Below are 144,179 nucleotides of genomic sequence, written 5' to 3'. Positions count from 1 at the left end.
TATGCACACACTCACTACACATGTGCACATACTCACTATACACATGCATGTATACACTCACTACACACATGCTGCACAGTCACCATATATACACACACTCACTACACATACATACTATGCACACACTCCCTACACACACTCACTAACACACTCTCTCTACACACACTCAGTAACACACTCACTACACACACTCACTACACATACACATACACTACACACACTCACTACATATACCCACTATGCGCACACTCACTACCCACACTCACTAACACATTCATTACATACACACTCACTACGCACACACACTATGCACACGGTTACTATACACACACTCACTACACACACTAATTAACACACTCACTATACACATACTCATTACACACACTCACTACAAATATACACTATGCACACACACTACACACACTCACTAACACACTCACTACACACATACTCACTTCATACACTCACCACACATGTGCATGTACACACTCACCACACACACATGCACACACACACAACAATGTAAAAAGAAAGCACATGTAACACACCTGGCCTTCCTTCCCCACACTGTAGCTTAGCAATGTAACACGGTGCAGAATACCAGCTGTTCACCCCATGACTATGTGGCTGCAATTCTCTGCTGATGGTACCCAGAGGCACAGGGGACACTGTGCTATGTGACACTAGACGGAAAGCAGGCAGATTCAAAACTTAAAGTCTTGTAGCTTTGGTAACAAAACATAAAAAATAAAAATCATAAATGAGACCATCACATCAGGAACTGGCTGGTTACATATGGCATATATATAAACATAAGTGTGTTTATGTATGTGTGTACATATATATACGAAACGCGTGCATATGAATATCTAAACATACATGACAGATACAGACGTGTCCAAGTGTAAGGAAAAGGTGCCCACCGGAGGGGGCCGTGAGAGCGAAGGGCTGTGCCCTTGTTCTGGGATACGCCACTGTGAACATTTACCACCTAACTTCTTCCCCAGCGCAATCAGCAATGTACAGAGGAACCAGAGACGGGCGCCGCCCCGCTAAAGTTATGCCTGAGCGCTCCGGCGGTTTGCGAGAACTTCAAAGCCCGTCGCCCTCTGTTCGTCCTCTGACCCTGAAACCACCAACCTTCCTTGTGCCGAAACCATCTCTAAGCACAGAAGCGAGGCCTCTGGCAGCTCCACTCCTGGTGGAGACCATGACAAAGACGACAAGGGACCCAAAAGGAGGAGAGCGTAGGAGTGGGAGAGAAGGTTTCAGGAAAGGAGAGAGTTTGGATCTTAGGAAAGATGGACAGACCCAGGCAAATGCCATCTGGAGAGTTGCTCTCTACAGGACAGGACCCTGGAGTCTTTCCGCCATGCCCCAGATCCTTCCTCCTCCTCCTCCTCCTCCTTCTCCTCCTCCTCCTCCTCCTCTTCCTCCTCCTCCTTCTCTTCCTCCTCCTTCTCCTGCTCTCTTCCTCAGGATTCTCCTATCACAGTTCCTCTCCACATCCAGTCTCAGCATCCCTCTTTCCAAACTCTGACAACCCAAAGCAATGCCTTCTAGTTTTAAAAAAAAAAAAAAGGAGCCACACAGTGCACTGCAGAGCACCAGCTGTTTGCCCCTGCGGTTGTACCTGTGCCAAACCTCAGCCAGGAGGAGTGGTAGACTGAAGCATCAAGCACAAACGCAGCTACTGGGAATCATCCTAAAAAACATCAGGTGTGATCCTGAAAATCGGGTGTCATACAACGCGCAGACGCGTAAGCGGCACACTGCCTTTGAGCTGCATAATATACATGTTCTTCTGTTTGCAAGTTTTCACAAACCTAGTTCTGATTTTTACTCAAGCAGCCAGTGTGGAGCATCGGGGTTCAGTAGTTTATCTTATGAGAAGTGTCTCCAGCCAGGAAAGAAACAACAGGAAGAGGTTTGCTCATCACTGAGGGGGCAGAGGGATTTTTTTCTCCTCCTGGGATGACTGGAGGATCTCCAGAAGCAAGATGGGTGCAAAGCAAGGCCGGCTGAGGAGAAACACATAGCAAGAGCCCTCACTGAAGCCAGAGACCAGAGTGCGCTGGAGTAAACACACAGGCGTAGGCCCAAGAAACCTCCGTGGAGGGAGCACCTGCGATCACAGCTGAGCTGCACCCCATGGGAACCTGGAACCCTGGGACTCAGGAGAGCGGCGTCTGCTGCCCACTTCCCTACAACGTGATGAAGTGCATCCACTTCCAACAGCCCAGAGTGACGAATGGGCCACATCTGTATCTCAGTCTTCGCTTTCAGAAAGCATCCCCGAAATGGAAACATCTGTACTTATACCTTCTGCCGGCTCCTTGGTATTCTACTGTCGTCTGTTAAAGTTATTGTTCTGTTTAATGCTTTAAAAGAAAGAAAGGAAGAAAGAAAGAAAGAAAGAAAGAAAGAAAGAAAGAAAGAAAGAAAGGAACATTGCTCCTCCCTGGTCCCAGTCTTGCTACTTGGCTCAGGTTTCCCCTCAAACTTGGACTAGTCCTGCATTTGCAACCCAAGTACTGGAGTTACAGGCACTTATTACTTCTTTACACATATTTTTTTTTACACATATTTTTTAGATAAGGAAGAGTGTGTGAGTGTGGGCAGAATTAAGATGTCAGTAGAATTTGCCTCTTTCTCATTTACCACTTTGCCCCAAGCCAAGAATGCTGAGATTAATGGAGCCTCCACCATTTTGTTGTTGTTGTTTCTTTTTCTTTTTCTTTTTCTTTTTTGTCTATTGCCAAAATCTCAAATCAAAAAGCACAGTTAGTGCAAGGTCACTCCGCAGCTCCTTTATCTGCGGGCTAACAACCCAGCACCTGAAACTGCGGAGCACTGAGCGCTTGCCAGTCTAGCAGCACCTTCTTGTTTGTTTCCTACTGATCCCGACTATAGAAGCCCCAACATCTCAACCCTTTCCATTGCCAAAAAATCTCCACTACCTTCTCCACAGAGTCTCCAGCAACGTTGTGGAATACAGGGATAAGCAAGTTTCTCTTCACATTGACGGTCTAATTTTCTTTAACTCAGAATGTGACTGTACTTGGGAACAGGTACTTTACAGAAGTAATCGAATTAAATTGTAGCCACGAGCACAGGACCTAAATCAATACAACCAGTGCCCTTATAAAGAGGAAAAATTTGGACCCGGAGATGCAAATAGAAAAATTATGTCCATGAAGGCTAGGGGAAAAAAAAAAAAGACTGCCTCCAAGAGAGACACCTGAACCAAAGGCCATCACAGCTCTCGGGCAGAATCAACAGGCCAGGCCCTTGAATTTGAACTTGCAGCCTCCAGGGCTGTGGAACAACAGGACTCAATGTTAAGCCGCCCAGTCTATGGTACGTCCTTGTGCATACCAAAGGAAAGCTCAAAAGTCATAAAGAGCCATCTACGCTCTAGGCTCTGTACTGTTCGCTGTATTGGTTTGCTGTTGGTGTGAGAAACACCACAGTCAAACACAGTGTGGGGAGGAAAGAAGTTATTTGGGCTGTAGGCCCCATCACCCATCAAAGGCAGAAGCCGGATGGAAGCAGAAGGAACCGTTTACTGAGCTGCTCTCCCTGGCCTGCTCTCCCATATAACCCAGGCTCACCTACCTGCCCAGGGGTAGCACTGCCCATGATGCACTGGGCCCTCCCACGGGAATCATTAATCTAGAAAGTGACACGCTCGCAGGCAATCAGATGGGGAAAGCTCCTCAGTTGACAACCCAGGTGACTCTAGTTGATGTCAAATGGACAAAAAAATCCTAACGAGTATAGTCACAGTATATGCCCAGGATATGGAGGGGACTCTACCAGTGGGTAAGTGGATGGAGAAATGTAAGCTACGTGAACCGTGTGTGAAAATTATTTAGCCCTTAAAAGGGAAAGAAAACTTTCCATTACAACCACAATATCATCCTGGGGACCATGATAGGTAAGCTAGTCAGAAAAAAAAGATAAATACATGGTAATCTCACTGGTATACATAATCATAAAAAAGAACTGGACTCACAAAAACAGAAAATAGAAAGACAGTTGCCAGGGGCTTGGGGGTGACAGAAAATGGAGAGGTGGCAGTCAAAGGGTAGAACCGTTCCGCCAAAGTGCTTCAGCTCTGAAAACCAAGTGTATGATGGGATTGTGGCTTTAACAAACCGTGGTGAAACCTGCGTTTCCTAAGTGCGTGGACATGACCTACAAAGTTGTATGTATGTGATTTTTTAACTAAATGCTATAATTATGTTAATTAGCTTGAGTGTGATAATTGTTGTGAAACATATATACGTAGCAAGGCCTCATTTTGCAACAGGAAAAGGGCATCACTTTGTACACTTAAAATATGTACAAATTTTATTTCTTAATCATGACTCAATAAATGCAGAAAAAAGGAAAATCAATGTGTTTTGGTTTTTTTTAATACAGGCTTGGAGCTATACAAGTGAGAGTGCTGGAGGGTGAGTACATACATGCGCATCTCCACACATTAGACACGTACACATGTTTAACTAAGCATCACTTTCATATCCCACACGGAAGGCTCAAGTGCACACACCCTGCTGGACCGGATCCCAGCACTTCCCACCGGACACACTTGTTAACCTGCAGGTGTGCACGCTTTGCAAACAACAGACCCTGAGGGACAAAAAGCCAAAAGACAGAAGACTGCAGGTTACATCAGCTTCTTGTCCCTGCTCCCTGAGAAACCTTAGGTCCTCACATGTGAAACGCCCTCCACCCATCACTCGCCTCTCACTCATGGTCATGAAATAATGCGATTTTCCATCTATACCTGACTCATTTCCTCTCAGCTGCACTGACTTTTGATAGTCACATCCTTTCATTTTTTTGTGTTGTTTGTTTGTTTGTTTGTTTGTTTGTTTGTTTGTTTGTTTTTCAAGACAGGGTTTCTCTGTGTAGCCTTGGCTGTCCTGGACTCGCTTTGTAGACCAGGCTGGCCTCGAACTCACAGTGATCCACCTGCCTCTGCCTCCCAAGTGCTGGGATTAAAGGCATGGGCCACCACGCCCGGCTCCTTTCATCTTTTTACTTGGTTTGTTTGCTTGTTTTTTTGTGTGTTTTAAGAGAAAGTCTAATGTGACTGGAAAACTGTTGCAGCACCTAAGAGCACTTACTACTGTTCCAGAGGACCAGAGTTTGGTTTCCAGCACTACATAGGGTGACTTACAACCTCCTATAATCACAGCTCCGAGGGATTCAATGCCCCTTTTCTGACCCCTGTGGGCACCTGTACACATGTGCATATACTCAGACGTAGACACACAAAAATACATGTAAATAAAAATAAAACAAAATCTTTATTTAAAAAAAAAAGACAGTACCTCACTATGCGGTGCAGGTTGTCCTCAGACCTCCGCATGCTGGAATTACAAACATGCCTTGCCAGCTAGTTGCTCTCACTATGTAACCCTGTAACCTGGGTTGACCTGGAGCTTTCTTTGTAGCCCCAAACTTACTCTCTTTCTGCCTCAGCTATTACAGGTGTGTGCCTCCACATCAATTTGTATGCTCACTTGACTTGACAACAATACTGCATATTTGGTCAGTTACTAGGAGTTCCCATGTGCACATTTTTAAGCAGAATTTACATTTGACTCAGTACGCATTAAGTAAAGCAGACTGCCCTCCATTCGCTGTGTAGGCCTTGTCCAGCCAGCTGAAGGTCTGGAGGAAACAGCAGGCAAGAGGAAAGAGGAAGCTCTGTTAGCGGTTCTTCGGCCCTGAGTCACAACACCAGCTCTTCTTGAGTCCTGTCTCGTCACCCTAAAGACTTTGAGCTCAAAGCTCATCTTAGTGTGATCTCACGCCCTCGTGTACACATTTGACTGGTTTGTTGTGCTGTGTGCTGCATATGGATACATAGACTGAATATTTTAATTCCCCTTACACATTGTGTTGCAGAGTGCTCGCCACAGCAGGACTTACCTGTTTCTACTTAGCAGACCATTCTATGGTCACACCAAAAGGTGCCCATTCCCTATTGATGAATACTTGGGTTGTTTCTGATGTTTTGTGGCACAAATTACAAGACAGTACATTGCAGTATGGGTCAGTCATTCTGTCTCTTTTTTTTTTTTTCAAGTGAACTTTTTTCTCTCCTTTGGTTGTAGAGGACTTTTTGGGGTGTGTGTGTGTGTGTGTGTGTGTGTGTGTCTGTCTGTGTGTTTTGTGTGTTGTGTGTTGTATGTGTGTTTGGGTGTGTGTGGTGTGTCTGTGTGTATGTTTTGTATGTGTGTGTGTTTGCTTGCCTGCTGCTGAAATCATGTCTAGTTATATAACCCCAGATGGCCAAGAACTTGCTATTTAACCCAAGCTGGCTTTGAACACAAGGTCCTGCCACCTCGGCCTCATGAGCCCTGGAATTACACCCTTTGACACCATACTAGCTCTTCCATAATCTCAACAGACACCTAGAAGTAGAGCTGCTGATTCAAAATGCGAACGCTCATATTAACAGTTTAGCCGGGTGAGCCCCTGGTATCCAACTACTGGCCTGAAAAAAGCCTTTCCCTCATTCCTGTCCCAAAGGCCTAGCAGAAAAAACCTCACTGTTGGCTGATAAGACCAGCGGAATGCCTTATCTTTACCTCCAGGTCGCAGGGCACTTGACTACCACGATGGTTAACTTTGTCATCCTTGCGAGATTTGGAACCCGTCTAGGAGACAAACCCATGACTGTGTCTGGAGGTGATCCCCAGACAGACTCAGCTGAGGCAGAAAGAGCCACTGTGCATTTGGACAGCACCATGTACGGGCTGAGGCCCTGGAGTGAGTAAAAAGCAGGAAGCAGATGGATTCTAGCACTAGTCTCTCTGTGTTTTTTGATGGTAGACACAGCCCTGTCCCCTCAAACTATGAGCCACAACATGCTTTTCTCTTCTTAGGCCTTTTGTTTGTTTGTTTGTTTGTGCTTTTCTTTTTCTTTTTTTGGTCACAGTGATGAGAAAGTACCTAAGACAACCCCTTTCTTCTTTCCGCAGGAAGACATACCAGTTCACGGACAAGCCTACACTGATTAAACCTAGCAAGCTCTCTACCTGTGCAGATAAGGCATTTGGAGGTCTATTTCAGAGTGGGAAATAACTTTATGTAAACGTTTCTACCCAGGTGTGATAGTCCGTGCCTACAATCCCAGCACTCGGCTCTAAGCACCCAGGAGCCTGAGGTAGGAAGGTTTAAGTTTAAGACTGGCCTGAGTTACATAACAAACGTGAGATGTATCTGAGATACCTCACAAGCCTGAGGCCAGCTTGGGCTATAGAGTGAGTCTCAAAGAAAACCAGTTAAATTCCTAAAGCTGCGATAGTGTGGGACATGTTGAGACATGTGAAAGATGCGTGGCTGCATCTGACGCCTCTAAATGCCAAAGGGGAGCCCAAGGGGTGGTGACCCCAATGGATTCCGGAGGCGCAGTACTTCTCACTTGCCTATGGAACTCCGATCACTTGCCAAGTAGCGCACAGAGCTGCTCGTTTTGAAAGTAGGTCCAGGCTGCTGTGCAAACTCGTCTGTCAAACTGACTGGGCCGTGAGAAGGCAGATGCTTGGCTAAACATTATATTATCGTGGCCGCATCTGTGAGGGTACTGCTAAGTGAGACGCGCACGTGAGTCAGTAAACTGAGGAAAATAGGTTGACCTCCCCGAGCTTTAGTGGGCTTTCTCCACGTCCTCTGAGGGAAGTCACAGACAGAAAGGCAGAGTCAGGTAGAGCTTATTCTTTCTGTCTTATTACTTCAATGCTAGGACATCAACTCTTTTCTAAACTATTTTTTTATTTGTATGTTCATTCTGTGTATGCAGTTTTTTGCCTACATGTGTGTCTGTGTACCGCATTTATGCACTACCCACAGAGGCCACAAGAGGGAGACAAATACCATGGAATGGTAGTTACAGGCAGTTGTACGTTCCCATGTAGGTGTTTATAAAGGAACTCAAGTCCTCCTGAGTTATAAACGTTATAAACGCAATAGCTGAGCCATCTCTCCAGGCCCCTTTCTCTCTCTCTCTTTTTAAAGCTCTTGTTTATTCTGTAGTTAGCCCCTTTTATGCAATAGATACTTATTAGATTCATCCCAGTGGGGCGGGGTAGAGGCAGCGACGGCCAAGGAATGCAATGATTTTTTATTTCCTCACCCCAAATAACTACTTCATATAAATGATACCGGTGCTAACAATAGAAATGTTACTGAAATTGAATTATAAACACAGAGTGGGGGAAAACAGGTCTTACAGTACTTACGGCACTCCCTTCCCTGCTTCATCCACTTTCTGCTTTGGTCTTCACTGTAGCCTGCTGTTCACCCGTACCATAAGGGCGTAGGGTCAAATTCGGGATCGCTGCTGTAAAACGGAGCTTTTTGTCCTAATTTGTGTCCTGGGGAGGACAGTTCCTCCTTCATTGAGATAAATAGCGCATTCTGCCGAGACCTTGGTCTCTGAAGGGTTGGGCTCCAGAAAGTGGAAGGGCCACATTTGTCTTCCCTGAAAAGGTTAAGCAACAGGCTACAGGGGATGATTTATTTATTGCAGACTTTCATTCTGAATGAAGCTGAGTCCAGCGTGGGGCTCCTGGGCAGCGGGCAGGAGAGGGCAGAGACTATAACGGGCTTGTTCTGATTCCTACCAGAGAGGCCCGCCTGCCGAGGGGAGCTGCAGACACAGCAGAGATGCGCGCTGTGCCCGAGCACCCGCCACATCACAGCATTTCCAGGGGCTTTCCCGGGGTCATGAAGAAGCTCCAGACGCACGCTAAAATGGATCCTGGGGTCATCCTCAAACTAAGGCACCAGCCAAGGAGAATATAGGCAGTAAGCTTCGAACCCCTACCAAGACCTAGCCGATGGACAGGATATTCTCCACCGGTGAGTGGAGAGTGAGATCTGACTCTCACACGAACTCTGGTGCCCCTTTTCTGACCATGTCCCCTGGATGGGGAGGCCTGGTGGCACTCAGAGGAAGGATAGCAAGTTACCAAGAAGAGACTCGATAGTCTAAGAGCATATATAGGGGGAGGAGGTCTCCCTCAGTCACAGACATAGGGGAGGGGAGAAAGAGAGAAATGGGAGGGAGGGAAGAATGGGAGGAAACAGGGGAAGGGCTAACAACTGAGATGTAATATGAATAAATTAATAAAATTATAAAAAAAACATCAGTAGTGAAGAGGGCGGAGAGAGTTATGAGGAAAGACTCCTTGATATATCTAGTGAGCAGGCACAAATGGCAGCTTCTCTACTTGAGGGGTGTTCTCGGAATTCGTTTTAAATGAGAACAGACCTTTTATTCTTCTACAAAACAAAAACAAAAAACACTTAAGAGTAAATATGACCCCCGCCCCATGGTGGGGGCAGGCCTTTAATCCCAGCACTTCAGAGGCCAAAGTAGGTGGATCTCTCTGTGAGTTGGAGACTAACCTAGGCTAAGACTTTTTTTTTTAACTCAAAAAGTCGGTACTCAAAGAGGCATCAGTCCCTGTGTTATTGATAGCTACTAGTGATAATCTTTTCTAACAGCAAGGATATATTTGTTTTGCACCTGTGTTTCCCTTTGGTTCTTTGTTTGTTGGTTTTGTTTGGGCTGGGTTTCGTCTTGCTTTTTTGTCTTCTGTTGTTCAAGTGATCCTCCTGCCTCAGCCTCCCACGCAGCTGAGACTACTGGTGCGTCCCACAGCGCCTGGTTCGAGATTAGCGCTCCCAGAAGGCATGGGCTATTGAATGAAAACCTAAGTGCCAGGCACAGGTTACCTCCTTACAGGCTGTTGCTCGGCGATGCCCCTAAGACAGCACAGGTTCCCACCATTGCTCTTGGTTTCCCACACTAAGTTGACGGTAAGACTCTACTGTTGAAGACACCACACGCTTTGGTTATAGGGTGCAGGGAGATAAATCTTGAACTGACCCCACTGGCTAGCTTCCACAGTGCAGGAAGGTTCTTAAGAACCTGCGCAGGTTCATAAAGGGCAAAAGGCATCAACAGTTTTATCCAGCATCAGACCCTGCCTCCTGAAATACCAACCCACGAGGCAAGAGATGGCCACCGATATGATATGTTACCATCTGTTCTCTTGAGTGGATTCGAGGCATGCTCTGTGGGCAGGAATTCACGCATGATACCATAAGCAAAGGGCTGGAGGGATGGCTCAGTGGTTAAGAGCATTGCCTGCTCTTCCAGAGGTCCTGAGTTCAATTCCAAGCAACCACATGGTGGCTCACAACCATCTGTAATGAGATCTGATGCCCTCTTCTGACATACAGGTGAAACACTGTATACATAATAATAAATAAATCTTAAAAAAAAAAAAAAAAAAAAAAGATACTATAAGCAAAGCCAAAACTCATGGCTAGGCCCTAGGGGAGGACCTGCTTGTGTTGTTTTATAAGTCAGCATTCTATATGCCTTCTAAATACCTGTTTGTGTCCATAGATTTGTGTTTCTCCCAACCCTGATTGGAGAAGCTTCTTGTTGAGGTGGGTGGTGACTAATGCAGAGACTCTTTACTGTTTAACGTGCTGAGAAGGTGACAGTGGGTGTCCAGCAACAGAGGGGACATCAGTATCAACAGGGGAGCCCTGTGGCATGCTCTCCTCCTGACATGACATCACTGCTGCACAGGTGGACTCGCAGCTTTATGACGATCTGCACAAGGTAAAGCCAGTTGAAAAATCCCAGCCCAGAACGCAAGAGACGTTTCTAAGATCTGACGCCTACTTGAGAAGCTATTGGCAGTTGATGGGGTAGAGAGAGTCATTTTTCTGTGGGGTGTGTCCACAGCCGTGTTCCATGGGGTGTGTCCACAGCCATGTTCCGTGGGGTGTGTCCACAGCCGTGTTCCCTTTCTTGAGGATGAGCCCACACCCATGAGTATATGGACAGCAATAATGAGATTCAACGGGTTAATTAACTCATTGGTTTTTTAAAGATTTTTTTTTAATTTTTCATTTTATTTAAATGAGTGTTTTTTTGCCTGCATGTGTGTAAGTGCACTACAAACACACAGTGCCCACTAAGGCCAGGAACAGACACCGGATCCTGGAGCTGAAATCTCAGACGGAGCTACAGATCTACCCCTAGTTAATTAATGCTAAGCAGACATAAAGCTTGAAGGGAGGTGTGATGGCTGGAGAAAGAATTCCTAGAGGGATTTGGGAGCAGGTAAGTGGTGGGTACGCTCAAAGTCCATCATATACATGCAGGACATTTTCAAGGAAGAAAAAAAAGAAAGCATATGTCCTGTCCTGGGAATAAATGTTTCTAAAAAATCATCCTAGACTCTCGAGGGAAAAAAAAAAAAAAAAAGAAGTGACAAGAGAAAACATATAGACTTGACCAATATATGAAAAGGAGGAAAGTTTTCCTTAAAGTGAGGAATGTACTTAGTGGTTCCTAGCCAGGACTGTTTCAGTTTGATGTAGGGGAGATAAACCTGTTTTTGTTTTGATCCCAAGTGTGGGCTGGGGAGGAGAGCAGGAGGTTTACCACTTACATGTGAGACAGCAGGATATTTTTCCATTTAGAAGAGAGAGAGGGAGAGAGAGAGAGAGAGAGAGAGAGAGAGAGAGAGAGAGAGAGAGAGAGAGACCCACATACACAGACACACACACACACACACACACACACACCCTGAACTGGTCCACGAGGAGGAGGCAGCAGGCGGCACTCAGTACAAGCAGGGAGCAGGTGGCGATGAGGCTGATGGCGCTGTGCACACAAATGGCTTCCAAGAGAGCCAGACAAGGCAGGCGTCACCGTGGTCAGGCATGAAGTGCCGGCCAGTGTACTCCAGATAGTGATGAGAACCCGCCAAGAGAAGCCTCTGAAGGTCAGGCACAAAACGGTGAAAGGAGTGATGGAGAAGATACAGCTAAGGGGAGAAAAGAAGATGGAGCCTCGGCCGTTGCCGTGAGGATCTCTTGACTGTGGAAGATTTGGATTAACTGGAAGAAGAATTAAGCCCACTGGATTTAGAAGAACAATACAAATTCAACATGAGTTGAAACTAACAACACTGGTCTTCCCCCACCAAGAATGAACAGGATGCTTATTTCTCATGCAATTCCTGGGATATTACTCTCCCCCAAAACAGGAATCGTCTCCCGAGTCTTCCTTACTGACTCTGAGTACATCTCATAGGAAGCCCAGGGTAGTTGATGATAAGTTAAAAGTGCTCATAACAGAAAATGACTGGCTATTGCAATTGTCACTCAAGGATGATTGTGACTGCCTTTCCAGCTTTTGGTTTTCCATAACTGTGTATTGTTAACCAGGAACAACACACACACACACACACACACACACACACACACACACACACACACATATATTCAGTTTTAATGTCTGACTTAGTTCCCTCTCCTTTGTATGTATCCATCTGAAAGCCTGTCCCAAAGGTGAGCTGTGAGCTTGGTAAACGGACCAGCATGTGTACTTTCAGCACTGCAGAACTTTGCTCAACTCAGGGAACACTTAAAATGGAATTGCTCTCATCTGACAGGCTCAGATCCATGCCCCGTATGATGCTGTTTAGTTTTCTCCATTTTTCCAATAATGTTATATATAATGACCTTCATACATTAAAATCTGAAATCAATACAGATAGATTTTTTAAAAACACAACAGATAAGCTTGAACATACACACACAAAGGAAAAACAACAATATGCACACATGAGGAGAGGACCGTGGGATAACAGGCGCAGACCAGCGCACATGAGGAGAGGACCGTGGGATAACAGGCGCAGACCAGCGCACACGAGGGAAGGACTGTGGGATAACAGGCGCAGACCAGCACACACGAGGAGAGGACTGTGGGATAACAGGAGCAGACCAGCACACACGAGGAGAGGACCGTGGGATAACAGGCGCAGACCAGCGCACACGAGGGGAGGATCGTGGGATAACAGACGCAGACCAGCACACACGAGGGGAGGACCGTGGGATAACAGGTGCAGACCAGCGCACACGAGGGGAGGACTGTGGGATAACAGGAGCAGACCAGCACACACGAGGAGAGGTCCGTGGGATAACAGGCGCAGAACAGCGCACATGAGGAGAAGATCGTGGGATAACAGGAGCAGACCAGCACACACGAGGAGAGGACTGTGGGATAACGGGAGCAGACCAGCACACACGAGGAGAGGTGTGTGATATTTTTGCTGGATACAGAATTGTAAAGTGGTACTTTCTTTCAACACTCTAAACAAATCACCCACCACCATCTTCTTGCTTACACGGGGGTGCCTTGTTACTTTTCTATTGCTGTGACAAAAAAAAAAAAAAAAAAAAAACCATGACCAAGGCAGCTTATAGAACAGTACATTTTGCTCATGGTCTGAGGAAGACAAGAGTCCATCACAGTGAGAAAGGGGAGACAGCGAGTGGCACGGTAGCAGGAACAGGAAGCTGCGAGCTCCTGTCCTCATCCCAAGGCAGAGAGAGCATACTGGAAATACGGCAAAGGCTTTCAGCACCCACCCCCCAGTGACATGTTTCCTCCAGCAAAGTGACACCCCCTGAGCCCTGTCAAGCAGCACTCCCATCTGGGGGCCAAGTGTTCAAACAGCAATAAAGAGACGTTGGTTACCAGTGCCCCTGCAGTGAGATGACACAATACAGAGACACTGATGGGCTAGCAAGCCTGGTGTGCAGATCAGCAAAGAGGAGACTCTGTTTCCAATATGTTGGAAGGCAAAGACTGACGCTGGAGGCTTTGGTGGTTGAGACAGTACTGGTACTGAATTTTTGCTGAAAATGTAAACAGGCTAGATGTGGTAGTGGGTACCAGTTATCCTCTCGAGTCCCAACACTTGAGAGGTAGAGGCAGGAGGATCAGGAGCTCGTGGTCAGCATTGCCCATAGAGCAAAGTTGAAACTAGTTTGGGATCCATGGGACCATGTTTAAAATAAAATAAAAAATATTTATGGTAAATGGAACAGGGTAGTGAGCCCGCGTGTAGACCTATACGAATAGAATCAAGTGATTTTTTTTTTTATTTGTTGACTATTTTGAGCGCACCCATGTGCAATGTCTCTTGGTCATGTCAGCCCTAGGTCTCCCCTCCTACTGCTCTCCTCAACTGCTCTGCTCAACTGCTCTCCTCAACTGCTCTCCTCAACCCATTCCCAGTGCCGCACACTCCTCATTTTATTTTGTTTTTATAATTCACTGAGTCCAGGTGGTGCTGCCTATATGCACACAAGTGTGGGGTCATTCGCCAGACCTGTGTCTAGTGTCAGTGGCCACACCCCTGAAGCCACAGTGGCCACACCCCTGAAGCCACAGTGGCCACACCCCTGAAGAAACATTATTCCATCTCCCAGCATCCACTTAACTTCCATGAGCTCCTCAGCTAGAAATAGGACTCCCTTAGGCCATCTCCAATTCATGCTGAAAGAGCCAAATAACCTTACAAGGCCAGAGTTGATTCAGTCAAGAAAATAGTTGTTTACAGCAAATATTTCTAGAACAATTAGACATTCACATGAAAAATGTATCTACACACAGACCTTATGCCAAACGAAATTAACGCAAACTCTACATACACTGAAGTCATCATGAACTGCACAGCAAAATTCTGTATTTTAAGTATAACTTTTATGACTTCTAGAATAAAATATGAGAGTAAAACAAGGCAAGCTCAAGTTTACCAGTGAAAATTTTAGTACAACAAAAGTACAAACAAACGGACTTTGTTGAAATTTAAAAACTCTGTAAATCTACTGTTTAGAGAACTTCTGTTCTTTGTGACAAAATGCATGAGAAAACCAAGTTTCAAGTTGAGAAAGAAGTATTTAATTTGTCTTCTGGCTTCAAAGGTCTCAGCCAAAAGTTGATTGCTTGTCATCGAGGGGCCAGTGGGAGACAACATCACAGCAGAGAGTGTGTAGTAGGGGAGAGGGAAGGGGCTGGCACCCCAAGACTCTCTCCAAGAGCTAACTTCCTTCTGCTAGGTCCTACCCTGTGAAGGCTCCACCACATCCCAACAGGCCTCACATGGATTCTGAGGAACATTTAAATAGAAGAAAAGAGTCAGGTGAGGCAGGCGGATTGCTGTGAGTTCAAGGCCAGGCTGGTTACAAAGCAAGAAGAAGACAGCCAAGGCTACACAGAGAAACTCTGTCTCGAAAAACCAAATAAGTAAATAAATAAATTCCAAGAAGAATGAAGGGAAAACCACACACACAGGGACAAACCCCTGTGAAATGCATAGCTGATAAAAGCCTTGAGTCTAACCCCTAAAACACAGCAGAAAGAGTGTGGCATCACAAGTGTTTCAGACGGGCTGAACAGATGTAAACACATGAAAACTTGCCCCGCATTAAATGTCATGAAGAAAACTCAAACCAACCTTAAGATGCCATGACGTGTCTAAGAGATGACAAAATTCCAAACCCTGACACCAACAAGTGCTAGAGATGTCATGAAGCAACTGCTCTCATTACTGCTGGGAATGAAAAATAGAATAGGTGCTAGAAAAAAACAAGACGTCAAGCCCTGAGAGGAAATAGAGGAGGCTTCAATGCGCTAAGTGAAAGAAGCCAATCCGAAAAGGATTCAGAGTGTATGAGTCCAGTCACACTCCCAGAACTCTGGGAAGCCAAAACCAAGTAAAGTGAGAACAAAAAAAAATCTTTTTGGCTGCCAGGTTTGGGGGGAAGAGAGAAGCAAACACACAGGAAGTTAGGGGTGGGTGGCATCTTAGGACAGTGGGAGCATCCTGCAGAAATGTCAGAGAACACATGTGTCATGCATTTGCCAAAATTCATAAAACAACACAGTGAAAGGCTAAACCATAGGGACTTAATAATAATGCATCAATATCAGGCCAGCAAGATGGCTCTGCAGGTAAAGGTGCTTGGTCCACAAGACTCACATCCTAAGTTGAGGGAAAATCGAAAAAGACCGACTCCCAGAAAGCGTCCCCTGTCCTCCACACCAGTTCCATAGCACACCCACAAGCACTCAGGGTTACAGTAAGTAACTTGAAAAGAAGAATATTGTATCAGTGCCGGCTCATTGACTGTAACAATGTACCACAACAGCGCAGCATGCTATGGAGAGAGACTACAAGGCAACTACACAGTTTCCATGACAGTTTTTCTAGAAAACTTAAGCTGCTCTTTTTTGTAAAGTAGATTAATTTTCTTAATGTCCATATAAGGCAGCTCTCTAACGTTGAGTCTCAGAGCAAAACCATCTATCAGGCCGAATGTTGTCTACCTGCAATTTTCCAGCACTGGGTTTCACTAAATAGCCCTAAGCTGTTTCCTCAGACTCCAGTTAAGTCAACTTTGGGCTGTAGCCTGTGATTCATCCTGTCCTATTTTCCTCAGAATAGAAAAACCTCCCTGCCAGTTCCTCCTCTGCAGTGCTTGTGTCTCCCCAGCCCCAGCGTCCTCCGAGCCAGGTGTTTTCAGGTGTTTTCTATCTGGCATCCACACCGTCTATTGCCCTTGCTGTGTTGTTAGTACAGCATCACTTTTCCTCCAGGAAAGCCCAGTTCCCCTCCTCTCAGGCCCTGGGCATCCCCGCTTGTTCCTAGGGTACCCCCGAATCCCATGCTCCTTCCCCTCCTTGATCTTTTGATCCCCTGTATTCCAAAAACTGTTTTTCCTTTCAATTCCTCTCCTAAAGCCTTCCTCTGTTTCATGGCATCTCAAGTGGGTCAGCTCATTGAGCGAGGTTCAGACATCCAATTTGGGATATGACTAAGAAACAAAGTGTATAGGCCTAAAAGCTACACTGGGGTTAAGTAATTCTTGTTTTAATATTTTCTAGTTATTTGTTACACTTTATTTAGTGTTTGTGTGTATGGGGAGCACATGTATTTGGAGGGTCTCTAGGTCCCCTCTAGAGAAAGCTGAATATTTCCAAATGTATCAATATATCACAAGTGGCTTCTGTATCATTAAAAAAAAAGTCCAGGTAGTGGTGGTGCACACCTTTAATCCTAACACTCTGGAGGCAGAGTCAAGTGAATCTCTGTGAGTTTGTGGCCAGCCTGGTCTAGTACAGCCAAGGCTACACACACACACATACACACACACACACACAGTCTCAAAAAACAAAAACAAGCAAAACAAAAACAAAAAAAGGAAAAGAAAAAAATGTCAAAACCACTTGTTGGATTTCTAGAAATATAGTGAAATATGGTAGGGTTTTTCCTAACGTTCATTCCTCTCACCCTCTTACATTTCTTTTGCAATTTGAAATAACATGAGCAGAAGCGCTTTTACACCAACACCTCACTGAGAACTCCTAATTGTTACCTCGGAAAGGTGGTGTTTTATTAAAAGTTGAATTACTGGTTTCGAACATTTATAAGGCTCTGAATCTAAATCAAATCTTAATTTGACTTTCAAACTTTTTATCCAAACTTAAACTCCTAGTAAGAATGCCGGAGCCCACTCCTGTGCCACCTCCACAGCAGGGAATGCACCGTAGTTGTCCGTGACTTGCTAATCTTACATAAAGCCCATGAATCTGATTTGATTTCATTTCGTTGGTGACGTGTGAGGATGAGTGATGTTCATTTGTGTTGGCCATGTGTACTTCCTGCTCTGGGAAGCTTCTATTTGTTCCCTTCATTTCAACTGGACCGTGGTCATTTTCTTCAGGTGTATACGTGCTTTATAATCAAGGACATTAACTTTTATGGTGTCATAACAACAAGCAGTTTTCTCACTATAGAATTTATCTTCTCATTGGGGTTATGGGATCTGGACACAAATGAGGAAAGAGCCATGATCTGTCACTTACTGGAGTAAAGTTGGAAACACATTGATAGCTCTCTCTAAAAAGTACACACAATGTGGGGTGTAATGGCAAACACTTGTGAGTCCAAGAAGAGAAAGGAGGAAAGGGGATTTGAGGGAAGAACCAAAAGCAAAGCACATGCACATGAAAACACAAACGTTTGCAAAAATCTTAAGGGGCTCGTGAGTCATTTAAATTCCATCTCTGCCACTTACCAATTATATGGTGTGTTAATTACTACTCCTCTGGGCTCTAGCTACCCACAACCCACTCAGGGTGATTACACGTTCACTGCAACTACTTAGCAACATTTTTTCTTTTGAGACAGGGTCTCACTGTATATCCTCAGCTGGCCTGGAACTCCCTATATAGATGAAGCTGATGCCAAACTCACAGAGATCTTTCTGCCTCTGCCTCCCAAGTGCTAGGACTAAAGGCATGTCCTACCATGACCACTTGCCAGTGTTGATGTATGAAAGACACACACACAATGTCTTCTGTGTCATACTATATTTTGGACAGGCAGCATGCAATGATTTGCAGTCAAGATCCCCAACTATTTGCCCTAAGTCTGTCAGTACTAAATGGCCTGGTGAAAACTACTTGATTTGCCTCCAGCTCTTCATCTACAAAGTATACCCACGTGTATGTTTTTATCTACATACGTGTGTGTGTGTGTGTGTGTGTGTGTGTGTGTGTGTGTGTGTGTGTGTTTTGAAATGGGAGAATTAGCATTCTTTAAAGACCTGTCTATATCTAAAATATATAGAGATTACATAACAAAGCAGTGTTCTCCTATCCAATACTTTTATTTTGGAGTCATTAAAAACAATCCTGTAGAAAAGACAGGCGAAGGCCAAACAGCACAGCTGTTCTGTACAGCTCCCTTAGTTACAAGAAGCTATACCACCATTTAATGGTGTCATTAAAAATACATTGTCACCATGGTAACCACAACACTATAGACACCAAAACTCCCCATGGCATGCACATGCTGTGCGGCTTAAGTTTGCACATTTCCTTTCTTTTTCAGCATGCACATCACTTTCTTCCCCCTCCAAGCACAAACAACAACTTTTCTGTAATCAAGAAAAAAGCATCAAGAATCTGCTTTTTAAAAGCAAAACCTGGAAATGTGCATCATTGGTGGTTGGCAGTGTCGTTTCTTACAGATTGAGAAGCAGAAATGATGCTACTGCAAACAAAACTGCTTCTGTTCTCCTGCCTGGGCCTTTCCAGACCTTTCTCCTTCCCTGATGTTTTCTCTCCTGGGTGGCCCTTTGGCTCTGTTCTGTTACTCACGCATGGAGCCATGTTGGCTCACACATCCTGTCTTTGTTTAAGGAATAAATTCACAGGACTATTTGCACTTTCAGTGGGGGAATCTTGGAGGCTACACATTTTACAGGACTTGAAGATGCCTATGCTTTAATAGTCATGGTGTGGGAAATAGAAGCAACAATTTGGAGTACAGCAGCTAAGCCCCAGGCCTTCCTCAGGTGACTCCAGACAAACTCTTCAACACCATCTACTTTGGAGGTCTCTCTGTTCTCCGTTGTGCCTGCTAAATTTTGTCTTAGGCACAGAACATACACCGTCTAATGATTTAAAGTAATAATAATAATAATAATAATAATAATAATAATAACAACAACAACAACAACACATCCCCTTGTGTAGTTCAAGGTGGAACAGGAACAAAATTTAAAAAGATATAGAAGGAAGAGGAAACTCTCACAGTGACCAATCTGCCTTCTGAGGCCTGGAAAGAGCTTCCCAGCACGGAACCCCACTGGTACCGAGTTCCGAGGTTGTGAAGAGTCGTACATGCTTCTGGAACAGCAGAAAGCCGATGTGTCTGGTAGGTGGTGCCTGAAGTAGAAAGGCGCTCACCACAAGATCACAGCAGGAAGTGTGGGCCAGTTCAAGTGAGATCTTCAATAGAAAAATGAGGAGCCTGGATTTTTACTCTCCATCTAACAAGAGAGTTACGAGCCAAAGGATGACCTGACAGGATGGATTCTTTAAATGGCTGCTTTGGCTGCTGCATGGTGAATAGCTAGTGAGAGAGAAGGGAAGGAAGGAGAGGCGAAGTCAGCTACAGTGATGACTGAAACCGACTGGTAGGGTGATCGCAGGCGTGCTGGAAGCTTCTTTGCAATTACAAAAAGCCTTTTACTGAGATGTTTAAAAGTTTTATTCGCTCTTCTAGCTCTCCAAAACATATCATGGGGCTGCTGTTGTCACGCCCAGACTCTGACAGACAAGGCTGCTGTTGTCACACCCGGACTCAGACAAACAGATGAAAAGAATCCATCCCTTCCTTTTCTGTTCCAAGGCTTCTGGGTCCAAGTCTGCCTTAGCCAAATATTCATGCAAAACACAAATTGTGAAGTGTCTCAGAACTTTCAACGAGCCGCGGTGAAGTCGATAAATATTACATAACAGCGCAGGGTCAGAGCAGGGGCCCAGCGTTCTCTTCTCTCACTGTGGTCCTGCCTGCTAGCCTAGAGTTCGAGGGTTCCAGATTTGTCCCATTTTGTCTCTCAATACATCCTCCAAAAGTACTGATTTATGCCACAGTCATCCAAAAAGAATGCAGCAAACAAGTGAGGGAAATAATTAGTGGCTAATTAACCTTAAGATGCTGTGTGAAACCTTAGCAGAAGTCTGCCTGAGTATTTCTGTGCTAATTGAACGTATCTCTCATTAGCGTCTGTGTTGTGCGCTACTTTTGTGGTGAATCATAGAAGAACAGACTATGGAATCTTAGGGTACAACATTAGTAGAGACATAGGATCTATTCCAATCTAACTCTCTGATTGTATACGCCACAGATCTAGGTACTCTCCCCCACATAATTTGTCAGTATCTGATACAAAGCAAGACACCCCTGGTCTCTTTCCTCACGGGGCCACCTGGGGCGTGCTTGTCTTACCACTTTTCCCAGTCCCTCCTGGTGTTGTCACTTGGCCACTTTGGGGGCTCTTATTCTTGTACTCTGTCATTGCCTGCTGCAACCACTCGCCTGCATGTGTGCTCAATGATCTTCCTCCATGACTCCACCGTCCGTACCATGACTAAGTCCAACCTCCCATCCCAGCCACACTCTCCGGGCTCTCCGGCTCCTTCCTGTAATCCTACTAAATTACCTTCACCTCGGCAAGTCTGTAGCACCATCGTATCTTCACACTAAGGAAACCGGAGCAACCAGAAGACATTTTCAGAAATTTCCTCCAAATCTGCCCTTCCGCCTTCCAAAATATCTGTAATACATATGACACTGGCGAATTATCTACTTAGGCTTGTTGAAAGTGGGTTCCAGGAGCAAGGAGGCCCTCCCTGGTCTCAGACTCAGCAATGTTTATGTCAAGTGCCCTCCAAAATCTGCTCTCCTGGGTCAGGCTGGCCCTCGCCTCCATAACAGAGAGAAAAGCAGCTGAGGGGATTATAACCATCGTGTCCCTGATAAGCCATTTCCAACAGACATAACTGTAGTCCGACCCACGGTATAAAAACGTCTGTAGTGGGAACAGGAGCTGTCAACCTGGGGCTCAAGCTGCCCGCCTTAGTGCGGTTTCCCCGGGTTTGTTCTCTCGGGCCGCTCCGGTCATCTGCTGGCTGTTGCTCTCAGCTCACGACTTGACGATGCTGAGATCCATCCGCTGCCTCCAGCTCCCTGTTACTCACTCTGTTACTGTTGTTTGCTGCATGCTTAACAACCTCATTTGAAACTGTGTGTCTTCGACCACTCCCCAGGCCACACGAACAATGCCACGAACAATGCCACGTCATTTATACGCCTTCCTACTATTAAAGAGAGAAGGCTGCCTGTGTTCCTGGGTCCTTCCCTTTTTGTCTAGACTCTACCACTTCCCTCCTACTGGAGAGTGTGATTCTTGCGTGAGCCCTCATGATGCTCGGGTTTGGGCTGACTAACTGGGCAGTTTTTCATGACGCTCTCTCAAGAGGTCACTCTTGCGGCTCCTGTCATCTGATAGTTCACTCGGTTTCACTTGTGATAACCAAAGTTATTGGCCAGGGCCACTCCATCCTCTTCTGCCCAGGCTTTCTGGCTGGAAAGCTCCAGTGGTGAGCATAGAGAAACCCACTCCATCTGGGAATGAGCAGAAACTACGAGATCTGTCAAGATACTTGGAAAAGCCATCACTTCCAGTGCAAGATACAAAGCCAGCGCAGATTCAGAGAGGGAAAAATACTTGATCACGTCCCCTGGATGCGGAGGCCTGGTGGCACTCAGAGGGAGGATAGCAGGCTACCAAGAAGAGACTTGATACCCTATGAGCATATACAGGGGAAGGAAGTCCCCCTTAGTCACAGTCATAGGGGAGGGGAGTAAGGGGAAAGCGGGAGGGAGTGAGGAATGAGAGGATACAAGGGATGGGCTAACAATTGAGATGTAATATGAATAAATTAGTAAAATATTTTTTAAAAGAGAGATGGGAAAGAGACTCAAAATTTTGTTTGCAAAGGCTGCAAAGAATTTTCGGCCATATCATGCATATTTAAAATCTGCAACGTGATGTAATAAGATTACATATTTAGTCAGATGGTTTGTGGAGCAAGTGATCATATCAATCGTCTTACATGGTTACTGTGGCCAGATTTGGTCCAATGACAGTCAAGAGAAATTAAGAAAAAGTAAAGCTTCATTTGCTGAAGATTCAAAGACACCTACTTAGACGCCACACCTGTCTGCTCGTGGTGTTCATGTATTCACATTGAAAATCAGGAGGAAGAGCTGGGCCCCACCCTGTAATTGTCTAGAGCAACCAACTTTCCTCAGAGTCCCCCTCAAGCAGTCACCTAAGAACGTCTCCGCCTTCCTGTCCTGGGAAGGACATCTTAGACACATCTCAATTTCCACAGCAAAGCCATTCCTGAGAATACCTGGGAGGGTGAGAAAAAAGGAAAAGGAGCTGAGCATGCACTGTACATTTATTCTGACCAAGAACAAATGAAACAAGTCATTTCAAACACTCATCCTACTAAATCATAAAATATGTGGAAGTGGCAGAATTTCAGAAAGTCGTCAACGAATATGAAAGAGGACTTAGATTATATTAGTCAACTTTGGAAGTAAGTGGTAGGCCCTGATGAGAGGTGTGTCTAGGTTTGCCTAGGAAATTGGGTAGAAAAAGAAAGTAATAGATATAAATTAGCTATTTTAGAGGAAAAGGTGCCAAGATGGGGCCATGGAATGTCAGAACGTAGCTTGGCTAATGAGGGGAAAGGGCTGGACCGCGGCAGGTGCTGTAACATGGCGAATCCTGTGTGTTCTTCCCCGTCCACTCAAAGATTTCTTTGTAGAGAGAGCACTGCCTTTATTGCAATTCCATTGTGAACTCATTAGCTACAAGAACAGATTAGCTGGCCTTCAGTCTGTTTGAGAAAGAGGACGTCCTCAGCACTCCGTAATTGGTTTGGTTTTTTTTTGTTTGTTTTTGTTTTTTTGTTGTTGTTGTTGTTTTTGGTTTTGGTTTTTCGAGACAGGGCTTCTCTGTGTAGCCTTGGCTGGACTTGCTTGGTGGACCAGGCTAGCCTCGAACTCACAGCGATCCGCCTGCCTCTGCCTCCCAAGTGCTGGAATTAAAGGCATGCGCTACCACACCCAGCACTAAATGGTGTTTGTTTCTTTCTTTTTTTCCCCAGAGCTGAGGACCAAACCCAAGGCCTTGCCTAGAGCTTGCCTAGCAAGCGCTCTGCCACTGAGCTAAATCCCTAACCCCTAGTAATTTAAAATAATAAATAAATAAAAATGTTTTACATGAATAAAAGAAAACTCAAATTGCTTAAGCAGAGGAGACAGGCTGAATTGGAGGAAGACACTGGACTCCTAAGAAAGGGGAAATAGAAAAAGAGCCGTGTATACGAACACACACATATATATCCGTATGTACACTTATGCACATACACAAAAACAATCTACCAGTACACCAAAATTTATGAAATCCTGCGTATGAATGAAACTTCCTTATAGATTCCTCATGTTATAGGTGGAAAAAAAAATTAAGCAATTTCAGAAAAAATAGGGAAATGTTCATTTAAACTAGTCCCACAAAGGGGCAAGAACCCAGAATTATAACATCTTTAGGCTCTCGGTCTCTGTTTCTAAATACCATTCTCGGTCCCTCAGCTTGCCAGTGGCAGGGGACTCAGCTGGAACATCCAGGCCTCACAACCCACCACACAGTGAGCCACAAAGTACCCTCCTGCTGCGTGAGCATGGGCCAGGTGTCCACTGACTCCTCCATGAGCTGCTGTGGTCACCAAGATGCTATCTCCTGTGGCATGACGGTGGAGACACTGGTCCAGGTGGAACAGGGAAGGGTTCTGACAAGTTAGCAGTCAGTGTCTATACATGGAATGTTTCGCTCTCTCCAAACTCACACTGAAGCACCACTCCCAGCACCAGGGTATTGGAAGGCAGGCAAGCCTCAGCCCTCATGAACGGGGTTAGCGCTCTTCCCGAGTGGATGTTTGTTCCTTTCCTTTCTTTCCTTCCCCCACGGGCGGACAAGGTGACAAGGGGCCTCCTATGAGGAATGGAACTTTACTAGACTCCAAGGCGGCTGGCACCTTGATCTCGGACTTCCCAACCTCCAGAAGTGGAAGCAATACATTTCTCTTGTTTGGATAATTTACCCGGATTAAGGTGTTTTGTTATAGCAGCGGGAACAGGCACATACGAAGGTGCCTAGCTCTGCAGTTCAATTAGTGAGAAAGTAAACACAAAGTCACCCAACGTTCCATGTTACAGCGCCAAAATACAACTGCATTTTTCCTGGTGCTATGGATTGAACCCAAGACTTCACACAGGCTAGGTGAGAGCCCTACCTCTAAGCCATGCCCCCTCCCATCCCCAGTAATTGTTTTTTTGTTTTGGTTTGGCTTTTTGGTTTTTTGAGACAGGATTTCTCTGTGTAGCTTTGGCTATCCTGGACTCACTTTGTAGACCAGGCTGGCCTTGAACTCACAGCGATACGCCTGCCTCTGCCTCCCGAGTGCCGGCCAGTAACTTTTGAGAACAATTTAACCACATAATCACTATTTTCTCCTTGTCTGTTTTGTTTTGTTTTGTTTTGTAAGATAGGGCTCATTACATAGCTTAGGATGCCCTTAACCCTGATATCCTCCTGCTAAGCCCCTCAAGTGCTAGAATCACAGTGTTTTTCTCCCAGAAGAGTTTTTAGCAAATGGCAACAGATTCCATATGAGCAGATATTAACCAGTAAATTGGAAAATACGCTAACCCATATGTTAATTTTCTTCATTATATAAATGCATACATATATTTATTTCATATAATTAAAACCCATGTATGTAGTGGATGTAAACATGTTTTTGTTTTGATCCCAAGTGTGGGATGTAAAACAGACCTGTGTAAGGGTGTGTGGTGTTTTTCCACTGAAAACAGACTTGTGAGAGAACAGGTGATGTTTGTCCACTGGAAGAGGAGCCGCCTCTTGAGGTGGGATGGTCTTTGCCAACCGATAAACATCCTAGTACGGACTCTGAGGGGCGATATATATATGAGCCCAAAACAAAGAGTCAGGGCTTTTTGGTCTTGCCGTTCATTACTCAACTTCGAGATGTTCCCTAGAGAGAACTGCTCCTGCGAATGCTTAGAGGCTCTGGCTTCCGGCTGCTGCTCTGGGTTCCAGCGGCTGCAGTTACAGTTAATTCTCTGAATTGCTGGTTTGCTGTTTAACTGGTCTACTGGAGTCCTGCCAACTATGCCAGTAGAATTGCTCCAAGGAACTGAGTCTAAAAAAGGTCTACTTCTCCTGTTTCCAGTAGCCTCTCTTCTCTCCTGTCTAGGGCAGGTGGGTTGGAAGGGAGGTGTAAGCATTAAAGACCTCCAAATAAAGTAGGTTTGGAAAAGTTCAAAGCCTACACATGCATGTTCAAAAATATTGGAAGAAATCTATTGACATCTGAATGAATCTCAAAAGGGTAAAAATCTTTTATACAGTTAAAGTAAATGTGAATTGAAATAGGGCTATTTTGCCAAATTAATAAAATTTTTACCTACATGATACAAAATTAAATCATTTTAGGATTTTTCTAAGTTTATCTACTAAACCCAAGTATTTTCATGCTTTGTTTGTTTGTTTGTTTGAGACAGGGTTTCTATGTGTAGCCTTGGTTATCCTATTCTTGCTGTGTAGACCAGGCTGGCCTGGAACTCACAGAGATCCACCTGCCTCTGCCTGCCTGAGTGCTAAATAGGCAATTTACATGATGGGCAATTTTTGTAACAGAAGGCAGCCCTCCCACTGCTAGCTCTGTGGCCTCCATAACTCAGTATGCACTTCTACACACCAAACTGTCCAGGAAGGGAGGAACCAGGTATGTCTTATAGGCTCTTGGTCTTACTGCTTAGAGTAGGAGGGGCCATAGGCACTGGTGACACTTGTCACTGCTGTAAAGTTAGCAAGGAGGAAGGAGTTACCTTTTTTTTTCTTTTTAAAATATTTTATTTAATTTTAATTTATGTGCATTGGTGTGAGGGTGACAGACCTTGGAGTTACAAACAGTTGTGAGCTGCCATGTGGGTGCTGGGAATTGAACCTGGGACCTTTGGAAGAGGAGACAGTGCTCTTAACCACACAGCCAACTCTCCAGCCCAGGAGTTACCTTTTATAGACTCTGTGTTGGGAAGTAGGTCTGGGGATTAGCATTCTTCTTGTTCTTACCTTGTTAGATCTCAGTCCACAGACTAGAAGAAGAAACCAAAGAGAAAAGAAGACCTTACTGTGAGAAGATGAAGAAAGGCTATTTAGATGCTTTTCAAGCTGGGATGGCCACATGCAGACTCATCTCACCCCTGTCACGTGACCCCCTGCCCCTCTCTCCCCATCATTTTTGAAATGGAGTTAGTGCCTAGGACAGAAGGCACTGTGATGGCTAAGTCGGTGTCGCACAAAGTCTAGCCCTCGCTCTTTTGGAACCTTTTGGATTTTTTGCTCGAGCCACTATATGATAACCAACTTCATGCAATATAATCTGATATGCCAAGGCAGCTCCATAATTTGGAGAATCTAGTGAAAAACAAAAAGGCAAAGTCTCCGGTTATAAAAATCGTTCAGAGCTCCAAGAGCCTCGTGAGGTTGCACAGGTTGTGTATCTGTCGCCAGCTCCTCCCGACCTCGTGGCAGAATCACCTCTCCACTTCTACCTCAAGGCTTCCTTGACTCTACAGCCCCTAAGAACAGGTGTGAGTACAAGGTTGGTGCAACGGAGGAAGGAGGCCAGTGGGCAAATGCCACCTTCTCCTGTTGTGCGGATGGGCGGGTTAGAGGGGTTCTACAGGAGTCAGGTAGGACGGAGAGCCTCAGCTGTCTGCAGCCACAACAAGCCTGCTGATGCCAAGGATCAGTTTCCCTCCTCTCATCTGCACACAAGCTTTGGCCTTAGATAGATACAGTACAGCAAAGTGCCATGTGTGGCACTTCGCACCAAGCTCATCAACGTGCTCTTTGTCCTCTTCCGCATTGCAAGAGCTGCTAACCGGAGAAGAGACGTGAGCAAAAAATGTCCATCCCCTCTCCATGCATACAACGCCCTCTGCTTCAAAGTCACACACTCATTTCGTCTTTAAACTCTCTGATACAAGGTTCCAGACATCCCATTTATTGAGGCTCTGTTTCCTCTGACATCCACTTGGCCTTGATCCTATAATAATCTCACTGGAAAAGAAAGCGTGATCATGACTCAGGCTCTGAACAGGGCAGGAGAGTGAGATTCATGATCTTACCAATAACACGGTAAACTAATTTAAAGGAAGTGAAGTGCTCTCAAGACATCACTTTAAAGGAATAAAGGACAATTGGATCCTTGACCAGCTGAGAACCTCATTCTGATAGCTATTAAAAATTTATAAATTCTACTTGCTTTATATCCTGTGTAACAGGACTGTACTTCTTTTCCTCAAAATAGAATTCTTTATCTTATGCCTTTAATTCATCAACATGGTTATCCAGCAACATGTCCCAAAAACAATACTAGAGCAGAAAAGCCACAGCAAACCCACTTTCCGAGCCAGGTATTGCCACCTGCTGGATGACTCTCCCTCCCTCAGGCGCTCTCCAGCTGGAGCAGGGTCCTTGTGTGCTCTTCTGCTTCCTTGCTGGAGTGCTGACTGCTGTGGCCTTGTACAGCTCGTGTGCAGCAAGCCTGCTGTAGAGCATACATGGATACAGTGTCCTTGTCAGCTCCCAAAGACACTGCACATTTTTAACAAGTGAAAGTGGGTCATTTATATTTGCACAACTTTTTTTTTTAAAAATGGGTGAGATAGAAACTTTTACAAAATGAGAGAGGTGCCTGTTAAAGCAATACTAACCACCAGCTCACCCACTTGTTAGACAGTAATCAAGTACAGGAAGAACACTCCATATAAGTCAGCCATCCTGCAGTTAAAATTTTGCAGTAATATATATCAGATAATCTACCTTTAAAGGTGAAGTTCCTTTTCTAGGAATTTACCCTTTAGATGTGTTCAAACAAGTGCGGTGTGGAATGTATGAGACACTTTACCACAGCACCACTTGACTTAGCCAAAGCTTAAAAACAACCTATTTGTCAGTAGGTGACCGACTAACTCAATTTTAATATATCTATCCAATGAAATATTTTGTGGTCATAAAATTTGGTGAGTTTCCTTGTAACTATGGAATGTTTTTTTTTTTTTTTTAAACCACAAGGTGTTTTAAGGGGTGAGTATTTCATTGTCTGCCTGAAGAAGAGGAATGTATTGGCACACATAGTTGTTGGAAGCATATTTTTTTAAATATTTATTTATTTATTTATAATGTATACAATGTACACCTGCAGGTCAGAAGAGGACACCAGATCTCATTATAGATGGTTGTGAGCCACCATGTGGTTGCTGGGAATTGAACTCAGGACCTCTGGAAGAGCAGACAGTGCTCTTAGCCTCTGAGCCATCTCTCCAGCCCTGTTGGAAGCATATTAACAGAACTAACAGCACAGTTCATTTCTGAGGAGGAAGGCTAGATGTTGAGGAGCAGAACGGAATGTGGGTTTTCACTACAAGCTTTCTGTAACTTTTGAAACATATGATTGTATGCTCTAATTCAAAATAAAGACAGGGCTGATGAAGTACACAAGGGCACTTGCTGTGCAAACATGAAGACCTGAGTTCAAATCCCCAGTGCTGTTGTGGGCTACAGACAGGAGGATCAAAGGGCTTACTCGTTGCCAGCTTAGCTCCAGACTCAATAAGAGACCTTGTCCTCAAAGGAGTAAGGTGGCAAGCAATAAAACAGGGCAGGAGACATCTTCTTCTGGCCTCTATGCACACCTATGGCATTATATGCAACACACACACACACACACACACACACACACACAAGCATTCATTCATGCAATTTAAAAAAAAAGCAGTGTCTGTCTTACTACATAGTCCCAGCTGACCTCAAACTCAGAGGTGTACCTGTCTCTGTCTCACTAGTGCTAAAATTAAAGGCATTCACAACCACACCCAGCAACATTTGTTTTATTTTAATAAGAAATATGGGGTTAGCAAATCTTTAATGTCTCCTTACTTTTGAATTTAGGGAGTGTGTGAAACAATCATGAAGGTTTTGCCTTTTGCATATAAATCTGAAAATACTAAAGGCTGAAAGGGCCAGACAAAGGCTTTAAAGCGTGGCGTCGGTGAGGGTACCGGGAATCAGCTAAGGTGGCCACTGTCAGCTCCTGAGGAACCATGGGAAAGCAGATGACGGGACTGTTGTGTAAGTTGTTGTCTAAACAGTTGTGCGAAGAAGACACTTCCATGTGAATCTCTTTAAAATGTCCTCGAGACCAAGGACACATTTGCCAATGGCTCTTCAACTGCTCTTTCATCTCCTAGTTCCTGCTATCCTTCATCCCTGGCCCCTGAACTTGCCCTTGTCAAGAGCTTAATGGTGGCTTTCGTCCACACAGGTGTGATTGCAGGTCTTTACAGTCATGTCGCAATAGCCCGAGTTCTGAGGCAGTCTGTTTTCTTCTCACAAACACATAACATTAAATGGGCTTTATAAAACTAGACGTGGACATGCACAACCCTGTGATCACATGCCAAGCAAAGAAATATCTGCAATTCTCCACCTCACGACTCCTGACGATGGACAGTCCTCTTAACACACGTCACACAAGTGGTGTCAACAACCCAAAAGCTATTCAGCTCACCCACTCTCACTGCAGAGAAAAATCTGCCTCATTCATAGTGAAATATGTCAGGAGTCAGACTGGAGAGATGGCTCAGTGATTAAGAGCACCAGTGGCTCTTCCAGAGGACGTGGGTCCAATTCCCAGCACCCACTGGAGGATCAGAGCCACCTGTATCTCCTCAGCTCCAGAGGATCTAACGCTCTCTTCTAGCCTCCATGGCGTACACTGACATGCAAACAGGCAAAACATACATACAAAATAAATAAAAAACAAAGGCTTAAAATGTTTTTAAAGAATAAAAATAAAATAAAAGTATGTTGTGTTCTATTTGTGTGTATATAATTTGGTAGTACACGGGCAACTTAATTGTTCAGGAGATGGTGCGCATATTCCTTAAGGCTACTTGTATGTAATGAAAATGGTCAAGAATGGGGTTTTGTTATTCATAATAGCCAGAATCTGGAACCAACCTAAATGTCAGTTGAAGAATGGATAAAGAAACTGTGGTACATTTACACTATGGAATACTACTCAGCTATAAAAAAAAAAAAAAAACAAAACAAAACAAAAAAACAAGGAATTCCAGAAATTTGTGGACAAATGAAGGAAATCAGAAATGATCATACTGAGTGAGTTAACCCAGAAGCAGAAAGACTCACATGGTATATACTCACTTATAATTGGACACTAGCCCAAAAGGCACGTCCCATGAAAGTCTTCACTTACCATGAAATTGAGACAGATGTGAGGACATCCTACTGAGCCTCTAGGTAAGAGAAATATAGGAGATGGGGAAATAGAAGGATCCAGAGGATCTTAGAAACCTAAGAAAAACATCGTAACAGGTGGATCAGGGCCCAGGGGTATCTGCTCAAACTATTGCACTAACCAAGGACAATACAAGTAGTAAACACCAAACCCCTACTCTGATCTAGCCAATGGACAGGACATTCTCCACAGTTATGTGAAAAGCAGGGACTAACTCTGACATGAGATCTGGTGCCCCATTTTGATGACCTCCACTTGGTGGGGAGCCCTGGTGGCACTCAAAGAAAGAATAGGCAGACAACCAAGATAAGACCTGTTAGCCTGCGACCAAAAGTGGGTTTCAAATGTCAATTATTACCTCTTGCAGGACTTTCTTCCAATGGTCATGTGATCTTGAGCAGCATGGCCAAAACTGTTGAACTGTGAAGGACCTCAAAAAGTCTTAATAAAACTGAGGAATCTGGGCAAATCTTAACTTTCAGTCTAGTAATTGAAATTAAAGCTATCATAAAAACAGTTTAAAAATTAATGCATTGTGTGTGGATCTGCTGATGGGTCTATACAATTTGCCTCTACTTGATCAACACAAGCAGCTTTCCCAGCAAGAGGAGTTGTCTGGTCCACCCAAACCTCTAGTGTCTAACAAGCAACTGTTGAAATGAAATAAGGCAAATTTCACACTCCCCCCTGGGTATGTGCCGTGCAGATACTTAATAACACACTCTGTTTCTTTGCAGTCATTATATTACTACAGGCAAACTCACCTTCAGGGTCTGTTTTAATTACATGAATAAAACATGAGGAGTCATTTTAACATCTTCATTATCCTGCATGTGTTCTGCAATGTGCAAGGCAACGATACTTCTACTATATATTTTTTTATTTTTTTAAATTTTGTTTTGTTTTGTTTTTTGGGGTTTTTTTGTTTTTGTTTTTGTTTTTCTTTTTGGTTTTTTTTTTTTCAAGACAGGGTTTCTCTGCGTAGTCTTGGCTGTCCTGGTGTAGGCCAGGCTGGCCTTGAACTCAAAGAGATCTGCCTGCCTTTGCTTCCCTAAGTACTGGGATTATGGGTCTGTGCCACCACGCCTGTGCCTAGTATATTTATTAATTTTTATTTTAGTCTTAAGATGTCTGCAGGTGTTGGTTAGTGGAGCTGAAACCAGAGACAGTGCCGCTCATTGGGAGGGTGGTATAAAATCTTGTGAATGCCAAGGCCACAATAATCTATGGTGCATGCTGTAGGGGTCTGATTATGGAAATAGATCCACGTATTTTAGTTATATTAATGGTCCCAGTTCTTTCTCAAGTGAAACCTAGGGTATCCGTGCAGATTTGGGCTGATATGACACTTCAAGATGCTCTCTTGTTTCAGGCAGAGAAACTGATGGACATTTCGCGATGCGTCCTCCTAACTTTGCTAAGGTAGCACGGTGCTTTTAATTAGATAGGCTGAGGCCGTTTAACCCTTCAAAGTCTCAGCTGCTGTGAACACTGAATCGTTAAATGATTTCAGGGGGAACCTTATCCTGAAATCAAAAGCAAATTAAGAAATCCCAAGTTACCCGAGGCTGGAGGTACTAATCGATACTCCGCTGTTGCAGAAAGTGTAACTAGTTGGTCGACACTCCACTGTGGCAGCAGCAGAACAGAAGCTGCTTCTCAGAAGAGAAACCAAGTAAAATGTCAGTGTGGAAACAGAGATGAACGTGTAAACTCAAGGACTTCTAAAGAGGAAAGAACAGGAAGTTATTAGGGTTGGGTAGTGGCATGAAGCATCACGGGCAACTTAGGTGAACATATATGACTTTTATTATATATATATAAAATAAAAGTCAGGTGCCCTGAGGTGAGAAAGTCTAATCGAATTGGTGTGCAGGTGTCTGAAAGGAAAGCAATTTTGATCAGCCACCAAACAGCAGATTTGAGCCCCAAACCAAAAATAAAATAGAATAAAAGACAAAAGACATTCCCATTAAGGAAAGACGAGACGAGACATAACGCATGATGTCTCCACTTTAGTCACATGTGTGCTCGCTTGGTACAGTCCGTCCACTCTAGCACTGCAGCGCACAACTGGGCCATCTTGGCAGGGCGAGAACGCTCATGTGTGAGGAAAGTTCACTGTTGGTCACTCGGGTTATACCTCACAAGTGTTCAGGCAGCTCAAGCCATTCTATGCCCAAAGGGAGGTGATTCAAGTTGGAAAGGGCAACCAGAAAGGCCCAAGTGTCTGGCTGCCTATCTCTAAGACCGTGAAATCCCAAGGACAGAAGAAACTACGTGTCCCTGGGTAACAGGGGCCACGCGTCCTCTTCTGACCCTTCTGTTCCCAAATTTTTTAAAAAGATATTAACCTGAACATTTCAAATTTTAGAAGGTTTTTAAAATAGAATCACCTGAGTACTCAGTAACTTCCCAAATACTGTGTAGAAAGGCAGGGCTGCTTGTGCCTGAGTATTGCAAGACCTATGAAACTAAAATCCTAACACAGTGACTTAAAGCAGACAGAAAAAGACCAGAGGGTCCTTACTGCACGTCTCTTCCCTGATTTTCCTGTGCACCTCTCTTACCTGGGTCGGGGGTGGGGGAGATGACTGTTGCCACTCAGGGCAGCATCTAATCTAAACGCTCCACAAGATTCACTTCTTCTGTGTCTTATGTTTGCAGTTGGATTATAAAGCTCTGGTGGTCAGTATTGAATCCCACTGCACCTCGAGGCGATGCAAGGCACAAAGGGGGTATTCTGCTAAATGCTTGTATGTGACTAAGTAATTGCAGATTAGTTTTCACATTTCTCCATGTTTCCTGCTATCCTTTCCTGCAGACTTAATTTTATTACAATCAGGGAGAAATAGCTACATATACATTGACATGCACAATAGCTGAAGGGCAGTGACAGGTGTCACACTGTGTATGAAGAGACACGTGTCCAGGGCAGGAAAGAGCTCAGACGTTAAGAGCGCACACTGCTCTTGCAGAGGTCCAGAGCTCACTTCCCGGCACTCACATTTGGTGGCTCACAGCAAGCAGGAGCCCCAACACCATCTGCCCCCTATAAGCACTTGCACTCTTATGTACAGACCCCCACATGTACATATCATATTTTTAAAATAATACTTTTAAAGGAAAGTATTTCTGCCTCTAATCAGTTATATCATCAAAAACTATACAAATTATTGATCTTGAATAGAAACTTCTTTAACTATAGAAATATTGATTTAAAAAAAAAAAAAGACTAAAACACACATTTGACTATAAAGAAACCTTTCGTTTTTTACAGGCTAAACTCCTGAAGTTAGGGACTCAGGTAAGTAGTAGGGCATTGGCCCTTATGCAAACGCACAGGCCCTGGGTTCAATTTCTATGTGAGGGGTGGAGGGAGCTGAGAAATGGAAGGGAACACTGCGACGAATTGGGTTGTCAACTTGAAAAATCACCTGGGAGACAGCCTCTGGCCTTGTCTGTAGATTATATTGATGTGTCAAACAGAGAAGGAAGCCCCAGCAGTGTGGGCGGCACCAATCCCTAGGCAGGGAATCCTAGGCCATGTGGGTGAGGAAAGCAAGCCGAGCCCTGGCATTCCTTGCTCTCTTTTGAGTGTGGATACAGCATACGCAGCTGTTTCACACTCCTGGTACCCTGACTTCTCAGCCAGGATGGACTGTATGTAGCACTGTGAGCTAAAACTTTACCACAGCAACAGGAAAATAAACTAAGGCAAAGGCAAAACCAGATGAAGCCCCTAGTGGTATAAGGTTTGCTTGTTTTGCTGTGTCGTTCTAAGGTTTTCTGTCACGTCCGTTTTACTGTTGCAATTACCTTATTTGGACATGGTATCAAACTGCCTTCTAAGTTTGGATATCTCTACCCATAGGTCAATGCGGAACACCCAGTATAGTAGTCACTGGCTGAAGACCTTCTATTGGCTTAGACCCACACCCATGCAGTCTTCTCTGGGGACTACACCACAACACTGATCGCATTTGTCTTAGAAAGATTACTTTAATAAGTGGAAATAGATTGAAGAGAACAAGCTTTAAAGATAGAAACCATAGCTGGGTGGTGGTGGTGGTGGCGTCGGCAACGCACACCTTTAATCCCAGCACTTAGGAGGCAGAGGCAGGTGGAGCTCTACAAGTTTGAGGCCAGCCTGGTCTACAGAGTGAGTTCCAGGACAGCCAGGGCTACACAGGGAAACCCTGGCTCAACACACACGCACGCACCCATGCACGCACGCACACACACGCTCCAAAATAAAAAGCAATTAGGAGATAGGAGTTCTCTAAATCTAACGTTGGAGGAGGGTCTCGCGCACCGTGTTTCCAGATGCTGATCTCAGTGCCCTGAGACCTGGTTACTGCCCTGCCGCAGGCGTTGTTAGGACATAACGCTGGAGGAGGGTCTTGTGCACCGTGTTTCCAGATGCTGATCTCAGTGCCCTGAGACCTGGTTACTGCCCTGCCGCGGGAGTTGTTAGGACATTTGAACCATCTCTTGTGCCCCTGTGATGTAAGGAATGGTCCTCAGTTATCCCTGCTTGGAATAATAAATGCCTACGTACCTGGGCAGGGCAGAAGTGAGGACAGAGCATCATGAAAGGAGAAAGGAGGAGAGCCACCGTGGGACAGGTAAAGAACCATGTTGCCCGGGAGTGGAGGGGCCAGGAAGCAATATTGATATTGAACCAAGGTATCAGTATCAAATCACTATGTGTGTTCTGTAGCTGTTTGGCCCCTTGTAGGGTCCAGCTTGACTCAAGGCCAGCCAGCCTACGCTGAGGGTCCAGCTGTATCTAAAAATATTCCACTATTCCTACCCCTGCAATGTACTTACCCCTCCTAGCTAGCCTGCTAAATTCTGCTTTTACAAAACAATATAAAAAGCACTTGCGCCTGCTTTCAGGGGTCGGCAGCTTGAGAGAGCTTGTCAGACCTCGATGCTCATCGACTCAATAAAATTCCTGTGTGTATTGCATCGACATCAGACTCGGTTTCTCTCTGGGGACTCGGGGTATAGACTAGAGATCTCTCTGGAGGTCTCAGTCTTACAGGAGCAGTGACTTCCCTCCAGGGATGCCGTGGAGAGGAGCGGCCCAGGTGGAGAGCAGGCACAAGTGTTTATGGGGATGTTGGATGCGAGGGAGCCCAGACAGGAATGATTAGGGCAAATGGAACAGGATGTCGGGCTGAGTGGCAAAAAGGTAGTTAAGGGGTTAATATCTGCCTAGCCCCAGGCAAAATAAGGCTTATCTAAGATGTATAGGGTTGTCTGTATCTTTTACTGTTTGATAGTGGAGTTAAATAAAACTGCCATAATAATTATAGGCTTTATAATAAACACAACTAGCCACTTATATTTACTGCAACAACCTAAACCTGTGATGAGGTAATGAAAACACAAAGAGAAACATGGAACGGACCGAAGGGAACTGAAGAATGTGCTGGACAGTAACTGAGCTGGGTATGGGATGTCCCAAACGGGAGACAGTCCAGGGTGGCTCACTGGTTTCTGACCTGGGAAGCTCAGAGGTTAGTGGCATTGTTAACCAAGAGAATTTGAAATAGGAGCAAGTTTGGATAGGATAGATTATAAATTCTACTAACATATTAAATTGTCATCACCTATGAAGTGAAAATGGAGACCAGCTCACACTGCAACTCTGAAGTCATGATGTCAGACAGCAACTGCATAAATAACACAAAGGCCAGAACAATTGAAGACACCTCTGGCTAACACACAACACTCACATGCACACATGTACATGCGTGAACACATGAACATGAACACATGCATAAACCACACACTCGTACACATGTTCCCCACACAACAAGTTCCTGTTTGAGTTGCTGACTTGAGCTTCATAGAGTAAAATCACTAAATGGGACCAGGACAGCATTTCCAACAATTTCTGAAGTTAGCCTACATATACTTTACAATTTTATACCACATATTCACATAAAATGGCATTCTCGATATTAACTATTAAAAAATCAGATGATTTATCAACCCTGGAAAAATGTTGAAGATGTTATTATAAGCATAGTAACAAATATTCACCCAAGATTTAATTCTTTGTGTTTAAAAAAAACACATTATTATGCAAGTTTTCTTTAATTTTTATTGTATAGTAATAGTATATGTACACCAAAGAATTGTTTTAAAATAAATTTCTTTATGGCATATTATCAGTAAAGTGTTTGATTTCTGTGTGTATTAGTTGGGGTTTCTATTGCTGCAATGAAACACCATGACCAAAAAGCAAGCTGGGAAGGAAAGGATTTATTTCACTTACCCTTCCATATCACTGTTCATCATTGAAAGAAGTCAGAACAGGAACTCAAACAGGGCAGGAACCTGGAGCATTATACATGGTGACCTGTGTGTCCATGACTCCATCACATACACCCCTGCCACATCCTTCCTACATCAACCTTCAACTTTAACCAAATGTCTCCAGTCCAGCATCAGCACCGCCTTCCTGCATTTCTGTTATGCATAAAGCACTGTGTGAGGAACTGAGGGTCCCAAAAAGGAGGAGCAGAAATTGCCTGAGCTCAGCTGTGCTACTGAACACAACAGAACAGAACAGCCTTGGGGCACATGTGCACAGTAATGCCTGACGTCTTATTACCTAACGTTGTTTCTCCTCTCTTTTCTCTTTGTATTCTTTTAGTTACTAAATTTCATGAGTGCTGAGAGAGTAAGCATGTTTTCCTTTACTGAAATGGCCATAGAACACTGTGTCCTCAGACGTAAAAATCTTCCTGCTCACCAGTGCATATGAAGTTTTAGCATGATGTAATAACAAATTATATTTCTTAGTCTTAAATGGAAAACTTGGCAGACTCTAAAGACCCTAATCCTTCCCTTAACTACACAGCTCCGCCCCTACCCACAAGAACCTGATCCTGATCCTAGGATCGCAACTAGTATGGTGAGGTTAAGCAGAATGTATGTAAAAGCATCTTTGCGCAGGCTAGAGGAAGACTCTCTACACATCCACTGTATTCCACCATTTTGTCTGATGAGCTTTCCAAGGATCCCCTTCCCAAATGAAAGGGTAGATAGAGCTGGCCCATTTTCTTAGTCATGTTAGAGAAAGAGGGCAATAGAAGGAAACAGAGTGGAACAGAGCCATCCAATGTACATCAACACCTCGAAACCTTCGTGTGAAATGGTCACTTCTAATCTCTTTATAGCCCTCTGAAACCTTCCCCGTCAGGCTGTGCTTAGCCTTGTGGTCTACTTTATGTCCCTGGGAACTACACTGGAGGCCTAGTTCCTTTTTTTCTGGAAGAAGAGAAGTATACATATGAGTTTCCTGAGCTGCATAGTCTAATATTTCCTACCCATGAGATTTGAACAAGTCGGGCTGCCTCATTTGGCCTCAAGTTGCCTTATTTGTAAAATAAAGGGAATTATTAGTCAGCTCTCCATTGCTACAAAAATAAAATAACAGAAAATCAATGTAAGCGAGGAAGGATTTTGTACCAAGCTTTCAGAGACTTCAGTACACAGCCCTTAGTCCCACCACTTTGGGCCTGAGATGAGAGGCCAAGCATCATGGTGGAAATCAAATGGTTAACCGAAGATGCTCATATCATGGCAGAGGGGAGGGGAAGAAAGGAAGAAGTGATGAGCCTATCAAAAGTTTTATCCACTGAGAAAGCCAAGGGCCCAACCCCTAGGCACCACCATATTAAAGACTATGCCTTCTTCAACACATAAGCCTACTGTAACAGTTGGACTAGATGGTCCATTTTCCTCTCCATTATAAAACCAAATGTTTTTAAGATATTCCGAGTTAAGCTTTGCATTTTCAGTGACATTAGAAACTGATACATTGTTTTTTAATCACTAATGTCATTATGTTTCAGGAACTCATTCCTAGCCATAGCTAGGACCAATGATGTGTGGTATGACCATACTTGTGCAAAGTGGGATGGACAGATTCTACGGTTCATTTAAACCCTGTTCACAATCACTTATTCCTTCTTTCTAAGAGGCCCATCTGTCCTCCCTTGCCATGCAGGGCACTCTTCCCATTGCACTGGCATTAAACTTGGTGATGTGGCTTGTTTAGCCAACAGTACATGTAAAAAAAAAAATGACCTGGTTCACATCAGTGTGAAAACACGGGACTCTTTCTGCCATGACCTTGTGCTACAAAAAGGACACGTCTCACATCTCACTAGTGGCTGTTTCCTCAGCCAGAGTCGCAGGGTCAAATGACACAGGTGATGGCTGACTGTGGCACGCCATCTGAACCAGAACCAGAACAATGAAGCCACAGTTACAAACATGTAAAGCAAGGAATGAATCGTGTTAGTGTGGCTTATTGCTGCGCAACGCCATGCAGCGTCACCACTACAGCTCGCATAACAAAGCATGTCCACTGCCTGGTGACTTAGCAGACGGCCATGCGCTCACTCGTTCTCGGCTTCTCGGCTCACTTCCCTGCTGTTCTTCACAAAATATTCCATTAAAAAGGTGTTTGGTTGCCCTCTCCACCTTCTTCGCCTTTATCAGTTTTGTAACTCCTGTCGGGATTTTGAGCTGTGCTCATCACACCGAGAGGTAAGTTTTCCTTTGTCAAACCTAATGAGCAATCATCATCTTACTCCACAGAGTGCAGCGTTAGTGCAGTTGGCGAGCTCTTCTTTAACCTGTTTTATCCGGCACAGTCTCCCTCCTGAGTTCAGACGGACCCTGAAACTTGCAACTCTTTGTCCACACATTAACAAGTGCTGGGAGTACAGGTGTGCGCCACCATGCCTGGCTTCAGATTTTCTTTACAGGGCTTCAGAAACTTCAGCCTCTTTTTCTCCCCATATTCCCTTCCCTGTCATACTATTTTCCTCCTGTCTTTCTTTCTACCCTCTTCCTAATGGCAAAGAATTTACATCAGGCAGAGTTAGGGGTGGGGAAGGGACACGTGAATCATCTTAGCATGCTTGCTGCCACCCAACATGTGACATGTGGAAGAGAAAGGCTCTGTCAGACAAGCTGGCAGAATACTTAACAGTGCCCAAGGGAGCAGGTGGTGCAGCAGACAGGGGCGTGGCGGCTGCACAGCAACTGCCTGGACAAAGGGCCCAAGCACTCATTTCCCATATTGATAAACCAGTTCCGTTTCTTTCCAATCAAAACCCAACAGGCTTTTCTTAAACGAAAATCGAAAACCTGATTTCAAAACGCACATAAAAGTTAAAAGTACTTAGGATGGAATCCTTTTCACCAAGCTCCTGCCCCTCCCAAAGCCGAAGCCAAAGCAAAGGCCTTGAAAGCTAAGAAGGCAGTGCTGAAAGGCGTCCACAGCCACAAGAAGAAGAAGATCCGCACGTCACCCACCTTCCGGCGGCCCAAGACCCCACGGCTCCAGAGGCAGCCCAAATAGCCTCAAAAGGGCCCAGGAGAAACAGGCTTGACCACTATGCCATCATCACACTCCCCCTGACAACCGAGTCAGCCATGAAGAAAACAGAGGACAGCACACTAGTGTTCACTGTGGATGTCAAGGCTAACAAGCACCAGATCAAACAGGCAGTGAAGAAACTCTAAGACAGGGATGTGGCCAAAGTCAACACCCTGAGAAGGCCTGGCGGAGAGAAGAAGGCGTGTGTTCATTTGGCTCCTGATTAGGATGCTCTGGATGTTGCCAACAAGATGGGGATCATCTAAACTGAGTCCAGCTGGCTAATTCTAAATACACACTTTTTTCACCATTAAAAAAAAAGTACTTAGGATGAACAAAGAAGAGGAGGAAGAAAAGGATAGGATAGGGGGGAGAAGGAAGAGAAGGAAGAGGAGGAGGAGGAGGACAAAGAAGACACTTGCCACCAAGTCTGCCAACCTCAGTTCAATTGCTGGAACTCACATAACGGAAAGAGAGAACAAACTCCTGAAAGTTGACCTCTGACCTCCAGATTCCCACTGTGGCACATGTGGACACACATAAATATGGATACACAGTAAATAAATAATATGGTTTTTTTAAAGAATAAAAATTTTAGACTGATTTGATCTGATTTCAAGACGTACAAAACCACAATAATCAAGACTATGGAACTGGCACAAATGAAGTTGTATAATTCAACAAAACAAAACTGAGCGCCCAACAAAGAGACTGTTGTGTCTTGGTAGTTTTGTTTTGTTTTGTTTTGTTTTGTTTTGTTTAAACAAACCTGCTCAATATCAGAAAAGAAGGTTCTCATTGATTAGTACTATTATCAACTGGTTAACACTTGAAAAAAATGAGCGTGCACAAGGGTCCTGGGTTTCATCCCAGGCACCACAAAAGAAAGAAAAGGGGGAGAGAGAGAGACAGAGACAGAGACAGAGAGAGAGAGAGGGAAGAGTGGTCTGTTTTTCTAAACCACACATTGTCAAAACATTCTAAAACAAAATGGAAAACTCAAAGAACCCGTTAACTACTAAATTGAATTTGTCCTTTAAAATTTTCCAAAAAGTTCATCGTCCAAGCATAGATTACCCTAACAAACTCCACGACATACCTAAAGGCTTGATAGACATCAACTTCACAGGAGCTCCTCAAGAAACCTAAACAGGAAGGAACATTCTTCAGCTCATGGTGTGGGACAGTGTTACCCTGGCACCAAGAACGGACAGTCAGTGCAGAAACAGAATGGTGTAGGAGATTCGACCCCATTATGAACCCCAAGATTGGGGGGGGTTGTTTTTTGTTTGTTTGTTTGTTTTTTGGTTTTGTTTGTTTGTTGTTGTTTTTCAAGACAGAGTTTATCTGTGTAGTCTTGGCTGTTCTGGACTCGCTTTGTAGACCAGGCTGGCCTCGAACTCACATGGATCCACCTGCCTCTGCCTCCCAAGTGCTGGGATTAAAGGTGTGCACTACCATACCCAGCCTGAACCCCAAGATTGTGAACTGTAAAGTCCTCTTTCTTGTGTGGTGCAGCTCAGCCCCAGAATACACCTTTAACCCAAGAGCTAAATAAAATCAACCTTAGGTCAAGAGGCAGAGCAAGAAACCAGCTGACAGCAATTAAACAGAAAGGAGGGACACTGGGTGTTTAAGACCGAGTGGAGAACAAGAAGGAACGTCTGGCTTTTTCCTTCTGGGGTATTGGCTGAGTAGGAAGGTCAGCTGGGTGCTTTCTCTGCCTCTCTACTGAGTAGGCCTTCACCCAGTAGCTAGCTCCTGAGTCTTTATTGGTCAAACAAACAACTGGGATTTTTGGTTAATAACAACAATAGAGAACTAGATGCTTACGTGTCTCATAAAGTGAGACACAAAGTCTCAACCAGGAGCTGGTTATACCTGTGAAGGTGATAGCTGCCAAGCCTGATGACCTGATGACCATGGCCACCCACATGGTGGAAGGAGACAAGTCGTCCTCTGACCTCTATAGGCACAGTCGTGCATATACACTACATAAGTAAGTAAATACAACTTATAAAATTTTCAACCAAAAGGAAACTCTTACATGCTGTTGATGGAGTGTAAACTGATGCAGCCACTTTGGAAATAAGTCTGGAGGTGTCCCAAAAACTAGCAATTGACTGGGGAGGTAGTGGTGTACAGCTTTAACCCCAGCACTCAGGAGACAGAGGCAGGTGGATCGCTATGAGTTCGAGCCCAGCCTGGTCTACAGAGTGAGTGAGTGAGTTCCAGGACAGCCAAGGCTACACAGAAAAACTCTGACTCAAAAAAAAAAAAAAAAAAAGAAAGAAAGAAAGAAAAAGAAAAAAAAGAGCAGAAAACAAACAAACAAACAAAAACACTAGAAATAGAAGTGCTATATGACCCAGCTATACCACTGCTGACGTATAGCAGCAAATAGACTTTATGCCCTACTTGTCTTAATTAGAGTTACTATTGCAGTGATGAACCCTCATGACCCAAAGCAGCTCGAGGAGAAGAGGGTCTGTTTCACTCACAGTTCCACATCACAGTCATCACCAGAAGCAGTGAGGGCAGGAACTCACGCAGGGCAGGAACCTGGACACAGGAGCTGATACAGAGTCCATGCAGGAGTGCTGCGTACTGGCTTGCTCGTCATGGCTTGCTCAGCCTGCTTTCCTCTAGAAGCAGGACCACCAGCCCAGAGACAGTGCCACCCTCAGTGGGCGGGCTCCTCACCCTCAGTCACTAATTAAGAAAATGCCCTACAGGCTTGCCTACAGCCTGATCTTATGGAGACTCTTTCTTATTTGAGATTCCCTCCTTTCGGATAACTTGAGCTTGTGTCAAGTTGACATAAAACTATCCAGAATACTAATAGGACACACCATGCTCATCGCTGCTCTAGTCACATGAGCTATGAAACGGAAACAACCTGATGCCAACCAACAGATGAATGGATAACAAAAAGTGTGGTACATATACACAACGGATTACCCCCTCCACTCACGTGAAGTTTAAGAAAAAATTAAATCATTAGATTTGCAGGTTAATTGATAGAGCTGGAGAAAACTACACTGAGTGAGGCCACGCAGGCCCAGAAAGGCAAATACTGACTCTGTTTGTTGTCTCCCATATGTGGGTTCTTGTTCCAAATCTTTTGTGTTTAACTTGAAGCTCAAGGAAGCCAGGAAACTAGACATTGGCCTTTCCAGTGGTGAGCATTGTTAAGCGGGGGGATGGAAGATTTATAGGTAAAACAAAAATAAGAGTGGTGGAACACTGGCAACGGAAAGGGTACCGTGAGGAGAGAGATGGGACAATATCGGGTCATGCCAAAGTAAGGAGGAATAAAAGCCACATGGAAACCTACTATCTCACAATGCAGATTCTAAAAAATAATTGGGGAAATAGACACATGTGCAATGAAAGGAGGAGGGAATACTGGATGGTTAAGGGTTAAGCAGGCAGAGATGGGGGCGGGGGTGCTGGAAAGAGGAAGCAGCAGCCTGGTGAGTTAACCAAAACTAAGGTTGTATGTAGTGACAAGTATGGAATTTTGGCTTCTTTACAAACACAAGAATGTCAAAAACAAGACAAAACACAGAAATATTATAAAAATGTGCTTTCGTTTGCTCCCAAGTGTAGGGATGTGGGGCTGCTTCAGACTGCAGCTGCTGACTATGATTTGCCCCTTGCTCTAGCAGAAGCGAAGTTTCGCCAGCTGTGGATAATGTTTGCAATTGTGTGATGCTTAGAATTCTGAGAACTTTCCCAAGAGTACATAAATGCTAACGCACCGATAGGAGGGGGTTGTTGCCATTTGCAAGTAGTGATAGGCAAAGACAAAAAAGAAAAGGAAAAGAAATTAAATTAAAGGATTTTCCTAATTTCCCCTTCCTCCTCCTACCTGGTTTCTCTCCTACCCAGTGTTTACCCAGGGTGAACCGAAGGGGGGGGGGGTAAAGGATAGGGGAAAAGAGCCCACAAAACAACAAAGATTAGCTACAGATGTATGAAAAAGTGTAGGCGCAGGTTATTGTGTACTTCAAATGCTGATTCCTGTATCCCTCGGTATCTAGTTGTAATACTTGTCTTAAAAATCTCCTGTTTTGAACCGGGCGTGGTGGCGCATGCCTTTAATCCCAGCACTCGGGAGGCAGAGGCAGGCTCATTGCTGTGAGTTCGAGGCCAGCATGGTCTACAAAGTGAGTCCAGGACAGTCAAGGCTACACAGAGAAACCTTGTCTCAAAAAAACAAAAAAAAAAAAAAAAAAAAAAAACCTGTTTTAATGTGAGAAAACTGCTCCCCAATTGTCCCCTCATATGTCAATCACGCAGCATATAGCCAATCGATGTGCAGGAGAGAGAGAACGGGGCTGGGCTTCCTGCCAGCGGGGCGGCGGGGGGGGGGGGGGGGGGGGGGGCGTTAGAAGAGGAAGGCGGGGACTCAGCCACTGCAGAGGTCCAAGAGATATCAGGAAGGAGCCGGAGGCATGGAAAGCTACAAAGTCCAAGTATCCCTGTGAGGCACCCTGGGAGGGAGCCAGATTAGCTTAGAGGGTTAAGAATAGAGTAATAACTGCTCAACATTGTGTTTGATTTAAATATATATATTAGAGTCTCAATTATTTGGGTGATAGCCAGGTTAAGAGAGAAACTGAAAAGTAAACATAATTTTATAAAAAAAAAAAAAAAACTTTAACTAAAAAGCCTTATGGAAATGTACGAGGTAGTAAACTAATTTCAAAGTACAGCTTTAAACAAAATTGAGCTCAAATGGAATTCCTAGAATGTATGGTTATTGAATGAAAATTGCAGTACAAGGCATAGAAAGGCCTTTGTGTGAGTTATTGGTCAGAGTGGTCCTAGAGGTCTGCAAAGACCCACTGTAACTACGTCGTAAGTCCCTGTTGCTAAAGACATACCACATTCTGGCTGCCGGACATAAATAAATCAATCTGAAACGGGCAAAGGAGCTTTCTGTCTGCTAGCTAGCCTCCACAGTGTTAAGAAGTGCTCTGGAGGCTGCTTGGTAAGAAAAGACATCCATACACAGTGCAATGCTGACCTGCCGGGCGAGCTGTTGCCCCTCGTGTAAAGTGTTATAGGATAACCACCTTCGTTCCGACCGCATCAGAGGCTGCACAGGGAGGAACTTCACGCGTGGTACTGTAACCCTGGTCCTGGCTAGTCAGGTCACAGGCCCTCGGAGCAGACCCTACTATTGCTGTGTGGTGTGGTGGTTTGCTTTCAGTTGCATGATAAACACCACGGCCAGAAACAACACGGGGAGGAAGTGTTGGATCACTTGGTTCACAGGTTATGTCCATCAAGGCAGCAATAACCTGGAGACAGGAACTGAAGTGCGGACCACAGTAGAAACGCTAAGGCTTTATCCCCCAGGCTTGCTCAGCACAGATCAGAGCCACCTGGGCAACGACGGCACTGCACACGGTCGGCAGGGCCTTCCCACACTGATCATTTGTCAAGGCAGTGTCCCACAGACATGCCCATAGGCCAGTCTAATAGAGGCAGCTCAGTCTAGGCTCCCTCTTTCCTCATGGGCCAGGTTGGAAACCAAGATTGGCCATCAGAAACAGTAACGCTGTCAAACTGTCTTCTAAATATTTGTGTTTATAGCCATAGTCTACGGCTGCTCTCAACCTTGGTCAGAGGAGCTGGCTTTTGTAGCCATCAGTGTAGAGTGATATGAAAATGGCCAAAGTGCTGAATACTCAGTACTCAGCCCTAAATGGGACATATAAATTAAGCTCCCACCACCAAGACCCCCCCCCCCGGGAACACCAAGGTAGAAGGAAGGCTATAAGGGCTGACGGGTGGGAAGAAGTGTGGTAAGTACTGTCTTCTGAGCATGACGCGGCCTTTGCACTCATGACTACACAGTAGCCCTGGTTCCCTGCACAAGACCAAACCAGCCACATTCCCACACAGGCTGAGTGGCTCTCTAGGCCTGCCCCTTCCTCAGTAGCTTCTCAGAGAGGAACAATCTTTTAAAGGACATTCCTACCCCACACTCTTAAACATTTATATGGACAGCACTAACTGGATTTGGTAGCTTATCAAAAAAATAAAAAAATAAAAAATAAAGACATGAAGCTTAGATGCAGGTATGATGAGGGATTAGGAGTTGGGGGAATGGGGGAAGTAGATATGACTGTATCTCATTGTATATATGTATGAAACTCTCAAAATTAAAGATTTTTATTCAACAAAATATTAGCAAATTAATTTTAACAATATCCTTAAAAAGAGAATATTTTCTGGGACCTCAAAGCAAATCAGAAGCCCACTGAAAGGAATAAATTTTATTTCCATGTAACATTTTTATCGATTCTCTGGGCGTTTCACAACATCTTCCACCCTAATCACAATCAGTTCGCAGTCTTTCCACGTCTGCCCCCACCTAATTACCCCCCAAAAATAAAAGTACAAATAAGAAAAAAAGGAAAAGTCCAGTTCAGGTTATCGCTACACGCCCTGGAGCTTGGTCTAACTCTCAGTGGCCTGCCCTTGAGTAGACCGAGCCCTTCCCTTCCCACACCTCCACCAGAAGCCAATAATGCAGCGAGCGTCCTTCAGCATCCTTATGGCACTTTTTATGAGTTCTCTTCTGTGGCTTCCTGTCTAGGCTGTTACTTTTGGGGTGGCTGGGGAGGAGGAGTAAGGGTTGTCACAATAGCCTTCATGTCCCTCCCTCTGGACTGTGTCTGCAGTTATCACAGCAAGAGTAGCCTCCGTGCTCTTCACAATCCGCGGGAGCACAGGTCATGGGCCTCCGCCTGGTGGTTTTTGGCAACAGCACGGACCATGAACATAGCCCCCTGCTACAGCAGGACCACAGACCCACACAAGGTCAGAGGCTTCTCAGACCACAGACATCAAGATGGCCTCAGGTAGCAGCGCAGGCCGTTCCCACCAATATGGCTCTCGGCAGCAGCAGAGCCAATGGACACTGACATGGCCTCGGACTACAGCACAGACTATGGACATCAACACGGTCCTTGGCCACAGTAGAACCACAGACCTCAACGTAACTATGGCCTCAGGTGGCAATGCAGGCCACTTGTATCATCAGCCTGCGGGCAGCGCAGCCCACAGACTGAACATGGCTCCAGGCTGCAGAACCAACTATGGACATCTCTATGGCGCAGACAAACGCCACAGACATCAACCCACACCCAGAAGGGCGCGGCCCAATAGGGCACCCTCTCCTCCCCCTTCCATCATGTGCCTGCCCTCTGGGGTGGGGGTGCAGGCCCCAAAAGTAGTAATTTTTTTTAGGGTGGCATAAAGGAGTATCAGATTTGAAGACAAGGTAGAGCAAGCCTGCTAATACAGGCCTTTAATTTCAGCTACTTAGGAGGCTGAGGCAGGAGGATTCCAACACGAAGGCCTACCTGGGCAACTCAGTGAACAGTCTCAATTTTCTTTTTTGGATTGGGTGTGGCTCAGTGGTAGAGCACTTGCCTGTCAAGTTCAACCCCCAAGTTTTGTTGTTTAAAAAAAAAGACTGTCTGTTCCTGTGGCTTTGAAGATAGAGGGCCAAGTGGAAACCCAGACAGCAGCTCTTCGGTGCTAAGCCATGCCGCTGCCACAGCAGCAGGTAGCGTTAAACAGCCTGACCACCGCCTCACCAGAGTAAGCTTTAAAAAAGAAGAAGAAGAAAGTGTGCCTGCCTACAGCCTTCAGGTAAAAGCCCACTCCAGTTGCCAGCACAAACAATAAACTAGTCTGACTACTTGAAGCTGACCTAAGAAAATTGAACTAACAATGGAGGATAGTTTAGTTGAAGCCGTCATGGTTGTGGTAATTTGTCATATCACCAACAGAAAATGACCAATAAATGAAATTGGCTTAGCTGTATAATCATCAAATACTGTTCACCAGATTATCTCAAAATGACTACAAACAAACAAACAAAAAACCCCAAAATTTGTATGTGACACATGACTTCATTTCTGTAAAGTTTTTAAGATGTACACAGGGAAAGCAGATCTACACTTTGAGGATGGTCTGGGGTGGCTAGGGAAAGATGGGTTCTGAAAGTCCATGAGAAAATTCACATTATGATGAGTACTATATAACTAAATTAAGTTGTTTATTATCTTTTATGAAATGGTGACTTCATGTATATGCACATAAATAAAAACTGAAAAACCACATATTCAAATACTGCAATTTATTGTAAATGGACAATACAAAAATGTCTTTAACTCATCAGTCAATTTATTAAACTGACAAAATCACATGCACTCATCATATCTAACTTTTTTAAAGTTTACAATCTAGAGGGCAGTGTGCCTTTGTAGCTCTTCTGAACCAGCATGTTCTAGGTGCCTACTGTCTCTTAACAGTATTACAACCACTAGCCTGAGTTAGGAAATAAACTGAAATTTAATCAAGGTGCAGTTCTGCCCCTCCATTTCCCATCTTAGTGATCGCTAGGCTTGCGTTCCACTCCACAGCTCTGGGTTTCACTAAGCAGCAGTGTGCAGCTTTCTGCTAATTTCTTGCACTAGCCATGTCTCTTCAGTGAAGTCCAAGGGTACATTAAAAGTCTGCTCATCCGGTCAAAGTGGTATGAGGGAAGGAAAAACTGTTCCCTCTATCTGCATAAATTCTTGGCTGGAGCCTCTGTAATAAAAGACAGATTAACAAGAGAAAAACAAGCAGAAGCTTATTAACATATGTATCTCAAATGCACATGGGAGTTACCCAGCGAAGAAATTCCCACAAGTGGCTTAGCAGTCTGGCTTAAAACAGGATCTTCAACAGACGACAATAAAGCAGAGAGGAGCTGAAAAAAAAAAAAAAGAAAGAAAGAAAAGGACCCAAGATTCCCGCCAGTGCTGCACATTTAGGAAGGGGTAGCCAGTCTTGGTCTGTGGTCTCCTCGGGTATTGTCCCAGGCCAATAAGGGCAGAGTTTTCTCTGGGTGGTGATGGACTTCAGTCCTCAGTGTCTCCTTTGTAGAGAAGGCACAGCCATCTTTGTAAACTCATGTGCTGCTTCTTAACAAACAAGGTGAAAGCAGGGAGCTTTTCTGTTTCTGCTTCTCAGCCTCCAGCTTAAAATCAACCTCAGTCCAAAGCATACTTTGGCAGATTGGGCTGCCATGCATTGGCATGAGAAGGTACTGAAAAGTGGTCCTACCCCACATACTATGCCGAGGAAGAGACAAATGACCTGAGCCACCCTGGAAGTTTCCAAAAGCAGCCCAACCGTGGCCTGGCAGCTCCCTGTCTGGTGGGAGCTCAGCTGTGCTCGCCAAACGCAGATCTTAACAGACTCAAGAACAAGTGCAAATACCATGCAGAAGCGAGGCAGTGCCAAGCGGATGGAAGCAAACTGGTGCTGGGAGAGGCAAAGGAGACCAGATGCTAAGAAGCAACAGCACTCCCTGATGATGATGATGATGATCCACTGCAGGAGAAGTGCACCTGTGGTCTGCAGATGCTACTGTCACAGGCATAAATAACTGGAGTTGGCTCCTCGCCTCTGAAGGTACTGGGAAACCATTTTAGCTCTCTCATCGCTGTTGACAGCATGCCTGACATAAACAACTTAACGGGAGGGGGGGCGCAAGGGAGGTGGGGGGAAGGCTCAGTATTGCTGTTTTCAGGAGTTTAGTCCACTGTGGTGAGGTGCGGAGGGCATGGCAACACTGTGCAGTTCCATCATGACAGCCAGACAGCAGAGGCGGCCATGCTGGCTGGCCTCTTCCTCTTTCCCATTATTTCTCCCTGGGCCTCTAGCATATCAGATGGAGCCGCCCACATGCAGACGGAGTGTCCTCCCTAGGTTAATGCTGCCTGGGAACATTCTCAGGCACACCCAGACGAGGCCTGCAACCCTCTCAAGTCACTTTCTATACAGAGAAGTATACAGTCAAAAATAACCATCGCAGGGCTGGCCAAACGGCTTGGCAGTTAAAAGCATGTGTTGTTTCCTGCAGAGGACCCAAGTTTAGTCCCCAGCACTCACAGCTCTGTGATGTCAGCCTCAGGGGATCTAATGGCCTCTTGTGGCCTCCAAAGGAACCTACCCTGGTACATACACACCCACAAAATAAACCTAAAAATGAACAAACATGCCGTTTGATCACAGAGCAGAGTGTAGTGCTGTTTGGCTTGACCCTGCATGTGCACTTGTCACTTCTGGCACATCAGAACAGACCGAGACAGTGATATATAGAGGTGCTTTCCCAGCATTCATTTCTGCCAGTCTCTGCACATGCTCACATCAGCCAGCAAGCTGTGTGCAATCTGGGAAGCCACTGTAGGTGATGAGTCAGTTTTCTGAGACTTGGTTATCAGGTGTGCTGCTACGAAGCTGCCCCTGACTGTAGCTCCTGGTACCACTCTTAGCTTAGGTAATATTAACTGAAAGCCTTCAAACTTCTGTTTCTCATTTTGCAAGAATTCTGCACCTGTTAGACGCTGCTGAGCAAACTCTTCTATTTTGTCTCGTCTCCTACATCAAGGCGACCTAGAAGCACTAGCAGGTAGCTGCTGCTCAGATGCTTCCTATCTTACAGACTGCCCAAGTGCACACACTGAGATGCTTATGGAACAGCTGTGCCTTGTCTGGACAAGAACCTAGGAGCTACTGAGATGGTCCTGGCGCCTTTGCAGTCGGGGACATGGGAAACACTGTTCTTGAAACATGAACAGATGCAGGTGGAGATGGAGGAGCAGCTGCTGCCCTTCCCAGCTAGCATTCAGAAGGATCCACAATTAGCGCACTCGTTCACTGCTATTCTAAGGCAAACTTTAAAACACACGGGAGATGGGTTGTGCCTACGTATGTGCGTGATGGAACAACTCAACAAATTATAAATCTCATTCGTGTGGCACGATGATACCGTCAATGAGGTTCTTAGCAGCCAAGAACACCAAGAATATTCTGGTTGTTCCCAATGCTACTTCAAGTGTCTTCCAGGCTTGTAGAAAACTATATGAAAGTGAGAGTCTCACTACAACTAAACAGTGTGGGGCTTGGACAGAACGAAGCTCTGCAAAGCCATGGACTCCAGTGTGGGAATTCTCATAAAAACAATTCTGCAAGTGTTCCCCAGGAGAGGGTAAGACCAAAACATGCCAAAAGCAACCTCTGAAGTCCCAGCTCAGGATGGATGGAACCCTAGGGCCTTTGCCTTTTGGATTATACATCTGAGGTGGTGTTGGTGTCTGTATTCTATGTTGGATAACTTTGTTTCTCTACTAAGAATGCTTTTTTAGGCCAGAGAGACAGTTTATTGGGTATTAAGTACCAGCCTTGACTATATAGCAAACTCAAGACCAGCTTGTCCTGAGACTCTGGATATCATACTGTCTTTAATGGCTAAAAGCAATTCCCATACTGCAAGCCACCATGCACCTGCCTGGGCCGTCTCTGTTAAGTGGCCCTGTCAGCCTATGTCTAACAGGAAAGAAAAGTGGACAACACCCCTGTGTTCTACACTCCCACAGGTCCACTTGTTCTTACTGGACTGGCCTTGGGAAAAAAAAATCTGTAGATTCCACTCAGGTTTATAAGAACTGGGAGATCTAGGTTAGCTCTAAGACTATTTCTGCAGAAAGGGCTTGCTGTGTAGTTCAACACCGTGATGGTTCTGACTTGTTATCGACCTGGAGCAGGCTGCTAACAGAGGTGGTAATTAAGACTAGTACCTGTGGAGTTTTCGGTTGATTTAGACATCCAAACACAGATAACAGGCAACATACGTCATTTGTGGCATCCTTAGGTTATGGAATCCTCCACTTTTAATTACTTGTACTCAGTGTTTTATAGAACTTTATTAAAATGTGACTTAGTGAACAAACACAACCTCGTGGTAATGTTAAAAGCCTAGCCAGAAGATTTAGCAGCCCATTAGATTTTAAACCTCTCTCAGGGTATCAACTCACTTAAAAAAATCTCTAAAAAGAAACACTGTGTCAGGACTTAAGACTGATGCTATAGCCCTGCATGGTGGTGCAGGCCTTTAATCCTAGGACTCAGGAGGATCGCTGTGAGGTCAAGCCAGCCTGGTCTATAAAGTTAAGTCCAGGCCAGCAAATGCTACACAGAGAAACTCTGTCTCAAAAAACCAAAAACAAAAGACTGATGCTACAACCCACTGACAAGGTGCATTTCCATGATAACACAGAAGACATTCTAAACACACCTCAGGCTACACAATGAGCCCTTGGTTAGGAGCTAATGAGACGGTTATTAAGATCTCAGGTTCGGTTTCAGTCTGTCCGAGGTGGGCTGTGCTCGGGGTCGCGGCGAGGCCGGCGCAGCACAGCCATGATGGAGGCGGATGTGAACCCAAAGGCCTATCCCCTGGCGGATGCCCACCTCACCAAGAAGCTGCTGGACCTTGTTCAGCAGTCATGCAACTACAAGCAACTTCGGAAAGGAGCCAATGAAGCCACCAAAACACTCAACAGAGGCATCTCTGAGTTCATTGTGATGGCAGCAGACGCCGAGCCCTTGGAGATCATCCTGCACCTCCCACTGCTGTGTGAAGACAAGAATGTCCCCTATGTATTTGTGCGCTCCAAGCAGGCTTTAGGACGGGCCTGTGGCGTCTCCAGGCCTGTCATCGCCTGTTCTGTTACCATCAAAGAAGGCTCTCAGCTAAAGCAGCAGATCCAGTCCATTCAGCAGTCTATTGAAAGGCTCTTGGTGCAGGCCTGTGGCCTCTGCCCTTTCCTGTCTACTCCCACCCTATTTGTGTATCATATTGTCTGTTAGCATGTAGTATTTTCAGCCAGTTTCTATTATAAATATTGTACTACACACACACACACACACACACACACACACACACAAAAAAAAAAGATCTCAGGTTCAGGGATCAAGAGACAGCTCTGTAGTTAAGAGTTCTTGTTCAACTTCCAGTTCCAAGGGATCCAACATCCTCTTCTGGCCTTTGTTGACACCAGGCACACAGGTAGTACACATACATACACCAGGCACACAGGTAGTACACATACATACACAGAAGCAAGATACTCATAAGAAGAACAGTTTAAAAACTTAAAATGAAGAAGCATCTCAGCTTCACTAGCAAAGGGTACACTATAAAGTGCCTCCAGTAAGGAACCCAAATGGAACTCAATTCGTAGTCTCTGACCACCCCACACCACTGCTCCCTCCTTCAGCTGCATCTTCACAGACATGTGTAAAGCCAGACAACTGGTGAACTGGGAACTCGCACCCAGTGCACTGGCCCCTCCCAGACATGACAGTTCAGTGGCACATGGAAGAACAACTGAGGGGACGTGGCAGCACCTTCAAAGAATGTGCAGCCCAGGGCCGAGAAAGGCTCATCAGTTTAGAGCAGTGGCTGCTCCTCTAAAGGACCCGGGTTCAATTCCTAGCATCCACATGGTGGCTCACAACTGTCTGTAACTCCAGGAGAGCCAAGGGTTCTCTTGGCTTCTGCAGGCATCAGACATACACGGTGCACAGACATACACACAGCCACATACATAGAAATAATGCTTTTTTTAAAACAGAGGAGGAGGAGGAGAAGGAGGAGGAAGAGGAGGAGGAGGAGGAGGAGGAGGAGGAGGAGGAAGAAGAAGAAGAAGAAGGAGAAGAAGAAGAAGGAGAAGAAGAAGAAGAAGAAGAAGAAGAAGAAGAATGAAGGAGGCAGAAATTAGGGATAAGAATGAATACGCCTAAAGCAGGAAGACTCAGAAATAAGAAGAATAAGAAGAAAAGAAAATGGCCGAAGAAGGAGAAGAAGAAGAAATACAGAAATAGCTGTTTAAAATGCTTACAATCTCTTGAATCGTATCAGCAGAAAAGACTACCCTAATGTGTACCTGAAACTAAAATTCCTGTCAGAGTTTGTGTCTAGAGCCTGGTGTGGTAATGCACACGTGTAAACCAAGGTAGAAAGTTCAAGTTGAAGGCTAACCTGGGCTACATAGAAAGAACTGTCCGAAGAGGTGAGACCTGTCTCTAGATGTCTCTTAGAGTGGGAATCTTAGAAAGTAAGACTTGGAAGCCTATGAGAGTGAGTTTGAGACCTGATGGACAAAGCAGATGAAGGCCACAGGGAGGGCAGAGTGAGGGCAGCAGCTAAGCCAGTCCCCAGCTGTGTGACCTTTGTTCTGTTTCAAGGCAGAGCTCCAGTGAGAACAGAGATGTCATAGATTCCTCTGTAAAAAGTCAGGTGCAGGCCAGGATATCCTGTGTACAGAAACAAGCAAATAAAATGTAGACAGAAAAACTGAGGAAGCTTGCAGGGATATACACTTCATCTTCAACTGCCAGGCAACTCCTGAGCTCAGCCCTCAGGCTTGATGAAGAGAGACAGTAAGGAATGCTCACGGCAGAGCTCTCTCACACTCCAAGCTCTACTGCAAGCACCTGTTACATGGCTACTCACCCCTGTAGTACTGTGAGGTAACACTACTGCTCGCGTCTGTGGATGGAGAGACTGGGCCTAACTTGCTAAACACCAACTGGCATTCAAGGGTAGCCAGGCTGGCCTCGCTGTGAGCTCATGTACGCGCTGAAATGACCGTTTGATGCACAAAGCACAGCTGACAACAATGACCAAGATGACTTTAAGAACTAAGACATACACAGAGGGAGGGAAACAAAGAAGAACGAGCAAGCTAGAGGACTGTGTTAAATCGGCTCTAGGCGGGGTAAGGCGGTGTGCACCTCTGATAGCAGCACTCAGAAGGCAGAGCCAGGGCTCTCGACAGAAGTTGGAAACTAACCTGGACTACGGAGTGAGACACAGTCTCAAAAAGGCAAAGCGACAACTAAGCAAGGCAGCTTCAGTAAGCTGCTTGCCCAGAGATGCACTGCCATTCCCAACAAGAAGTTACAAAGTAATATTTAAGCCCTTTATGGGAAAAATCCCCAAATAAGTTTATCAGGTTAGTTGGGTACAACTGGGTAACAGCAATGGCAAGCGGAGCCTTCATGCCCTGCACATGTTCTCCTGAGGCACAGAAGGCAGCCACTGCAGACTCTAGTCAGCCTGTGCCAGGAAAGACCCTACTAATGACGTAAGGTACACCACTGGAGACTCTGCAGTCAGCCTGTGCCAGCCAAGACCCTACTAATGACGTAAGGCACGCCTCTGTAGACTCTGCAGTCAGCCTGTGCCAGCCAAGACCCTACTAATGACGTAAGGCACGCCTCTGTAGACTCTGCAGTCAGCCTGTGCCAGCGAAGACCCTACTAATGATGTAAGGCATGCCTCTGCAGACTCTGCAGTCAGCCTGTGCCAGCCAAGACCCTCCTATGACATAAGGCAGCCACTGCAGACTCTGCAGTCAGCCTGTGGCAGCCAAGAACCTCTTAATGATAAGGCCCAAGACCTTAGAGTTAGAGCTGACATTGAACTCCTGCCAGCTGTATACAAGGCTCATTGAGTAAAGGTTATTTTTTTCTTTTTTTCTTCCAGGACCAATTCATGATGAAAAAATGCCAAAAAATATATGCTAATAATAAAATGCTTCCACAAACTACACACACACACACACACACACACACACACACACACACACACACACACACAAATATCTGTAAATACAAGAAGCTGAGAATAGTTTCAAATGAAATCCTGAAAATCTTGCTTCAAGTTTAATGCCAAGTTAGGCTACATCTACAAACACAAAATTAAGTTTCTGGTATTAGCCTTACACCGTCAAAAGACGAACAAACTTCAAAAACAATTGCTGAAGAAATCAGTGAGTAAACTAAGTGAATCAATCAAAATAATTTCAGTGTGACCATCCCTGTAAACGGTGAGCAGCTTATAAACAGTACCAATGCTGTTTCTAAACGCTAAGTGAGAGAAGCCAGACACAACAGTTTCCCCACCATATGATCCCACATGTAGAAATTTCTAGAAAGGAGAAACTCATGTGATAAAACAAATCACTGTTTTCCAGAGGTCAGGGGTGGAAGGAGGGGACTCACTGCAAAGGGCCGTGGAAGATGTACGTATATTTCTAAGCACACTGGTTGGTATAAAGTTTACAACTCTAAGCACACTGATTGGTATAAAAGTTCGTATGTCTAAGTACACTGACAGGTACAAGAGGAAATGAGTCTAAAGGAAGGAGCTGCGGTAAAGACTGCACAACGTGTACAGTCAGCGTCCGGACTCCACAGCAACGAAATAATCCACGTGCTGAAACTTGAGGACTTCGTTGCCCCAACTCATCCAACCCGGCAGTAAATTTCGAGCAAATAATTCCAAACCCTGTGCCCCCGGCCTGATGTAGTCTTTCAGAACTTCTGTCAAAAGAGAAGAGAGTCAGTATTAATAAAGAAATAGCTTTCCTTTTTAAAAGCAGGGAAGAGAACAAGAGGCAGGTATTTCCGTTTTTAAAACAGACAGCAAATTGGAGTCCAGCATGTGCTGGTTGCTCTGCACCTGCAGGCGTGGGAGCAGCACCGTGGAAGCTACACTAGCTCCAATTTACTGCTTTTCATTTGCAGGTGAGATATGAGGACTTTAAGGACCACGTACTGGCGCTCCAGTTTTCCAATACTCTCACATCTCTGAGAACTAATTTACTTTAATTTTTTAATAAATGCAATTCATGCATTAAAAAAACATAAAAACAATATGATGACAACCTGCTTTAAAGTTGAAGATAAACTGTAAGTCTAGTTTTAGCACATACTTTAGTGAGAGCGGTAACCACAGAGCTGTGGGAAAGATTAAGCTTTGTCACAGGTGGAAGCAATCTTGGCGGGCTTTACCCTTGGGGCACCCCATGAATACCTTGTGACAGACTGAGTGGAGCCATCCTGGGCCTGGAATTCAGGAAGCAGACCTGGGAATTCCACCTGGACTATTGTTTTTCTAATTGACCCTCAACGGGAAAAGGAGACCGCCCTTCCCATGTGACTCAGGCAGGTGGGGAGGAGAGAACAACAAGTTCAGCCCGGGCTGGAATGCGTGTGGAGCAGCGGACTGGCTGGGCCAGCACGCGGGCCAGAGAGACACCTAAGGACCCGTCCTGTGGAACGGATACCGGAAGGTTCACTCTTTTGTCCCTTTAACCTTTTTTCCTTCTTGTGTAAGCTAGTTGGGTTGTATAATAAAGTTTAATTATTAAGAAACAGAGCCAACATCTGGCGCCCAACGTGGGGCCCGATGGGTTCCACAGTCCCTAATGGTATGAGGGAAGATTCAGTATTCAAAGGTATAAAAATGCTGTTTCAGGGTATCAGCAAAGTTGCAACTGCTGTTGCAAAACTTTTTCCTGCATTATACTTAGAGGGAATTCTCCGTTTTTTCATTGTTCTTTTATTACAATATTTCATGCTTAGAAAGATTAAAAGAAAGGCTAATGACATAAAAAAGCCGGAAGGGCCAGTAAGTTCTATCCTTTTGGAAAAGATTGCAGATTTGACTGGACAGATGAAAAGGCTGAGGAAAGAAAATGAAGGGATGGGAAAACAAAAAGAATTTTTGGTAATTGGTAGTGATGAAGGACAGGAAATAGAGAGACCGGAAAGCCAGAAAAAAACCGTAAGAGTCAATAAGCTCTATCCTTTTGGAAAAAATTACTGACTTGACTGAACAAATGGACAAAATACAGAAAAAACTGGAAGGGCTGGAAAAACAGAAGGCACCTTTGGTTAAAAAGGGTGGAGAAGGTCAGAAACCAGAGGCAAAGGAAGCCAGACCGACCATTTAGAAGTAAATGTCCCAGTGGAGGACACCTCCACAGTCGCCCAGACACCTTCAGCGTTTTCAGTCACTGTAAGACATGTGCCCGAACAAAATGGTGCTGAGGGTTATGCCGAAATGGCCTGGCGTCCTGTAGACATGATGGATTTAAAACATTTTAAGGAATCCATCGTCAAATGTGGTATGCACTCTACCTTCATTAAACAAATGTTAAACAGCTGGGCCACTCAGAATAGACTTGTTCCCCAAGATTGGAAAAATTTAGTTTCAGCGGTATTGGAAACAGCACAACAGTTACAGTGGTTATCAGGGTGGCGAACAGCGGCTATAAAAATAGAACAAAAAAATACGACACAGGAAATAAATATTAATAAAGATCAATTGCTTGGTAAAGGACAATATACTAACATTAGAGAACAAATTCAAGCTGAAGATAGAGTGATTGAACAATGTCGTAAGGCAGCCTTGAGAGCTTGGGAGCTGGTAGAGGAACCTGGGAAAACAACTATTCTGTTTACTAAAGTGTTCCAAGGACCTCTGGAGCCCTTTACAGAATTCTTGCAGAGATTAGGATCTGCTATGGATAAGGTGATGCCAGATTCTGACAACAAACAGGCATTAAAACTTATCATGGCTTATGAGAATGCAAATACTGAATGTAAGAGGGTACGTAGACCATTAAAGGAAAGAGGACCTCCACTTAGATGACTGGGTAAAGGAGACAGTTAATATCAACTCTCAAGAGTATCAAAATAATATTGTGGGACAAGCTTTAGCCAGAGAGCCCAGATATCATAATACTCAGTGCTTCAATTTTGGTAAAATTGGTCATGTACAAAAAAAAGTGTAGAGATAAAAGGCGCAATAACCCAGGAAAAAACGTAACTCGTAGGAGAGAACAAAGAGGTTCTGGTTATGACGGTAATGAGGTACCAAGACTCCCAGGGTACTGTAGTTGCTGTGGGAAAGGGAAACATTGGTCTCGGGATTGTCAGTCTAAGAGAGATGTGTAAGACAATATCTTGCCGACGAAAAACGGCAGGAGGGGGCCATCGGCTCAGGGCCCCCATAAACAATGCCAGCCAAATTCCTTTGGCCAGTCAGGAAGTGACAAACCCGCAGGAAAACGGGAACTGAGTGTTAGTGATCTAATGCATGCTACTGAAGGCAGTGCAGCCTTGGATCTGGCTTCAAATATGTCTCTTACCCTATCTCCCCAGGTTGAATGTTACAAATTAAAATACTGGTGTTTTCGGACCTTTGCCTTCAGGCACAGTAGGAATGGTTCTGGGAAAAAGTGGGCTGACTTCTCATGGTTTTATTGTGCATCCCGGTATTATAGACGGAGATTCTAAAGAGGAAATAAAAATCATGGCATGTGTGAAAAAGGAGATGAAAATCAATGCCGGGGATAGAATTGCTCAACTCCTACTGTTTCCTTACATTAAGGACAAAGCTGCTCCAGTGGAAAGGACTGGTGCATTCGGAAGCACAGGGACCCGTGTGTTCTGGCAAACAGTAATTAATGATCAGAGACCTAAATTAATTATACAATTAAATGGTGTTAAAATAAAAGGCTTGGTAGACAGCGGAGCCGATGTCTCCATCATTTGCCAGAAGTCTTGGAACCAAAATTGGCCACTTAAGAAGGTTTATACAGAAATTGTAGGAATTGGTAAGCTATCTCAAATAAAACAAAGTGTACAGTGGCTTGAGTGTGTAGGACCAGACGGACAGATAGGGAGGCTGAGACCCTATGTGGCTGACATTCCCATAAATCTATGGGGAAGAGACCTCTTACAACCATGGGGTACTCAGATTACTATTCCTACAAATACCGAGTTAAACAAGGTTAAAACTATGGGTAAATTGGCACCCGCTTCTGGGGAAGAGATTAATGTAAGTGATCAAGGGCGACCACAAGCTATGCCCATTGTCCAACCTCAGAACTCTTCAGGTGTAGAGTGTCAAAATTTATAAGAGGGGCCACTGCTGAGATACCAACCGCCTTGCCCCTAAAATGGATTTCAAACAGACCTGTATGGCAGGAGCAGTGGCCCTTAACAAAAAAAAAGTTACAGGCGCTTCACGGTTTAGTGAAAGAACAGCTGGAGGCTCAACACATCGAAGAATCTTCCAGTCCCTGGAATTCCCCTGTGTTTGTGGTAATAAAGAAATCAGGTGGATAGAAAATGATAACAGATTTGAGGGCCATAAACAAGGTGATTCAACCTATGGGTTCACTTCAACCTGGAATTCCTTTGCCTTCCTTGCTGCCTAGGTCTTGGCATATAATTACAATTGATTTAAAAGATTCTTTTTTCATCATACCTCTACATGAGAAGGACAGGGAAAGGTTTGCTTTCTCAGTACCTACTCTGAACAGTAATTCTCCAATAAAGAGATATCATTAAAAGGTACTTCCACAAGGAATGTTAAATAGCCCAACTTTATGCCAGTATTTTGTACAACAACCTTTAGAAATAATTCATAAGCAATTTCCTCAATCTATCACATACCATTACATGGATGATATTCTGCTAGCTGATTCTGATCCTAGTATTGTAAAAAAAAAAATGTTTCAGGAAGCACAAAAAATTCTACCATGCTGGGGATTACAGATTGCTGTGAAAAAAATACAAAGAAGGGATTCAATTACCTACTTAGGCTATAAAATAACTGAACGAAAAATTCGACCACAAAAGGTACAGATCCGTAGAGATCAATTGCAAACTCTTAATGACTTTCAAAGATTATTGGAAGATATTAACTGGTTAAGACCTACAGTCGGGTTAGCTAACTATGAGTTAAGTAACTTGTTTCAACCATTACAAGGAGATTCAGATTTAAACAGTCCTAGATGTCTAACTGCTGAGACAGAAAAAGAGTTAATTCTGGTGGAACAAAAACTTCAAAAGACATATGTGGATAGAATTGATCCTGAACTTGGTTACATATCTGGTTATTTTGCCTTCAAAACATTATCCTCCTGGGCTTCTTATGCAAAGGGAATACAAGATCATAGAATGGATATTCCTGACAAATAAACAAAACAAAAAATTAAAAACATACATAAAAAAATTTCTGAATTGATTACAAAGGGAAAAATAAGGTTGCGCCAATTGTCAGGGATGGACCCGACAGAAATTGTAGTGCCTCTTACTGATTCTGAGATTATGTCTTTATAGGTAATTAATGAAGATTAACAAAAAGCTTGTAGTAACTATTTGGGAGACATTAACAATAGATACCCAAAAAGCAAACGTATACAGTTTATAAAAAGAACTAATTGGATCCTTCCAAGTATTGTAAAGAGGTCACCAATCTCAGGGGCACCCACCTTTTTCACTGATACAAATAAATCAGGTATGGCTGGTTATAAATCTAAAAAAATGATCAAGGTGATTAAAAGCCCATTTACATCAGTTCAAAAATCAGAATTATATACAATCCTTATGGTATTGTTAGATTTTCCTAAATCTCTTAATATAATTACTGACTCTCAATATGCTAAAAGAGTTGTTTTGCATATAGAAACTGCTGAATTTACTCCTGATAACACAAAATTGACTACCTTATTTATAGAACTACAACAGGTCATCAAAAACAGAAATTACCCCTTGTATATTACTCATATTCGATCCCATACAGGTTAACCAGGCCCACTGGCACAAGAAAACAAAGAGATCGACAAATTATTGATAGGTAATGTATTTGAAGCCTCAAAATTTCATGAAAAACATCATGTCAATGGTAAAGGGTTAAAAAAAAGATTCTCTATCACTTGACAACAAGCCAAAGAAATAATAAGTGTCCTACATGTTCCTTATATAGTCAACTACCATTACCTGCTAAAATTAACCCTAGTGATAACAAAAGAAATAAAATTTGACAGATAGATGTGTTTCATTTTACAGAATTTGAAAAAAATGAGGTATGTGCATCATACCATTGATACATATTCAGGTTTTCAATGGGCAACTGCCTTAAGTTCTAAAAGGGCTGACTGTGTGATTACTCATTTGCTAGAAATAACGACATTTATGGGAATGCCTGCACAAATTAAGACTGACAATGCTCCTACATATGTGTCCCTTAAGATAAAAAACTTCTTTATGTATTATAATATAAAACATGTTAGTGGTATTCCTCACAACCCCACAGGACAAACAGTTGTGGAAAGAGCTAATCGTACCTTAAAAGAAATGCTTATTAAACAAAAGGAAAGGGTAAAGACACCCAGGGACCGAATAAATAATGCTTTGTTGACTCTAAATTTTCTTAATGTAAATGATAAAGGGACGTCAACTGCGGAGAGACATTGGGTGATAAAAAAAAAACTGAGGAGTTGGGACAACCAATATTCTACAAGGACTTGTCAAGTATGAAATGGAAACCTGCAGTAGTTTTGAGATGGGGTCGTGGGTATGCGTATGTTTCCACAGGAAGTAAAAAAAAATATGGCTACCAACTAAACTTATAAAGATTAGATCTGATCATATAACAAGTAAATCTTAAAAACTGCCTAGTCCTTAACAACTTGACATTGTTTCTTACAGCTTGGAAAACTAATGCCCTCTTCTGTCCTGTTGGTGTATATACAGGTAGAACCCTGTATTTGCAAAAAACAGGACAATGCTGAAAACAAAGCAGGCAGCATGGGTGATTTAACCCCAAAAGCATGCTTCTGGCACCTTGAGCAAGGTGCCTCAACTGATGTTTCCTTAAAAAATTATACATGTACTAACATACCTGTACTAATGATTTCAAAAGTCTGCTTACTTTCAAAACAAAAAACAGGACAATTATGAAGATCGAACTTCTGCCGCTGGCACTACTGCTTCTTCCAAAAATTGCATACATATTAACAATAAATCGGCTAGCCAAAAAGATCAATCCCAAAAAGACTGGACAAAAACAGCTAGCTTTTCCAGCACTTGGCCAATATATTATTTTTCTAGGGTACCCATAAAAGATTTTTCTCCTAAACAACATAAAGTAATTTTAAGAACAGAGGACGCCCCCATTCCCCGTAGGTGAGATGGGTGTTTTTGGTGGGTTACCAATGCTCATCTTTGCCTAACAGGGTTAGTTACAATTAATAAAAGTTCATTTAGAGATTTCTTTCTTCTATCTTTCTCTCTTACTTTCTATCCCTTTTAATATTAAGAAAAAGGGGAGAAGGGAGGGAGGATACAGGTTTGTAGAATAAAAGGTAGATTATTGAATCTACTAACTTCAAAAATCCTACATTGGTATTATAGATTGATGAAAATTTAAGACTTTTGATTGATTTAAATTTAAGACTTCAACTTTTGCTTCATTGATAAGAATTTAAATTGTATATTGTCATTCATTTTTGCCTTATGTATTGTATGTTACATGTTGACAAAATATTATATATTGTATGTTAGAAGCTTAAGTTCATTTTATTCAATGTTTATTTAATGTATTATTAATGTACCACTAATGTCTTAGAAAAAACTGTTCAGGAAGATCGGGGATAAAAGTTGGTATTTAGTTACGTAGTAATCCTACTAGATACTAACTTACTTTGTCATAGAGCAGGTTTGTTTAATTTCTTGTATATGTCTTCAAAGGAATAGATTGATAACTGTAAGAATAGATAGAGTTGGTCTTCAAACTCTTCAGAGATCCACAGAATATGGCATTTAAGGATGAGGGCTTTCCTGACAGAGAGGGACATCCGCTCCTGGCCGCTTCTCCATTTGCATCATTGAAAATGGGGGCTTCAAGAGACACGGGTGACAGAATGGTCACTGGACAGAGAAACTGCTCTTATCTCTACTGCTGATGACAGGCTGACTGTCCACAATGATCAACAGTGATGCTGGAAAGTTGACTGTCCGGCTTTGAAGAGACTAGATGGACCAGACCATTAGATTTCCTGCTACAAAAAGCAGTTTGTTGGATGTTTTGGGCCCATAAGGCTGAAGACTGATTGCCCCAATGAAGGAGAGACTCCGGTGACTATCCAGGCGGTCTGCTCTCTCTGTTCTATGCAACTTGGAAGTTGCCCGCTAGGACGTCCTTTATTAGATAGATTTTCCTTCTTGGGTCTCTGATGGGATTGAAGACTAGATGGCCACAGTGTTACTAGAAGCTTTAGTTTAAGAATTAAAAACACATTTATATATTGATAATTGCAATTTCTCCTGAAAGAAAAGGACTCTCTTTGGTAGGATAGTGGAATACTTTCTCTCGGGTTAACAAGTATAAAAGGACTTGGTTATGTACTTGATACCTAATGATTATGTATATATGTGTATGTGTGTATATAGTTCTTAATTCTTTTTTAAAAGAGAAGTGGGATGTGTGGGAAAGATTAAGCTTTGTCACAGGTGGAAGCAATCTAGGCGGGCTTTACCCTTAGGGTACCCCATGAATACCTTGTGACAGACTGAGTGGAGCCATCCTGGGCCTGGAATTCAGGAAGCAGACCTGGGAACCCCACCTGGACTATTGTTTTTCTAATTGACCCTCAACAGGAAAAGGAGACCGCCCTTCCCATGTGACTCAGGCAGGTGCGGAGGAGAGAACAACAAGTTCAGCCCGGGCTGGAATGCGTGTGGAGCAGCGGACCGGCTGGGCCAGCACGCGGGCCAGAGAGACACCTAAGGACCCGTCCCGTGGAACGGATACCGGAAGGTTCACTCTTTTGTCCCTTTAACCTTTTTTCCTTCTTGTGTAAGCTAGTTGGGTTGTATAATAAAGTTTAATTATTAAGAAACAGAGCCAACACAGAGCTGTACACAGACGGAAGTCCTGGAAAGTGGCAGCGACAGCCCTGCAGCTGGAACCTGGAAGGACTCACCTAGTCCCTTCGTCACACTGCAGCTCTCTGCCTAAGTCCCACCATGCTATTTCAGTTACAGAGCCAAGTCTACATAGTCATAACTACTGCAGGACAAAAGATCAGTAACTGTGGAGCGCACTGCCTGAGAGAAAGGAAGACCGTGGAAACTGGTTTAAAAGCACCTGCTCACTTAAAGCACAAAGGACTAAATCATTCTAGCCCTGATCATGTTCTGGCTGCTATACTAACCTCATAATAGGAACTGGATTTAAAAATAGTTCCAAGAAAAAGTACTTTACCAAGCAGTACACGGCTCACAGTCGCTATGTTAGGTTGGCCTTAGAAGAAGCCTATCAAATTCTAAGAATGGCAAGCAAGGCCTCTTCAGGTGTTCTTTTTGCCTTGGGAGGTAAGGATCCAGGCCAGGCCCCCGCTCATGCTAGGCAAGCAGTCCACCTCTGACCTCACTTCCAACCTAGGGGGGGAAGATTTAGGAGCTAATAATTGTAAAAGTTGAAACAGTACAGCAGTGGGTCTGGGAGGAAATGGGGGAGAGGAAGCCAGTGTGATCAAAACACATCATATGAAGCGCTCAACAGTCAACAAAATTATTATATGATTATTAAAAACACTGAATGTCAGGATGTTCTTTGTCCAAGAGTAATAGTCTTACTTATCAAAAATCAAAGAAAATAGGGGCAGACGGTAGGACTAGCAACTGGACTCAGGAGAGCGGCCTGGGAGGGGTGTGGAAGAGTGGGGGAATGGAAGGACCTGGAGGGGTCAGGAGCCCCATAGAGAGGCCATCAAGAACCAACCGAGGACTACATATGCAGAGAACCCAGACCCTCTGTCCAGATCTAGCCGACGGACAGCGCATTCTCCACAGTTGTGGGGAGAGTGGGGACTGCCTCTGACATGAACACTGGTGCTCCCAATTTGATCACCGCTCCTTGGTGAGGAGGCCCAGCAGGCACACAGGAAGGGGAAGCAGGCTATCTGGATGAGACCTGATAGGCTGTGGTCATATGGTGGGAGACGAAGTTGCCTTCTGTCCGAGGTCTAGGGAAGGGGAAGAGGGTGGAAGAGGGAGGGAGGGTGGGAACAGGAAGATATAAGTGAAGGGATAATAATCAGGATGTAATGTGAATAAATTATAATAAATAAAAAGTAATATTGAAAAAATCAAAGAGAAACAATTGAACTAACTCAAATTTAGACTTTGATAAGTTTCAGTATAAAAGACTCTACTTTCATAAGTATGGAATTAAACACCGGACAACTTGAAATGGAAAAATATCCCTTGAGACCTGGGGAAATCTTGAACCTCTCTCTATTTTCTAAAAATTAATATGGTCTGTGGTGGGGTGATGTAAGAGCATGGTTTTACTTAGGTTCCTCGGTCTTTTGCCACAAAGATGTTCTCTTAATGATGGGACTGGAGAGACGGCTCTGTGGTTAGGAGCAAGCGCCGACACTGAGAACGTGGGCCTCTGACTCTTGCCTGTTCCTGGGGCTGTTTTCCTCCTGTTGGGTTGCCTAGTCCAGCTTTGATACGATAGTTTTTGCTTCATCTTATTGCATTTTATTTTGTCTTATTTGGTTGTTATCTGTTGTAGGCCTGTTCTTTTCAGATGAGAAATGGAAAGGGAGTGGATCTGGAGGGGAGAGGGATGGGGAAGAACTGGGAGGAGACGACGGTTGGTTGTGCTGTCTGAAGAAAGCGTCCTTTTCAATAAAGGAGACAGAACAAAACAGAATAAACACTTGCTGCTCTTACAGAAGAGCAAGATTTTAGTTCCTGGCACCACATGGAGGTTCTACATCTGTAACTCTAGTTCCCGGGGGTCCAATGCCCTCCTCTGGCCTGTGCAGGCATCTGGGACATATAAGGTGTACAGACAACATGCAAGCAAAACACCTATACATATAAAAATATATGTATAAAATATATGTATAAAAATACAATTTAAACACTTTTTATGTTTATATGTTAAAATATTTATAAATAATATTTATGATTTATAATTTAATAAAATATATATCTTGAGGTTTCGAAGCATGTCTTGAGTATAAACATAAAACAGTTTAGTAAGACTGCCAGGAAAAGGCTCTAAGTACTGTGTACAGACCATGTTTCATGCAAGGCCCTAGAGCTGTGACTCACTGTAAACTGCACAGAGGAGTCTTTACGTTACTTTCTAGTGGCTTCACCTTGTGCCTCTCTATAGCTAAGATACAGACACTAAACCAACATGGACTCAAAACAGAAGTGCCCCAAGTTGTCCTGTGCATTATTTCCTGAGCAAAGCCTGAAGACTAACTACACTGAGTTACCCAGCTTTTCTGTTCAGTCTTGATTATACATTCTCAAGTCTAAAATGTGTTTGTGCTGCTCTCTACTGGCAATTCAGCCACACTGCACTTTATAGAGTAGTCAGGGCAGGACTAATTTTAAGTCACTGTCTTTAAATCTTTTATCTTAATAATTTTTAAACAAAGGGGTTTTTTTCCTATTTCAAATGAAATGACAAACAGATTTAAAATTATTTCAGAATAAAAGGCTTGAGTACTTAGGTTTTCTTGTAAATGTTTTATAGCAAACCATAAACCTTAAAGCAAATGGCTTATGCATTAAGCTCTGGTACACACAGTATAATAAACAAAAGTCAAGTATACAAGTTAGATCTCCTTAAAGTACAACTGGTGTTAAGTAAACTTTTTTTCTCAAGGAGTAGTAAAGCTCACTTTCATCCAGGCCACAAACTAACAGGTTAGCATTTACACAGTCCCAAATGTGAGGTGTCAGAGAATCCTTCTCAGCCAAATGGTCAAACACATATGAGTATTTCTCAAGTTAAAGGTACTATAAGGGCTCCCTTGTAATGTTATGCAAAGTAACAAGGATCCTGAGCACACTTCATTTGTTTGTGGTGTGTATGTGTGTGCCTGTGTGTCTAGGTGTGATGTATCTATGTGTATCTGTGTGTACAGGTGTGGTGTGTCTATGTGTGTGTGTCTGTGTGTATATAGGTATGGTGTGTTTATGGGTGTCTGTGTGTGTAGATGTAGGTCTATTTGTGTGTGTCTAGGTGTGTATAGGTATGGTGTATCTGTGTATATAGGTGTGGTGTTGTCTATGGGTGTCTGTGTGTATAGGTGTGGTGTATCTGTGTGTGTATAGGTGTATCTGTGTATAGGTGTATCTGTGTGTGTATAGGTGTATCTGTGTGTATAGGTGTATCTGTGTGTATAGGTGTATCTGTTGTGTATAGGTGTATCTGTGTGTATAGGTGTATCTGTGTGTATAGGTGTATCTGTGTGTATAGGTGTATCTGTGTGTATAGGTGTATCTGTGTGTATAGGTGTATCTGTGTGTGTATAGGTGTATCTGTGTGTATAGGTGTATCTGTGTGTGTATAGGTGTATCTGTGTGTATAGGTGTATCTGTGTGTATAGGTGTATCTGTGTGTATAGGTGTATCTGTGTGTGTATAGGTGTATCTGTGTGTGTATAGGTGTATCTGTGTGTGTATAGGTGTATCTGTGTGTATAGGTGTATCTGTGTGTGTATAGGTGTATCTGTGTGTGTATAGGTGTATCTGTGTGTATAGGTGTATCTGTGTGTATAGGTGTATCTGTGTGTATAGGTGTATCTGTGTGTATAGGTGTATCTGTGTGTATAGGTGTATCTGTGTGTGTATAGGTGTATCTGTGTGTGTATAGGTGTATCTGTGTGTATAGGTGTATCTGTGTGTATAGGTGTATCTGTGTGTGTATAGGTGTGGTGTATCTGTGTGTATAGGTGTATCTGTGTGTATAGGTGTGGTGTGTCTGTGTGTGTATAGGTGTATCTGTGTATAGGTGTATCTGTGTGTGTATAGGTGTATCTGTGTGTGTATAGGGTATCTGTGTGTATAGGTGTATCGTGTGTATAGGTGTATCTGTGTGTTTATAGGGTGTATCTGTGTGTATAGGTGTATCTGTGTGTATGTGTATTGTGTGTGTATAGTGTGGTGTATCTGGTGTATAGGTGTATCTGTGTGTATAGGTGTGGTGTGTCTGTGTGTGTATAGGTGTATCTGTGTGTATAGGTGTATCTGTGTGTATAGGTGTGGTGTGTCTGTGTGTGTATAGGTGTATCTGTGTGTATAGGTGTATCTGTGTGTATAGGTGTATCTGTGTGTATAGGTGTGGTGTGTCTGTGTGTGTATAGGTGTATCTGTGTGTATAGGTGTATCTGTGTGTATAGGGGTATCTGTGTGTATAGGTGTGGTGTGTCTGTGTGTGTATAGGTGTATCTGTGTGTATAGGTGTATCTGTGTGTATAGGTGTGGTGTGTCTGTGTGTGTATAGGTGTATCTGTGTGTATAGGTGTGGTGTGTCTGTGTGTGTATAGGTGTATCTGTGTGTATAGGTGTGGTGTGTCTGTGTGTGTATAGGTGTATCTGTGTATAGGTGTGGTGTATCTGTGTGTATAGGTGTATCTATGTGTGTATAGGTGCATCTGTGTGTGTATAGGTGTATCTATGTGTATAGGGGTATCTGTGTGTATAGGTGTGGTGTGTCTGTGTGTGTATAGGTGTATCTGTGTGTATAGGTGTATCTGTGTGTATAGGTGTGGTGTATCTGTGTGTGTATAGGTGTATCTGTGTATAGGTGTGGTGTATCTGTGTGTATAGGTGTATCTATGTGTGTATAGGTGTATCTGTGTGTGTATAGGTGTATCTGTGTGTATAGGGTGGTACAAGTACAGAGCACTTAATACCAGAGTGCACTTGCTAAGGTCACAGTAAGTGTCCTCACCATGGCGCGGCTTTCTTCCCTTCAGACAGGGTCTCACTAACTAAAAGTGCACCATCTGGCTAGACTGGCTGGCCAGTGAGCTGTGATGCGCTGTCTCTGCCCCTAATGAGGGGGTTACAGGCACATAGCCAGGTCTGTCTTTTTACATGAATGCTGGAGACTTGAATTCCCAAGCACTCTTACCTGCTGAGCCATCTCCCCAGCTCCCCTAAGTTTATTTTCTTACATTTTCTTTTCCTAATTTGTGGAGGAATGCTGAGTGGGTGTAACAACTGTCAATAAAGCACTGTTTAACCAATCAGCTGGGCATAAGGACAGGGAGTGGAAGGCGGGACCTCCTGGAGGAGAGCAAGGAGGATTGTCAGTTGGGAGGAGAGAAACTGTGGACTGTGGAGAAGGGAAGGGGAGAACGGCTGGAGGAGCATCTTAGCAGCAAATGCTTGGGGTTTATGTGTTATGTATCCGTTTAGAGTAGTTTGTTTACCGTAGTTTAGCAGAAGATTTGTAGTAGGTTAGATTCTGCCCAGCATTGTGCTGGCAGCCGTGAAGCAGTACACTTCAGACTCTGTGTCTTTTATTAGCTTAGACCAAACCAATACATTTTTAATATAACATTAATTCATGAATTATAGTCTGGACAAGTAAAAATGACAAGTGAACCATAGTTTTCTTGAGTAGCTGCTTATAGAAGTTCTGTTGTTTGGTGGTTTTGTTTGTTTTAGATTTGCCTTCATTTTTAAGTAGTAATGATGAAATTAATAAAATCTCTTCCTTAAGACATTATCTACACAATAACCCTGGACTATCAGATTCATGCTCAAGGATTCCATGACTGACTTTTAAATATATTGTAAGTGATGTTAGCAGTCCTCACTGCTCTGCAGTATCAGATGTCATTACTCGCTCCTGGGATGCGGGTGGCAAGGTGGCCAACTTGGGGAACAGGCTGGAGCAGCAAAGCCAAGACTCACACACATGTGAGCCAAGGCCCAAAGCCAACACTCGCCGCTAGCCCTGGCCTCTCAGTTAGTGAATGAGGAGTGTAACAGTGAGCACGCCAGCTTGAGGGACCTGCAGCCTCAGCACCTGTCTTCCCCATGTTGCAAAACAGTAGCCTGCTCAGAAGAAATACGTCACCATTCAGGGAATCCTGGACATCGCTTCTCTTATGCTGGTTCCTGGTTTTAAAACAAGGAAGGAATTTGCTGGCTCTGAATCCTAAACCTGAGGGCAAAACAAGGTCACTCGGCAACCTCTATCCTCGGAGGCCCTAAGAGCCTTCACCTGCTGAGGCCACTACTGGAGGGACAAAGACAGCGAGGAAGCCCTGAGGTCATATAACATGCCCTGTGCTCTACTTCCTGAGTTCTGACTGGGATTCTCTACATCAGAATATTAAACATCTAATTCACAAGTCTACAGAACATCCAAATACTAAGCTCAATCCTTCCAATATTTGCAAAGTTATGTTTCGGACACGTACCAGCAAGAGGCGGCTTGTGTGAGTGAAGAGCACAGGGCACACTGACAATCAGCCTCCGATCTGGGACAGGGGACACTTTCACATCTGCGCTCCTAATTAAACAGAACAACAAACTATTACTTAGAGGATAATTTTCCAATTGTATGCTACAGTTGCATTGATTTCTTTTCAACTTTCAAATAGCAATTAATTCTATTAATAAATTAATTTAAAGATAGAATCAATGATGGAAATCAATTTAAAAATTCAAACTTTTTTTAGAACATAATTTTTTATATTAACTATACTCTTGACGAAACAAAAAAGATAATATAAATTTTAATGTATTTTATATCTTAAACTTCAGCTCTGGGACATTTTCAGATTTCAAAAGTATAAAAATTGAGGAAAATCAGTGATGACTGTGTTACTTTTTAAAGACTCTATTTATACAATTTTGAAAAATCACTTTTCTTACCTTAATGCTAAAGCATTTTTTTCTCGAACTCTACCCAGCACAAGACATTCATAAGGCTTTTTGTGTGGAGAATCCAATGGAAACACGAACTCTCCTGAATTTGTGATCTGAAAGGAATGAAGCAAGGAAAGCCATTTTTTTTCCATCATTATACAATTTCCACCAAAAAGAGAAGTTATTAAACCTCCAGGCTAGTACTGTCCAATAAAAAAATAGTATATGAGGCACAAATACAGGCCACATATATAATTTTAAATTCTCTAGTAATAGCATTAGAAAGAAGTAAAAAAAAAAAAAAAGGAATGCAAGGTAATTACCTTTAATTGCATTTAATCTAGCATGTCTGAAACGTAATTCCCACACGCAATCAATTTTAAAAGGTGATACACGACATTCTTTCCTCAGTAGTGGGTCTTCAAGTCCAACACATGTTTACTACTCAACAGTGCCTCTCTGTCTGAAGGGCGCAAGTCAAATCTGGGAGAGCTATGTGTCACAGCAGCTGCCATACTGGACAATGTAGCTTTAAGGAATCTTTTTTAATAAACATAACATGGATATTTTAAATATATTTTATGGTCATCTCACACATAAACAATCTCTAATTTTTATGATCACTTGTTCCTGAAAACCATCATTAATTCAGTCATTAATTTACCAAACAACATTCACCGACTACTACCTATGTGACTAAGCAGTTACAACAAAGCCTTCAGAGTGAAGATGGCACCACGTCAGGGACACAGTTCAGTAAGGAAGAAAGTGCGGAGGTGATGAGGTAGAAAAGTAAATTCCAGCCTGGCGATTTAGCAGAATCCTCTCTCCAAAATAAAATACAACAGAGACTGAGAAGTTGGGCATAGGCAGGTGGATCGATGTGCGTTCCAGGCCAGCCTGGTCTACAAAGAGCCAAGGTTACAAAGAGAAACCCTGTCTTAAAAAACAGAGAGAGAGACAGAGACAGACAGAGAGAGAGAGAGACAGAGAGAGACAGAGAAAGAGACAGAGAGACATAGAGAGAGACAGAGACAGAGAGAGAGACAGAGACAGAGAGAGACAGAGACAGAGAGAGAAAAACAGAGACAGAGAGAGACAGACAGACAGAGAGAAAGACAGAGACAGAGAGAGACAGAGACAGAGAGAGAAAAACAGAGACAGAGAGACAGACAGAGAGAGAGAGACAGAGACAGACAGAGACAGAGAGAGAGACAGAGAGAGAAAAACAGAGACAGAGAGACAGAGACAGAGACCGACAAACAGAGGGAGAAGCTGAACGAGAGCCTAAAAGGTCGCCAAACATGGTTACAAAGGTTCCAGGTCATCCTCAGCTAGACAGTAAGTTCAGGGCAGCGTGGATTACAGGAGACTCTGTCTCAAGGGCGGGGGTGAGCGGTGGGGGGGACAGAAAACAAAAGGGTCTTGTTCCCCATATCTTCTCATTCTCCACAGTGGTCTTGCTAGTCTCTGCCCTAATCCCCATAAACAGGAAAAACAGATGGATAATGCAAGGACAGTGAGATTGCTGGAGTATGGAAAAGACAATGGAGGTAGGACAGGCCCAGACTTCTTGCTTGTTCATTAAACTACAGATAATCACACGGATGGGTGCACACACAGAGAAACAGGCATGCACACACAAAGAACACACACAAGCACAAACAATTTTTTAATAAACTAGAGCTCTTTATAATCTCTCCTCGATTTCCTAAAGCCAGCAGTTAGGGACCCTACTACAGAGATGTAGGATAACCAGACTAAAGCCTTGAGAACAGGAAGACGGGTGTTCAGGTACAAAGCATGGACAGTTCTCATCAGTAACGAGGTAGCTGTGACACAGATGTGCAAGAACAGCTGGCGTCTCCCCGTGAGCAGAGTGTGACCCTGAGTTAACAAACGTGCTGATTCTGGACTCACTTTCACCCAGTACCACTCTGCAATGACTTCCACAGACCACGAAGGATAGAGCTCCTCCTTCACGAAACACAGGTGCTTCTGCCTGTTGGTCACCCACGTAGCAACAAGACAGTCGGCAGCAGCCAGCTTAGGGACAGGCATTCGCTTTATCTGCTGTGGTGATAAACAACTGTACCTAAAAACGAACAGCAACAGTATGAGAAAATTCATTCCAAGAAACAATCAAAAGCAAGGAAAGACCCAGCAAATGCAAAGGTCCTGGAGCCGCTGCTGTGTGGCTAAACACACAGTCACCCTGGAGCCGCTGCTGTGTGGCTAAACAAACACGGAGCCACACTGACACCTGGTGGACTCATCGACACTTACACATGCACAGATTTTTCTATTTTACTAGGTTTAAATTGCCAGGCTGTATGGTTTTTTAAAATTACTTTCATGATTTACATTTTGGCAATTTCCCCACATCCAACATGCTTTCTCTCCCATTCAGAATTAAACAAGTACTGTCTGAATTCCGTCATCATGTGTTCTCAGATGCTCCATCACAGTGAGCTTTGCCCGAGGAAGCACTGGCTGTGAGACCAGGCATGCAAAAAGCCTCCGTTGAGCCTACCTGCCCCACTGTGAGCCCCAAGTCTTGCACACATTGCTGACCCCAGATCACCTATCACCGCGTGCAACGTCACCTTCCCCCTGCAGCTTGAAGGCCCTGTCCACCCCTGCTCCTGTTCAACCAGTTCACGGGGCTCTCAAGTCCTCACGCTCTCATCTTAAAAGGCCCACACTGTCTTAAGGCTCCCGGCCACTAACAAGGGAAATCTGTTTGGCTAGAACGCATAACTTGCTCTACAAATATCCAAACCAATCAACTGTTTCTCCAACATTCCACATACAACTGGAACGAGGTGTCGGCATTCTAGTGTTCCCATTATTGCTTTTAGACTATCAACTTTGGAAAACCTCCCATTCCCTTTAATAAGTACGTTGTCCACCACGCTAGCCCCAAAGCTTCCTCGGTCTCAGTATTCCGGGTGCTGACGCCCGGAGATCCCTCTAACTCAACAAGAAACGCCTTAACACCAGCCGGAGCCACCTTAAAGCACAGCCCGTATGATGTGCTCACAACTGTTAGTCGCCTGTCCGTACAAACAGCTACACCTTGCAGGGTGTGTGATCCCGTTGGGATCCCTGAGATCGAGAGCTGTAAAAACCTGGCTTTTGTTTGGTGTAGTTGAGCCCTAACACACACCTTTCATCTAAGACCTTCCTGTACACAGGATTTAATAAAGTTAACCCTAGGTCAAGAGGCAGAGCAAGAATCCAGCTGACAGGGATTAAAGAGTAGGAGGGACTTTGAGTTGGCGGGTGTTTAAAGCAGTGTGCGGAAGTGGAAGGAGCTTGTTTGCCCTTTAGCTCTTGGGCTTTTTAGCTCTTCAGCTCCTCAGCTCCTTGGCCTTTGGCTTTGGGGGATTTTTGAGCTTTGAGCTGGCAAGCCGTTGGCCTTGGGGTGTTTGGCCTTTTCCTCCTGGGCTTCAGCTGAGCTAGTGAGCCCTTGGGGCCTTTTCCATGGGGAAGTGAGCTGAGTAGGAAGGTCAGCTGGGTGTTTTCTCTGCCTCTCTGAGCTCACAGGTTTTCACTGCAGCATCTGGCTCCTGAGTCTTTATTGGTAAAATGGAACAATTTGGGCTTTTCATTTAAAACAACTGCACTCACCCTCCAGTACCCCACTCGAACGACATAAGCTGGGCCTGTCACCCTTCACGAGTGCCGCGTGTGCATGTGCGTATGTGCATGTGCCTATGTGCCTATGTGCATGTGCGTATGTGCATGTGCCTATGTGCATGTATGCATGTGCGTGTATGCACGTGCACAGTAAGGACTGAACCCAAGGCCCTGTGAGTGCCAAGTGCACACTCCATCGCTGAAGTATACTCACACATACCAGTGCCAGAGTGTATGTCAGCCTCTTCATACAAAGGAAAATAATTAGACCACTGAAACTTTCAGTCTATTCTCAAGTTCTCAAAGTAATCATGGACTCTTTTATTTACCCATGGTTAAATACGACAAAATCTTCACCACTGTTCAGGTCTTTTGCCCATTATTTCTCCTGGAAGACGAAGTTGTCTATTCTTTAGATAAAATGAAAGCCACCAAGTCTCTTCAACCAAGCTATCTCCTCTCTCCTCTCTATACTTTAACTACACCAACACATCGTCTCTACAGGGAAATGTATGACACACACACACACACACACACACACTCAGAGATATGAATTATTTGCACAACTCTTATAACTTAAAAAGAAAGCTACTACACACCTTATAAACACATTCCCAAGAAAGCTGAAGATAACTGTTGAGAGGACAAACTTCAGTCTAAGTTTACAACAAAACAGGAATTGCTGTATCTGGTAAACTGAAAGGTGGGAAGAAATGTAGCCCAGCGCTCATTACAAGTACAGGGGAAGCTAGGTGCAGAGGCATCAAGAACCCAAGAGAGAACCAGGCCTGGTGCCGCACGTCTGTAACCCAGCGCTCAGGGAGGCAGAGGCAGGGAGATTGCTGTGAGTTCAGGGCCAGCCTGGTCCACAAAGCGAGTCCACAACAGCCAAAGCTACACAGAGAAACCCTGTCTCAAGAAACCAAAACAACAACAACAAAAAATAACAAACAAAAAAGATGTTATAAAAAGTAAGTACCATCCTAGTATCTAACCGAGCTTATCCTATGAGATGACATAAACTTAAAATACAAACAAATACAGGATGAACTAGATGAAGCAACTGCCAGCACATGGTTAAAAACTACAAGTATGGCGCATAGCTAAGTTTCAAAGTGTGACGGGAAAGAAGGCCTCAGTGACAGCTGCAGATACTGTTATTTATATATATCATATATATCAGTTATATATTTTATTATACATTATATGTCGCTAAGATATAGGCTATATATAACTAATACAACATATATCACTACATGCACATGTACACACATGTATACACACACACTCATGCACATGCGCACACACACAGATTAGCTCCCGTTCAAGTATCTAGACCTAAGGACATTAGTTTTTTGATGAGAGCTGGTAGTGGCTGCTGCCGTGCGTCCAGGACAGACTGCGCACAGCTCTGCGGTTCCAACAGAGACTGCGCACAGCTCTGCGGTTCCAACAGAGTCATTCTCACTTACCTGTTACTTCTTTTAACCGATTTATTCTCCCATGGTGGATCGATGACAATTACATCAAATGTCTTATTACCTGAAACCAAAGGCACAATTTCAGAAATGCCCTCTGAGTGTGACGAGCTTAAGAGTAAACACAGGAACTGAGGGCAGCATAGAACCCACGTGTTCATCAGCAAGGCTACATCTGCAGAACTCTTCAAAAACAAAACTAAACATGCTCTCCAAAAGAAAGGCACACACACAGAGATAAATACACAAACACACACAGATACACAGATACATGCACACTCACACACTCATTCATACACAGATACACATTCAAACACACACACACACACACACACATACACACACACGAATGTAATTAAGGCAAAACATTTTAAAGAGGGACCAGCAAGAAGCTTTTCAGGTAAAGTCACCAAGCCTGCTGATCTGGGCTGGATCTCTAGAACCCACATAGGAGGAAAACAGATTCCACAACTGTCCTCTGACCTCTGCACACATTACAGATGTACATAGTGATAATAAGAAATTAATACATTTCAAAAGTACAGTACTGTTTTTTGACCCTAGGGCCTTGGACATGCTCAGCAAGCTGTATATAGCTGAGCTACAGCCCCAGCCCACTTTCATTGTAGACACAAATACAATGGAATACAACAAAAGACATTTACGCAAAGACACTAACTCTGAGTTCTGAACCTGGAACCCTAGAACCTGGGCAGCTCAGGCAGAACCGAGGCATGGAGGCCATCCTGGGGTGACCGAGGCACTTAGGCCATCCTGGGACGGGCAGCACGTTCACTGCTAGCCTGGTTTACTTAACAAGTAAACAACAGTGCAGAATCAGCACTTTAAAACTGAACTTGCATCCTACGTTCGCACTCCTAACTTCTGAAACAGGAGAAAAATTCTTTTCTGAAACAGATACAGATGCTACTTACAGTTAAGAAGGGGCTGCATACAAGAAACGTCAGACAAAAGAAAGCTGCTTTTTGGTGGCAACAGGTATTTCTGTCCCATTAAAGTAATCATTTTAGAAAAGCTGGAGTTGTTTTCAATGACCTGTGAGGATAAATCCAGCTCTGAAATAGACATATCATCGTCCATCAGCTGCAGCGTCTGAAGCTCCATTTCATTCAAAGGCAAGTGCTTTGCCATCTCACAGATTTCTGACAAATTGCAGGCATCAAGCGGTAAAGTGGTGCGTCCACTACTTCCATCCTGTTTTTCAACAAGTGGATAAAGGAAACCACTTTTGAGACCTTCTTGGATTAACTGTGAAGATCCATCCAAAATCAGCTCTCTGATCTGTTAAAAAAAAATTGTTTAAAGTACATTAAAATAATACTGGTGTTAAGATCATTTGCCAGGGGTTAGAGACGGCCCTGCAGTTCAGAGCACTGGCTGCTCCTGCAGAGGGCCTGGGTTCAGTTCTCAGCCCCACACAGCTGCTCACAGCCAGCTGTCAGCCCAGTCCCAGGAGACCTATCATATGCTTCTGGCCTCCAAGAGCATGAAGCACACACATGGCACACAGATACGTTATCTTCTGAATAACTAAATTTCTACTGTGCTTTGAATATCTTAATATGTTCAAATCCACTGTTACTAAGCTTAGCGTAGTCTTGTGCTATAATAAGACTGTAAAGCATTAAGAGCTTACTTCTGAACTCCACACAATGAAACACACCACACAATGAAACACACCACACCAACTCACTAGTACATAGCATGACAATCAGTCCATGCATACGAAATGCTGAACCCTTGAGGCAAAAATAGCTTGTCCTTGTTTGGGTTGTTTCTGTCAGAGATGTAGATGTGGTGCTAAGAAAAATGGCCACCAGTATGCTCTGCAGCGTGAAGCCGCACAACACTCTGTGGGGCCCAAAGGGCCGCTATGGACACACAGCACATGCTTTTCCCTGGGCGGGAACCACAGTCCTTTGTCCTGGCCCAGACACTACAAATCTCCTGCCAGCATCTATGAAATGTCACAGTAAGCTAACCTGCTCACTTCCAAAGGTCTCAGCCTTCTCATTTCTTCACAGGACTGCGGGGAGTCACATTTCACATCTTCCAGTATGGGAGAAATACTGACCATAAACACTGTTCTAAATCATCTTTTAGATTTACTCAATCAGGGTAGAACAATTGACACAAAACTGTGCAGACACTGAAGTTCTCGATACTACACATAGGAGCACTGTACCCAGGAATTACACAACGTATGTCCTTTTCAGCACCACACGGTACAATCTCAAGGACAGTTCATACACTGGGCAAAGAAACAAAGCCCAATTAACTTAAGAGAACTAGAATATATTTTTATACTCCAAAAGACATAAGTTGGAAATCAACAACCCCAGATGCAAATGAAATAGTTTTCTTCTAAATAATTCATACAGGTCAAAGACAAAATTATAGGAGAGATTAGGAAATGTTTTTCTCACAATGAAAGTAAAAATATAAAATATTAATACACATGGAATCACAACAAGATTGTATTCATACCCATTAGAATGGCAATTACAAATCAAAATAGAACGTTTTAGTGAAAAAACTGGAGCCTTTATGCACTGTTGGTAGAAATATAAAAGATACAGCAGCTATAAAAAACAGGATGGTGGCTTCTGGGGGGAAAGGAGTTCAATATATAATCTAACTATCCCACGACTTCTAAAGCAGTGATCTGACAACACCTGTCAAATGTTTAACCCAAGTAGAAGTACCTGGGGAAGGGGAGCAAAAAAAAATGCATGCTTTCTCTCATGCAGAATGGAGACCTGACAACATATATGCACATCATCATTTAACTCCGTGTGTATGTGTGTGTGTGTGTCTGTGTATGTGTGTCTGTGTCTGTGTGTGTGTGTGTGTGTGTGTGTGTGTGTGTGTACGCGCAGCATGAAGGACGAAGGGGACTACTTGGAGGGAGGAGAAACTAGCAAGAAGGGGTAAAAAGGGCGAGAAAGGCAGTGGGGGTGGAATACGAACTAAGTACACTCATGCGCATGTCAGAAAGGTCACAATGAACCTCATGATTTTCTAATTAAACTAAAATGAGAGACAGCTCAGAGGTTAAGAGGACTGTCTGCTCTTCCAGAGTGCCTGAGTTCAATTCCCAGCAACCACAGGGTGGCTCACAACCATCTACACAGGGATCTGATGGCCTCTTCTGGCCTGCAGGTGTACATGCAAATAGAGCACTCATATGTAAAAATAATTAATTTTTAAAAATCATCAATTCATCATATGTGGGAAGGATTGTAAGCCTTGTCCCAGGTGAAAGCAATCTTGGCGGGCTTGGAAACACCACGGATAGACCGAATAGCACCATCCTGGGTCTGAAATTCAGGAAGCAGAGCCAGGGACTCCAGCCGGGCTATTGTGTTTCTAATCAAACATCGATGAGGGGAGGGATCCTGACCCAGGCCCGCCACTGCACCCCCAAGAGAGATGCCGGCGGAGGAGAGAAGAGAAGGCTACATCTTTTGGAGCACGCTGGGGATCCATCCCGTGGAACAGACACCGGAAGGTTTATTCTTGTTTCCCTTTAACCCTTTCCCCCTCTTGTATAGGATAGTTGGGTTGTATAATAAAGTCTAATTGTTAAGAAACAGAGCCAACAATCATGGTAGGAGACATCGCATGTGGCCATGGGCGCTGGCCCTATGCTGCACCCCACCACCTGCTGCTATAGTTAGTTGCTCACATGGTGAATCTTTTGCAAGTTTTCTTGTTTTTAATGGATTTTTTCCTTCTATAAACTGTCAGCATTATTGTCATAATTTGTCACGTCATATATTTCATCCTCACATCATTTCTAATATGAAAAAAAAATATTGGGTGTCGCATCTCGCTCGGCCAGCAAGAAAGACGCAACCACCAAGTTCTTCTCCGAGCAGTTTATTCAAGCTCTTCATGCAAGCAACTCCCCCGAACCACACCCGACACACAATAATAAAGCATACCATCATCCAATCAATTCACACCACGTCTCGTATCCTCATAGGTCCACGAAGGCGGAGCTACCGCAGGCAGTGGGCTATATCCAAATAAGGACCTGTTTGTTTTCAACAGAGGCAGCTCTGGCGACGGGCCAGGCGCCATCTTAGGGTGTGGTCCTTAGGGGTTCTCCACAATTGGGCAGACTTTTTAAAAGTTCTAACTCAGTCTATGAATTTTTTGCAAATGTGACTCTACAAAAGTGCCGTACCATGCTGTTCTCACGTCTAAAAGGCCTTATTCTACTCTCCCCGCTCCTCCCCACCATCACTGGTCCCTCCCACCATCACTGGTCCCTCCCACCCAGCACTGGTCCCTCCCACCCAGCACTGGTCCCCCAACCCAGCACTGGTCCCTCCCATCATCACTGGTCCCTTCCACCCAGCACTGGTCCCTCCCACCATCACTGGTCCCTCCTACCATCACTGGTCCCTCCCATCATCACTGGTCCCTCCCACCCAGCACTGGTCCCTCCCACCATCAGTGGTCCCTCCTACCAGCACTGGTCCCTCCCACCCAGCACTGGTCCCTCCCACCATCACTGGTCCCTCCCACCCAGCACTGGTCCCTCCTACCCAGCACTACAAACGCAAAAACACTGAAATATCCTCAGTGAACTTAACCAATAGCACAAGATCACATCAACTACTTAAACTAACAGAAGCCTGTATAGTGTTAATAAAGACTGCTTACACTGTTCATTTCCAGGAAACAGTAAACCACTAATAAATCCTAATCCTGACAAAACAACTGCTTTACTTCTACGATACAGCCTTAGTTACTTTGTTCACTTTTACGACACTTCACACTCCTCTCCCACATGATCAATAAATATCTTAGACCCACCTTTGTATGGTGCTCCATGGCATCCAGTTCACCTTGATTGAAAGCAATACACCTTTTACGCTTCTAAAGAGAGGGTGACAAAAAAGAAATGTTTTAGTTTACCACAAAGTTGACATTTTGAAACTTGTTAGATTTAATTTTTGTACTGCGTTTTTAAATATTGAATCTATTTTTTACAGGTAACAATTCCACTAAGATCAAAATCAACGTAAAGAGTACTAGTTCCCATGGAACAGGAGACCCGTGACTCTTTATAAGACGTTGCCAGAGTTACCTACCAGTTCATACGCACATGGCACAACTACTCTCAATTTCTTCATTTCTGAACGTGAGCCATCTACAGGCTGCCAAAGGAAGTGCAGGGCTGGAGTGAGCCATCTACAGGCTGCCAAAGGAAGTGCAGGGCTGGAGTGAGCCATCTACAGGCTGCCAAAGGAAGTGCAGGGCTGGAGTGAGCCATCTACAGGCTGCCAAAGGAAGTGCAGGGCTGGAGTGAGCCATCTACAGGCTGCCGAAGGAAGTGCAGGGCTGGAGTGAGCCATCTACAGGCTGCCAAAGGAAGTGCAGGGCTGGAGGGAAGAAGCAATGGCTAAGAGCACTGGCTGCTCCTACAAAAGGCCCAGCTTGGTTCCCAGCACCCAGAGATCCAGATAGGCAGCACATGCATATGCAACCAACCACTAAAATTATTTTGAAAGAAAGAAAGAAAGAAAGAGAAAGAAAGAAAGAAAGAAAGAAAGAGAAAGAAAGAAAGAAAGAAAGAAAGAAAGAAAGAAAGAAAGAAAATCTCAAAGCCAGGAATAGCCTCTCAAGGCTGCCATATCAGGAAATGAAAGGCAGGGACAGGAGGGGCTCGAGGTTATCCCCTGCCACACAGTGGATTCCAGGGCAGCCTGGGCTACCTGCACCCTGCTCAAACACGAACAAATGAAAGAAAGAAGAGAAAAAGAGAGCGCGCCCAGTGCCAGGAATGATGCTATTCAGCTCTAATCCAAGCATCTAAAATGCAGGGGGCTCATGTTCAAAGCTGGCCTAGCAGCATAGCGAGACTGCCTTAAAAAAAAAAAAAAAAAACTCCATATTTTAAAAGGTATTTAGAGGTCCTGAGTTCAATTCCCAGCAACCACATGGTGGCTCACAACCATCTATAATGGGATCTGGTGCCCTCTTCTGGTGCACAGACATACATGCAGACAAAAACACTGTGTATATAATAAATAAATAAATCTTTTTTTTTTTTTTAAGGTATTTAGCTGGGCAGTGGTGGCACACAACTACTCAGGAGACAGAGGCAGGCCAATCTCTGTGAACTGAAGGCCAGGCTTGTCTATAAAGCAAGTTCCAGGACAGCCAGAGTTGGTACACAGAGAAACCTGTCACTTAGAGGGCTGGCAAAATGTCACTGCCAAACCCAACCACCTATGTTCAATTTCAGGACCACAAATGAACGAGGACAAAGGTGACTCCTGAAAACTGTTCTCTGACCTCCAGATAGATGTACACCATGGCACATCTGTGTGCATCTACACACAACAAATAAAGAAATAAATAAATAGCAATGTCTAAAGGCCTTTAGAATTGACCCAGGGGTTACAGAGAAACCACATTCCCAACAGTACTCTGTACGTGACTATACCACACAACAGAGGACATGAGATCAGGAACACAGAGGGCTGCAACTTCCTTCTCAATTGTTTGCCTGCAGTTAACACAGGATCCGATTCTCAACAGGCTAAAGTGCCGTCACTGGCTAATCACATGAAAGGATGTAAGATTGGGCTAAGTAGGTAATCTTATTAGCATATCAGAGATACAGTAAACTTTCTAATGACAGCATTCATTACACGTGCTCATGAGAACACTGTCAGGCATGGTGGCATGTGCCTACCGTCGCAGCACTCAGAGGCAGGGGCAGACCGCAAGTTCAAGTTCCGTCCACCTGCTGCTTGAAAAGATCATCCTGAATGAGGCAACCCAGACCAGAAAGACACACGTGGTATATGTACTCACTTATAAGCAGATCTTAGCCATATGCTACAGGATAACCATACTACAATGCACACACCCAAAGAAGATAAGTAACAAGGAAGACCCAAGGGAGGATGCTTAATCTCACCCAGAAGGGAAACAGGACAGGCAGTGGGAGTGGTTGCAGTGGTTGCAGTGGGTGGAAGGACAGGAGGCCCTGCAGGTGACAGGGCTTCACAAGACCAACAGAGCCAACTGACCAGGGCCCTCAGAGGCCTGTGGAGACTGAAGCACCAACCAAGGACCATGCGCGGACTGGACCTAGGCCCCTGACACAGATGTAGCCGATGGGCAGCAGGCCTCATGTGGGCCCCCTAGTGAGGGCAGTGGGGCTGTCTCTGACATGGACTCTGTTGCTGCTTTCTCATTACTTCCCCCTCTGCCTCTCCAAGCCACAGGGGAAGAAGATGTGAGTTCATGGGACTTGATGAGCTGGGGGGACGAGAGGGGGAACGTTCATTTTTTCTGAAGAATAGAGGAGGAGGGAAGGGAAGAGGGAGGGAGAGTAGGACTGGGAGGAGAGGAGGGAGGGGATACAATCAGGATATAAAGTGAATACATTAATTTTAAAAAAACAGCTTGATCGAGAAGGGTGGTAGTGGAGGTGGTGGCTGCCCAAGCCTTTAATACCAGCACTTAGGAGGCAGAGTCTGGCAGATCTCTGTGAGTTGGAGGCCAGCGCCGTCCGTCTACAGAGAGAGTTCCAAGACAGCTAGGCTACACAGAGAAACCCTATTTCAAAAAATCAAAAAAATAAAATAATACAGCCTGGTCTACACAGTGAGTTCCAAGACAGCCTGAACTACAGTAAGCCCTGTCTCATTACAGACAGACAAACAGCCTCTGGCCAAGCTAGAGCAAATGCCTGTGGTCTGAGTTAGTCACTGTAATATGCCTGAGCCTTGCTTTTCTACGCTTCATATGCAGCTGAGTCAGTACACACTGGCTGAGAAGGAAGAGTGTGTGCAGGAAGAAACCATGCACTTCCGACTGCACTGCGGGCGTCTCCGACAGGCCCTGTGCTCACCGTGTTTCATCACTATGGAAAATTCACCTTTGCTAGATGAACAAACATCCATTCCAGTCTCTAGCGAGACAACATGGCGTCTGTACAATCACCTCTGGGCTCATGAGACACATCCAAAAGACTCACACACACACTGAGGTGCTCACTGCCGAGCCTGAGGACCTCAGTTCAATGCCTAGGGACAAGGGGCAACATGGGGGAAGGAGAAACCCTACGCCCACCATTTAATCCTGTTTACCATGCTCAAGTGGCTTTTGTTTTCTTTTTTCTTTTTCTTTTTTCTTTTTCTTTTTTTCTTTTTTTTTCTTTTTGTAGAGAGGTGTTATATTGGGAGTTTGTTTTGTTTTGGGGGGGAGAAGATCTCATAGATCACAAACAGACCATGAACTAACTCACTATGCAGCCTAGGATGGCCTTGAACTCCTGATCTTCCTGCCTCTACTGCCAAGTGCTGGAGCTACAGCTGTGTTCCACTGTAGCAGACTCAAACTTTTGGAAAACTGCCCCAAAGTATATACTCAGACACAAGTACCTTATAAATATGCATATTCTGTAGTACCTTTCCTATTTTTATCATTAGGAAACTTTTCAAAAATACCTTTTCTCAAACTTTTATTATATGAACCTATTCCCAAAAGGCTTTTAAAAATTCCCCAAAAGCCCACTGACTACTTGGGAATTCTGCATTCAAAAGTTTAAAGCAGAACAGGTGTAAAAACATTCACTACTGCTTACCACTCTTGACGGCAGTGAGGCCTGGGAGAGTGGAGCAGACAAAAGACGCACATCACAGTGTCATACAATAGCCAAAGAGTCACACGAGTGGCATGTACAATCACCAGGGCAAGCCACAGGAGGGGAAAAGCCAGCTGTGGCAAAAGCACGTTATTCCATAGAGACACGTAAATAACTAACAACAGCCAGTTGTGACGAGTAATCTGAAGTAAACTCACTCCTATCTACGCCCGGGAAGGACATCAACTCCAAGAACAATTCCATGTTTTTGAAGAAACTCAGGTCACAAGACTCGTTTCTCACAAGCACTTAGAATTCTTGGACTGTGTTTCAACACAGTTCTATACAAAAGGAGTTTTGTTTCTTTTACAGATAATTTACTTCTGAGCCCATTGCTTACATTGATTTCTTTTAACATTTAGGTATTTATTCATTCGATGTGCATTGTGGGGAGGAGTGCAAGCCACGGCGCCCATTTGGATGTTGGAGGACAACTTCTGGCAGGCAGTTCCACAAGGGGGCTCTTGTGACCAAACTCAGAACCTGCTGAGCCATCTCCCCTGACTCTGCTTACTTTTTGAAATATTCTGTGTGCTGTTCTAGAAAGGCAGAGTGTTAGGGTATGAAATTAACGGTGACGGCGCGTGCTTATAGGCCAGCACTTGGGAGGTGGTGCAGGGGGTTGGAAGTTTGCTGTCCCCAGTCACACAGCGAGCTGGAGGACAGCCCACAATGTTCTCCATGTGCATTCTCCTTCTGCATTATTAATTCTCCTTTACATTTAGAAAATGAAAAGATGTTTGAGATACTGGAATGAAATTTTTGTTTCATTTAAAAAAATAAAAAGCTTAAAACTTCCTACCTTCCCAACAGAAATGGAGATGTCTTGTTGGCCGCCAGCCACTGGATTGTCCTTTTTCTTACTTTGCTGGCATCCTCTGTGAACAGCTGAAGTTATGTGAGGTTTGCTGACACTGAATAGCTCAGATCGGAAAACGTATTTTTGGGTGATCATTTCACGGCTTCCTCCGTCCTCGTTGGCTGGCACAGCAGCAGCATCAGAGGCAGAGCATGTAGCGGGAGCTCCCAAAGGAGGCGTGGGACCCAGCTCAAGAGAGTCCGGGGAGACAGGAGAAGTGGGCTTGTTTCTCCTACAGCAAGGTTCTTGATGCTGGTCAAGCTGATAGTTTACGTTGTTAATGAAAGAAAGATGATCCAGTAACCACCCATGGGGCAAATGGTGCACCACAGACATTCTCTTAAAAAAAAAAATGAGAATAAAGAATCGGAGCCAGTTCTTAATGTTCTATACTTCAATAACAATGTACTTTGTGCACACAAACGTTTGATATGCAAACCTACAAGGAGGGCATGTATATAGCACCTCTAAGGGAAAATGCAATACTTTAAATGCCTTTTAATTTCTGAGTTGGTCTTTCAAACTCTTCAGCCAACTTAGCCAAAGATGCCTTTAGAGTGGCTTCTCTGGATTCCCAGGGTCACCCTCCTTTCTCCCAGTGACCTCCATGGTCCTGTTTCGGCCTTGAACCGAGGCTCTAGTCCACGCTGTCCAAGTATTCAAGTCGCTAAATCCTTACATCCAGGTGAGTGTCCGTCATGCCAAAGGACAGTCAAAAGAGTTCACCATTTGAAATGGCATAAACCTATGTAGAGAGGACCAGAGAATTGTTTTCAAGCCACATTTGCCACAGGAAGTCATCCCATTGCTCTGATCCCTGCTAGTTAATAGCTGTCAGACTGGGGCTAAAGAGATGGCTCAGTGGTGAAGAGCACTACCTGCTCTTCCAAAGGACCCAGGTTCAATTCCCAGCACCGACATGGCAGCCCACAACTGTCTGTAACTCCAAGATCTGACACCCTCACACCAATGCACATAAGTTAAATTAAATTAAATATTTTTTAAAAAGGATTAAAAGACTGCTCCAGCCAAAGCAAGTGCAGGCGAGCAGTGCATTGGAAGCGCACAGTCAGAACTTCAAGATTAAAGGTCTAGACTCTAGCAGTTCTCAGCTTCCTAAGGCTGAGACCTTTTAATACTGTCCCCTCATAATGTAGCGACCCCTGGCCATAAAATTAATTTGTTGCTACTTCATAACAGTAATTTTGCTACTGTTATGAATCATAACGTAAACATCTGACATGGGGTTTTGACCCACAGGTTGAGAACCCACAGGAGCAAAACTAAAACTAGCTAGTTTGCTAGCTCAGAACTTTAAGACTAAAAGTCTAGATCTATAATCTTAAGCCACACTCCAGTAACTAGTGTTAGGTCCTGCTGCAGGGCATGGCTGGCATGGTCTGCCCTGCCCTCTACCTAGGGGCGTGGCTTCCCCTCTCACAGAGATTCACATATAAACCAGACACTTTGGTTCCAGGGCCCCCGTTTTTTCCCCACATTCCCACCCTCTCTCCTTCCCTTCCCGCCCACCCCCAGCACACACTCCCCCTTCGCTTCCCCCTCCCTTGCAGCTTCCAATAAACCTGCATTTATATTATAGCTTCGTCATCAATTCGCTCACCCTGCTTGTTTAATCAATCAACTAGGTTTTTCAGAGCCTCTTTATCTTCATTTAAAATATGTTTTGTAGCTGGGTGGTAGTGGTGCACACCCATAATCCCAGCTCTTGGGAGGCAGAGGCAGGCACATCTCTTGTTCTGGGGCAGCTATGGCTACACAGAGAAATTCTGCCTCAAAAAAGTGTGTGTGTGTGTGTGTGTGTGTGTGTGTGTGTGTGTGTGTGTGTGTGTATGGTTTGCAGTTCCAGATATAGCTTATTTAATTATAATGTAGTAGAAACCTTAGGAGGGCATAAAAGAGGAAATAAGTTAAAAGCACAGTTAATAATAATAGAATTTACAGTCGTCAAAATTCCTGTGCAACTGTGAACTAGTTTTTGTGTGTTTGTTTTTTGTTGTTGTTGTTTTGTTTTGTTTTGTTTGAGGTCTCATTATGTATCCTTGGTTGGCCTGGAACTGCCATGTAGACCAGGGTAGTCTCAAATTCAACCGAATCAGAGATCTGACCATCTCTACTTCCAGTACTGGTATTAAAGGTGTGTCCCATTTTCATGCTAAGTTATTTGATTTCAATGAGCCTCAAAGTTATTTGTTTGTCTGGGTTTTTTGTTGTTGTTGTTGTTGTTTTATTTTGTTTTGTTTTTAAGATAGTGTCTTACTATGTTGCTCTGGCTGTTCTGGAACTCACTATGTAGACCAGACTGGCCTCTAACTCAAAGAGATCCCCTGCCTCCCCACAACGCCCGACCAACGTCATCACGTTTATGTTCTATTGCCATTAGTTTGGGGGACTAAATGAGACGAATCCCCGAGAACAGCTGCTCAGTGTCTGAACCACAACACATCCTGGGGACTGCGATTGGTGACGAGGGAATCCTGGTAATAACTCTAATTTTGGTTCCCTCGTCGAGATGTGAGCTGAGGAGGCACTGTGACGGCTAGGGGAAAACTGAAACTCAGAAAAGGCCGCCAATCCCCAAAACTACAATTCCAGCTGATACAACAGCTCCGAGACCCAGATATCTAAACTTCCGCCAAGGGACCGCCCATCGTCGTCCGGAAACTGGCAGGGCGCGCTTGTAGTTCCGACTGTGGGCGGCGGGAACCTTGCTGCTCGTGACCCTCCAGGCTCTCCCAGGCCTCTGGCCAGTAGAGCACCACCACTCAACAGTTTCTCCTCCCGTCAGAAAAACCTCACGCTGCCACCCCCGCCCGCCCCCTATGAAAACACCGCCCATCTAAAACTGGTCCTTTTTGAGCCACAGGAAAAACCTGCGCGTCCCTAGTCCATGGGCGCAGCCATGTTTCCGTACGGAACGCGACTCCAGGACGGCTTGGGCCGCTCGGCCCGACGTCGCTTACTCGTCCTAGATGCCAGCTTCGGGGGACAGGGCGGGACTTCTCTCGGGACACCGACACTGGCCAAGAAACCCAAGGAGCCGGGCTGGCGCCGCGGCGCGACCGAGACGCACACTTCCGGCGCCAAGGACCGGCGCGGAGGAAGTGCGCGTGCGTGCTCGACGCGGAGTTCTGACGTCACGGCGGCGGAGATTTTAAAAAATTCAAACCGCCCTTCGTTGGGCCCAGACGGAAGTTGTTGTTTTGGCGGCTGTTGATCCTTTGCGGTTGTGCAGTTCACTGAAAGTCGCGTGCTGGGTCTCGTCTAGACGCCGGGAGGAAGGTAACTGCTGACGCGGGGTCAGCTCTGTGCAAAAAAGCTCTGCGGTGCGCGAGCTGATTAAGGGGCGGGGGCGACCTGGGGTGCAGCCCGCGGGCACTGCTTTCACGGGTCAGTAAGTTTGTGCGGGCAATGTCTGTAGCAGGAGAAGGGCTTGCTTACGAGGTGGACACTGACAGGGAGGAGCTGGTTGGTGTGCTGCGTTCGCGGCCTAATTCTGCATCTTAAAAGTCTGGGAAACGGCGAGATCGTGAGAGTTAAGTGGAGTGAATGTGAGCAGCCAAAGCAAGATGGGAATGTGGCTCAGTGCGCAGCCTGGCGCGCTAGAGGGCCTGGCTTCCCAGGCGCGGCTCAGAGCAAACCAGTAATAAAGTGCGGTCTGTATAACCCTCTAAGGAAGCCCGCGCAGGCTTCCTGTAAAGGCTGAGTGGATAGTGTCTAATGTTGCCGAGAAAGGGACAGGATCCGACATAGACATACGTGTGATGCTGTGTTTTGGGAGTGGAAGGAGATCGCGCATCATGTTGTGGGCCGGATGGTTTAGCTTTGTTGAAAGGGAGATTAGAACCAGAAAGACAGTCGTTGAGAATTAACCAAGAAGCAAAGCAAGAGAGGTAGACGTTGGAAAAACAGAATGACTCCCACCCCCCCACACACACACACTTTTTTTTTCACCAGAGGAAATAGTTTGAGGAGAGTAAAGGAACCTGAGGTTTGTCAGGCAACTCGTGAGTTACCACTGAAAGCGACACAAGCGACAGCAGTGACGTGGTCAGGGCTAAGCATGCAGAAATTTTGTGATCATCCATTGTTCGTTTTGTGTTGCGTTGTGCACGTTCAGTGTTTACACGGTTTGAATAGGTGTTCTCCGTAAGGAACGACTTCAGTATGCATGAGCAAGTAAACGTAGCACACGGGGACGAGAGTGTCATAAAGGAGCAAACTAAGTCGCTTTTCTATGTAGAGATATGTAGGGATGATAGAACAAAAAGTAGATTATTGAATCTACTTCTCAACTTAAGGCCTTAATTGTTACTCACAAATAGGGTTAATTTTGATTCATTGATAGAGAATTTTGTGTATTGATGCAAAGTAGGTCTAATTTTGATACATTAAAGTGGAATCCAAATCTGGCATTGTTCTTCACACATTGTATTTCTACCCTACTATGAGGTGCTGCACACATGCCTGTGTATTTGTGTATTTGTGTATTTGTGTATTTGTGTATATAGGTCTCAATTATTTTAAAAGAAACGGGATGTGTGCAAGGACTGCAGGTTTTGTCATGGGTGAAAGCAGTCTTGGCGGGCTTTGCCCTTGGACACAGCACTGATTCTCCCTGAGATTAACCTTGAGATATAGTGAGTGGAGTCATCCTGGGCCTGGTATTCAGGAAAGGAGGGGGGTCGCGACACTCACCTGGGTTACTCTGTTTCTAATTAACCCTCAGTGGGGGGAGGAGACCGGCCTGTGCAGAGAGGATGAGGGACCGAGCTCGAACAGGCCGGACCAGCTTGCAGTCCAGAGACACCTAGGGACCCGTCCCATGGAACGGATACTGGAAGGTTCACTCTTGTTTCCCTTTAACCTTTTTTCCTTCTTGTGTAAGATGGTTGGGTTGTATAATAAAGTTTAATTGTTAAGAAACAGAGCCAACATTTCTCCTGAGGATAAAGATGATAATTGTTGCTTACTGTTGAAATCGTGCATTAGGTCGTAAGCATGAAGCGTAGTTCGGTTTCCACCGGTGGTGCTGGCCGCCTCTCTATGCAGGAGTTAAGATCCCTGGACCTCAATAAACCAGGCCTCCATACCCCTCAGACGTAAGTGCCTCCGCCTGCGGTTCTCAGCTGCATACTTGACTGCTAGGGCAATATTGATTTTTAAATTATATGTATTATTTGTAGGCCCAGCTACTTGTTATATTTTAAAATAGCCTTGGTTAACCTAGGACAGGGTAGATACTAATCTTTTAAACTACTTTCCATAGTAGGCCCTCAGGCATGGGATCCCTGTGTCTCTTCCCAGTCGGACTGGACTGAGACCCGGCAATGGAATCTAACAGTGGACATGATGCTAGGTTTCACCTCATTGTTCCTGATTCCCAAAGTCAGATGCCTTACCAGCCGTGCCGTGAAAGGGTTGCTGATGCCCTTTCATGACTCCCAGATTTCCTCTTGTACTTTAGAAGTAAACTGTTTAAGTGGACACTGGGGTTCAACTCTTACATTACTAAGATGTTTCTGACTACCAAATGTGGCAAGAAAATGAAAGAAGTATTATTTGTTTTGGTGTTAAGCTATAAAGTTATTTTCTCAGGTCTGGGAGGGGAAGGGAGAGTCTTAAGTGAACTTGCTGTCATGCTTGTGTGTGATCACTCACACCTGCAATCCCAGTATTCAAAAGGCTCTAGGAAGAAAATAGCTCAAGGTGAGTTCAAGGCCAGTGTGCACTATATCGTGAGCTCCATAGCCTACAGAGCACAGCCATGGTTCCAAAACAACCAACCAAAGAATTTATTATTGTAAGCATTAGTGTTTTACTCTGAGCATTGCTCCTCCAGTTAACAGAAGGTTGTTTCTGACCCACTGTGCGCCCACATCCTCTAAGTCTATGGACAAACCATTCTTACATCACTTGGAGTTATATGGATTAAGCCTCTGTCGCTTTTAGAAGTTGGAACTATTTACAAATCTTAATACTTGAAGCACATTTTTGTACCACTGCACATTGCTTACAACAAAAGATTTTGTGCATTCAGTTGTATTATAAGCAAAAAAATTACCATTGCCATCTTTTTCATAGTTTAGAAAATATGACTTAAATGGCTGTTCTTATTTTAAAGAGTTGTATTTTATTTTTCTTTAAAGCAAAGAGAGATCAACCTTTGGAAAGCTGAGTACACACAAACCTACATCTGAAAGAAAAGTCTCAATATTTGGTAAAAGGTAATGAAGTTCTTAATTGTATTTAATGAGTAGATTCTTATAGACATTTATTGATTCCCTTAGAGCTTTTGAGACAAAAGTTATAATCCAGTTTTCCTGGTTTAGAAGGTTAAAATTCTAGATGGTACCTGCTTTACATGATGCTAGAGATGAGCAGATTGAGCAGATTCAGAGACTGTTCTGTGGCTATAAGGAGATGGTCACGCCTGTGCCCGGTTCTGTGACCAGTTCTCAGAAACTGTAGCATCATATGGTAAAAGAAGGGCTGGCCTCGAGTTCAGCAGTGTGTCTCAACACCATTGCGCTCTGAAGGCTAATGGTGACTCCAGCGAGCTCTTGTTTTATGGTCTGTACCTCTTGGTGCTAATTATATTATAAATTAAACTAAGAAAATATCATATAAACTCAGTTTAAATCACAATAATCTCATTACATAGTTAGAAAATATAAAATACTTTTAATTTTAAGAAATATTTCTTAAAAAAGAAAAAAAAAACCTTCTTGACCAGCAAGATGGCTCAACCTGCTTTCAACCCCCCAGTTCCACATGATAGAAGAAGACAGCCTTCTGCAGGTTGCCCTCTGGCTCCCAGACGCCTGTCTCTCTGTACACGCACACACGCATGCGCAGGCAATAAATAAATGCAACAGAATTAGGATATTTGTGATACAAAGCGATTCATTGATGAGTAGAATGTGGTCTCCCGCTTTTGCAGGCACCTTCAATACCCAGGTTAATGGAGGACAGCTTGAGTGTGTGTCTGTGCCGCGTTCAGACCCCGGTAGCCGCCAGTCTCCAGAAAACTGTGCTTATGAGAGAATGAGACTGAGAAGAACACACAGTGTCTTAGTTGATTGTGAAAATAGATTTGACTTAGTGGCACCTAGCTACTCCTCAGAGCATTCTTCCTAGACTACATCAGCCGTTCTGGAGTGGAGGAAAGTTTGGTACAGATTAATAGGAGACATTCTGTTACTTGTATGACCTGAGATATAACCTCACCTATCTGTGCTTTGAATTCATTTTGTATGAGAGTAGAAATAACAGGAGGTGGCTCAGAAGTGAAGAGCGCTCACTGCTGTACCACAGGACTCAAATTTAGTTCCCAAACCCACATTGGGCCGCTCACAGCCACCTGTAACTCCAGTTCTTGGCCATCTGATGCCCTGTCGGGGCATACAGAGGCACTCCCACACCTGTGGCATGTACTTGTGTAGACACACTGCACGTGAATAAAAATAGATCTTCTTTAATCGGGGTAATGGTAGTATCTCCTTTTAGAACAGTTCTCAGGATTGGTTGATAGAAATCAAATGAATACTTATAAAATCTAATACCTGCAGTGTTTGGTGTCACACACCTTTAATCCCAGCACTCGGGAGGCAGAGGCAGGTGGATCTGTGTGAATTTGAGGCCAGCCTGGTCTACAAAGTGAGTCCAGGACAGCCAAGGCTACACAGAGAAACCCTGTCTCAGAAGAAAGAAAAAAAAAATCTAGTAGCTATTGGGTTTTCATATATGCCAAACACTGCTTTAAATTGTTCATGAATATTAACTCTTAATACTCAGGACAAGTGAGGGAGTAGAGGTCATGGGCTGTTATGGGGTAACTAGAATGGCAGTGTGTAAGTTACTGTGGTGCTGGGTGCTGAACAGAGCACTCACTGAGATATCTGCCCAGCCCTCTTAACTCAGACTGTGCTGTCATGTGTGTGTGTGTGTGTGTGTGTGTGTCCTTGAAATAATGTAGACTTGAACATAGTAAGAAATAATTTTCACTGCCTTTTTAAAATCTGCTTCTAGGACTAGCGGACATGGATCCAGGAATAGTCAACTGGGTATATTTTCCAGTTCTGAAAAAATCAAGGACCCGAGACCACTTAATGACAAAGCGTTCATTCAGCAGTGTGTTCGACAGCTCTATGAGGTAATCTATAATTTATTTTTCTGAATTGAGTGTTTTTGTTTCCAATATTTTTCCTAATCCTTCATATCTTTTCAGTGCTTCATAAAAATGGTTGTAGTTTCTTACAGAGAATGGCTATGTATACAGTGTGTCCATGAAGTCTCTTCAAGCTCCGTCTACTAAAGATTTCCTAAAGATCTTCGCCTTTCTTTTTGGCTTTCTGTGCCCATCATACGAACTTCCTGATACAAAGTTCGAAGAAGAGGTCCCAAGAATTTTTAAAGACCTTGGGTATGTCATGTTTTTCCTTAATCCAGAGATCTTATCAGAGCACAGAGAAGAAGCAAACGAACACCTGTAATAGGCCCCTGGGTAGTTTGAATTAGTGACTTAGTTTTAAGATGAGCGCTGTGAGCAGCATTTGTAGGATCAATTGAAGAGAAAGGAAAATTGATAGATACTGGGGTGTTCGGCGTTTTGTTGTTCCTGTAGCAAAACACCAGTACCCGATGAGGTATAAAGTAGAGGAGTTACTGCTCTCAAGTGCTCACGCTTGCAGCGTTGCCTGTGCTCCCAGGGCGCCCACACGGTGGCTCACAGGCAGTGTGCCTAGTTATAATAGACTACTTGGTACATTAGGTCTCTGAGCTTGCACCTCACCTTAATAATATGTGCACATGCATACACACACACACACACACACACACACACACACACACACACACACACGAGTGGCTTAACTCTTGGTTATGATAGATGGGAAACCCAAAAGCATGTCATCAGCATCTACTTAGCCTCTTACTGAGGAAGGGCCTTCTGGTGGGTCATGCTGTGCTAGAAGCTATCACGTGGCCAGGAAGAGATTACATTTCTAACAGCTCCACTCCTTCAATGGCCCATTAACACAGGAATGGATTCGTTCGTGAGGATCTGGCAGCTACTTCCCAGAGTTCTCGTCTCTGTATCATTTGTGTGACTCAGGGGACTAAGTTCCCACAGGAATTCTGCAGAATGAAGTCAGACGGTGGCAGCAGCACAGTACAGAACTCTGGTTGGTAGAGCATGAGGCCCAAACAATGAGGGATATAAAGTGCAGCCTGGTGTGTCTGAGGCTGTCCTAGTCTACACGGTGAATACCACCAGGCTAACAGACGCCAGCCAGTGAGACCCTGCCTCAAAACAAATGCAGCCTGGTTACCACAGTTTATAGTAGCAAAGCCATGACAGTAAGCTCTATTGATGAAAACAATGAGATCATCTGAGTTTGGTTTCCTGGTACTTGGATAAAACACAGAATAAAACAAAGTGGGGAAGTCTGTGTGGTTGTGTCCCTGTTACACTGGTCATTGAGGGCAGTGAGGACACAGACTTGAGCAGGACCCTGGCGAGGACCACTTACTGTCTTGTCCTCCGAGGCTTGCTCTGTTTGCTTTCCCTGCAACCCAGGACCACCTGCCCAGGGTAGCACGTGAGAGCATGCTCCACAGACATGCCCACAGGCCAACTTAGTGGAGGCAATTCCTTTATTGGGGTTCTGTCTTTCCAAATAACTCTAGTTTGTGTCTGATTGACCAAACAAACCAGCACAGAGATAAAGTTAAAAAGCATAAAAAAAGACTAAGCACAGACTAAATGTGTTGCACACCTGTGACACCAGCACATGGGGAAACTGAGGCTATAGAGTGAGATTGTCTCCAAAAAAACATAATCATAATAATAGTGATGAAGAAGAAGAAACACGGGGAAGGAAGTAGATTCAGTGACAGACAATCACTAATGTGTAATAGAAGTACACTGAATTTAGGAAAATAAAAAAGGTTTTAAAAGAGAAGCCTACTGTACTCCGTTGTTAAATGCTGCAATGTAAGGAGTTGTAAATGCAAAGTAATTTGTGGATAAATACAAAAATCATTAATGAATAAGCTCACTAAGGTAGACTCAAATATGCAGGTATATGTGGATCTTTAAAATGTAACTTTTAGTGTAGTGTAGAGGAATTTTAACCCAGCAACATGGCTACTCTGGCAAGGGACCACATCCTAAGACCTGGGTCTGTGTGATCCTGGTAGAATGCAGGCACTCCCTTAGGATACACAGTTAGTCCTTGTGGCTGAAATACAGCGCCTTTGGTACACACTTTTAATCCCAAACAATGATGTCTAATTGAGGGACAGACAAAGTGTTGAATCAGAGGAAGAATTGACAGAATGAGTCAGAAATAGGTTACACTCATCCAGAGAGGCGGGCCTACTTAAGGACGGGGCAGAGAGAGAGAGTTTATGGAGGTGGTGCGGTAGAGTTTGGGAGTTCAGTACAGCTCAGTTGAATGCACTTGAGTTCCTGCAGTTCAGTTTGTGGAGCTCAGAGGCAGTTTTTCCAAGCAGAGCAATTCAGTGAGAAGTGGAGAAAAGCCAGTTTGAATTAGTCAGCTTGCAAAAGAGTTTTGAGACAGAACAGCTGAGTTGAACCAGCCAGCCAGAGTTCAGAGGACTCAGGTTGTCAGCACCCACGTGGTGGCTCACAGTCATATATAACGATCCCTCTTCTGGGCTCTGCAGCCACCAGGCACACACATGTTATACATACATGCAGCCAAAACATCCATATACATAAATTATACATACGTAAACAAAACTAGAAAAGGGTAAGCTTATTCAGCCGTAAGTCTCAGAGGCTGAAAACATTCTAGACCTAGGTTAGCAGACGGAGTCCGGAAGCTGAAGCCATCAAGGTCTTGGCTTACAGAAAATTAAATTGTACAGAGGCTAGAAGCTTCCAGGCCTAGGCCTAGGGATAGTTAGAAACACTGTGCTCAGCCCAAGCTTGTATTTGTAAAGCTTGGATACGGCTCTCATCTCATCCTTCATCTGAGGAAATAAAAACATTTACAGTGTAGCCATACACTGGATGGCTTCCTAATGTGGTGACTTCTTTCCCCCCCCTGATTTCTCACAGGTATCCCTTTGCACTGTCCAAGAGTTCCATGTATACAGTGGGAGCCCCTCACACCTGGCCTCACATCGTGGCAGCCTTGGTGTGGCTAATAGACTGCATCAAGGTATTTAATTGATAGTTTAAATGTTACCTTTGCTTTGGTTTTCTCACAAAAGTTTTCTATTTTTCTCCCAATCTGACTTTTGCAACTTGTCTCAAACTCTGCTCAAGTTTTCAAAGCACATTTGATTTGCAGCTCTTCAAACTTAGTATTAGAGAAAGATGGGCAAAGAGAAACTCTGCCTGACATAGAGTCGTTTTCCTGAGGTGTTACAGCTTAGATGAAGATGACTCCATAGTTCTTCATGAAATTCATTTTCTCCTCTTTTACAAAATGAAATCAGTGTTCATTGCAAATAGAATGAATATTCTCCCGACTTACAGATAAACATCATTTTCTTTGGATATAATTTTATTTGGTCTTGTGGTTAGGAGTTGAACCCTGTGTGTCTCTACCACTCAGCTATACTTCAGCCCTGGGTATAGGTTTCAAAGTTCTGTTTCCTCTGTAAAGTGTGTACAGTCATGTGTTGTATACAGATGTTCCAGACACTGATGGGTGACATGATAGTTCCGTAAAATTATCATAGATATGACTATTTCCATCACTTAGGGCTGAAGCCATTGAAAAGTCTGCCTGTGTCTCAGATGAATCTGATATAAACTGTGGTGCAGCCTATCAAAGTATAGCACACGGAGTTACGCTGCCTAACATGTTCACTTGTTTTAGAGTGAACTAATTTAAAACAAATGATGTTTACTGTAAAACAGTACCATCTCATTCCAGAAGCAGTCTCACGAATACTGTGTCTTGGCTAGATCAAGGAGCCACATCCAAATACGGGCCTACACCAACTGGGTTTGTGTAGGCACACTAATTAGGAGGGCCACACGACAGAAGTAGCTGCTCATTCTCAGGATGCAGCGCATGACTGTGGTGTTGGGTTTTTTTGTTTTGTTTTGTTTTGTTTTTTTAAGCTTTTGGTACATACTGACAAATCTGCCTCCAGGGAAACTTGTAGCTATTAAAAACTAGTCAGCAACAGGTGAGAAGGTGCAGACCTTTCTTTAGTCCCAGAACGGAGGAGGCAGAGGCAGGCGGCCTTCCGAGTTCAAGGCCAACCTGGACTGCACATAGAAGTCCTGTCTCAGCTCAGCCACGTGTGAGGACCATGTGTCTACTATTGTTTTAAACTCTTTACCTATTTGGACATTTTAAAGCAGCTTTTTTTCATAGTTTTATATCTTACTATTTTTTTGTTGTTGTTTTGGTTTGGAGGGTCATTTGTTTGTTTGTTTGTTGTTATTCGAGGCAGAGTTTCTCTGTGCAAGTACTCTTAAACTGAGCTGTGCCTCCCAGCCCTGTTGTTTTCAAAGGGCTTTTAAATTTATTATCTCTGCGGGGCTGGAGAGATGGCTTAGTGGTTAAGATCGCTATCTGTTCTTCCAGAGGTCCTGAGTTCAATTCCCAGCAACCACATGGTGGCTCACAACCATCTGTAATAGAATCTGAATCCCTCTTCTACTTTGCATGAAGACAGAACACTCATATATGTAAAATAAATAAATCTTTTTAAAAATTTATTATCGTTGTGTGTAGATATGCTTATGTTATGGCACACATGTGAAAGTCAGAGGACAACCTTTTGGAGTTGGTTACTGATCCAGGACCCTTTTTGTTTTGTTTTTGTTTTTCGAGACAGGGTTTCTCTGTAGCCATAGCTGTCCTACACTTGATTTGTAGAACAGGCTGGCCTCAAACTCACAGAGAGATTTGCCTGAGTGCTGGGATTGGAGGTGTGTGCCAGTGCACCTAACTCTTGTTCATGCTTTTAATAGTGGACAGCATGACAAAGAATATAGCTAATTTTTTTCTGTTTTTATTTTTCATTTTTAAAGTTGGATATAAAGTTTCATACAAGTTTTGCACACCATGACAACTGTGGGATCAAACTCAGGTTGGCGGGAGCTGCTACCTCCCTTTAGCACTCTCTTCCTTTTGTTTTTAAATCAGTTTTCAAGAATACTCTTTTGTTTGGGGGAAGCTTGTTGGTTCTGGTGGTATTTTATTTGCTTTAGGGTGAAGGGGACAAAGTCAAGGCTGTGTGCACTGGCCTTGCATTGGAACAGCTGTACCTTTAGCCCCATGAGGGTCACTCTGTGGGCCAGACATGGACAGGTTAGAGAAGCCAGCTTGCCTGTAGTCTAGGCACCCCCTTTCTTTTTTTCCTTTTGATTTTATATGATATATTATTCAGTTGTTGAGAATCAGTTATTGGGCCAGGCTTGGTGACCAATGCCTGTGATCCCCACATTTGGGAGCAGAAGCAGGAGGATCAGAAGAAGTAGTTCAGGGCTTGAGGACCCAAGCTATGTAGGGAGTTTGAAGCCAGCCTAGACTGTGCAGAAAGCCCAACTCAGAAATGATCCTCCTGTCTCAGCAGTCCACCCAACCTCCCACTGCTGGGGTTATAGGCACCCACAGCCCTGCTCAACTTTTCTGTCATGCTGGGATCCAGGCTGAGGTCCTAGTGTTTGCACAGTGAGCACCTCACCTGCTCCGCCATCTTCCCCAGCCACTGTTTTCTGAGACAGGATTTCTCACTGGTCCTGGTACTCTCTCCCTGGCTAGACTGACTGAGCAACAGCCCCCCCAGGATCTGCTAGTCCTCGGAGCATGGCCCCCCCCCCCACAGATATTTAAGTTCTGTGTCGTGTTAGTCCCCACACACAACATCCAGTCATTGGTTTCAAATTGTACTCAAAACATATTGGTGAAAAATTGCCATCTTGACCATATTTAGCATTGTCATTTGGCATACTATTAATTTTATTATTTATTCGTTTGTTCAGTAAAATGAAGTTTTCTTCATATCATGCAACATTTTTTAAGTTCCATTTGTTTTGAGGTTTTAATTATATTTCTAGGTTATTGCTGCTGAGATGTTCTTGTTTTTTATTATTATTTTATCTTACTTTATGCATTGGTGCTTTGCCCACATGTATATCTGTATGAACATGCTATATCTACTGCCATGTGGGTGCTGAGAATTGAACTCGGGTGCTCTTAACCACCGTGCTTTCTCTCCTTCACCCTCTTTTCTCACTATTTTGTTTGTTTGTTTATTTTTGTTTTTTTTTTTTTGTTTTGTTTTCGAGACAGGGTTTCTCTGTGTAGCCTTGGCTGTCCTGGAGTCACTCTGTAGACCAGGCTGGCCTCAAACTCACAGAGATCCGCCTGCCTCTGCCTCCTGAGTGCTAGGATTAAAGGCATGAGCCACCACGCCCAGCTTTCTCACTATTTTTAATAAATTATTTTACACCTATTCTAAATTATTTTCTATTACTACCGCTATTTACAAATAAATGCTTTTTTATTATTTAGTCATGATATATTCAGATAGAATATGGTGTTTTTCCTACTAAAGTGAATCTGCTTTTATCTCAAGAGTGGTATTTGACACCAGGCTTAGTGATTAAGGCCTGTAATCTTGGCTACATAGGAAGGTAAGGTAGAGGAATCACAGCTGCCAGGCCAGGCCAGGCCAGCCGGCCAACCTAGAGACTGAGAACTTAGGAATAAATAACTCAGTGATGGACTTAGCATGGTTTAGCGTACATACAACTAAAGGTGCAGTTATTGATGGCTGGTGATGGAGTTGAATGATAGAAATGGAGAGATGACTTGGTTAAGAGAGCTTCCTGCTCTTCCAGAGAACCAGAATTTGAGTCCCAGCTAGCTCTTAATTACCTGTAACCCTAGCTCTAGGGGTCCACTGGCCTCTTCAGGCACCTACACTCACACGCACATGCCCACACATAGATGTTTGCAGATGTGTACTTTAAATTTTTTAGATTATTTTGTTTATGTTTTTGTTTTCTTTTGTTTGAGATAGAGTTTCTCTGTGTAGCATTGACTGTCCTGGACTCACTCTGTTGAGCAGGCTAACCTTGAACTCACAGCGATCCTCCTGCCTCTGCCTCCCTGAGTGCTGGGAGTACATGCTTGTACCACCACAGCCAATTTAAATTTTTTTTTTTCTTTTAAACATAAACAAGAGCCCTGGCAGTGGCTTCCTCCTTTAGTCTCAGCACTCAAAAGACAAGGCAGGGTTAGTTCCAGGCCAGTCAGAGCTACATAGTGAGACTCTGCCTCTAAAATAAAAGCAACGATAAATGTGCTTTTAATCTCTTTACATTTTAAAGTCGGTGCTACTTCAACACGTCTCCTGAGTGCAGCACTGTGCTGTCCTGGAGAGACAGCTACAGCTTGCACATCTGAGTGTGGGCCTGCGCCAGTAAGCCTCGCCTCCGTCCTTGTGTAGCACTGCTAACAGGCAGCCAGGACCTTGACGATGAGGCAGAGGCCCTGTTCTGATTCTTGAGTCTGTCCTCCCCGTCTCTCAGACTTCATGAAACGTGTCCCTCTGCAGCCTGGTGAAGGCAAAGATGAGCTGCTCCTGCTCTCCTGGATCTGCCCTAGTCTTAGGGAAGGCCTGCAGCATGATGCCTTCAACATAGAAAAGGGTGGCAGGATAAGCCACCCTGGCTGAGCGAAGGACAGTGTCTTCCTGAAGTCACATCTCTGCTCTCGAGAACATTTAGTTGTCTGAAATGGGGTCTTGCTGTGTGCCCAAGGCTAGCTGGAATTCGCCAGCCTTCCTGCCTTAGCCTCCTGAATACTACGACAGGCAAGCACATTCTTACAATTTTCTAACTTAAACATCTGTAGTGCAATCTGTAGTTCATATTTGTGGACTAAGCTGGGCATGGTGGCGCACGCCTTTACTCTTAGCGCTCAGGAGGCAGAGGAAGGCTGATCTCTGAATTTGGGGCCAGTGTGGTCTGCATTTAGAGTTCTAGGACAGCCAGGGCTACATAGAGAAACCCTATCTAAAAAAAAGAAAAAAGCATAAAGTTTATATTTGAATTTATATAACAAGCAGTTAACTAGTTAATAACTTAATTAAGTAATATGTTAAAATTTCCTCTGGCTACCACATGTATGCTGTACTGTATGTATACACACATACACACACAAAAAAAGTAAAAATAAAATAAAGTATGTGCTCTCACTGTTTTAGTAATAGCAAATCTCAGTGTTTAATTATTAAAATATGAAGTGTCACATTTAAGTCTCGATAAAATCTCTTTTTAGAATTTTCAGTTTTATGTTTAAATATTTCTAAAATTTCTCAAAAAAGTGAATTTTACAAACTATCAACTCATGCGTTGTTTGTGTTCTAACTAAGATTCATACTGCCATGAAAGAAAGCTCACCTTTATTTGATGATGGGCAGCCTTGGGGAGAAGAAACTGAAGATGGAATTATACATAATAAGGTAGATTATACATTATTATACAATAATAAGGTATATTACACAATATCAAAGAGTGCTTTGATATTGTTAACTAAAAATTATTCTTTTATAGAAATTGTCTTGTGCTTTCTAACAAATTTCTAAGGTTTTTTGTTTTGTTTTTGTTTAACATACTCTAGTCTCTTTAATTTTTTTGTGTAAAAACCTTCATGTGGTAGCCACAGTTGGAGCTTTGGTCCTCTGAACAGAAGCTCTGGTGTGGATTTTCACAAGACAGTCAGTGAATTCCTAATAAGAAGACTTGGTGGGCATAGTCTCCTTCCAGAGGTCAGGGGTCAGATAGCTCTAGGTACTGGAGATGGCGTCAGGGGTGGCCTTGGCAAAGTCGCCAGATTCTCATATGTATCCCTGACTGTCCTGGAACTCTCTGTGTAGACCAGGCTGGCTCCTGACTCACAGAAATCTCTCTTCCCCTGGCTTCCAAATGCTGGGACTAGTGACATGGGCAATCATACCTGCAAAATACACATAAAATAAAATCAATCCAAAAAATGTGTTTAGCAAAATAAAATTGATATTTAAGTTATATATACTAGCCAGGCATGACGGCATTCACCTCCAATTCCAGCATTTGGGAGGCAGACGCAGGCAGATCTCTGAGTTTGAGTCCAGCCTAGTCTACAAAGCAAGTCCAGGACAGGCAGGGCTACACAGAGAAACCCTGTCTTGAAAAACAACAAAGTGTTTGTGTGTGTGTGTGTGTGTGTGCGCGCGTGCGCGCGCGCGCGCATGCTATTAAAGTGACAATATAACTTCCTAAAATTACTAACCACACAAAAACTTTAAAATGTTAACTAAAGAATGCAAATGTAACCAGGTGCAGGAGGCAGAGACAGGCAGATCTCTGTGAGTTCAAGACCAGCCTAGTCTGTATAGCCAGTCAATCCCAGACAAGTCAGGGCTACATAATGAGACCCTGTCTCAAAAAAAGAAAGTTGGGCTGGGGAGATAGCTCAGAGGTTAAGAGCACTGGCAGTTCTTCCAAAGGTCCTGAGTTCAATTCCCAGCAACCGCGTGATGGCTCACAACCATCTATAATGAGATCTGTGCCCTGTAAGCACACATGCAGGCAGAATATTGTATAAATAATAAATAAATAAATCTTTTTTAAAAAAAATAGAAAGAAAGAAAAGGAAGTTATGTATTGGAAGTGAGCTGGACATAGTGGTGCACACCTTTAGTCCCAGCACTCAGGAGGCAAAGGTAGGCAGATCTCTGTGAGACCAAGGCCAGCCTGGTCTACAGAGTGAGTCCAGGACAGCCAGGACTGCAAGAGAAACCCTGTCTCGAAAAACCAAAAAAAGAAAGAAATGTATTGGAACTAATACATGTTATAGATAAGATTTCTTTTCCTCCTATGTCTTACTTTAATGTAGTTCTTTGTTGATATAAAATATAACTATGGAGTGGGTTAGGGAGTTTTAGGAGTTTGAAACCAGGGTGTCTTGCATGCCAGAAAGTCCTCTTGAGTTCTGCAGGCTGGCTCTGAACTTGCACTGTGTTCCCAGGCAGGCGCTGAGGCTGCAGGGTGTGCGCATACCGGCTTCTCACACTGCGTGTAGCATCTGTGTTCATCTTGCTCTGGCTGCTGCAGTTAAGCAAACTGTCACTTAGTGTGATCACTGCCCCCACAGGAGGTTGTGACAGGCATGGTAAGCAGCTGGGGATGATGATACATGCCGGCACCTGCACACAGGAGGCCAAGACAGGAGGGTCGCACGGGCCAAGGAAAAAAGTGTGCTTTATTAGAACCCAGCATACGTAGCAACCCTACCATATTTTAAAATACAAACATCAGCTCAAGAATAAACTTTAGATTAATGCATGTTGCACATCATTACATAGGCCTCTCAGAGCAAAAGTTACCGTGTGCACTAGGTTTAACCTTACCTCGCTAAGTCCTTCCTAACAGCATGAGGGGTGGTGCTCGCTCTTCTTCACCACCGCCTGAGAAACAGTGCAGAGGTGCCTTAACTGGCCAGCATGGTGGCAATGCCTTATTTTAGAGAGTGCGTGCACGTGCGTGTGTGTGTATGTGTGTGTGTGCACACGCGTACACATGTGAAATCAGAGGCCAGCTTTCAGGAGTTTTTTTTTTCTTCCCAGTACAGATTCCGAGTGTAGAATCAAGAGGGTCAGACTTGTACAGTAAGGCCTTTTACCCCTGCGCTGTTGCTGTTGGGTGTTTGTTTGTTTGTTTTAATAAGTTTTTTTAAAACAAGAATAAGCCACTTTTCTGCTTAAATAGTGATCCAAGCTGGAGAGGCATCTAGAGAGCCTTTCAGCCTTTCCTCAGACTGGAGGCAGAACTCTTGAGAGCACTCACCTGACACATCCAGAGCCTTGGGTTCAGTCCTCAGCAGTAACAGCCGAATCCCAGGGCAAGTCACCCATGGCACAGCCCGCATACCAGACTACACTTAGCTCTACCCCAGTTTGCTGGCTCAACTATTAGCTTTTTTGACTTTCAGCCTAAAGATTAAGCCAGTGAACGTTCCTGACCACACAAGATGACAGTAACCACAGAAGCACTTTTAGAACCACCGAACACCTTCTCAGTTATAGCGCGCTGTCACAGACGACAGCTTTACCAGCTTCTGATCGGTCCCCAGACTGTAAACCTGGGGAGGCTGATTCACTCTAAACAGATCCACAAGAAATAAACTTAAGTGCCAGGAAGACGCAGTAACTTACCGTCAGTGCCCCTCTGGCTACGGAGTGTTTACTGCCTGTTCGGGGTACCCTTCTGTATCAACAAGGTAATGAGAGGGTTTCTTAGTAAGCTCAGAGTTGGTGCAAAGGGACTTTCTTGGGTTTTGTTTTTGTTTTGTCTTGGGGATATATACTTCATCTAGACTTTGGAACGTTCTGAGTAGCCATTCAGGTGTGGGGCCACACACTATGACTCCCGACATTCAAGGAGACTGAGGAAGGAGGATGACGAGTTGGGAGGCCAGCCTGGACTCCATAGTTCCAGAACAGCCTGGACTGCATTGGTCAGGATGCTCCATGACGGGAACGAAGAGTTGCTTTCTCTTGGAATAATACTCGCAGCTCTAATCCAGGTCTCTGCTTTACCACATCACTTTTCACCACTCGCCTCAAGGGTTGTTGTAGTCACAGGGTTGTTAGCTGTGTTCTGACGTTCATAACGAGTCCCTCTCTGTTAACTGGACTGAATCATGGTCCGTTTCAACTTTTCATAGAGTCCGTTCTTGTTTTGTTCTGCCAGTCTTATAGACGCACAGAAGTTACAGTGCTTTTGTTTTGGCGTGTTAGTTTATTTTTATTTTATGTGTGTGTGTGATTTGCCTGCATGTATGTCTGTGTACTGTGTGTTTACAGTGCCTGTGTAGGCCAAAAGAGGTGGTCAGATCCTCTGGGCTGGAGTCTGTGAACAGTGGTAACCCACCATGTGGATGCTGGGAACCAAACCGGGTCTTCACCACTGAGCCATCCCAAGCTACAGCTTGCTTGCTTTTTTTTTTTTTTTTTTTTTTTTTTTTGGACACAAGGTTTCTCTGTGTCACCCTGGCTGTCCTGGGCTCGCTTTGTAGACCAGGCTGGCCTCAAACTCACAGTGATCCACCTGCCTCTGCCTCCTGTGCTCCACCATTCTTTCTTGTTGTTGTTGCCGGTGGTTGGTGGGTTGGTTGGTTTGTTTTCTTATGTTTATGAGTATTTTGCCTACATATACGTGTGTGTACCACATGCTTGCCTGGTGCCTAGGGAAGTCAGAGCATCAGGTCCCCTGGGACTAAAGCTGTGAGTGGTGGTGGGGCACCATGTAGGCGCTGGAACCCAGGTCCTCTGCGAGAGAGGCGAGGGCGCTCAGCCCCTGGGTCTCTCCAGCCCCAGCATTCATCTTAAAGCAGACTAAGCTTACTCAGTTTATGTTGAATTACGTTTATTCAACATGAGCTTCCTGAGTTGGCTTCAAAATATATTCTCTATCCAAATTTGGTATTTTCATCCCCATTCATAGTTACAAGTAATGGATTGTGTACATCTTTACAGCACAGCAAATGACGGGTTTTTAATCTCTTGTTCTGAGAGATTCATATAACTGCTTACTATTCTTGGTTTAATTTTTATATTCAAATTTGAATCTCCAGTATGAAAAAAAAAAAACTAAAGAATCATGTCTTTGTTTTTAAAATGTGCTTCCCCCACCAGTTGTTTCTGGACTACACCATAAAGTGCTACGAGAGCTTCATGTCCGGGGCCGACAGCTTTGAGGAGATGAACATGGAGCTGCAGTCGAAGCTGAGTGAGTCCCTGTTGTGCTGCTTGGCCAGCTGCTTTACAGCGAGGTGGACGCAAGGCCTGCTCGGCCTGAGTCGTAGCCAGCGAGGTGGATACAAGGCCTGCTCGGCCTCAGTCGTAGCCCTCGCTGGCTGCAGAGCTTAAGAGCATGGCCCAGGAGAAGTTCTGCAAACTAGACAGCAATGTAATAAAACACCAAGTAGGCCAGACACTGGTGGCACATAACTCTAATCCCAGTACTCAGGTTGCTGAGTTCAAATCCAGCCTTGTCTTCAAAGTGAGTTTGAGGACAGTGAGGACTACATAGATAAACCCCATCTCAAAAAAGTACAAAATGCTCTTTGCAAGGACACAGAAGATATTTGTCCATGCTTTAATATTTAAGAAGTTACAGCACTACTTATGGAAAATATGTGAAGTCTCTCTATTAAAACTTGGAGGAAGTTAACAGGCCATTGTGTTTCCAAATAAATTATTTTCCACTCATTGATACCGAGTGATAGGGAAATATCACCTTGACAACCACAGCATAAAAAATGAGAGGGAAAAACAAAAGTATTCCCAGGAGTGCTTCATCCTAAAGAGCAAAGAGGACAGTTCTAGCTTGTGCACGTGGGACATGGAACAGGTGGATACATTCAAAAAGGCAAAAGTCGAGGCTAGAGAAATGGCTCAGTCGATAAAGTACATCCTCAACCAGCATGGGAGTCTGGATCCCACACCCATAAAAGCACCCAGCTCAGCAGGCACCTTATCTAAAAGCATAGGATGAAAATGACTGAGGAAGGCACACAGCCTCAACCTGTGACCTCTTCAACACACATGCATACTCAAGGCCTACATAACACACACACACGCACACGCAAAATTCACTTTGATCTAATATGAAAAGCAGTTTCTGAGTTATTTAATATTTCTATATATAATTAAATTAATCCACTCAGACCAACGTTTATTACATACCTACTATGTTTAGGCACCGAAAATACAGTAATGGAGAAGATCATGGCCTTATGAGCTTGTATTCTTGAGATAGGGAGGACGGTAAGCAAGTGAGGGGCTGCCAGGCAAATAAGTGGCAACAAGGGCTGTGACCCGGGTCAGCGGCTTCAGGGCAGTAGATGGTTCCGTGGAGTGAAATAGGGCGTGCTGTCACAGAAGGCATCTGCTGCATCGGTGTTGGCGGGGTGACGGGGGGAAGATGCTGAAACCCTCAGGAGCGCTGTGGCTGATACTGATGAGGTGTTTGGCTTTGTCTCCAGAGGATTTGTATAAGGTAGATGCGTCCAAGCTGGAATCATTAGCAGCAGAAAACAAAGCACTAAATGAACAGATTGCAAGACTGGAGCAAGAAAGAGAAAAAGAACCGGTTAGTAACTGTGTTTCTGAAATCACCTGGCAGCTCTTTAGACTCTCAGCCTCTTTCAGAAGACCTTCTTGTGGAAGATGTTTTTAAATGGGTAAACACACAAGCTTCGTTAAGGCCATAGACCTTTCAGTGGGCCCGTGTGTGGTGTCTGTGGCCCATCAGTCGTAGCCTAGTGGTACTCAGGGCATGATGAAAGGCTCTTGCCTGGTTGCATATCTTTAGAACAGGCCCCTGGAGTATACAGGGGGCACTGTTCTCAAGACGCCTGGAGTTCTAGTTCATGAAAACAGAACGGTAGCAAACTGCGTATAAAGTACGTGATTTCATAAAAGCAGGGTGATAGTATGAGAGATTTTTTTTTTAGTGTATATGGGTGTTTTGCCTACATGCACATGTGTGTGCCACATGATAACAGTGCCCATGGAGACCTGTGAAGGGTGTCGGGTCCCCTGAACTTGAGATTCAGATGGTGGTTAGCCACTGTGTGGGTGCTGGGAATCAAATCCAGGTCTGGGGAAGAGCAGCCAGTGCTCTTAACCCTGAGCTGTCTCTCCAGCCCTGACAACAGCATCTTAACTTTCACTTCTGTCTCACTAGTGGAGCACCCGGGTACTTCTGTTTCTACATTTTCCTTGGTTTTTCCCTATCCTAAACTGTTTGAAGTCTCATTAAATTATTAAGTTGTAGTAATACCATAGTTATTCTTTAGTTCTTTTTGACTTCCTCTAAGATATGTGTAACTAATACTGATTTCTTTAAAATGCAGAATGCTTCTTGGTGAAAATAATTTAATATGTTCTTTATTTCAAGAATCGTCTGATATCATTGAAGAAACTGAGAGCTTCCTTACAAGCGGATGTTCAAAAGTATAAAGCATACATGAGCAATTTGGAATCTCATTCATCCATTCTGGACCAGAAATTGAGTGGCCTTGATGACGAAATTAGTAGAGTAGGTAAGCAGAGCTAATGGTAAAGAGGCCGCTGAGGTGGGCCTCTGCGCCTTTGTGGACTTGTCTCATTGGTAAACAGCCTGGTAATCTTTTCCTTTGTGATAACTCTCTGCTATAACAAACTATTATGTAGTTAGTGCATGGATTATAAGAGTGAGAATTTGTTCCCTTAGTCAGACAGAGTGGTGCACACCTTTAATTCTAGCACTTGGAAGGCAGAGGCAGGCGGATTTCTGTGAGTTCGAGGCCAGCCTGGTCTAGTCTACATGGTGAATTCCAGGACAGCCAGAGCTACATAATGAGCCTTTGTATGGAGGACAACAATAATAATAATAATAATAAGCAGCAGCAGCTGCCATAATAATAACAACAACAACACTGTGTCTCTTCTTTTTTTTTCCTCTTTTTTAAAGGCTGTCTTTGTATCATTCCTCACCCCCCCACCCCCCCCCCCGGCTTTGAATTAATGACTCTCCTGCCTCAGCCTCTAGGGGGCTTTTAATTCATAGCCCAATCTTGCCTCAAACTCAAAATCCTGCCTCCTCAGCTTCCTAAAAACTATGATTATAAAATGCCACCACACCCTTCTGTTCTGTTATTATTATTATTAATTTTCTGAGTGTGAATGTTCTGCCTGCATGTATGTAAGTACACCACATGTGCACTAGGTGCCCCCAGTTTTAAATAAAACCTTGGACAGGCCTACATTTTTGGCATATAGTTCTTTCTGAGGCTTTAGTAAGCCAGTGTGAATGAGGCTACAAAATTTTAGCTGTATTGACTTATGTCATTAATGAGATAGGATCAGTTATCCAGAAGAACGCGTGTGTGGTTATAACAAGCGTGTTTAAACGCCAACCATCTTTTGTTTTGTTTTGTTTTTCTGTTTGTTTTTCGAGACAGGGTTTCGCTGTGTAGCCTTGACTGTCTTGGACTCACTTTGTAGACCAGGCTGGCCTCAAACTCAAGAGATCCGCCTGCCTCTGCCTCCCAAGTGCTGGGATTAAAGGCGTGCGCCACCACTACCACTACCATTTAGGAATTAAATTTGAAAATTTGTGTTTCTTCCAATGCAGAACTAGAATGTGAAACAATAAAGCAAGAGAACACTCGACTCCAGACTGTTGTTGAAAACCAGAAGTACTCAGTTGCTGACATTGAGAGAATAAATCATGAAAAAAATGAATTGCAGCAGACCATTAATAAATTAACCAAAGACCTGGAGGCTGAACAACAACAGATGTGGAATGAGGAATTAAAGTACGCCAGAGGCAAAGAGGCTGTAAGTCACACTATACTCTGAGTGGCCACTCACCGCAGCCGACCTTAGTAAAGGTCTGTGTAACCAAGAGGAACTCAGTGGGTAGAGGGTTAAATTTTTCTGGCACTGACATTTTTCACAACTGAAACACTCATATCCTCGTGTCAACTCATTAACACCCAATATATGTCAGTCAAATTTAAAATAAATTCAATTTTCTGATAATGAGTCATGAAGTCAGGGAGGAAAAAAGACGTCCATGATTCTGACATAGAGAGAGCAAGCGGGTAAGTAGTTGTCTGTGTTCTCTTGCCACCCTGACCCTTGTAGGCAAGCTCCATCCCGTGTATAAAGGAAGTATATATCCACACTTGTAAGAACTACTTAGAAATATACCTCAGTGACGGGGTGCACGCGTAGCGTGCTCGGGACACCAGCTTTTGTCGTAATACTAAGGAAAAGGATGCGGCAGCCAAAGTCTTGGAACCCAGAGTTTGGTCAACCCTGGTGTGGCTTCGCCTGCAGTTTGGTGCTGTCTGCTTGCGTGGTCTGCATCTTCTCACCTTCCGTAGCTTCCATGTGCTTTAGAAAATGAAGTGCGTTACTCAGGGTCCTGTATCTCTCAAGCGCTGTGTAAGAAAGGGAAGGTTACAAATCTCTGCACTGGGTAAGCATCGGCTCTATGAAGCTAAAAAGAATAACAGATTTATGTAGATAAACAGAGAGCAGGGGGAAATCTAGGAACTAGTAAGCAGTGGCCTAGGGCGGGGCTGAACTCTGGCCACATGAAAAAAGCTGAGTGTGCGGGGTACCTGAGAGCTGACTGAGATCACACCAAAGGATCTCACCAGGACACTAACGCTCATTCCAAGCAATGCATCTGTAACGTTTTTTCCTGTACCAAATTTTTGCCACACAATCCAACTCCCGTGAAGTGTAGCACTGCGGCTTCATCTGGATGATCAGGGGTGTTTACTGTGGGAACAAGAAAGCAGGCACAGATGCAGTGAGCTCTTATGGGGTTTTCATTAGAGGCCAGAAGCAGTAGAACAGATGAACTGTCACTTGGTCCTAGACAATCACTGCATTACCACGGAGCAGCATAAGGAAGGAGAGAGGCTGTGTCTGCTTCTGTAGCGCTCACCTGCAGCCAGTGACAGTGAGCTAATAGGTGAGAGTGCAGGCAGCCAGGGGCTCCACTAGGGGAGGAGGGACAGAGAGATAGGAGCTACTAAAAATGTTCTCAATATAGTTAGCACTCTGAAATGCAAATTATCTGCTTCATTTATTTTTGGTAATTAAATGTTTTAATTTATTTATTGTCAAATCTAAGTTTTAGTCTTATCTCATATTTCTATCTAGGTTTGAGGAGGTAAATTTTAGTTGCTAACGAAATGTGGACTTAATCTAAAGTCTACGGAGTAAATGAGATAACAATGGCGTGCTACTCACTGGTCGGTCACAGCTATAGAGTTATTGTGCAAACCTTTCATTTGCATGTTTTAAAATTGCTGCCCTTTATTTATCAAACTACCACCAACTGGCATAACAGTTTGTATAGAATTGCAGAAGCGACCACTGAGGACCCACGGTGTTTGCTTGCAACATTTCTCTGGTTTCCCTTTCCCAGATTGAGGCACAGTTAGCGGAGTACCACAAGCTGGCCAGAAAACTGAAGCTCCTCCCCAAAGGTGCTGAGAATTCCAAAGGCTATGACTTCGAAATTAAGTTTAATCCTGAGGCTGGTGCCAAATGCCTTGTCAAATACAGGGCGCAAGTGTATGTAAGTATGTGTTCAAACCCCAGTTTATCTGTGACCGAAGACTCGAATAAGGAGGAAGTCACTGACCTGCCCTCTCTTTCTTCCGAGGAGGAGAAGTCTTGTTTCTCATGTAATGTTTCGTTTGTAAGTTGATTACAAGTACAGTATCAGGAGTGTGTCAACAATCCGAGGACACCTTTGTTTTCAGTTACTTTCAGCCCCTCTTGGGAGAGCAACATTAGTAAACGCCAAGTGCGTGCCATACTGGAAGTCCTTACAAGGCTGGTCACCAGGCATCCTGTCCAGCCAGGGAGCCGAAGGGGGTGGCCCTACAGTGAAATCTTGAAAGTTGAAGTATTTGTGATACATCTGTGGAAAAAGTTCTAGGAACAACCACACACATGAAAACATAAAGTATAATGAATTACTTGTAAAGGCAGAAAAAAAGAAAAAAAATGTCAGTAATCAGCAACAGCAAAAAGTTCTTAGTTTTAAAATGACCAAGGAAAGCCAGGCGTGGTGGCGCATGCCTTTGATCCCAGCACCTGGAAGGCAGAGGCAGGCGGATCTCTGTGAATTCGATGCCAGCCTGGTCTACAAAGTTAGTCCAGAATAGCCAAGGTACAAAAAAAACCCTGTCTCAAAAACAAACAAACAAATAAAATGTCCAAGGAGACAATTTCGAAAAGAAATTTTTTAATTGCTATATTACAATTTTTAGATTATTCATAAGTGTTAAAGTTTTATTGCCAATACTAAAATGCCACCTTTGAAATATTTAGCTTTTGAATACAAAAATGTAAGAGTCAAAGGCTATGCATTTTTCCATTGAGAATGATTCATCTAGTCTATGGGCAAGCCACCCTGAACCTGCTGATCTCACTAATCGGAAGCTAAGCGGGGTTGGGTCTGGTTAGTACTTGCATCCACCGTGTGTCTGTTGTGTATAGACTGTGTGCTAGAGATGCAACACCAGGTAGCGCCTTGTTTTCTCCGAGAGAGAAGCCTATTGAACAGACATTGTTTAAATCAAGCCAGCTAGATCCTGCCCCACTCCCACCCCTTTTTTTTTCTTTTTTTCTTTTTTTCTTTTCTTTTCTTTTTTTTTTTTTTTTTTTTTTTTTTTTTTTTTTTTTTTTTTCTTAATTATTTAATATGTTCATAGTGCTCTGCCTGCACATCTACAGGCCAGAAGAGGGCATCAGATCACATTACAGATGGTTGTGAGCCACCATGTGGTTGCTGGGAATTGAACTCAGGACCTCTGGAAGTACAGTCAGTGCTCTTAACCTCTGAGCCATCTCTCCAGGCGCCCGTTTTTTTCAATAGTGTTTTTGAGACAAGATTATACTGTGAATCCTGGCCTGCGACTCACCATGTAGCCCAGCCTGGCCTCAACTCATGGCAGTGCTGGTCTCACAGGCCTCTGAGTGCTGGGACTGCAGGCGTGTGCCACACGCTCGGCTTCTACACTTGCCTCAGGGTCTCACTGGAGCTCTGGCTGTGTGGCATTCCCTGCTTGCATCAGACTGGCCTCATGCTCCTCCTGCTAGGTGCTGGGATACTCAGTCTAGAGTTGCTTCTAGTTAGGGAAAGCAGCTGCACACGGTAAACACTCAGCTGCTCGCTGGCTCTGCAAGCCACTAGCTGTCAGCCGAGGTACAGCCAGGCAGCCAGGCAGCGTTTGCTCCTCACAGCTCTGAGTGGTAAAGTGATTACCTGGATCAAATAATAGTCTTGTAAAAGACTGTTCAGGTAGAGAATACGTTCAGAAAGCAAGAAATTTACGCTCCTCTCTAGAAATATTTTTAGACAGTAATAGAACAGGGAAAGTAGAAATAGGGTGCTGGAGCGATGGCTCGGGGTTAAGAACGTGCACAGCTTTTACAGACACCCCAAATTAGAAGCCTAGCACCTACAGCACCTAACCCACACGTACTTGTTACTCCAGCTCCAGGGGATCCTGGGCCTCTGGCCTCTGCAGACGTCTGCATTCAGTGTGCACATATAGCCACATAACTAATTTTTTAAAATCAAAAAAAGAGAAAGTAGATATAGTTAGGAATGATGGCATCTGCCTTTCTTTTATTTATTTATTATAATTTATTCACTTATGTCCCAACTGTTATCCCCTTGCCTCCCATTCTCTGGCATCTGTCTTTCAACGTAGCTACTTGGAAAAGAGATATAGAAAGGCATTGAATCTTTTAAAAACAGGATGAACTGGGGTAGTTCTTTATTGTGTTGTGTGGTTTGGGGTTGGGCAAGAGTTTTCATTGTTCTGTTTTTTATTAGAGTATAGAAAGGCGTACAGGAGAGCACATGTTGGAGGGCGGGTCTCACAGCTTAGATAGCAAGGCACATGCAATGATGCACACGTGGAGGGCGGGTCTCACAGTTTAGACAGCAAAGCACATGCAATGACACATGTGGAGGGCGGGTCTCACAGCTTAGACAGCAAGGCACATGCAATGATGCACATGTGGAGGGCGAGTTTCGTGGCTTAGACAGCAAGGCACATGCAACAATGCACATGTGGAGGGCGGGACTCACAGTTTAGACAGCAAAGCACATGCAATGACACACATGTGGAGGGCGGGTCTCACAGCTTAGATAGCAAGGCACATGCAATGATGCACACGTGGAGGGCGAATCTCGTGGCTTAGACAGCAAGGCACATGCAACGATGCACATGTGGAGGGCGAGTCTCGTGGCTTAGACAGCAAGGCACATGCAATGACGCACATGTGGAGGGCAGGTCTCACGCCTTAGCAAGGCACATGCAATGACGCACATATGGAGGGCGGGTCTCACGCCTTAGGCGGCAGGGTCTTTACCCACTGAGCCATCGTGCGCATCCTGTTTTTACTTTGCTGAAATTAACTTGTAGTCTAGAACAGCCTCAGACTCCTGGGGTTAGAGATTTGTGCGTCCAGACTCATCACCAGAAGCTGAGCTCACACTCTAGTGTAGAAGGTCTTGTGTTTGCACATCACCAAAAAGGAGCTCCTCAAAATTAGAAGCCAAGAATAACCTTAAAATGCCTACTTGACACATAGTGGCCTATGGCATTTTCTTTTTGAAGTGATGAAATATTTTAAAAGGACAATGACATTTGTATGATGTATAACATTATAAATATACTAAATCCACTAAGCTTAGTTTCAAGTTTAATTTTATATAACTGTTTCTATTTTATCATTTTAAAGCGTGTATTAGCTCAATTTTTAAGAGTACAATGAGGAATAATGACGTATAGTATTGAAATAAAACCAGTGGATTAGAAGACAAATACAAATACGACCAGAATTATGCAAGTTAATCTTGGCAAAGTATTAAGAGAAATGGTTCATGGTTAAGAGTGTCTCCTGCAGTTGTACAGGACCCAGGTTCCGTGCACAGCACCCACATCAGTCAACTTACAACACACTATAGCTCCAGCTCCAGGTAGACTCAGCAGGCACCGGCACTCATATGCACATATGTACACACGCACACCCATGGACATGTGTCAGGCTTTTGTGACACATCTGTAATCCCAGCACTTGGGAGGATGAAGGTTGAGACTAGCTTTTTTTCTTTTCCTAAACCTTGTCTTTTTTTTTTTTTTTTTTTTTTTTTTGGTTTTTCGAGACACGGTTTCTCTGTGTAGCCTTGGCCATTCTGGACTCACTTTGTAGACCGGGCTGGCCTCGAACTCACAGCGATCCGCCTGCCTCTGCCTCCCAAGTGCTGGGATTAAAGGCGTGCGCCACCACGCCCGGCCGCCTAAACCTTGTCTTAAAAAAAAATCAAAAATGTTTTTTCATCAATGATATATTAGATTTAAAATGTTTTTTCCAAAACTGACTTATAATATTTACATGCTTTATGGGAGAAGTTTTATAATTAGATACTTTGTCACTACGTTTCTATGTATTTTCTAGTTACCTCTCAAGGAACTCTTGAATGAAAGTGAAGAAGAAATTAACAGAGCTCTCAATAAAAAGATGAGTCTGGAGGATGCTTTAGAGCAAGTAAGTACAGCACAAGGCAGCGAAAGCAGAACACTGAGTGACACTTGTGGTTTCTGAGCAGGAACGGTTTGACTTTTTATTTTGTTTTTTGAGACAGGTTTCTCTGTGTAGATCTGGCTGTCCTGGAACTCACTCTATAGACCAGGCTGGCTTCGAACTCAGAGATTTGTCTGCCTCTGCCTTCCATAAATTTTAATAAAATTATGAAAAATGGAAGTTGGTGCTAACATTGACAGGTACATATAAAGGAACTAAGTTCTTTAACTATCTGTGACTCCATTTACCACTATAATAAAGTGGAGTAAACATAATTTTTTTTTTTTATTGCTTCTTGGCAAGATCCAGTGTCCTTTTTATAGTCAAATCGATTGGCTATGTGTTTCTTAAAACTCAGTATGTGTCCTTAGTGCTTAGAAGCTAGCCAGCTGGACCAGTTAAGAGGTTTCTTAAGTAATTTTCAACTGGATGTGGTGGTGCAAGTCTGTTGTCCCAGCACTGAGGAGCAGACACCTGAGACATAATGCCATCTGTAACCCTGAGACACCAGACTAGTTAATTAAGAAACTGCTTCAAACTCATTCAAACTGTGTTTACATGGTTGCAAACAGTGAGTGAAACCCTGGTTAACTCAGCTCTTCAGGAACTATTGCAATATTTAAGGTTATCTGTCTCAAAACAGAAACTTGTTCTTTTTTTTAATCTGTAAATAAACCTGTGGCATTTCATAAGTAACTATCCAAGTAATCCACAGAGAGGTGTTTTCACTGTTAACATCTGACTTTGTGGACTGCAGACACTTTCTTAGCATGTGCCTGCACACTTGGGTTCAATCCCCAGTGCCACAAAAAAAGGAGGGGTTGTGCTATTTTGCATTAGAAAGACTGTTTCTAATACAAGGCCAGGAGTATTGCCTTGGACCTCAATTCCAGCACTTTGAAAGCAGAGGCCAGGAGAGCTGCAAGTTCCAGGCCTGTCTGGGCCACAGAGTAAGACCCTATCTCGAAAAAATAAAAGGCAGAATAAAAAATAAATTAAAAATGAGCAATCCCAGCACTCGGGAGGCTGTTTTTAAATACAGACGAATAATGTTATATTATGCACATGTACAGCGTATGGTTTGTCACTTTGTGGTGGACATCTAGAATGATGCAGCAGTCAGCATGAATGTGGAGTGTGACTCAGAACCCAGACAGATCATATGATGGTTCTGGTTGTAGTTTTCAAAAATGTATTTATTCATCTGGATGTGTGTGCACCAGTATACGCCTGGTGCCTGTGAAGACCAGAAGAGGACGTGAGTGCCCTGGAGCTGGAGTGACACCCTGTAGTAAGCCACCCCGTGGCACCGGGAACCGAGCCTAGGTCCTCTGTAAGGCAGCCAGTGCTCTTACCCACTGAACCACCTCTCCTACCCTTTCTAATCTTGGCAAACCTTCATACTGATTTCCATAGTAGCTGCAAGAATGTATATTCTCACTAGAGTTTCTCTTTCCCCCAAATCCTTGCCAGCATTTTGTTTGTCATTTGTTTTCTTGATGAAAGTCATTCTAAGCTAGTAAGGTGGAATCACAAATCTTTAATTTGCATTTCCGTGTTGTCTTACCATGTTGAACCTTTCATCAAATACTATTGGCCATTTATTTCTATACCTACCTTTGAGAGCTATCTATTCACATTACTGCTGTCATACGTTGATTGGATTTGGTGTTTAATTTTTCCTGTTTCTTACATAGTAGGAGCATACATAAGTTTTCACATATCCGATAATAGCAAGGATTTTTCACTCTGTAGGCTGTCTCTTCAGTTGTGGGTTTTTTCCTGTTGTTGAGCAGTTTTGTTTTGTTAATTTCCTGTATTGCCATTTGTTAGCACTTGGCCTTGTCTCCTGTGCTGAGAGTCCTTCCAGCAGTCCTGCCTCTGCGTAGCGTGGCAGTTAACATTTCTGGTCTTGCCGTCAAGTCTTTGACCCGTTTTCAATGTTTTGTGTAGGGTGATATTCAGAACCAGATTTCATTTTTCTACAAGTACATAACCCGTTTTCTCAGCAACTTCTGTTGAAGGCTGTGATTTCCTAATGTATGTTTTGACATCTGTGAGAACAGAGACTAAGTAGCTGCTGGGGCTGCACAGGCGGCTCCGTGATAAGAGCGCTCGCTGTTCTCGCAGAGGACCTGGGGTCAGCTGCCGCACCGACACGGCAGCACAGCTACTTGTAGCCCTCATGCCCTCTTCTGGACGCCATGGCCACGGGGTAAACACATGGTATATGTACATACATACATACATGAATACATACAGGCAAAGCACTCTTACACATAAAAGAAAATCTTTTACAAAATGGAATTCTTTAAAAGAAAACAAGGTCTGGAGAGTTGGCTCCGCAGTTAAGAGCACTTGTTGCTCTTGCAAAGGGCCCAGGTTTGCTTCCCTCCTACGTGGCAGCTCACGCCCATCTGTTAACACCAATCTTAGGGATCTGACACCCTCTTCTTACTTTAGCGGGCACCAGGCATACACGTGGTGCACAGACATACATGCTGGCAAAACACTCACATATACAATGAATAAGTAAATACATTATGTATCAAAGAAAATATAAAATTTTTATGTTAAAATAATGTTGATGCTTTGTGTTAGTTATGACTTCTCAACCAAAGTTTTGTCCCCAAGCTGAACACCATGAAGACAGAAAGCAGGAGAATTGTGAGGATGCTGAAGGAGGAGGTGCAGAAGCTGGATGACCTCTACCAGCAGAAGGTCAAGGTAGGGGCTGGGCCAGCGCTCTGCCGTCACTGACAGTCTATGCACATCACTCTGAAACCCTGGCTGGATTGGTGGCACACGTACGCTGAGGGGCAGGTGTGGTGTCGTTGTACCTGTAATCCCAGTATTTGGAAGACCCTAACGGGAGGATTGGCACAGGTTTGAGACCCACCTGGGCTACATAGCAAAACTATCCTCTCTCATGTATTTTTGATAAGTATTCCTAAAGAATGAGCCCCAGTAAGGTGTTTTATATAAGTAACTGTCCATCAGGAGTCATCGCCGACTCTCATCCCAGCTGCACCCCAGGCTGTGTGAGCTGCAGGGGCTGGGGAAGGTTAGCTGACCACTTTGCTTCCATCCTGTGTCATCCATGAAAGTCCAAGTTTATTCTTAAGTGCAGACCTCATCTCCACAACCCTAGCAGTCTGAGGCTCCTGCTGCTTTCGCCATAGATAACCAATATCTGTGTAAAATTTTTAATCAAATTTTCAGGATTTTTATAAATTAGACTTGGAACACTGTTGCGTGAGTGGCTACCCAGAAGCCTCTTGGGAAGAGCACGTTTGTGTTTGCCATGTGGAACCCCAGTGGAGCAGTTAGAGGAGGCAGTCGACATCTTGGGAATACAAATGATGCAACATAATGTTTTTCCAGGCTTTATGATTTTTAGTATACCTTGAGCAAGTGGAGTGTGACTGTCAAGGAAAGTGATTTTCTTTTCCCTGTAGGAAGCTGAGGCAGAAGATGAGAAGTGTGCCAGTGAGCTTGAGTCCCTGGAAAAACACAAGCACCTGCTGGAGAGTGCCGTGAACGAGGGCCTCAGCGAAGCCATGCGTGAGCTGGACTCTGTGCAGCGGGAGTAAGTTCCCCTCACCAGCAGCGGCGGCAGCACACACTTTAATCCCAGCCTTTGGGAGACAGGCAGAGGCAGGTGCATCTCTGTGACTTTGAGGCCAGCCTGGTCTAAAAAGTGAGTCCAGGACAGCCAAAGCTGTTACACAGAGAAACCCTGTCTTGAAGACAAAACAAAACAAACTGTTCTGATTTTTTTTCCCCTTTAATTCCTATTATAAAGCTATCTGGATGGCCGGGCATGGTGGTGCATGCCTTTAATCTCAGCACTCGGGAGGCAGAGGCAGGTGGATTGCTGTGAGTTCGAGGTCAGCCTGGTCTACAAAGCAAGTCCAGGCCAACCAGAGCTAACACAGAGAGACCCTGTCTTGAAAAACCAAAAGAAAGCTATCTGCAGTGAAAAGAATGAGAACCCATAAGACACCTGCTGCCACTTTTACAGCTATTGTCCAGATAGGTTATTAAATGGCTTTTGAAGCCTGGAGATAGTCAATTTTGGTATTGTTTTTTTGTTTGTTTGTGTGTTTGTTTGTTTTTTCAAGCAGAGTCTTTATATACAACCCTGGCTGTTCTGAAACTCACTGTGTAGAGCAGGTTGGCCTTGAACTCAAAGAAATCCACTTGCCTTTGCTGGGACTCCACTACACCCAGCTGGACACATCTTAAATAATTAAGAAACACATACGTGATGCAGTAAGTGTGGAACACTTCAGCTTTTGAGGACCTGCAAAGCCAGGCATTGTGGGATAGCACTTGGGCTAAGAGGTGGAAGTTTGTCTGAAGTGGGATGGAAGGAGTTAGCAGCAGGGTAGCTGAGCACACATGCAGTGAACTGACGCAGCCAGTGTGCTTACGTAGGATAAGGCTTTCTACGCTCACCACATATTCTCAGGGAAAATAGTAGCATAGTAAATGCAGGCTTCTGTCTGCACTGTGCTAAGTCATTCTTCGAGACATTAAACAAGAGTTGTCTTTTAATTTCAATTCTGTAGATACCAATTGGCTGTGCAGACCACAACTGAAGAAAGGAGAAAGGTGGGAAATAACCTGCAGCGTCTTCTAGAGATGGTTGCTACACACGTGGGATCTTTGGAGGTAAGTATGAAGGTCTTTGCTGAATTCTGCTTGTTCTCTGTAGAAACTAAATTACAATTTCTGTGTTCTGGTGTGGCAAGGTTACAGGAGACCCTGTATGCTTTACAAAGTAGTGTTTTGTTCATGTTTACACACACAGGGACTAAGGGGTGGGTAGGTCAGACGTGGTGCCCATACCTGTAATCCCAGCATTCAGGAAGCTGAGGCAATAGGACTGCCATGAATTCATAACCAGCCTGTCTCAAGTAAGAGTCCAAAGGTACATGCACGAGCCTAGAACTGAAATTGTGTGTGAGAAGGAAATCCCACAGAACACTGAAGGAAGCAAACTCCTCACTCACACAGAGCTCAGGTCCACATGGACTGTGAACCTAAGGTGACGCTAGGTTATGAGACTTATCTTTACAACTCATAGCTTATAAAATGTTCTTAAGATAGATACAAAAAGAAACTCTTTATAAATTCAACTTAATTAAACTTAAGTTGCATAGTAGCATACCCTGAAATCCCAGTGCTTGGAATGTCAAGATCCTTAGCTTCCAGCTGGGTATAATAAATGGCACGTGATTATAATCCCAACACCAGGGAGGCCCAGGCAGGAGGATCACAGGTTCAAGACAAGCCTGAACTACAGAGGGTCAAAAACCAAATCCAAGAAAACAAAAATTCATAATCCAATCTGAATGTTCCTTCTGCCACATGAGATAATGACACAATTTCAGGTTCCTGGAATCGGGTCACGGACATGTAACAATTCAGCCTGACTTACCTTGGGAAGTATAAAAATGTGCTAGCAATGAACAAAAGATGTGGCTGTGATCCAGCACTGTATGAATAAAACTATAGCCGTACGCATCTACATGACAACCATAAAATACCAGCCGAGCACTGGGCATGTTGGTGTTACATGTCTGTACACCTACCCCTCCAGCAGCACCAGGGTCACCATGATTTCTAGGCCACCTTGATCTAGAGTGATGACTCATCTCAAACAATAAAAACAAATAACAAACAAAAAGTAATAATCACATGGTGGCACACACACCTTTAATCCCAGCATTCGGGAGGCAGACATAGGTGGATCTTTGTGACTTTAAGGCCAGCCTGGCCTACAAAGTGAGTTCCAGGACAGCCAGACAGGGCTCTTATGCAGAGAAACTCTGTCTCGAAATACAACAACAGTAGTAATGATGACACATTGCTAAGTCCCAGTATGGCAGTACAGTCATAAATTGCATAGTGATGAGGTTATATTCCAAGATATGTGTCACAAGGCAACTTGTGAACGTGCTATGTTGATATAAATCCAGGTTGCGTCAGAGACTGTATCCTTTTGAGACTATTCTTTGTGTGTGCTGTCCATTCACCAAAACATCTGCAGAGGTGACTGCATAGTATACATACATAGCCCCGAGAGGATTGGAGGTGTTAAAAAGCACATCAGTCAGCTGGGCGGTGGTGGCACACACCTTTAATCCCAGCACTTGGAAGGCAGAGTCAGGTGGATCTCCGTGAGTTCGAGATCAGCCTGGACTACAGAGCAAGTTCCAGGACAGCCAGGGCTGTTACACAGAGAGACCCTGTCTCCAGGAAAAACAGAAACAAAAAAAAAACCCACATCAGTTGGGCAAATGGTTATCTCTGGAAAAGGGGAGATAGGATGCAGCCCAACAGAAATGGTGCATGTCTGCCTTTAGTCTCAGCACTTGGGAAGTAGAGGGATGCGAGTGTGTAGTTCCAGGACAGCAGTACCACACAGAAGAACCCTGTCTCAAAAAACCAACCAAAACAAACAAAACAAGAAAGAAAGAACATGGAATGCATGAGAACATAAGACATAAGAATATTCTTTTTTTTCTTCTTCTTTTTTTTTTTTTTTTTTTTTTTTTTTTTTTTTTTTTTTTTTTTTCTTTTAGTTATTTGCTTTGGTTTTTTGTTTGTTTTGTTTTTTTGTTTTTCATGCAAGTGGCAACACTGTGCTGCTGACAGAAACTTACACTGAGTGGAAGGCAATCTTCAATTAGAAACTGGCAACATAAGACCCACCTGCCACATGGAAATGGCACAAGGCTCACCACAAACACATCAGTAAAGCTTGTCAGGAAAGTGTAAGGGGAAGGAACACAGCAGGAGCTGCTGTGTAGATCTCGTGGGAAGTGCTCCACGTCCAGGCATGTGGAATGTGTTGTGTCGACTAGAGAGCTCCCCTATGAGAATTTCTCAACTGTAGCTCCCAAGTTTCTCTCATCTCTTCCATGAGCATTTCCATGGCATCTCCATCTCCACCCGACCCTTCACTCATCTGCCTGATGGGTTTGGTCCATCAAAAGTTAGGGGCAAGTGGGCGAGCCTGTCCTCGGTTGGGGTTGGGAGTGTTTGCTGTAGGCTGGTGGCTGTCACCTCCTCTAGAAGGGCAATCTTTCTGTCCCTCCTGTCCTTTGTGCAGGGGCTGCTTCGTCTCTTCCTGTCCCTGGATCTTTTCATTGGCCCCCGCGGTGCACTGCCATGGCCCTTGGCTAGTAGACCTGTTCTCCCCACGGCGCAGTGCCTGCCTGCTTGATCTGCACAGGGAAGCACGGAGCTGGTGGCCAGAGAGGAGTCCTTTTATTTTCTTTTAAGATGGTATTGCTTGGCGACCCAGACTAGTATTAAACTGTGATCCTCCTGCCTCAGCCTTTCAAGTGTTGAGATTATGATCACCTGCTGTTATAGCTAACTGGTTCTTGATTTCAAAATGTCATTCTTATATGTAAATATCACACGGGAAACAAACTCATTGTGAATTGTTTCCACTAGAAACATCTTGAAGAACAGATTGGTAAAGCTGACAAGGAGTATGAGGAATGCATGGCTGACGATCTCCTGGGAAATATCAGGGAGGCTGCAGAGAAGTACAAGGATAAGGCTGCGGTGCTGCTCAAGGCTCCTGGGGAGTGAAGAGAAACTAATGGCGGCCATCTTGGGTCTCTCTTTCACTGGCATAGCATAAGCCGGAAATATTTACCCCAAAATTATGGCAACATGATAGATTAACCTTTTAGATGTAACAGACAAGTTAATAAAGTACATTGTGAACTGGGTTCCCCTCCCGTCTCTGTGATGTGATAGGAAAGTACATGGTGTGCACTAAACTGGGAGTTAGGGGCGGTCCTGAGTTCGATTCCCAGCAACCACATGGGGGCTCACAACCATTTAGAATGTGATCTGATGCCCTCTTCTGGCCTGCAGGGGTATATGCAGGCAGAGCACTGTATACATAATTAATACATTTTTTAAAAATTAAATTTAAACTGGGAGTTAGAAATACAGTGGGAAGGGGCTCAGTGGTTAAGAGCACTGACTAATCTTCCAAAGGACGCAGGTTCAGTTTCTAGCAGCTCACAAGTGTCTGTAACTCCACACAGACATACATGCAGGCAAAACAGCAATACACATAAAATAAAAACAAATTTTTAAAAATACTCAACAGTGTGAACCATGTTAGACATACCCACTCGCTGCCTACTAATTCTCTCATGGTGTGAGGCAGTTAAGCAATATGCAGCTGAAGCCACTTGGCCTGCAAAGCCAGATGTATTGACTCTCGGGTTCCTTGTCCTGTGACTTTTTCTGGGGACATGGGAAGAAGCATCCATTCACCCAGATGGCAACGGTAACAGCAAACAAACAAAAGAGACTCCATCCAAATCCAGCTTCCTCAGTCAGCAAGTTCGTTGGGGATACTGAGAGGACCACAGGTGGCTCAGGGCAGCTGTACCATCGGGAAACCCCCTGGACAGCATACAGGCAGCGCTGGGGTGCTCTGGGAGCTTAAGGGAGGCTACGGTATCACAAAGCCGCTCTTGCTGGTCAGCTAAGTGCCTTTCTATAGCCTTTTCTAACTGGCTATACAACTCAGACTGGCCTTGACCTCCAGGTCTTTGGGCCTCTCAGCATCCTGAATGAATCCTGGAGATTATACAAGCTTGCTATCATGTCTAGCTGAGCTTGAGACTGCATGTTTGCTGTAACACATTTGTTCCTTATCCTGTTAAGCACTTGCCTAGTGCACCTGTCAAATACTGTCAGTCTGAATAATGTCAGGAAAACAAATATGCATCTATACATTCCTAGAATAAATACCACTTGGTTATGATACAATTTTGTGCTGCTAGATTTAACACTCGTGTTTGTTTGGGTTCCTTCTTTTCTTTTTTTTTTTAATAGGTTTGGGGTTTTTGCCTACATGTGTGTCTGCCTCACAAGCATTCTTAACGCCCACAAAGGCCAGAGGATGCCGGGTCCCTGCAACTGGAACCGCTACCTTAGGGGTGCCGGAAATCCAATCTGAATCCTCTGGAGCTCTCTCCTTCCCTGTTGGCTTGTCTGGCTTTTGAGGGATGGTCTGGCAATTCACAGCTGTCTTCCTGTGTAGGCTCAATTTTCTTAACTATGTTTTATTATGAACTTATTAAACAGCCTACCTCCCTTACAACCCGACTAACTCAAATAGGAAAAGGAGATTAAAGAACACAATAATGAGACCTTAAGGATATTAGTTCCGAGGAACGATTCTTTCTCCTGGTGTAGTCAGCAGGACCTCGGCAAACCCGCCATCCCACCGAAGCTGCTGCTGGAACCTGGAGTAACTGGAACCTGAAGCCTCAGCTCGAGTCCAAAACCTTGAGGCTTTCCCTGGAGCAGTTCTCTCTTGAAGTGATGAACAGCCAAAACAATCCCAAGTCCTCTCTCTCAAGCCTCTTTTTTTGGGCATATATAGGTATGTATGTCCTCTCAGAGTCTCTACTAGGATGTTTTCAGCTGGCAACATCCAAGCTCCCCCACTAGTATACATAGTCCCCCATAAACATCCTGCTCTCTCACTAGTCTGTTCCCCATCCCACACTTGGGATCAACACCAAAACATGTTTATCTCTCTACATTCCTGCCTCAGCCCGCTGCGAGCTAAGATGCCCAGCGTCTTTGTCTTATCTCTGAGCTACAGTCTGCCTGTGCTGCCCAAGCTTGTGTCAGGCTTTCTTGTTCTCAGCCCTCTGCTTCAGTCTCCCAAGAAGCTGGGACTAGTAGTGTATACCACAGCACTCTGTGTGTTTTGCTTTTTTAAATGTATCTTTAAAAAAAAAGAAAGTAATAAAAGTTAAACTTCTCTGGACGAATATAAAAGTATTAAGGGCTGGGAGTGCTAACTACATGCCTGCACTCCCAGCCCAGTCTGGGTGGCTGGGGTAAGAAGGTGTGAAGGCTGAGGCCAGCCTAGGAGCCTGTCTAGTATACATATGCAAAGAGGGCCTGCAGAGCTGTTAGACGTTAAACTACCTAAAGTCTACCGTTTTCTTCAAGAATATTTGCCTTGTACCACCAAAGGAACTTGGTGTGGCTCTTCTTCTTAGTGTCAGTCTGTCTGTCATTAGGTAAGTTTTTTTTTTTTAGGTTGGCGTTGGGGCTGGTGAGCTAGTTCAGTGGGTCAAAGGTGCTGCTTTCCAAGTCTGGTACCCTGAGTTTGATCCCCAGAACCCACATAAAAGTGAAAGGAACAAAGCAATTTTGCAAAGTAGCCTAAAAATCAAGCAACTGTTCAAGAAGCTGAATTGAGCAAAATGGTAATGTGAACAAAGCAAAAGAAACTGTAAATGTTACACAACTAGCTTTCATGTTGCCAAGGGACATTACAGTTCCAAGGGTGTGGTATAGTGGGCTGGGTAAAATGGGTGAGTAGGTTAAGTGGGTGGGTGAGTAGGTGGGTATGGGTGGGCTTGGACGGGGGCAGGGAGCAGGCTGCACCAACACTCTGTGAAAGGATATGACAGTGGGAGCTGCTTTGTAGACTTTCCAGTCTCTGAATGAAAGAACGGCATCAGCTCTGAAGCGGGCCACTTTACCCACTAGACCCTAGCAGGGTTAAAATACATAAAGATGCAGTGGCATGTGACGGAGGGTGGGGTAAGGTGAGCTCTCCTAAGAAAGGAGGGAACACCAGCCTGTTGAGCAAGAGTGAATAGCTCAGTGGTTAAGCGCACTGGCTCCTCTTGCAGAGAATTCGGGTTCAGTTCCCAGTACACACATGGTGCCTCACAACCATCTATAACTCAGTTCCAGATCCAAAACTGTCCCCAGGCCTCCGTGGGCACTGTACACACATGATATACTTACATACGTGCAGTCAAAACATAAAATAAAAATGAATCTTTTGTAAAAGGCTATCAAGGAATTTTGGGGGTTCTCTATTTTAAAAAGGGCACAGCCACTTGTGCATATCTGTAATTTCAGAGCTCTAAAGGCAGAATAGCCGTGAGTTCCAGGCCAGACTGGACTACATAGTGAGACCCTGTCTCAAAAGTCAAATGAGAGAAGCTGCCACGCCCGGAACCTGAGAGGAGCGTTGCCTGCGACAAACGGCAGACTCGGCGTTGGCGGCTCGGGCTCGGCTCGGTGTTTGGGGCATGAGGGTCCTGCAGTCCCGAAGCTTTGGCTCGAACTCGTCGGACAGCATGGACCTTGGCGCTGGCTCCATCCGAGAAGCCGGTGTGGCCTTCGGAAAGAGGGAGAAGGCTGAAGAGGATCGATACTTCCGAGAGAAGACTAGAGAGCTGCTGGCTGCCCTGAAGAAACATCACGAAGATGAGATCAAGCACCACATGGAAGAGATTGAGCGTCTGCATAAGAAGCAGCTAAAAAAACTAAAGGATAACAATATTTTTTTTTCGAGACAAGGTTTCTCTGTGTAGCCTTGGCTGTCCTGGACTTCCTTTGTAGACCAGGCTGGCCTTGAACTCACAGCGATCCATCTGCCTCTGCCTCCTGAGTGCTGGGATTAAAGGCATGCACCACCACCGCCCGCCTAGGATAACAATAATTAAAAGCACACAATGGCCTGTACATTATTCCCCACTTCCACAGAGACATAGTTTTGAGTAGTGAATATTTGCTTGTGTGCCACTCACAGATAATAAAATTATCACCAGTTGTTTTAAAAAAAAAAAAAGTCACATGAATCAAAAAGGTACAAACCACAGGAGATTAAGGATATGGCTGAGTCAGAAAATGCTTGTGTAAGCATGAAGACCTGAGTTCAGATCCCTAGCACCCTTGTTTAAAATAAAATAAAGGCCTGGTGGTGAGTCTGTAGCCCCAGTGCGGGGGCTGGGCAGACAGGTGGATCCTCCAGCTGAGGTCCGATAGAAACCCTGTCTGAGAAAATAACATGTAGAGAGGATAAAGGGAGACACAGTGGCCCTCTGGCCTCCATATTGCATGCACACACATGTACACAAACACAACATGCACACAAATAAAAGATGCAAGCCAAGCCATCAGAGGGATGGTCTGATGGGATAGACTAGTCCTTTCTTAACCACTCAGCACCACAAGCAGAGAGGCGTCTTCTCTCCAGATACTAGGTAAGAAATTAGTTCCAGGCCCCAAAGTAACTTAGTCATGCCGCCTCAGCCGGGATCACGGGTGCATACAACAGCAGGCCTGGCTTATCCAGCATCTTTGTCATAAGTGTACACTGTGCCTCGAATGTGGAATGTCCCCTTACAGGTCTGTGTATCAAATGTTGGAGCAGGCAGTAGCAGCTTTAGGAGAAGCCTAACTGGTGGATGGGGGGGTAAGGGAGGGAGGGAGAGGCGGGCGGGAGGGGGGGTGAGATAGGCTGTGTAGGCTGTACCTAGTGCCCTCCTGATTCCTCTCCATCATGAGGTGACTTAGCCTCTGCCACACTGTGTTTTGGGCAAAGTTCAAGCTTAGAAGACAGGAAAAGAATTCCAGGCTTGTTCTCCCCGCCAACACCTTCATTCTCTCCATCATGGGAGAGATATGGAGAAGTGGAACAAGTAGTCTCCTGACGGTTCCATTTTCGGGAGAGAAGGGAAAGATGCCGCATTGAGTTAGGCTAAACAAGGAGTTGACTTAGAGGAGAGGAAATAACCCAGCATACCAGATGACACAGGAATGGAAGGCGGGAGATCAGGAGTAGGAGGTGGCAGCAAGGTGCTGGTAAAAGTCCAGACGCTCCCCACCTGTGGTGATTATTGGAAGGCGGCCACAAATTGAGAGCTGCAGACATTATGTGCAGAAGAAAATTCCGTCCCATAGCAAAGAAAGGGAATGGAGGAGGACCTAGGAGTATGGCTCAGTTGGTCCAGTACTTGCCTGGCATGCTTGAAGCCCTGTTTGATTGCCAAGTGTGGAGGTTTGAACGAGCCCCACAAGGCTCACTTACTTGAGAGGCTTGGTCCCCCCCAGTTGGTGGAACTGTTTGGAAGGATTAGGAGGTGTATTACTTGATGTGGGAGTTAAGATTGCAAAAGCTCATGCTGGAGAGATGGCTCAGTGGCTAAAAGTGCCGCCTGCTCTTCCAGAGATCCTGAGTTCAATTCCCAGCAACCACATGGTGGCTCACAACCATCTATAATGTTATTTGATACCCTCTTCTGCAGATAAAGCACTCATATACAATAAATAAATCTTTTTTAAAAAGAAAGATTTTAAAAGCTCACATGATTCCCGGTTGTGTCTCAAGATGTGAGCTCTCAGCTACTGCTCCAGCACCATTCTTGCCTACCTGCTGCCATGTTCCCTCCAGGACAGTCATGGACTCACCCTCTGAAACCTTAAGCCCCAAATTCAACATCTTCTGTAAGTTGCATTGTCCTTGGTGCCTTATCAAAGCAGTAGGAAAGTAGCTAAGCTATTGGGTGTGGTAGTATCCACCTATAATAGCACTGGGCAAGTAGAAACATAGGAGGACTGTGAATTCAGTCATGGTGAATTTGAGGCCTGTCTGGGCTAAATGAGACTGCCACTGAAAGGGGAAAGAGGAAGAATGGGGAGAAAAGAGAAGAAAAGGAAAGTAAAAGAAAAGGAACCATGGGGATTCAATCAAGAAAGAGAAAGAGCCAGGCGGTGGCAGCGCGTGTCTTTAGTCCCAGCACTTGTGACGCAGACGCAGGTGGATCTCTGAGTTTGAGTTTGAGGATATTAGCAAATGGGGAGGCTGTACATGTGTGGAGGCAGAAGCTGTGGGAGGACTGGAAAAGCCTCTGGATTCATTTCAAGTTTTCTGTAAACCAGAAACTTCTTTAAGAAAATGAAAATACTGTTTGATTGATTGAGGCAGATTCTCCGGTAACCCAGGATGGACTCAACTCAATCTGTAGATAAGAATGGCCTTCAGAGGGCTGGAGAGATGGCCCAGTAGTTAAGAGCACCGTCTGCTCTTTCAAAGGACCCTGGTTCAATTCCCAGCACCCACATGGCAGCTCACAACTGTCTGTAATTCCAGTACCAAGGGATCTGACATCCCCATACCAAAGCATAAAATAAAATAAATTTAAAAAAAAAAAATAAAAAGAATGGTCTTCAGACTTGGGAGATGGTTTAGTAGTTAAGAGCACCATCTGCTCTTTCAGTGGTCCTGGGTTCAATTCCCAACAACCACATAGTGGCTCATGACCATCTTTAATGAGATCTGGTGCTCTCTTCTGGTGTGTAGGCATACATGCAGGCAGAACACTGTATATGTAATAAATACATCTTTTTTTTTTTTTTTTTAAGCCTTCAACTCCTGGTCCTCCTGCCTCTGGCTCCAGTTGTGCAGGATTACAGGTGTGAGACATCACGCCCACTTTTCTTTGTAAGGGAATATATGGGTAAGTGTTCGGGTGTGAGTACCATCCCTCAATATTAATGCTTTCCCGAGTTAGAATTGCCTAACTTCTGTGTCACGGGAAGACTGTATAAAGCAACATGAAATAGCCCTCATTTTGTCTAAAAGTTGACTAAAGTTAATTCTTTTCAGAAATGGATTTGTGCTTTTTGAAATTAAAACAGTTAAATACTGCTAGCTGGAGCCAGTTTGACACGGCACGAGAGCTGTCAGAATGAGGAAAGGTGCACACCCCAATTTAAAGCCTTTTTAAAGAATAATAAAACATTTGATGTGAGTCAAAAAGTCCCGGGATAGTCGGCAATCCAGAACACATCCGCGTGAGCCGCAGCTCACACCCTTTATCTGGTATCGGGGTACCCTCACACATGCCTGCATCATCTCACACACTGTCCCAAGACAGCAGAAGGAAGGCCACCTCCCTCCGCGGGACTGAGTCATTTCTCATCTAAGTTTCGGTTTTCTGAAAGAGAAGTGGTCCTTTCCGTGAAAACTGGCTGGTTCTCACACCCTTCTTTCTGCAGGACTGCTTGCTTGTTACTGACTGCATGCCGCGTGCCTGGAAGGCCAGCGCAGTTCCTAGGGATGTCATGTCCTATGTGGCAATGTGAGAGGGGAGCACAGTTTTCTTTCCTGCATTCCTCAAAGCCTGTAACTTTCAGTTAAGTGGCCCCACCAAGTGGAATTTTGCCAAGCCCAGCCCAGTCCCTCCTTTCAGCCATCTTCCAGTTTGAAGTGACTGCAGCTCTTTTAGTTGTCCCCTGGGGACTTAGTTCCTAACACTTCTGAAATTGATCTCGGTTACATTTGTCTAGAGGAAACAGTAGATTTGCAGAGATAGAATTATAAAAATCACCCTGGTGGTACAACATGCAGAGAGCCAGCGACATCCATCCTGAGTCACACACACGAAAAGGCCCACTTGGAAGGTAAGCACCTCAAGACAAAATAGCAGAGATACTCATGGGGTTTTTTCCCCCTTCAGTTTTAGAATAGCTGTTTCCTGCTTCTACAGCTGCTGGGTGTGTCCCTCCTCCTGTTTGTGATCTCAACCTTAAAAAAAGAAAGCTAAAAAAAAAAAAAAAAAAAAAAAAAAAAAACAAACCCAAAAAACTTAAAAGTTCTCACATTTTCACATGCCTACCGTTTATTTACAGGGTCCCATCTTAGATCCACTGTGTCTCACCCCTTTCCATTTTGGAGAATGTTTTGCCTTCCTGCAGAAATAAATCAACCCAATCATGTTGCTTTTTCAAAACAACAATGAAAGAGTTGACATTAAGTTGCATATTGTTTCAGCTTTGCAAGTCTGAAAATCTAAATACTGCTTCCAACTCAAAGCCACATTCAGGTTCATTGTTTCAAAACCAACCACAAGAGGAAGAGACAATAGAGGACATTTAATGGAGTAACTGTGTTGCTCTCTCCCCTTTGTCTCTGGAGTCTCTAAACTTTCTCCCAGAGGAGAACTGTAGTGTGTGTGTGTGAAACAGCCAGAGGGGATGGGAGGAAACATTTGCCCTAGATATTTAACAGCTCTGAGCATCATCAGGCTCCACACTTTACTCTGTCCTGGATGCATTCTTCACCGAGTGCCTCCTCCCCACCCCCGAGCTACAGCCCCACTAGGCTTCTCTGTAGCTCTTTGGCCAGCAAAATCACTTCCCCAACCAGCACCCTGAACTCTAACCAGGACTGGGAAAAGTTTGATAACAGTAACAGATGATGTTTTCCTCTGGACACAGAAACGTGACTCTAACCAAACATAATAAAAGCTGTACTGCATTTATTAAAAAAAATTGACTAGTTCATTAGCGGATTAATCCCCAGCAAACCTTATAACAAGGCCTTCTTCGTTTGATCTCATTAAGGTATCCCTTGATCGGTTATTCAGTGACAGACATGGTGTGGCATATGGTCTTTCCTGTAGTTACTGAGATTTGTGGGGGGTTTTTGTTTGTTTCTTTGGTTGGTTGGTTGTTGTTTTTTTGTTTGTTTGTTTGATTTTTGATTTTTTGGTTTGGTTTGGTTTCTGGTCTTTCAAGACAGGGTTTCTCTGTGTAGCCTTGGCTATCCTAGACTTGCTTTGTAGACCAGACTGGCCTGGAACTCACAGCGATCTGCCTGCCTCTGCCTCCCAAGTGCTGGGATTAAAGGCATGCACCACCACACCCAGCCCTGAGATTTATTTTTAATTAAAAAAGATTTATTATTTTATGTGCACAGGTGTTTTGCCTGCATTATGTGTGTGTGTGAACTGGACTTACAGACAGTTGTAAACTCCTTGTGGCTACTGGGAATTGGACACAAATCCTCTGGAAAAGCAGTTAGTGCTCTTTATCACTGAGCTTTCTCTCCAGCCTCCAATTTTAATTAATGTGTGTCTGTATGCTCACATGCATTTAGGTACCACAGAGACCAGAAGGCACATTTGGATCAACAGGAGTCACAGGTGGCTGTGAAGCTTCCTGATATGTACACTCTTACCTGAAGAGTGTCTGTCTGTCTGTCTTTCTTTCATTCATTTTATTTTATTTTTTAGTTTTTCGAGACAGGGTTTCCCTATGTAGCCTTGACTGTCCTAGACTCACTTTGTAGACCGGGCTGGCGTTGAACTCACAACAATCCACCTGCCTCTACCTCCGAAGTGCTGGGATTAAAGGCGTGCACCACCATGCCTGGCCTGAAGAGTGTCTTTCAAATCCTCTATCTATCTATCTATCTATCTATCTATCTATCCATCCATCCAGACAGGGTTTCTCTGTGCAGCCCTGGCTCTGGTAAGGCTGGCTTAAACTCACAAAGATCCGCCTGCCTCTGCCTCCCGAGTGCTGGGATTACAGGAGGTGTGTACCACTACCACCCGGAACTTTTTATTTTTCTGAAGTGAAGTTTTACTGTGTTGCCCTCATTGTTCTTGGACTTCAGAGCTTAAGTATCCCTTATGTAAGAGTATTCCTGTGCTTCCGGAGGTTGGACTACAGATGAGCTCACTTTGAAGCTTTATTATTAGATGTCTTTTCCAGTTCGCAGTGATTCTCCCATAAAACTGGAGCCCTCTGACTCTCCCCCCCCCACCTTTCTCTTTTTTCCTCTTTTTTTGTTTGTTTGTTTGTTTTTTGTTTCAAGACAGGATTTCTCTGTATAACTCTGACTGTCCTGGACTCACTTTGTAGATTAGGCTGGCCTCGAACTCCCAGAGAGTCACCTGCCTCTGCCTCCCTGAGTGTTGGGGTTACAGGCATATGCTACCATGTCCAGCTGTCCTTTTTTACCTTTTTTTTTTTTTTTTTTAAACTCACTTAGTCAAATTAGTGCTGCCTGCTGGAATGCTGCCTGTTCTTGTTGGTTTGACCTTGTGTCTTGCACATGCAACAATAGCTGGAGTGAGTTTATGAATGTAATAGCCATGTCATGTCCAGACACAGAAAAGGACATGACATTGTTATGAAAGTGATCCTACAAAGTTTAACTTTGTAGTTGATAATTCCTCTTGTAGTGTCTTTGCTTGACAAGGAAAGGACGGGCTTTGACCCTTTCTTCTTTCCATCCAGTCTATTCCCACAGGCAGAGAAAGCAAAGAGGCCCAGCTTTCCAGCATAGAGGGAGCTGAGACCACCAACAGAAAGTAGTCGAATTTGCCCTCTGTTGACTCCTCTTACTCTACTTGTCTTTATTGTTTGTTTGTATTTTTAATAGTCCAGGGGAGTATCAAAGTCCACAAACACGTCATGCTCCACAGTTGACACAGACTTACCAGCTTTGGTCTCCATCACCCGTAGCTCAGAGCTCTTATTGCAGCTCATGGCAGTCAATATCCCAGATTGTCACAGCCAAAGCTTCTCTCAACATATTTTCTAATACTGCTTTGAGGTTGTTGGTAAAAATCTGTGAAGGCCAGGCTCTGACGCTGGAACCTTGAGTACAGGGCCAGCTGCCAGTTAACATGCTTTGCCTGAACAGCCACAGCAGTGAATTCAGCATCATCCATTTGGGGTGATTAAGCAGATGTCTTCAGTAGCGCACCATAGGCGTGTCACGGGTCCAGATCCTCAGCTTGAACAGCATAGGGTGGGTAAAGTCAGCTGAACTGATCAAGGGCTGAGCTGCAACTAGGTCCTGCTGGTGAGGGCAGAGAACAGTGGAGATGCTGTGTGAAGCATGGTTCTGGAAGATTCTGAGAACATCACAGACACTGCTTTTCAGACACTGCCTCTGTGAACGTTAGACTAGAAGCCCTGGAAAATTCTCTTCATAGCTGCCACTGCACTCAGGCTTGGTTTTTGAGACCTGTAGCTCAGGTTGGCCTGAAACTCACTATGTATCCAAGGGTGTCCTTGAACTCTCAATTCTGCTGCCTCAATCTCTGAGCTGGGATTACAGATGTGCACCCTACATCCAGTTAACTGGGTATGGTTTTCCTTGTTATATGGTTCTGTGTTCATCTTGTTTTGTTTTGTTTTTTTATTTGTCAAGCAAAAAGCCCAACCACTCTTAGCAGAGAGGGATGGTTTCTAAGTCCAATTGTGTCACCAAGGGTGGGGTTGAAATGGAACAGGAAGAGGCAGTCACAGGGAACATTTATTTGTGGGGAGAATCTCTAAGTTGAGTTGCTTGGCTAAAGATGTGGGGCCAAGGAAAGGAGAGAGAAGCTTGTTGAGAGGAGCTATGGAATGTGAGTACCACAGCGAGCCCAGAAGCGGGCTTCTCCCAAGCTGCTCGCTCTCCGGCAGGGCACTTTTCAAAGTCCCAGTTCCAAACTTATGTTTGCAAACAAGTTCTAAATAAATTTAACTAATAAATTAATACTTCTAAATTATCATAGTTTGTTTGTTTGTTTCTACGCTCATTTTTATCTTCTTTCATCTCACCCTTGCACAGCTAAACTGGGGCTGGATCTAGCCCCCTGGGATCATAGCTCATTCCTTCAAGCTCAGTGTCCCTGGCTCTCACAGCACTCTGGCCCGCTGATATAGGGTGAATAAAATACTACAACGTAGGGAAGCCCTCTTGGAACACCTCCCATCTCCAGAATTCTTTCTCATTTTTCCTTAATAATTGTTCTCTTTGCTCAAGAACAGAAGACCACGCCACAGCCTGCTGCTTCCCTCTGCGCTCCTCTGGGCTCACAAACCACAGCTTCTTTCTTTCTGATCATAACTTTTATTTCTCTGTAGCCATATTTGTTTTCTTGAGACAGATCTCATTATGTAGCCCTGGCTTGCCTAGAACTCACCATGTAGACAAGGCTTGGCCACCTTTCTTCCTTCCTTCCTTCCTTTCTTTTCTTTCTTCTTTCTTTTTTCCAAGACAGGGTCTCTCTGTGTAGCCCTGGCTGTCCTGGACTCACGTTGTAGACCAGGCTGGCCTCAAACTCACAGAGATCTGGCCTTGCTTTTGCCTCCCCGAATGCTGGGATTACAGGCCTGTACCATCATGCCTGGCTAGCCACATTTCTTACAGGCATATTTCAATTATTACCCTGCATTAAGATTCAAGACTTTGTACCCACCAAAAGCATGCAAAGACATTGCAACATGATGTTGTTTCCAAATGTGCTGAACAGCGTTTAGAAGTCTGCTGGTCTATGTGTGGTCCACGGGGAACAGGGTGGACGCACCGCGCCTGTTACCTATCATTCTTGTGTTCATTACCTGTAGTTGCTTTATTTAAAACATGGTCCAGCCGGGTGTGGTGGTGCACGTCTTTAATCCCAGCACTCGGGAGGCAGAGGCAGGTGGATCCCTGTGAGTTCGAGGTCAGCCTGGTCTACAAAGCAAATCCAGGATAGCCAGGGATACACACAGGGAAACCCTGTCTCAAAAAAAAAAAAAAAAAAAAAAAAAAAGGTCCAGTCCACCATGTCTTTAGATGCTTCATGTCTTTAGTAGGTAAAATCTAGGTATTTCGGTGCACCTAATAATAATATAGTATTTCTCTTTGTATAAGGTTCATGATTATGTGTGCATAATTACGTGAGTGCATGTGCATGTATGTGTACATGTGGAGACCTGAAGTCGACGTCAGACCTTTTCCTTCCTTGCTCTCTACCTTTGAGGAAGGGTTTCTTACTGAATCTGGAGCTCATCCATCTGGCTAGGCTGGCTGACCAATAAGTTCCAGGGATCTGTCTGCAGGCCCGTCCCCCTAACCCCCACACCCCACCTCCCCCAGCAATCACTGTGTGAGACATACATGCTATGCACGCTGGCCTTTAAATAGATCCTAGGACCAGAACAGTCTTTGTGCTTCTAGGCCAGGCACTTTGTTGACTAAGCCATCTTCCTAGCCCACCTCTAACTTCTGATTGACCAATACAAGGTCTGTTAAAAACTGAAAGCCAGCTGGGCGGTGGTGGTGCACACCTTTGATCCCAGTACTTGGGAGGCAGAGGCAGGTGGATTGCTGTGAGTTTGAGCCCAGCCTGGTCTACAAAGCCAGTCCAGGAAAGTCAAGGCTACACAGAGAAACCCTGTCTCAGAAAAGCAAAAACAAAACAAAACAAACAAACAAAAAACCTGAACACCTCACCATATATATTAAGAAAGAAAGAACTAGGTCATCAAGATTGCTCAGTGGGTAAAGGCACTTGTCAAAACTAAAGACTTGCAATTATTCCCAGGACTCACATGATACAGGAAAAGTTGTCCCCTGACCTTCCACATACAAAATGGCACTAGCATGCCCTCCCCTTATCCCTTGCTATGTACAAAATACAACATAATTCTTTTCTTAGCTTAAGCTTCAAGAAGAAAGTTTTGTCCAAATGTATAATTAGGGCTGGAGAGGGTAAGCACGTGAAAGCACAAGCACCCAAGTTCCAGTTCCCAGCAGCCACATCAAAAGGCCGGATAATAGTTATAACACTTGTGTCACTGTGTGTGCAATCGTCCTACACTTGTGTCACTGTGTGCACAATTGTCCTGCTGCTTCTTCCTGCTGAGAATCATCCTTCCCAACGGGGTCTAGGGAGGTGAGAACGTTATAGGGTAAAAGAATACATCATTCTGGTCCAGATGGTTAACTTTTTCATACGGGTGATATCTGGTTTAGTTTCCAATTTTATTTCTCTTTAAATTACGCAACCAAAATTGGAAGAAACCTGTTCTCCCATTTCATTTAGTTGGATGAAAATTGGGGAAGGCGTGGTAGACCTGGGGGCCCAGGACTGTCATCATAGCTTCTCAGGAGGGTGAGGCAGGAGGTTTAAACGTTTAAAGTTTAAAGACCCTGTCTGGAAGCACTTGGGAAGTAGAGGTAGGCAGATCTCAGAGTTCTAGGCCATGTATGTAGTGAGCAACATAGTGACACACAGTTTAAAAAACCAACCAACCAATAAACAAAGCCACAACAAAACAAGAGGGCGTGGCAGCACATGAAAGTGGTGGATGGGGGAACAGGAGTTGAAGCCAGCCTCCGGGAAGCTGGAGAGGTTGCTCAGGGGTTAAGAGTGGGTTCAATTCCCAGCACCCACGTCATGGCTCACAAACATCTGCAACTCCAGTCTAATATAAAAATAAAGCTTAAAAAAAAAAAAAGACATAGGTTTCTGAGATCAAACTGAGCTATCTGAAACTGTATCAAATAAATAAATAAATAACGTTTGAAAAAGCGTGGAGAGTGTGGCCCAGTAGCAGAGCGCCTACTTAGCATACTCAATATCCTATGTTCAACTACCTGTACCACAAACAGCAAAAGGAAATAAGGAAGGAGTTTTGTTTTGTTTTTTTACAGTAGTGTCATGCTACGCAGCCCAACCTGGCTTTAAATTTTAGACCCACCTGCCTCAGCCTTGAGAGTGCTGAAATTATAAGTGTGCGCCACCACAGGGAGAAAATGTGCTGACGCAGTGTGTGGGTTAAAGGTCCTCCTGTGTCGTTAGGGACCCTGATCCATGCTATTGGATCAGAATGTACTGGGGGCCGGGCATGGTGGCGCACGCCTTTATTCCCAGGACCCGGGAGGCAGAGGCAGGCGGATCGCTGTGAGTTCAAGGCCAGCCTGGTCTACAAAGCGAGTCCAGGACAGCCAAGGCTACACAGAGAAACCTTGTCTCGAAAAAAACCAAAAACCAAAACTCAGAATGCACTGGGTACATTATGGGAACACTATGAAAGTATAGAGGGGTGTGGGAAAGAATAACGAGTTTGGGGTACAAACAGCAGGTTTTCTTTCTTTTTCTTTTTCTTTTTTTTAATAACAAACTGAGCTATCTGAAACTGTCTCAAAAATAAATAAATAAATAAATAAAACATTTGAAAAAGGGTTGAGGCTGTGGCCTAGTATCAGAGTACCTTGTATTGTGTTCCCAACACAAGGAGTGGCACTAGCTGGTTTTAAAAGCTTAGGATGTAGTCTACCACGCTTGAGACAGCAAGTAATAGCCCAGGCACATGCACATGATACAGAAATAAAATGGGTTTTGTTGTTGTTGTTTTCCAATACAGGGTTTCTCTGTGAGGCCTTGGCTGTTCTGGAACTCACTCTGTAGACCAGGCTGGCCTCAGACTCGGAGATCCAACTGCCTCTGCTTCCCGAGTGCAGGGATTAAAAGTGTGCACCAACACGCCCAACAATAAAATGCAATTTTTAAAAAGTAGTGGTATCTATGCTTTCTTGTCTCAAAACTTGGTAAGATTGTTATTTTGGTGGTTCCTAGAGAATTACGGCACTTTTGCCCTTAGGTAGGTAGCCCTTACATGTACGGTGTGAGATGGTCTTATGACACCCTCCACCCAAAGTAAGTTATTTGCTTTACATCCTGACCACCATCTCCCCTCCCTCCTCTCCTCCCCGTCTCCCCCCCGCCCCACTTCCTCCCCCATCTCTTCAGAAAAGGAGAGGCATCCCATAGGTATCAACCAGCTTTGGCGCGTCAGGTTGCAGTGCATTACATGTTAAGGCTACATGAGGCAGCCCAGGAGGGGGAAAGGGTCCCAAAGGCGGGCAACAGAATCAAAGTCTGCCCCTGCTCCCGCTGTTGGGAGTCCCACACGAAGATCAGGCTGCACAGCTGTAACCTACAGGCAGAGGACCTAGATCAGTCCCAGGTGTGCTTCCTGACAGGCAGATCCATCTCTGTGGGCCCCTATGGACGCAGGTTAGCTGATTCTGTATGTTTTTTCTTGATGCGTCCTTGACCCCTCTGGCTCTAATTTTCTCCCTGCAAGATCCCTCAAGCTCTGCCTAGTGTTTGGCTGTGGGTCTCTGCATCTGTTTCCATCAGCTGCTGGGTGGAGCCTCTCGGATGACAGTTATGCTAGGCTCCTGTCTGCAAGCACAGCAGAGTATCATCGACAGTGTCAGGGATGGGCTATCTCTCACAGCATGGGTCTCAAGCTGAACCAGTCACTGGCTGCCCATTCTCTTACTTTCTGCTCCATTTTTCCTCCTGCACGTCCTGTAGGCAGGACAAACTGTAGGTGGAAGGTTTTGTGGCATCCATGTGTTTTCAGGGACAGAGCAAAGTTTTGTTTGTTACTCAGCAATTCATAATTAAAACTGGAGGGTTGGTAAGATGCTTCTTTTGGGGGGACATATTTCCACAAGGACACGTGTGCCTTGGGATTTTGGTGACAGAAAAAAAGCAAGGACTTACGTGCAGCGATACAGTGCCTTTGAACAAAGAGGAAAGAAGGGGCTGAGGGCATGGCTCAATGGCTGACCTTACACTTAACTGGTCTGAAACCCTGGATTTCACACCAGGGAGGGGGAGGGGAGATTATCATCCAGATTTAAAATGATTCCCAGTAGGTAGGTTAAAAGAAGTGGTCCTCCTCCCCCAAATAGTTATACAGCAGATATAGTTAATATCTACCTATATAGATAGTTACATGGACAGGGGTAACTATATAAAGTTCTATAGGCAGATGGCATCCAGAGTTCTAGAGCTTGTACACTTATCAATGACTCTTTACTTTGACAGATGAGCTCCCCACACAAAACATGGAATTGATTGGGACTGGGATGAGAAGGGACCCTAAAATGTTCTCTCCCAGTTTGGTAAGTTGGGGGCTCAGAGCCACAAAGCAATTTAGCTAGTAAAGCCTGAATTTGTGCCACTGAGATCACCCTTTACTTTCCAGAATAAAATCAAAAATAGTGTTTGACAAGGACATTGAAAAAGGCATCCTTCTTGCCCTTATTTATTTATTTATTTATTTATTTTTTCTTGCCCTTTTTTAAAGCCCCCTTTTAATTTAGAGGATTGGCCGGCTATGTTTGAATGTTTGTCTTCTGGGAAATTCCTGCTGGAGTTTAATCACTATTTTGAGTAATTAAGAGGGTGGAAACTTAATCCAATTAAGGCACTTAGAGTCTGGGCCATAGTGAGGTGATAAAGTCATTAAGGTTGGGGGAGGGGGTTGTCAGGTGAGTAAACAGGAGACAAGACACACTCCCAATCCCTTACCACAAAAGAGATGCCCTGTGCTACCTAGGGTAGCACTGCCAATAGATGACTTATCACCAGGCATGTCTCCTGGACCTTGAACCTCTATACCAGTTAGACACAAGAAACATTTTTTGTTTTGTTTGTTTGTTTTGTTTTTCGAGGCAGAGTTTCTCTGAGTAGCCTTGGCTTGTCCTGGTCTCATTCTGTAGACCAGGCTGGCCTTGAACTCACAGCGAGCCTCCTGAGTGCTGGGATTACAGGCGTGCACAACTGAGCCTGGCTCAAAAGAAACATCTTTAATTTAGGGAGTCTGTCCTGCTGTTTACTAACAAGAAAACCCGGATGTGAAGGGGTTCGCTGTTACCAGTCAACTGCATTTTGTTTTCCTGCTTTCTGACATGATCCTTCTTTTTCTTCCTCTTTCTCTTCCTTATTTGGTGCTGCTAGGGACTAAAGCAGGTCTCCCGGTCTGCACACTTGTGAAGTGTCACTACTGGGTTATATACCACCTCTTAAAATCAGCAGCCTCAGCAGCACGACGTGGTGAGTCTGTGGGTGCTGTGGGAGGGGATCACCCAGATGACAACGATGTGATTATCTTTGCCTATCAGGACATTTGCAAAGGAGGCAAACAGGACCTTAGGCACTAAGGCTTTTGGTTTTGGAATGTGTGATGATCAGGTAAGAAACTCTAATTAGAGAACTCGTGTAGCTAAGCCAACAGCCTCAGCTGGCTGACTGGCAGCCATGGAAGTGGATTGTGCTCCACTCACCTTCTGTAAGCTGCTGGTGACTGCACTATGTAAGCAGTCTCATGAGACCAGCAGAGCTGCACAGCCACTCTCAGCCCAAATTATAGAATCATGAGCCTCACATGCTTCCTGTTTTAAGCCACTACATCAAAGCTTTACAAAAATTAAAACCTAATTTAATCTTTGATAGTTATATATGTTTATATATTCATACTCACCTTCATTCATCTCTCTTACTCATATTCCTACTGTAGAATCTGTCTTCTTCCTAACATGTCCCCTCCTAATCTCATGTCTTTTTAAAAAATAATTTATTTTGGGGGGCTGGAGAGATGGCTCAGAGGTTAAGAGCACTGACTGTTCTTCCAGAGGACTGGGGTTCAATTCTCAGCACCCACATGGCAGCTCACAACTGTCTGTAATTCCAATATCTGACACCCACAGACATACATGCATGCAAACCACAAATATACATAAAATAAAAATAAGTAAATTATAAAAAAATAAAAATAACTTATTTTTATTTTATGTGCATTGATGTTTTGCCTGCCTGTATGTCTCTGTGAGGGTGTCAGATCTCGGGAGTTACAAACAGTTGTATGTGGGTGCTGGGAGTTAAACCCAGGCCCTCTGGAAGAACAGTCAGTGCTTTTAACCACGGAGTCATCTCTCCAGCCCCACCCTCCTTTTTTAAACTTAACAACAAAAAAATTGTTGTTGTTGTTGTTTAATCCACTGAGTTAGAGTTGCTTGCATGCACGTGCGTGGGTGTGTTGTATTTACCAGATCATAGCAACTTCCTGGTGTTAAGGCACTACATTTAAATACACTCACTCACACGTGCAACCATGAAATCAGGTGTGGTGGTACAAGTGTGAAAGTTCAGCTCTCAGAAAGTTCAATACGAGGTACTGAGCTATGGAAGCCAGCCTTGATTACATTAGGAAGAACCTGTCTCAAAACAAGCACCGCGTATTTCTACATACATACACATATATACAGACACACATATGTATACACATACACTTGCGCATGCGCGCGAGCGCCCACACACACACACACGCACACACGCGCACACACACTACTATTTATAATTAGGTAATCAACAAGCCCTAAGATTGTTAGTTTCTTTTAACTTCTTCTAAACCACTAATATAAATACTAAAAATTAAGTAGTCTATGTGTGCCAGCAGGTCTTAAAGATGACCTTTTTGTTTTCCTTTGTTCTGGGTTTTTGTCGTTGTTGTTAGTGGTGGTGGGCTTTTTTTTGGGGGGGGGGTTGTTTTGTTTTCAAGATGAGATAGGTTTCTCTGTGTAGCCCTGGCTGTCCTGGAACTCACTCTGTAGACCAGGCTGGCCTGACTTCAGAGACCTGCCTGTCTCTTGCCTCCCGAGTGCTGGTGTCACACTACACACAGCTAAAAACAGTTTTCTAGAAGGGACCTTTGCCATTTAAGTCTTACTTGTCTGATTTGTCAACTTCCTCCTCCAGTGCCTTTGCTGATAGTGATGAAACAAGAGCATTGCAAATAAACGAACACACTTGTATGCCTACAGCTATAGTGGTGGGTGAGAACTCTGACGGGGGGCTGGAGGGATGCTCAGTGATGCCTACGGCTATAGTGGTGGGTGAGAACTCTGACGGGGGCTGGAGGGATGCTCAGTGATGCCTACATCTATAGTGGTGGGTGAGAACTCTGACGGGGGCTGGAGGGATGCTCAGTGATGCCTACGGCTATAGTGGTGGATGAGAACTCTGACGGGGGCTGGAGGGATGCTCAGTGATGCCTACATCTATAGTGGTGGGTGAGAACTCTGACGGGGGCTGGAGGGATGCTCAGTGATGCCTACGGCTATAGTGGTGGATGAGAACTCTGACGGGGGCTGGAGGGATGCTCAGTGATGCCTACATCTATAGTGGTGGGTGAGAACTCTGACGGGGGCTGGAGGGATGCTCAGTGATGCCTACGGCTATAGTGGTGGATGAGAACTCTGACGGGGGCTGGAGGGATGCTCAGTGATGCCTACATCTATAGTGGTGGATGAGAACTCTGACGGGGGCTGGAGGGATGCTCAGTGATGCCTACATCTATAGTGGTGGATGAGAACTCTGACGGGGGCTGGAGGGATGCTCAGTGATGCCTACATCTATAGTGGTGGATGAGAACTCTGACGGGGGCTGGAGGGATGCTCAGTGATGCCTACGGCTATAGTGGTGGGTGAGAACTCTGACGGGGGCTGGAGGGATGCTCAGTGGCTAAGAGCAATGATTACTGTTTGAGAAGATGTGGGGCTGAGGCCCAGCACCCAAATGGCAGCTAACAGCCACTGTGACTCTAGTCCCAAGGGATCTGACGTCTTCTTCTTGTCTCCACAGGCACTGCATGCCCATGGTAGAGACATGCATGCACGCCAAATGTCTGCATGCGTAAAATAAAAG

The 144,179-nt window shown here is 44.3% G+C and overlaps 4 protein-coding genes and 1 pseudogene across 4 annotated transcripts; 4 read left to right on the top strand and 1 right to left on the bottom strand.

The window, feature by feature from the left end:
• Positions 1-1,060: 1,060 nt before the first annotated feature.
• LOC127196118 (60S ribosomal protein L23a-like) lies at positions 1,061-40,429 on the top strand (annotated as a pseudogene).
• A 12,016-nt stretch (positions 40,430-52,445) lies between these two features.
• LOC127196117 (NHP2-like protein 1) lies at positions 52,446-52,895 on the top strand. Its single transcript, XM_051153694.1, has one exon. It carries the CDS (start codon positions 52,446-52,448, stop codon positions 52,893-52,895), a length of 450 nt encoding a protein of 149 aa, XP_051009651.1.
• A 3,029-nt stretch (positions 52,896-55,924) lies between these two features.
• Positions 55,925-86,394, bottom strand: Mettl4 (methyltransferase 4, N6-adenosine). Its single transcript, XM_051154499.1, has 8 exons — positions 86,002-86,394; positions 81,350-81,412; positions 77,437-77,803; positions 76,496-76,565; positions 73,302-73,476; positions 71,388-71,494; positions 70,931-71,022; positions 55,925-56,417 (listed from the first exon to the last, which is right to left on the bottom strand). The coding sequence occupies exons 1-8, from the start codon at positions 86,392-86,394 to the stop codon at positions 56,272-56,274; spliced, it is 1,413 nt and encodes a 470-aa protein (XP_051010456.1). The 3' UTR covers positions 55,925-56,271.
• Positions 86,395-89,287: 2,893 nt separating this feature from the next.
• Ndc80 (NDC80 kinetochore complex component) lies at positions 89,288-123,861 on the top strand. Its single transcript, XM_051154498.1, has 17 exons — positions 89,288-89,358; positions 91,069-91,178; positions 92,226-92,303; positions 94,108-94,231; positions 94,329-94,501; positions 97,166-97,268; positions 102,457-102,546; positions 106,762-106,855; positions 108,114-108,220; positions 109,031-109,175; positions 110,249-110,454; positions 112,064-112,216; positions 116,122-116,211; positions 118,882-118,974; positions 119,706-119,836; positions 120,822-120,924; positions 123,721-123,861. Exons 2-17 carry the CDS (start codon positions 91,078-91,080, stop codon positions 123,859-123,861), a joined length of 1,932 nt encoding a protein of 643 aa, XP_051010455.1. The 5' UTR covers positions 89,288-89,358; positions 91,069-91,077.
• Positions 123,862-126,628: 2,767 nt separating this feature from the next.
• LOC127196116 (ATPase inhibitor, mitochondrial-like) lies at positions 126,629-127,613 on the top strand (the record flags this gene model as incomplete). Its single annotated transcript, XM_051153693.1, has 2 exons — positions 126,629-126,632; positions 127,324-127,613. Coding segments are annotated over exons 1-2 (294 nt in total), but the record flags the coding sequence as incomplete, so codon positions are not given.
• Between the last annotated feature and the right edge of the window lie 16,566 nt (positions 127,614-144,179).

This window comes from Acomys russatus, chromosome 12, assembly GCF_903995435.1.
Source record: "Acomys russatus chromosome 12, mAcoRus1.1, whole genome shotgun sequence".
Lineage (NCBI taxonomy): Eukaryota > Metazoa > Chordata > Mammalia > Rodentia > Muridae > Acomys > Acomys russatus.
The sequence above is the reverse complement of the archived record's forward strand: the minus strand, read 5'-3'. Positions and strand labels throughout refer to the sequence as shown.

Excerpts from the sequence above, each read along its gene's own strand:
- Ndc80 (XM_051154498.1), top strand. The coding sequence starts at position 91,078 with ATGAAGCGTAGTTCGGTTTCCACCGGTGGTGCTGGCCGCCTCTCTATG. Across the intron at positions 94,232-94,328 it reads GTGTTCGACAGCTCTATGAG|TTTCTTACAGAGAATGGCTA; the intron begins GTAATCTATAAT and ends AAATGGTTGTAG. Across the intron at positions 109,176-110,248 it reads TGACGAAATTAGTAGAGTAG|AACTAGAATGTGAAACAATA; the intron begins GTAAGCAGAGCT and ends CTTCCAATGCAG.
- LOC127196117 (XM_051153694.1), top strand. The coding sequence starts at position 52,446 with ATGATGGAGGCGGATGTGAACCCAAAGGCCTATCCCCTGGCGGATGCC.
- Mettl4 (XM_051154499.1), bottom strand. The coding sequence starts at position 86,394 with ATGTCTGTGGTGCACCATTTGCCCCATGGGTGGTTACTGGATCATCTT. Across the intron at positions 81,413-86,001 it reads TCTCCATTTCTGTTGGGAAG|AAGCGTAAAAGGTGTATTGC; the intron begins GTAGGAAGTTTT and ends CCCTCTCTTTAG. Across the intron at positions 56,418-70,930 it reads ACACAAGCCGCCTCTTGCTG|AAGTTCTGAAAGACTACATC; the intron begins GTACGTGTCCGA and ends CTCTTTTGACAG.